At 44.3% G+C, this 102909-nt stretch overlaps 1 protein-coding gene across 2 annotated transcripts; it reads right to left on the reverse strand.

Annotated features, from left to right (window-relative positions):
* Positions 1–2519: 2519 nt before the first annotated feature.
* Positions 2520–85930, reverse strand: SEC24D (SEC24 homolog D, COPII coat complex component). 2 transcript variants are annotated; one of them, XM_053252950.1, is made up of 23 exons: positions 85660–85930; positions 76026–76204; positions 74640–74766; positions 66553–66683; positions 65549–65821; positions 62267–62388; positions 59193–59304; positions 58026–58153; positions 41130–41268; positions 35087–35202; positions 32430–32554; positions 29014–29205; positions 27007–27100; positions 20940–21056; positions 17019–17189; positions 15813–15909; positions 14698–14843; positions 9590–9728; positions 8409–8527; positions 5383–5562; positions 4046–4237; positions 3184–3273; positions 2520–2979 (listed from the first exon to the last, which is right to left on the reverse strand). In XM_053252950.1, exons 2-23 carry the CDS (start codon positions 76171–76173, stop codon positions 2839–2841), a joined length of 3099 nt encoding a protein of 1032 aa, XP_053108925.1. In that variant the 5' UTR covers positions 76174–76204; positions 85660–85930; the 3' UTR covers positions 2520–2838. The 2 variants fall into 2 exon arrangements, with proteins under 2 accessions (XP_053108925.1, XP_053108926.1); XM_053252951.1 differs by having other exon boundaries at positions 85635–85746.
* Positions 85931–102909: the final 16979 nt, after the last annotated feature.

The following is a 102909-nucleotide window of genomic DNA, read 5'->3' on the forward strand; positions in this document are numbered from 1 at the left end:
ATGGCATTTTTCGTGTTTTGGTCTTGAAGTTTAAGTTTCCAGTCAGTCAGTGAGGCCAAAGCAGCTTTATATGAGTCCAACATATATAATGTTGAACTTCTATAACATACTAGCTTAACCTGCGAACAGCATCTGCGTGCTAGTACTTGATTGCTCCCCTCACCTCCCCCCCACAGTCCCCTCGCCTCAGAGTTCTCTCCACCCTCACCTGAGCTGTGCTCACCTTCCTCCTCCTCCATCATCCCACTGCTTCCATCCCCATTACCTCTCTTGGCCATGGCTGCAGCGTTGCCAGCGCCAATTGGCCAAGCTGCAGCCCCCTAAACTGAGAGACCTTCCCATCCTCACCCAAGCCCTGCTCCTGCTCCTCCTCGCAGGAGTAGCAGCAGCAGTTGACAGGGCCTTTTGTCATTGCCGCCGCCATGGTTTCTCGTTCCCCTCAGGACACTGACAGGCTTGGGCCTGTCCCTTGCCTGCCTGCCTCCACCAATGGCCTCTGTAGCTCCAAGCAGTAGCAACAGTTGACTGGGCCCTTCCTTGCTGCCGCCATGGCCGCTCGTTCCCCTGAGGCCTCTGACAGAACCAGACCCATCCCTTGCCCTTCCTTCTTTCTCCCCCTCCCTTCTTCTTCTCTCTCCTCCACTTGCTCTTCCTCTCTGTTTTTCTTCTCCTCCATTCTCTCTTCCCCCCGCTTCCTGAGTTAACAGATCTTGTTTCCTCATCTAATTCACACAGTGGCAGCCTCCTTCTCCTGAAGGGGCTCTTTCCTCCCTCACAACCCCTCTCTTTGCAGACCCCTGTCCACTATCTCTCTCTCTCTCTCTCTCTCTCTCTCTCTCTCTCTCTCTCTCTCTCTCACACACACACACACACACACACACACACACACACACACACACACACACACTCTCTCTCTCCTCCACTCGCTCTTCCTCTCTGTTTTTCTTCTCCTCCATTCTCTCTTTCCCCCCCATTCCTGAGTTAACAGATCTTGTTTCCTCATCTAATTCACACAGTGGCAGCCTCCTTCTCCTGAAGGGGCTCTTTCCTCCCTCACAACCCCTCTCTTCGCAGACCACTATCCTACACACACGCACACACACCCCTCACATTCCAACTGACTGTAACCACCGCAGACTCCTCTCCCCTATCTGCATATGGAATTCTCACTGCCCAGTCACCATGATGCTCTTGTTCTGTTACCTTCAATTGGTAGAGCAATGTGTGGGCTGGGTTTGCCACACACCATTTACCACAAACCACCTAAGCCCCATATATCTATAATCTATATCTATATATATTACATACACACACACACACACCACAGAGCATCTGTGCCCCTAGTTCTCCATCTCTCCCCTCCCCGCCCTGATCTGGCTCCCTGCCCATCTTCATTTTGGCTCCATCTCTTGAGCCAGTTCGCTCTCCCCCCACATCCCTTCAGACTTGGTTTTGCCACCCGCGCTGCCGCCTGCTCGGCAGTCCTCACGAGGAGGTTGGTGGTTGGAGCCAAGGTGTGCTCTCCCGCCGGCTCACAGTGGCGCTGCCTCCTCCTCCTCGACCTCCCTCCCTCCTTGGCAGGCTGCCTTGGAGAGAGGCTCCCCCTGCTCTGTTCTGCCCTCCCAGGAAATCTTGCAAAATTTGCCACATACTACAGGATTTGCTACATATGTCCTAAGGCTCTTATTTTAAATATAAAGAAGATAGATAAGTTCAACATATTATAGATGTTGCCATTAGAGGAGGAGTTCCCAGCCTTGGGTGCCCAGCTATTGTTGCCATGCAACTCCCATCATCCCCAGCTACAATGACCTTTGGCCACTGTCCAACTACCTGGGGACCCAACGCTGGGGAAACAGAAGGTGGCAAATAGACGTAACCATTGCTATACTAGCCAGGGCTAGTCCAAGCTCTTGTTGGCATCTGTAGTATATACGAGTGGACCACACCATTTGGTTGTGCCAGCTATGTCCTGAATACACTTCCTCCTGTGTGGAGATCAACCAGTCTTTACCATTTTGATACAGATGATTTCCAGTACTGCCAATAGGCCTCAGACATGTGCAGGGTTAAGATTACTGCTTAGAAAAGCAGATAACACAATTTCAAGGAAAGCCTTAAGTGAGCAAGAGTGCTAATTTTCATACCAATACTAAGGGCCCATTGTATGAAACACAAACACAGTTACAAAGAGTATGTTCTTTCAAGACATCAAAATATACTGGCTGATATTCAGAGTAAGGAAGTTTGCCCTTCCCTTCCCCAGGAAGCCCTCTGTGCCACCCAAAAATATGTCCTTGAGGGTTGCACAGCTCTTGGGGATGTATTTTTGGGTGGCACTGGAAAAGGGGAGGGCATGAAAAATGGCTTTTTCCCTGCTGCACGAGTGCAGGCAGTTGGGAAGTTTGGTTAGGCTGATCTCTCACTGTACCTGTGCTTCCTCGCTCCAAAAGTCAGCCACTGTAACAAGAACAAAATGATCTGTTTATTTGAATAATAAATACAATAGGTAACGGAACTTAATAATGCTTTGTAATTTATTAAGGACTTTGTGAAATGAAAACGACATGCTTTAAGCTTTGACAGATTGTGAATCTTGCCATAAGAAATTTGCTTCCTTTTAAAGAACAGTAAAGGCTCTCCCATAGGAGTTATACCTGAGCGCAAACTTGCCTATTCTACATAAATGTAGGTGGGCTACAACATTATGAAAAAGAGCACTAGTGTATGAAATTAGAAACTGTACAAAAAGCACCTTCTGGTGGTGGCATCTGGGATTGGTCACTTAAGAATAGTCCCCCTTGAGAAATGTAAAGAGAATTAATATTCAAGCATCAATTAGTTGAGCAGTTGACAGATCTCTTTATGAACACAACACAGGAAATCCACATAAGAAGCTCCTCCGTAAATACTCTTGTCTTCAATCAGGAATTGCCTGAAAACCATCTCTGGCTGCTCTCTTTGCTTCACAATCAGGATCTGGAAAGAAAAATTGTGATTGAGGTGTCAAAATAGCTTCTGATAATGGCATCTGGAGTTGGATACATTTTCCAACAAACTTCATGGACAGAAGGAGAGGCTTGAAAGAAATTCAGTTTGCTATTAAAGTGGCATCCCTGTGTCAAAGGTGCACAATGGAGTATTTTACAATTGTAAGATTTCTGTGCACATTTAAGCTTTTACCTTCATGGAAAAAGGTGTTTTGCTCTTGAGATGATCAATCATGGACCTCAGTTTTGTGGAGTAGGGGTTCTCCAGTTCAGGAAGGAGTGTCTGCATAATAAAAGAATGAATATGAAATACACCCATATGCGTACAAGTCATGCAAGTGAATTCTCAAATGACTGTATATGAGAATGCTTGACTAACAAGCAGAAGGTTGCCAGTTCAAATCCCCGCTGCTACTATATCGGGCAGCAGTGATACAGGAAGATGCTGAACGGCATCATCTCATACTGCATGGGACGAGGCAATGGTAAACCCCTCCTGTATTCTACCAAAGAAAACCACAGGGCTCTGTGGGCGCTAGGAGTTGAAATTGACTTAATGGCACACTTTACTTCTGCTTTGGAAAAACTGGTACGTGCTTGTGTTTGGGATCACGGCAGCTGCTATTCTTTCAAATTCAGTTGGAATTGGTCAAATCCTGGAAAATCGCCTGCCACTTTGATTTCCCCTTTCTCCTTAACATGTAAATAAGTCCGTCTTAGCATACAAGCACATTTCCTCGCTGCGCCACTTAAGGTGAGCTATCCCCAGCTAGATTGGGGAGTGGGGAGTGGTCTGCAGATGTGTCCTTCAAGAGATAACTTTTCCTGCAAACCCAGCCAATCCTTTCCCCTCACAATCCCTACCCTCTCCCTGTTTGTGAGCCCAGAGTGTCTGCAAACTCAGCCCTCACTTTACTAAGATGGGGGGAGTTAAACTTGATTGTCACCTGTTTAAGCCAGGTGACTTTTAAAAATCATTGGCAACTTGGAGATGAAATGTCAGGGCATGCGCTCAACCCCCTTCTCCCAAAACATCACACCCACCATGTACTTACAGCATCGGTGCTGACATGAGCAAAGGAGGGCACATTAAATATCCCCTGGATCAGCTCTGGTGGAGCACTGACTCCCAGCCACAAGAACATGTGTAGTCCGTTGGCCAGTAAGAATATCCCTCCTTCAGAAAGACGTTCTTCTGAGCAGCGAACAGCGGCAGGGAATGCATCACTATTTACATCCATAGAGTGCTGTGTGGATGAAGGAGAAGCTGTTCAGTCAATCCCACTTTTCTTTATTGTACATACATCGCCAGTAAATACTGTGATTCAATGAGCAAAATGGCAAAACAAAGTAGACTGCACAAATTGGCCTACTATGGTCTTAGGAACAGAAGCAGCTGCCTTATGCCAAGTCAGACCATTACTCCATCTAGCTCAATATTGCCAACAGTAAGTAGTAGCTATGGGCAGTAGCTCTTCAAGTTTGTAGGCAGGCAGTTGTCCCCAGCCATACCTAGAGATGCCAGCAATTGAACCTTCTGCATGCAAAGCAGATGCATCTGGTTTATTTTGCAAACCATCTCCTAAATATTTATATATTATTATAATCTGTTACATGAGTCTCCCACCTAGCCTTCCATGCAAGGAACTGATCTGGCTCATGCCGTCAGCCTCAAATACTCCCAGATCATTCACTGAAGCCTCCTAAATAATTTTTAGTCATGAAAATCCACTTTGTGCCCCCCACCCACAAGTGGATGAAGTTGCTAACTGGGCAAAGAAGCACCTTTTTAACATGGTGATTCTCTTTATTTAGCAGGGGGAGAGTAACTGGCCCTATCCACCCCCAGCACAGGACCTCCAGGGACTGTTGCCCTTTGGGGACATGGAGCCATTTTATTTATTTATTTATTTGTGTGTGTGTTTGTTTGTTTGTTTGTAAACTGCTTTAGAAACTTTTGTTGAAAAGCAGTGTATAAATATTTGTTGTTGTTGTTCTGGACTTTACCAATTGTTTGTACTAATCTTCCAGTCCTATGAACAAATGCACCGGGAAACGTGAGCTTAGTATGGAGTGTAATAGAAGTGTCTGCAGCATATCACAATGCTGCAAGCATACAAGTGGTTCTGTAAACACCTATGCTGAGGACTGACTCAGGTTGTCACTGTGCTACAAAGCTGGATCACTTGACACTACCGCACTCAACAAGATTATTGACCGGTACAGAAACTGACAGGCAGGTAGTGTGGTGGGCACACAAGTGGGCATTCCAGAGGCAGGGTTCCCAAGAATGTAAAACCATTGCCTTGTGGATGAGCCTGTAACTTAAATTTAGCCCCACAGATCTAATGCCCCATTGCCAGATCCTAAAACGACACAATGCACTACTTACAACAGGTAGAAGTTGTGGGTAGAATAGAAGCTGGGTGCCAGCAACATCCATCGACATAACCAGCTGCCTGTGAAAAGTTCTCTCGTCTGTTGAAACCTCTGGCTTGCCCACCAGCACACAACTTTTCAAAAGACAGTTCATGTAGACTGGGAGTACCTTCATTGCATCAGGAAGGATAAGCTGAAACACAAAGAGCCATGTATAACCAGAGCATCCCATCATTCAAGTCAAAGTTCTCACAAGTAACGTTTGCTCTACTTGGTTAAAACATTGTTTTCTTCAGTCTTATTGGCTTCTCTAGCACATGAATTATGTGTTTAGTATAAAGCCTATTTGTGCTTAAAATAGTTCTATAATGCAAGTTCTATAAAACTTTTAAAGTTTAAGTTCTATAAAGTTCTTATTTGGACACCATGCACATTCAATTTCTCCTCTGCATTTTAGCATGCATCACAACATTCATGCATGATTCAAACCACGCAGGAGAGAAGAAATGTGATTTTTTTAGTGCCATATGAACATGTTCATGCAATGGAAGAGGCTATGCTAGACAGCAAACCCCTGAAAGTGATGCATATCCAAGATGTAGTCGTCCTTTATTGCCCTAAAATGAGGAGGAGGATGAAGTACTGTCATAAGTACTGCTTATGACAGGCATTCTCAGGCTTGGGTCCCCAGATATTGTTGGACTTCAATTCCCATAATTCCCAGGCAAAATGGCCAAAGGGGATTATGGGAATTGAAGTTCAGTAACATCTGGGGACCCAAGTTTGAAACCCTGGCTTATGAAAAGAAGAGCTTGAAAAACTGAGGGGGTGGGGGGACAGGTCACTTGTAACCAATTTTAGCTTGAGCAACACGTTCTCTACTTTTTAATAGCAGTGACTGATTCCCTTTGCAGAGGAACGTCAAGAGACCAACGGGGACAGCTGGGCAACCAGAAAGGAAGCCCTGATGGTGTTGCCTGATAGGGCAGCTGTGGAGCCACTTAAAACACCACCAGGGTCAGGACAACTGTAGAGTGCTATTTCAGTTGTTTCCAATGCTGTGCTGTAGGGATGTGCACAAATCCATTTTTAAATTTGATTTGTGACCACACATTTTGCTCTGTAACTCCACTTCTACAAGGGCTAGAGCTTAGCTTTTTTTAAAAAAGAAAGAAAGCTGGGAATCTGGTGAAATTTATAAGAGGAATCAGAATCTGAATCTTGAATAAATTCAAATCGAATCTGGTATGATTCGATTTGTACCTGAATTTAGCCAATGGACCACAGGGGCGATTTGTTCCATCTCCAAATCGTCCAAATCAGCTAGATACGGGCACAAATTGATTTGTACCCGAATCGATGCACACATCCCTACTGTGCTGCCCGGACACTGTTTTAAGTTGTTTTTCCGCTGCCATGTCACATGACATGGTTGGGCCTGCCCTTCACGTTGTGCAGCAACCCCAGCAGGTCCCTAACACTGACGTTCTGCTGTGTGGAATCTAAACTAGTGTCTCCCTCCTCCCACCAAACAATAATGTATTATTGCAGAAAAATAACAGTTCTCCCTGAAAAGTTACAAGCACTACCCCCAAAATGTTTGATTTTTAAGGTGCATTTCATTAGCCTCATTCCAAATGAAGTAAGCAATTTGCTTGAGTTGTCTACAATGGCCACATTTCAGGGCTGATTTTGTGCAACATGAATGCAGTTAAGTATGTGTAAAGAAAATGATTAAGCAAATAGGTGGTCCATGATGCTTGTGTAACAAAACCCAAAGCAAGCTGCATCATAAACACACCATTTCCCTGCATATATTGTGACTACAGAAAGCACACATATCAAAATGTGTCTAGACCAACCTGGGGCTGACGTTGGTCATAAAAAGGGCTTTTAATTGATGGAAATATCTTGGGCTGACAAAGTCTCCCTAAATGATAGAATTTATCTTGCCAAGGTTTAGTAAGGGTGCCTCCATGCCAAACTCTTGGCTGGTATCATTTACTTTCCTTGGTTTGAAAGTCATGATCTAACCAGTGAAGAATGCCCAGTTTTCCTCCTATCGATTAATTAGGCACTGAGCAAAGTGGTACTTTTATATTCCTGTTCATGTTGCACTTAACTTGCAGTCCCACAAAAGTAATTGCTGGGTGAGGGTTGTGCCCTTTAAAACTCCTCTTTTCTATTTTACTTTATTTCTTTGTAAGATCAGTATAAAAGAGCAAATATAAAAAACACAAAACAACAATGCAGTAAGCATTTGATGGAAGCACAGTGGGATTCCTTTAAACAATAGAGGACTAGGGGTAACAAACAAGAGTGTGTAAGGCTATAGCTACGCTGGGAAAACTAGCTGCAGCCGTTGTTTCTGTTGAATATAACTTCATATTGTCCCTCTCTGTGTATTTCCTTCAGTGCCGACACAACATTATATTTGTATAGTTGTCTCAGACTTTATGGCAAACTAACTGCCTTGCAGCCCAGCCTTCTAGTCTGGATAGCAGAGAGATCTCTCATCGCACTTGTCTTGCCAGAGGAGAACGCCATGGGAGGATAATTGTCCAGATCCTGTTCTATTGCTGAAAAGTAGCATGAGGGGGCCGTGGAGAGGCAGCAAGGACTGCTGCTTTAGTAGGCTCTCGCCTCCCCTCCCCTTCTTGCACCGATCTTTTGAACAGCAAAGAAAAGTTAGGCAGAATATCTACCACAGGGTCGGTTACTTTCTGTTCTTCTTCCTGTTCTTGTTCTATCCCTTTAGGCCAGTGTCAAAATTTGCACTGGCATGGGATTGGGGAGCGATAGAGATAAGATATATGATGGATTTAACCATTTAGACTCCAGAGGGGAAGCCCACTAGATGGCAATAGGAGAAAAATAATCAGAATCGCCTCTTAAATTATGGGGGGAGCATATTTCCCTAATAGATACCGTTTTCTCTCTCCCTCCCTGAATGGTGAAACCCCAGGATTTCAGAGCTAGAACACTACCACTAAAATTGTACAAAACCCAAGCATTTGCAGCTGATAAAAAATAAAATACCTGGCTCACGGCAGATGGGCTGGCACAGTTCTTTCTGTAACATGCCAACATGCGAGCAGTTTGATTGACCAAGATCTCACGGACAGTCTTCAAGGGTTGGCTGAGAATGGCTTTATAAGCTACAATGATATGAATGTGAAAAGACACTTAAGATGTTTCTCTCTTTCCCACATTGTCTTTCTTCAGAAGGCTCAGAGGGAAAAAACCTATTTCCACATCATTTTATTTACCAAGTTAAGTAGACTTCAGTTATTAAATCAACATGAATTTCATTTGATAAACTTCTAATAAATACACTTTAGAAATTTTTGGCTGCAGATTCAGTATATTGCACCCACTTAGAAACAGTTATAAGCTCTTGGTTTAAAATATGAGTTATGTGAAAAGAAAAAACCATGCTCAGACTTTATTTCTACAGTGGTTCCAGCATACACATCTGTTTCCAGTTCCACTCTTATTGTCTTCACAATGACCCTGTGACATTATTTGTGGATATTCCCATTATGTACAAACCTGAAAGTGGCCCAAATCCTAACGAACAAAGTGATGGCATTCTGTGAGATACACTGGTTCTGCAGGTGAGTTCCTGACTAATGCAGCATTGGTGCTTGCAGGAGCTAATTTTGATGACTTTCCCCTCCCCTGGAATCCCTCCATGTCACCCAAAAATCTATCTCTGAGGGCTATGCAACCCTCAGGCACATACCTACAGGTGATTAAGAGGGCTTCTAGGGGAAGGAATAGGGCTGTAGCTCAGTGGTAGAGCATCTGCTTTACAGGCAGAAGGCCCCAGGTTCAATCCCAGTGTCAAACCTCAACCCCCGCCTCCAATGTGAATGCCAGTGTTGTATTAAATAAGCCCATATAAAGCAGTGTTGCATTTCACAGAGTACTGCACTGGCACTTTGTGAAGATGTCAGCCAGTGAGACTTTAAAATTGTGACTTGCCCCAGAACCTGGCATATAACCATCAGAAGATGTAGAGGGAGAATAACAGAGGAGTTACAGTCCCCACCCATCCTTTTAGGTCAACTTTATCTATGCCAAGAGCTTCTTCCATGTCATTCCCATCTTTAATGGGAAGTGGCAAAATCACCCCCATCTTAAATAGTTTGCATTACAGGAGAAATGAGGCTCCACAACAAGCGTCTCCAACCAAGAGTCACACCTCGCAAGCTTACCTGATTTAGCAAAGAAGTTTATAAGTGCATCAGTCTCGCAGCTCTTGTAAACATCCGCTAACTGGGAGCTACAGTTTAGGCCAATATTATGTACCCGCAGCCGTCTTTGACCACTTATGGTCGTGTAAAGGAGTGCACACTGTAATGACAAAGCCCCAAAGAGGATTTGGACAGAAACCTAGATTTGTAACATCTTTAACTTTGTGCCTGTTCTCACCATTTTTAACTTGTTAAAAATCAAAGTTCAAGTTACTTTTGTACTGTCATAAGATTTATAATGCAATAGAGATGGTAGATTATAAGAAAATGCAGAAGGACTTCCCCCTATATTGGGAAGGTTCACGGGGACATAAGAACAGCCCTGCTGGATCAGGCCCAAGGCCCATTCTAGTCCAGCATCCTGTTTCACACAGTGGCCCACCAGATGCCGCTAGAAGCCTACAGGCAGGAGTTGAGGGCATGCCCTCTCTCCTGCTGTTACTCCCCTGCAACTGGTACTCAGAGGCATCCTGCCTTTAAGGCTACTAGCCTGCCGACTAGTAGCCATGAAGTTATCCAAACCCCTCTTAAAGCCATCCAGGTTGTTGGATGTCACCATATCTTGTGGCAGAGAATTCCACAAGTGGATTATGCATTGTGTGAAAAAGTACTTCCGTTCGTTCGTCTTAGATTTCCCAGCAATCAATTTCATGAGATGACCCCTGATTCTATTGTTATGTGAGAGGGAGAAGACTTTCTCTCTATCCACTTTCTCCACTCCGTGCATGATTTTATAGACCTCTATCATGTCTCCTCGCAATCATCTTTTTTCTAAACTAAATAGCCCCAGGTGTTGTAGCCTTGCCTCATACGAAAGGTGCTCTAGGCCCCTGATCATCGTGGTTGCCTTCTTCTGCACGTTTTCCAGTTCTACAATGTCCTTTTTTAGATGTGGTGTCCAGAATTGTATGCAGTACTCCAGTGTGGCTGCACCATAGTTTTGTATAAGGGCATTATGATATTAGCAGTTTTATTTTCAATCCCCTTTCTAACATGGAAGCATGATCCCTAGCATGGAATTGGCCTTTTTCACAGCTGCCGCACATTGACAATTCAGAACATTTGACCCAATATATGACTACCTTAAACCAGGGGTTCTCAGACTTGGGTACCCAGATGCTGATGGACTACAACTCCTATCATCCACAGGGCTATTGTGGCTGGGAACAACAAGAGTTGTAGTCAAATATCTGGAAACCCAGGTTTGAGAACTCCTGTTTTAAATCAAGTCAGACTGGTATATACAGGTGGTCCTCGTTATTTGCGATGGCTCTGTTCCCGCCAATTTCCACGAACAACAAAACCATGAATAACGAAACCTTAATGCTATTAGGATTATGGGGTTAGGTTTCTTGAGCTTAAAAAAATGCTTTAAAAAGCAGGGAGGGCAGCAGAAATAAGGGCAGAAAAGCACAGTACCTTCTTCTCCAGGTCTGCAGGTCTCCTGGAAAGCCCCTGCAAATCCTCTTATTTGCCTCTAAATACCTAGATCCCTCTAAACACCTGTTGCAGGGGAGTACTAATCTACTAGTACTAATAGTACTAGGGCTGCTAGTCTGAGAGCTATAGGTCACCTCCAGCCTCAAAGGCAAGATGCTTCTAAATACCAGTTGCAAGGCAGTAACAGCAGGAGAGAGGGCATGCCCTCAGCTCTTGCCTGTGGACTTCCCAAAGACATCTGGTGGACCACTGCATGAAAAAGGATGCTGGACTAGATAGGTCTTGTGCCTTATCCAGCAGGGCTGTTCTTATTTTTTTGTTTTAAATCTTTTTAAAAACAAAAAAGAGCCACAAAATGGGTCTGTGCTTCAAAATTGCAGCCGGAAATGCTATCGGAAGTCATTTCCAGCTGCTCAGGATAGGCGAAAATTGCCTAGATTTCATGCCATGGATAAAGAAACTGCGTCTCCAAGACCCTTCCGCGGATACATGAAACTGTGGTCCACGAAACCACGGACAACAAGGGTCTCCTGTAATCTATATAGCCCAGTACTAACAAACTCTGAGCAACCAAGACTGCTCCAAGGTCCTAGCACAGATCTTTCTCAGGAATACTATTAGACAGGCCAGAGATCTTAAACATGCAAAGCACATGCACTACCACTTAACCATAGACCTATTCTATGACTGGTCATGTCATAGAATACGCATTTGTTTTCTCCTCCACAGCAGTCTCTCTCAAACTTTATAGAGTCACATCACCCCTTTTAAAAGCTTACTAGGTCTTCCAACCATTCACCTCAACTTAGAAATCTCATATCCAGTTCTGATCCTTCCCCCACTCACCCCAGTTGTTTCTTCCATAGCCGCCTAGCGCCTACATCCCCTGCGACACTTCAACCTCCTCCTGAGCCATTTCCCCCCTTGACACTCAACCCATATACCATGCCATCTCCATGTGCCACATCCTCTCCACCTTGAAGGAACTGGGCTCACAAACGTCAGGAAGAAAAGATCCTAGCTGTAACTGCTTGGGTGACATGAACAATGGTAAATAACTCCACCAGCTGGTATTGTAGACCCCTTGCTAACTGAGCAAAGAAGCACCTTTTAAAGTGGCAATTATCTTGCATTTATAGCAGAGGGAGAGCAACTGTCCTTATCCGACCCCTGAAAAGCATCCCTCCAATGTCTGTTGCTGGTGTCTACCTTATGTTTCTTTTTAGATTGTGAGCACTTTGGGGACAGGGGACCATCATTTGTTATTTATTTTTCTATGTAAACTGCTTTGAGAACCTTTGTTCTAAAAAACAAAGTGGTTTCTGAAAACTGGTATATATGTATTTGTAGTAGTAGTAGCAGCAGCAACAGGAGTTCCAGTTTGAGAAATACAACCTTATAATACTGACCCAGGTATTCTTGGAATCACAGGAAAAATACACCACTCTCCCCTCTGTGTGTTTTTGCTATACCAGAGTTGGGGGCTGGGGGGTGTATTTTCCTACAGATTGACTTCATGCTTGCCAAGTCTAGTTATGTTTTATTGAACTGCATTTAATCCAAGCATTTGTAGATGACTCATGCACTATTTCAAGGTGGATGACTAAGTGCACTAAAAAGGAAAGGTTTAGATCATTTTGGACCTTGGCTTATAACCTGCACCCAAAAAAGAAAAGAAAAAGCCCCCCCCCAAACAAACAAAAAGGAAGTGGTTTGTGAGAAAACAGCAAGTCTTCACCTCATGGGAAAGTTCATGGGATCTTTGCATTTTAAAGGAGAGAAAGATCCAAAACTTAACAGAAAAAATAATCCAATTTCCAATCCTCTCCAAGAAGATTTTGTAATAGTAAACATTCTGAGGCTTTGCTGCAATGCATTTATATCCAATTTTGCTCAAATGAGGGTCCACAAGTCCCCTTGCCATTCTACCCTCCCCTGCTGCTATGAAGGCATATTGAGGAATGTGAGATGATTGTGTGCCTCCCTTCCTGCATTTGCTTAGTATGGGCAGATTTCTTCCGACTGCTTCCTCTTAAATGAGCCCCAATTTTAATGGTCCTTTCCTAAATGAAAAGGAAGCAGTTCCACCTGAAGCAGGCGCTGTGAGAAAACCTTGCTCTTTGAGAAATGGGGACCTCAACCTGGGTGGGAGCTCCCACCAGAAGGAATAGAGTTGCATAGCCTTATCTCTGAGTTTGTGAAAGAAGAGAAACTACTCCTGGATACTTTCTGTCACAGGAGGAGGAGGATAGTGCTGACATGAGGAGAGTGGGTTGTTGGATCATTTGCCACCAATATTAGCCCTACCCAGACATTGTGTTGTACCTGTGTACATGTTTTTGTGTGAATGACTGTACCTGCATTCAGTTTAGAAGTGAACCTCAGTACAAGTCCCTCAAATGCATGGTACAGATAGCAGGGGTGCTGCCGTACCTGTGTTCAACATAATATGTAACTAACGGTGTCTGTGTACAAGTCTGTACCTGTGTACACTATACATAGACTGTATGAGTGTTGAAGATAATGTGTGAATAGCGCTAATATTAAAACTGCCCCTATCCACGCCCAGCACAGAACTTCCAGTGACTGTTGCTGGTGTCTATCTTATGTTTCTTTTTAGAATGTGAGCCCTTTGGGGACAGGAATCCATCTTATTTATTTATTTCTCTATGTAAACCGCCCTGAGCCATTTTTGGAAGGGCAGTATAGAAAGCAAATCATCATCATCATCTATTAGGCATCCATGGCACTCACAAAATGACATTTTATATAACCACTAGCCAACCCGCACAGAGCATCTGTGCAGTCTTTGGGGCTGGCTGTTCCCCCCTCCCTCCTGCCCCACTCTCCCTCCCTTCTGCCCCACGCTCTTTTGCCCTCCCCCTCCCCCACGCTCTCTTGCCCTCCCCTCCTCCCCCTGCATTTTATTTTACTTTACCAGGCGGCGGGCAGCCAAAAAGGGCCCCGCCGCCGTTCCTCCTCCCAGGCAGCGAACAGGGAAGTTCAGCCGCCCGGTTCCCTCCCACCTCAGCCTCCCATGGCTGTCTGAGAGCCACATCCGTGGCTGGGCCCACCACCACCTTGTCTCCGCGGCCAGGCCTGCTGCCGCACCAATTGCTGCCTCCGCGGCCTGCTGCTCCGCAGCCCACTTGCCAGAAAGGTGGCCGGCCCCCTCCCCCACCTTCTGTCCCCGTCTCCAGGCAGGCGCGGGCTCAGGTTGCTGGGCCAAGTGCTGCGGCCACCGGCCGGGCTTGCCACCTTGCCTTCCCTCCGTGGCTGGGCCTCGCCGCCACCCGTCCAATTCTCCTGGGTGTTCCAGCCAATCAGGCGCATCGCCACCCAGCCAATCAGCTGGGCCGCTGGGACTTACATTCCATGGCACACCCAGGAGAAATATATATAGAGATAGCAAAAGCCATGGGAGCTGGGGGAAAGATCACATTTTCCCATTTACAAATATATTGCTGTCCAAGTACGGGAGGAATGCAATATCTCTGGAACATAAGAGGTATCTTGAGGAAAGATGTCCAGATGCAGCACCACAAAACAGCTACACATTAATTGCACTATAATCTGATCATCTGGAGAAAGACCTCGAAGGGGCACTGCTTGGCTCTATAGCTGGTTACCTGGATTAAAGCTCCACTGTCTTCATTCAGCTTGTCGTCATGCTTGAACTCCACTGTCACTGCTTTGTCGCAATCCACTCCTGCCATTTCGACATCAGTGGTGTTGTTCATGTAAATGGCTCCCAAGAAGTCTGTGGCCCTAAAGCCTAGAGAAGTAGATTACAAAATAACTGATCAATTCATACACCAGTTTAACATCAACTAATCCTGTACAATTGTAGCCTGACAGAGGTGATATTCCTCTCATTTCTAGAACTGCTTTTTCCAGCTGCTTGCTTTCACTTTCCTCACAAAACTAGGAAGCTGACTGCAGCTAGTTCTTTCTGTGTCAGGGAGCCTTTACTTCCTGAGCCCTTCCCTCATGCCACAAACAGTGCACCTTGCTGATCTGTGACCATGATAAGACCATTTGTTCATTCACTCAATATACACTACACAGCCCATATAGAAGCACATTCATAAGAGATAATAATGTGAAACTGACAAAGATAGTGGGACAATATTTCCACCTCAGCACATAATGTGTGAATTTGCCTTCAGAAAGAAACTCTCGCTTGGGATGCCCAGAATGAATGAGGGCAATCATAACTTCTTTCCAGATGATTCACTATTACTACATTTGGAAACTTGTCAAGCTATGAATTTATCCTGAAGTATGGGATTTAAAGACCACAGTATTCTGGAACATCAGAGATTTCTCAGGTTTAAAAACATGAATGCCATTTGGAAAGTATGCATGGCTTGTCATGTTTTACGCAGCCCTATTTCTCTGGCTTTGATGGATTCCTGGTGCCTTAGACTATTCCTAGAGGGTGATTCTCTTTTATTTAGCAGGGGGAGAGCAACTGGCCCTATCCAGCCCTAGCACAGCATCCCCCCAGTGAGTGCTGCTGGTGTCTATCTTATGATGTTGTTGTTTTTTTAGATTGTGAACCCTTTGGGGAGAGGGAGCTTGCTCATTAATTCATTCATGTAAACCACTTTGGGAACTTTGGCTGAAAAGTGGTATATACATATTTTTCATATTCATCATGCATATTCCAAGCATGGGGTATTTTGACTATGAACTACATTGTGAGGATTTATGTGCCAGAAATCTAAAATAAAATCATTACCTGTGCTCGTGCGAACTCTCATGATAGCATCAAATCCCACCTTTTTTTCTATATCTTTCCTGAGATCATTTAGAAATTGGTGACTGTCAGAATGTACCTAAAACATACACATGATAAGGTAAGAGCCTGCCACTAGATGGCAGCAATACAACAGAAATCACCCTCAGAACATAAGAAATGAATGCAAGCTTTTCAGCAAATCAGCTGCAGTTAACCCCCTTCTTTTAAGGAAGACTAACAACCCTTAGTAGGGTTCTTGTATTCAGAAGTGTATATGCAGGGGACATTTCTTTTAAAGGTATTTCAACCAATTTGTTAAAATTTTCCAATGAGTTACAGGGTTAGTAACAGTAACCACAACCTGCCCCCTTTCTCCAGAGTGGTACAGAGAAGGACATTTAACAAGCAGACATTTCATTCATCAAAGAATAACTGGTACAAACATCTACATTTAAACCAGCGGCCAAAAGTTATGCTAAACTTCATGCCTCTCTAAGCCAAGAAACAAATGCTTTGCCCAATATCCCACTGAAGATTCATGGTCACCACTAGCTCTGGTCGACAGACACAAGAGGAAAGTGAGAGTAAACAGGATGACGACAACTTGAAATGACCAAGGTTTAAAATCACCAGAGTTATTGCCCCTGGCACTGACAAGCAGAGAAGGGCATTGCCCACATAGCTTCCCAGGGAAGAAAATCCAACTATAGCTCTAAGTCCATCAAGAGACAATCTGGCAGCTTTCAGGCCTCCTTTAGCATCTATGGGGAAAGCTGGTTTGCACTTTGGAAGAACAACTTGCACTGACAACTGACAACTTTTCTAAGAAAGCTAACATTCTGCCTACATTTGCAACTTGTGCCCCTACATTTCAAGCTATGCCATTGTAAACAACATGACTTATTGTGTTCCAATGACTTACTGTGTTCCAATTGACTGACTGACTGACTAACTAGCTGATATGGATGAGGCGTCTCACCAGAAAGCTTCAGGAGTTTATGTGAGAATTTGCTTCAATAGAAAGATCATCCCGCTAAATGCTTAGCTTATGTTTGTACTCTTCTCTGTACTGGTCCCTTTTTAGCTTATTAGAGGGCACACAGTATGCGTCTCCCCAGTTCCATTTTTATGCGGCACGGGAGGCATGTTGCATGTGTCAAATTCCTAGCATTTAAGAGAAAAGAAAGACAGCTTCTCGACAGTTACCTGGAAATTATTGTATTTGTACAGAGTTCCTCCAGTGTGCATTGTAATAAGGCCCATGGAGGCTACATCAACATACTGGTTTGGGAAGAGGAACAGATCCACACAGCAGCCATTAGCAACACAGTCTCTGGCCAGCGTCTCATAAATATTTGTCTGGGGCTGAAACAGCATCTGGAGAGTTTAAAAGCAAGCATTCTGAGTAAGACACCAACACAACTGTTCAAGAGAATAACTTGATACAATGCAAGTTGCATTATCAAGGGGGGCGGGATGACAAATGCAATGAAAACAATGGTTGAAAGGGATGAACCATGAAAAACACAAGAGCTGACATCCTGCTGAAATTTATTAGTCCTAGTAACTCCTGAATAGTTCTGTTGAGTAACTTAGTCTGGATATCAGCCAATGGTCATGGGCATTCAAGAATGCTGAACAGATTATTTTGTGGAGCAGATCAGAAACTCAGACTAACTAAATATGTGCTTTCCACACAAAGTGGATAAGGAAAACTAATGACACCAAGCGAGTTCATGTGCATACATGCCTGATACTTGACTGTAGCATCAAGCAATTACTTGCATATCTCCATTGGTCATCACAGATTAACCACCACTAACAGACTGTCTATTTCACTCAACTGAAAAATAATGGCTTTGATCCAAAGATCCTCTTGTGTGAGCACAACTCACACAACTTGAACTTGAGCATACCGTATATACTCGAGTATAAGCTGAATTTTTCAGCACCCAAAATGTGCTGAAAAAATCAGCCTCGGCTTATACTCTAGTCATCTATCTGCCCGTGCTAAAATGTCCCCCTGTAATAAAGTACATACTGGTCACAATATAGCCCACTGATGTCTCAGTTAATGTAATTTTATTGGCATTTATTTTGATTATCGAAACTCACCAGTAGCTGCTGCATTTCCCACCCTAGGCTTATACTCGAGTCAATCAGTTTTTTGGTTTCTTAGGTAAAATTAGGTACCTCAGCTTATATTCGGATCGACTTCTACTCGAGTATATACGGTAAGTCAAAAGGGGGCTGTTGCTGATTCCTTCCCCTCCACTAGAAGCCACTCCTGAGGGTCACAAGGCTCTCCAGATCAGCATATGACCTCCATCCTCTCCCCTATACTTCTCACAGGGAGATATTTTAAGTTAAGCCAATAATTTTTCATTAAGACAGTTCACATGTTTAGTTTAGATGAGTTATCCAAAACGTTCAAGTGTGAGCCTTTCCTAAGAGCAGTCACTGAAAGCATATTAAGAGGTAACTTAGAATGCAAGATGATGCAGATTCCTAGTACCTTTCCTCACATTCTTGACCGGGCTTAGGCAGTCCTGAAACTGGTTGGCTAGACCAATTTAAGACTGTTCAAATGTTGCACTAGAAGTTGTTTATACAGTTTTCTACACAACTTTGACCCTCCTGCAGATGCTGGACTACAACTCACATCATCTTTGACAACTGGCCACTGTGGCTGGGGATGATGGAGTTGTAGTCCAAGAACAGCTGGGAGGGCAAAGTTGTACAGCCCTTCTCTAGAGCAGATAGAAAGAAAAGGTACTTCAAAGAAGCATCAGCTGCTGCTGGACTTTTATACTACAGTCACTCATTGGCCGCATTTGTATGTAACAGGAAACCGGAGTTAAAGTGGGCAGAAATGGCCAAACATGCACATCCAAATGCGCGCAACTCTGGTCCTGTTTCAAAATCGACCTGAAGCTGTGCTAGGCAAACTCCAATCTGAACCCTCGGCTTGTAGTGAGTTCCACTGCTCATACCTGAGGTTTGAATGTGTGTGTTACAAGCGAATGCAGAACAGGAGGCTTCACTGTATTCACTGTAACTGGAGTTGAAGGAGGAAGTTCCTCCCTCTCTCTGGCTGTGATTGGCTGTCCTTCAGGCAAGGAGGAAGCCCACACAGCCAGTTTCCCCTCCTCTCTGCAGTCTCGCTGACTGCAGGCTCCCTGCTCTGTTTTGCCTGAATGCAGACAGGTGGGGGTAGAGAGCGGAACTGCAGATCCATTGGACCCATGGTCCCGCGGTACGTGTGAATATGGCCTTATTGTGCTGTCTACACCAAGGATTCTCAACGTTGAGTCCCCAGATGTTATTGGATTTCAACTCCTATAATCCACAGCCCTACTGGCCTTTGGTTGGGGATTATGGCAGTTGAAGTCCAACAACATCTGGGGACCCAACGCTGAGAATCCCTAGTCTACACAGATACTGTTTTTATGACCTGCAGTCACCACAGTGATTGGCATAGGTATCAGGCCTAACAGTGGGGAAAAAATCTGACTGCACCTCTGGGGAGGAGAGCTGGTCTTGTGGTAGCAAACATGACTTGTCCCCTTAGCTAAGCAGGGTCTGCCCTGGTTGCATTTGAATGGGAGACTAGAAGTGTGTGCACTGCAAGATATTCCCCTCAGGAGATGGAGCCGCTCTGGGAAGAACAGAAGGTTCCAAGTTCCCTCCCTGGCTTCTCCAAATAGGGCTGAGAGAGATTCCTGCCTGCAACCTTGGAGAAGCTGCTGCCAGTCTGTGAAGACAATACTGAGCTAGATAGACCAATGGTCTCACTCACTATATGGCAGCTTTCTATGTTCCTATGTACTCTGTTATTCAGGTAAGTTAAACACAATGTGTAGTGCATGTCTGTACATGCGCCCAGAGGCGTATCTAGGGAAAATAGCGCTTAGGGCAAGCACTGAAATTGTGCCCCCTGTCCAAACATCTGACACCCATCTTTCAGATAACTTTACCATAATATCAGCTGAAAAATACAAGTCAAGCTCGTTAATATTTTAATATTTCAAAAACTATTTAGCAGTGGACGTAGCCAGACCAAAAAATGCTGGAAAACTACAAATTTCAGTGTGCTAGGGCTCATGAAATACCCAAAGGAGGTGTACTTGGAAAACTAAACAGAAATGCCTGTCTAATTCTCTACTATGCATTGTAGCATCACTATTACATAAGTTTTAAAAATCAATGGAGAATTTGACTTTTCCCAGATACTCTGAAAATAATTAAAGGATATATAGAGTAAACTGTGTCACTGCTTGGAATCTATTCTAGTATTTCATAAAGACAGTTAAAATGAGAGAAAGAGAGCAAGAAACTCCCAGTGAGCCTTAATACTAAAGATTTCACACTGATTCAAAGACAAATTCACCATTAATAGCCATATAATTAAGACATCACATTTAACTCACTTATCACAAGAAGCAAAGTAAGAGCAAATGAATACAATCCTAGCTCATAAGCTTCAGCTCATTATTCACAAGCCCTGATTCTCTGTACATAGTGCCAATCTTAACATCTGTGCAGTGACATATTATATTACATTTTTTAAAACTGTAGCCCCTTAGGCGGCTTCCTAAAGGTTGGGGGGGGGGGTCTGTAAAAGTTCCCCCTCCCCCTGCTGGCCTCTAGGGCCTCGCAGGGACCATTTGAGCATGTGCAGTGGCCATTTTTAATTTTTTTATTTAAAAATGGCCGCTGAAAACAAAATGGCCACTGTGCATGCTCAAATGGCCTCTGTGATGCATGGCATGGCCTAGGGCTTCAAAGAGGCCATTTGAGCATGCGTATTGGCCATTTTGTTTTTGACGGCCATTTTTTAAAAAATTAATTTTAAGAAATGGCACCCCCCTTCAAGTGGCACCCGGGGCACATGCCCTGCCTGCCCCACCCTAGATATGCCCCTGCATGCGCCTCTGTAAAGCATTCTTATGCTAAAAGACAAAAAACAAACCAAAAAACACAGCACCCAAAGAAAATATTCATTTTTGGAAGAAAATGGGATTAACAACCACTGACATTTGTATTGGGCTGCACTTGGAGGAAATTTAGCACAGAAAATAAGTTCTTCTTCATGTTACAGTTGTAAAGCAAAAAAAGGGGGGGTACCTTCTCCTTCTCTGTATTGACCAATTTTCTATCATCCCTGCTCTTTAGCTTCCCTGGTGCTTCTGCAGTCGGCAATGAAGAATGAAAGATAAACAACTTCCCAGCACATTCTGCTGCCTGATACAAAGACACAAAATATTACCTTTACTGTTGCATTTATAAACACTTGATCCAAATTTTCATGCATTTTCAGTTGAGTCTCAAATGCCAGTGTAAACGTTCACTGACACTTTATAAACTAAACTAAATAGCCTATTTGTTTAGAGCCTGAACGTTTTGTGGCTCCCAAAGAAAATAAATGGGAAGCTGAGAACTTCATATCCATAAATAACTTAATCCAACATGGAAATGCCTGAATCATGGCTATTGCTACAAACAAAACTCTTCCATATATCAAGGGTACCAAGATTTGTTTGAAGAAACTTGTCCCTTACAGCTGTGAATAATTAACAACAATATTCTGGCTGTTATTAATTGGCATGAAGGGGATTAAAAACCACCACAGCACATTAAAATAAATGTCCACAATGTTTAATTCATTTAGATTTCAAGTAGAACCTTCTCTAGAATATGTGATAACTGGACTTCTCCTTAGGGATCATGCTTTTGGTCCATTATAGGTGTATCAGGGGCAGGAGAAAGGAAGCCACATGTGTATACCAGTTTCCTACCATCTATGAGAATCACATTTGGTTTGTAACTCTACAAGCAAAAGTGCAATACAACACCCCTGCCTGCATGAAGACCACAACCAATGTGTTGATAATGCAATTAAGTAAAGGATATGAGTGAACACATGGCACTGTGATAACTTCAGTAGTCGATGGTGGATTCGATTTCTGTATGTTCAGTTGTCGACATAGTGACTTTACTATGGCACAAGTCAGGGATGTTCCAAGACATTTTGATGCCTGTGGCAGTAGATGAAATGACACCCCTGTCGATGAACAGTATGCCCCAGCAGGGCAAGGAAAGGCAGTGGTAGAGGATAGCAGGGTGGTACCCATGGTGGCAGGGGTCTAGCATCTGCTGTCCCCCGTGGGCCCCCCCACCGCTTGCACCTGAGGTGACTGCCTCACCCTGCCTCAGGGAAAGGCTGTCCCTGGCACAAATGGAGCTATTACAACATTCTCCTGCTTTCTAGGCCAATAGTTTCAGGAAGCATGCATTGTTTTCTTTGTTTCTTCATCTGCCCTCTAAAACAACATTTCCTAGCTATTTTGGCTCTGCAGATAGACTTTGTGGTCTGTGCAGTCGGTTTGTGTAATCACAAGTGACAGAAGTCAGGGCAATACCAGTGCAGAGGTGGACATGCAATTGTGAAATGCTTTTGTACTGAGCAAGTGATCTGTTGGTGAATCAGCTTCACAGGACACAGAAAATGGCAACATTCCCGACAGTTAATAATCTAGAGCTTTGTGGATAACTCAAGGATAAAAGCAAATACCAAGCAGTTTATGTTCTAGAGAACCGATACCAGTAAAGGCCCAACTTGATGCAGTAACAAAACTGCAAATGTTTTACTGCCCCTGTTTCCACTTTTAATGCCCCATATAAATATCCCGCCTTGGGATTGTTTTTAATGGAAGATGGTATGTAAATTTAACAATAAATAAATAAATAAATTTAACAATAAATAAAAACATAGAAACGGAAAAAGTTTCCCCAACTTCTACTTTGCTTCAGGCTTTTTCCTGGAAAAATCAGAAGGACGATAAATAGCCATTGATCCATCACTGACATCAGATTTTACTATATTATCTGATTTTACCCATCACAAAACAGCTGCTTAGGGGCAATCTGAAGCTTAATTTTCTGAACAGGAAAATATCTGTTGGCTAATGCCAAGACTACTGCTGTGCTGATGCTATGCAGGAGAGGCGATTTTCACCAATCTCCCCTTCACTGTGCCATCTGAAAATGTGTCACTGAGGATTGCACAGCCTTCAGGGACATATTTTAGGGAGGCATAGTGGGCTTCAGTGGAAAGGAGAGTCTGGAGAAAATCACCCCTTCCTCAAAGCACCAGCAAAGTATTATTCTGGATGTTAGTTGCTATCTTTTCCTCTTGGCAGTTGCCATGCAACCTGATGAAGAGTTCTGGAGAACTCAAAAGCTACCTGCTCACAACTCTGGGTCATTTTGTGTCATTGTCACAGGTGACAATAAAGGTATTACCATAATGTGGCTTTCGGTGAAGTCTTTGCTGGCAAAATATATAGATTGATAACGGCATTAAATTCCCGTTTGATGCAAAAATTTGCAGAGTACACTTGAAAATCTACACTTCAGAAAGGGAACCTTTAACTTTAAAAGCAGGTATATTTTAGGACTTTTGCACTGGTATTACCGTTAAGCTTCTGCTGCTATAAATCTACTAAGTCTTTAAAATTACTACAAGGCTACGTTTGCTGTAATAGAGTAATGTGGTTAGCTCTCCGACATTAGTTTCAATGCTTTTATTGTACTGCTCTACAGTTACACACAAGCTGGACTATTCTTATTAAATTTATTTCTGTAACACAAAGCATTCTTCTCAAAGCACTATATCTCTAGCATGAAGCATGGAAAAGGAGACATTAGTGGAAACGGGACCACTACCTGTCAAAGAAGCAGAACGATATGCTAGTGCAGAAACAACAGTTGTAATTTACAACTGTAATTCATAATTTACAGTTGTAGTTTAGTTTGAGTAAAATGGATGCCCAATGGCACCTCAGGATCTAGCATCCTAAAATCTGTTAAAGCATTAACATATGGCTCCCACTTTAGATGGAGGGTTCCAGTTGTTTGCTGAATTTGTCAGTAGAGGCCTCCACAAGGCTTAGTACATGTATGTGCAAGCTTTAAGTTGTCATTTCTCTAAATTTCCCCAAAACCAAAATGTCGTAAAACAGCACCAATTTCTACCTGAACATCAATTTCCTCTTTTTAGGAAGATTGTGACATACAGAAAGACTGAGATCATTGATCTATGAAGCATAACATGCATTACTGTATTTGCTCACAGTTGGCATTGCAGGGAAAAGAAACAAAGGAAAATAAATGCAGAGACGAGAAGTCTGTTTCACCACTGAGATCACTTTCATGGTAAATATACACAAAAAAATTCCAGATGGACCCAGACTGGTCCCTTTGAAGTTGCAATGTATTCATTTTATGGGTTTGGGTTTTAATTTTCTTGCGTGTGTGCTTCTAGTACATTTGTTTATTTCTTTCACTCGGGACAGATGCCATTTGGCATTTATCTAAATTTATATAAATACATTTTCCTTAAAATGAAATATGCTTACGCTTTCTTTCCCTATCCCCTGCCCCAAAACTTACTATATTTAATACAATGGACAAATCATAAACTGTAATTTTTCCTAATTATAAATAACAAAATCATCATTATTACCTGACACTGCAATTAGATTACAGCTTTAAAAACCTCAACAAATAATGCCTCACTTATTTTTTGAATATCTGTGTTAAGACAAGTAAATTAACACACTTATACCCGGGGCTGTTTTTAGGCACTTGGTGCAGACATATTCTGCACCAAGAAAAGCTAAACAGAAAAAGCTAAAAAGCCACCCAGAGACATAAGTTTGGGCAGGGTATAAATTTAACAAACAAACAAACACACACCAACACAAATTATGTCGACTGAAGAAATTTACATATAACTGTCCTGTAACAAAACTTCAGAATTGCTGGAAATTGTCAAATGTTAGAAGACTAGCCCTATGCAAGTCCTTGATACCATGGGATTAATGATAACACTTCTGGACTGCTGTAATTCCAGAACACTATTTCAGCAATTTAATTATATAATATACAAGAGGAAAACAAGCCTACACTGGGCTCTAGGAGTTTGCACGAATCAAATTATGAGATTTGATCAGAGGTTGAATCGAATCACAGAACCTTCAAATTGATTCATTGAGAACAGCTGGCTTGGCCAGCTGTCCAGATGAATCACCTGAATCGATTAGGGTGATTTGAGCGCCATTTTGAGGTCAATTTTGCTGGAAAAGTAGGCCTCAAAATGGCAATTCCCCCCAAGGAGAGCTGGTCTACCAACTGGGGTCAGCAGGTGGACCAGTTCTCTGAAGTAGGCAGATGTATTAAGTCCAGAGAGGAGGGCTGCTGAACCCAATTGGTAGACCATCTATTGCTGGGAAAACGGGAGTACTGGTCTACTGATTGGGACTGGTGGGTAGACCAGCCCTCCACTCCAGACTTAGCATGTCTGCCCACCTCAGAGGACTGGTCTACCTGGGTCTACCTCAGAGGCTAACAGATGCACTAAGTCTGTAGCGGATGGCTGGTCTACCCACCAATCCCAAATCAGTAGATCAGCTCTCCACGAAAAAAACACAACATTTTGTGGCCCATTTCCCCAACAAAACCGGTCTCAAAATGGCGTTCGAATCGATTTGGGACAAATCAGGGATGATTTGCATCTACCCTGAAGAGGGCCCTCTATTTTGAGGGCACTTCAATTAGAGGTCAAATCTGCGAATTGCCCCGATTCGGCCCGAACTGAACACCCCTATTAGTCTCCTTCCCCACTCCCCGGAGCTGTTGGGAGACTGGTACTAGTGATGCAGTCCCAGGATTTCTCTATATAGTATGTGCAGAGGCATCTCCAAACTCTTGGGGATGCATGCTGGGTGTATCCAGATCTTTAGCAGAGTGATGCTTTATCAGCGGACACGCTTGCAAATAGGAGAGCTGCACTTGCACAAGGTTCCTTGCGCTAGTGGAAGGTGTTCCACTCATGAGCACTGATGTGCTAAAGGTCTGGATGCCACCCAACATACATGGTGGGTTTTAAATTCTGTTGTAAAAATCCCAACTTATGGATTCAGGAAACTCAAATTCTGTAATCATAAAGAAGCTTGGAAAATACGCATGTATTTTAGTGCCACAATTTTTCTTCTAAAAGGTTTTTTGGTGGGTTCTTTGTAGAATTGTGTGTTCGGCTTTTAATAAGAAAAGATGAGGCCTAGGATCTAGAGGCATGCCTAAGGAATCTGGTGGGGCCCGTGGGATTTTTTTAACGTTATTGGATGACATCCTGGCTAATGAACTGCTTGTGTAATGAGCAAAGCTGCACTAAAATTTGGGGTTTTGCAGAATTGCACTGGAGTGCTTTTGCACAGAAGTTCCCATTAAAACAAGTGAGACATGCAACAGGTTGTACAACTGTTGTGTGAGCACAAGCATGCTTGCAGCAGTGCAACCCTAGTCTGGAACAAAAGCTCCAGACTCAGCCCAAGCAACTAGTGCAACAGCTTTGCACTAGTACAAAGTCCTTCTGTAAGCATGTTGTTAATAATGGCTGCCATCTGGACTATTGTTTTCTTTGCATGATCACATCACCAACTGCTACTGAAATTTTCCCACAGTTTCAAAAGCAGTTTGAAACTCTTGTGCTCTAGGTCATATTGTAGAACTTGAACAAAAGAGGAATTTTAGGGAAATGTACATGTTTGACCACTGCACAATGTGCATATGGATTAAAAAGCTGAGACTGGTAGCTACAACCAACATACAGGCAAATAAATGGACAATATGACCAAACATACAGGACATTTTTCTCCTGCTGCACCTGTGCAGGGAAAACAGTGACCGACATACTGTGACCAGGATGTTGTGCACACAGTGGAGTGTAACATTTGCACAAAACTGCACACAGAGTTGCTAAACTGGATTTCACGAGCAAATTATAATATATAATTGAAATAATGATATGTGCATAAAATCCAATTTAGCAGTTATGTGTGGCCTCGGCGTCACACAACTATGCACAATTTTGCATTTGCACAACAGCACTCTTGTGCAACTGTGCAAATGTTAAGTTCCATCACAAGCATAACACTATGCAGTCTGTCAGCCAGTATATCTGAAGTATCAGTGATGTCATTAAATTAAAGTGCAAGAGACAACGAGTGGGTTTTTCTGGTGCATCCTCTTGTGACCTGTGGGAAAGGTTAGCCTTCATCATGCAGAAATTGCATAGTTTATAAAATCTGTCCTAATAAAGTCTTTGTTTATTAGAGAGGAACATTCTAACCTTTAGCGCTTCCATGCCAGCCTGGATAACAGGAGCAAAGACAGTCTCACTCTCATTAGTGTCTGCAAACATCTCTGGAATCTGATCCAGCAAGCTATGGAAGAGAGGAAAAGATCAGCATTGCGACAGGCTGAAAAAGACAAGATAATCCTTTTGGGGGGAAATGCATATAAAAAACACCAAGGTCTCTTGCTGAAAGTTTTTGTTTTTTTAAACATCCCAAAATAAGTGGAGCAGAATTCTAGCTTAGCAGCTTTATAAGGCTGCTTTGAGTTCTCCATTTTGTGGGACAAAGTTTTCCCCCAATTTGATGATGAAACATTATATCCATACCCAAACATGTATGCTGAAACAAATGCCTTTTAAGCAGAGCCGAACACCCAAACTGGTTTTTGAAGATTCCAAATAAATAAATAGATAGATAAACAGATGAATGTTAAGATTGCTGGTGATTTGCCAGGTGCACCCCTTAACAGTGACACACATGAAGCGCTAGCTGAGGGTAGAAGCAGATTCTTTTAGCCATGGCATCCCATCATGCAGTCCTACAACAATCTTTTCTCTTTCCAGAAAAGGAATGGGAATATGTACTGCTCTGCAAGCTATCACCATCAGAGGAATATCGACCAGCACTCTTCATTTTATAACTGTTTGCTTCAGTGATGCGACATAATAACCCACAGTGTCTCACACCTGGGCATTGCATGAGGAGCGTTAATTAAATAGAAACACTCTGAAGAGCAAAGTCTCCATGGTACTGGAGGACAGTAATTGTTCACTGCATTTCTAACATGTCACACAGGGGTGTAGCAAGGTTGGAGTGGGACCAGAGACAAGACTTTTAAAATGCACACCCCTCCCCCCATCACTGAAGCTCAGCTCATGAAGTAAAGAAATCTTAAATGAGGCTGAACAGTGGTAACAAAAAGCATAGTAAAATTTGTGTGTGTGTGTGTGCCACAATAGAACATCAACCTAACTTATTTTTTTAAAGGTTTTGCAAATTGTGGACGATGCAAGTCATTTAATGGTACTAGAGAAAGATATGCTGTTCTGGTAGCTCCAGGTCTTAACACCCACATCTATTTCGGAGGATGAAGGAAGCCCGGGCAGGCGCGCAGTTGGGGGAGTCAGTCATGTGACTTGCCTTTGGGCCCCCCCCAAGGCAGTGGGCCCCCAGACAACTGTCTCCCCTTGCCCTATTATAGTTATGTCCCTGATGTCACATGCTCTCATACAAACAAATTCAGTAATTCAGTCACATTACTGCATTGTCTGACCCTGAATAACCACTTTTCGTCTCATCTATAGTATTTCAACTTTCATTATTTCAACTATCAAAGACATTGCTAAACTGGTTTTTATGCACATATCATTATAACTGGCCTAAACAGGACCAAAAGGAATTTGTAGGTAATTTAATTATACATCAAATGACAGAAGAAAAATACCTCCAAGGGATGGAGCAGAGGACACCTCCTCCTCTTTCCTGTTGAGCATCTGCCTGTCTGCCACCTAATCCAGTATGGGTGAAATGCATATGCAAACGTTTGTGCACATCTCCTGTTGAACTAGTAACCGCATGGGCCAAAGGGTGGCATCTGTATGGCCCTTAGTGCTGGATTGCTACTGCTGGCACTCAACACTATATACAGGGGTTTCCATGGCTGAATCAGGAATCACGTGCACAAACCCAATCAGTACTCTCTCAGCTCTATTATAGTACTGATCATCGATAAAGATACTGAATGCCACCTTCTCCTGCTGCAAATGTCTGATCAGTGTTAAACTATCTGATTAGTAGGTAGGCCTGAGTATATCAGTATATACTGCAACCAAATTTTCCATGCATTTCTCTCTACATCAAGTGCATTGTCTTTCAATATAAAGGAATATTGAATGGATAGGAAATGAGTAAGCACAGGTTAACGAAATAGTTCATGACTTTTACAAAGGAACACCAATATATTCCTACAAATATTAAAAAGATACAAATTATGTAATTACTTATTTATAACAGATCGAGACTCTTGAAAGTTGACAAAGAAGCCATCAAGTAAAGGGACAAAGACTTCACCGACATCAGTGACTACCATCATCTGAGGTTGTGCAAGGTTGCTCTTTACATTGAAGAAGTGGAGGACTTTGTTGTAGGTGACAAATGCAACTCGAATAGCTGAAGTCTTCTCTTGGTCCTCCCTTGAAGATAAATTATTTTAGAAAATGTAGTTATAGGCAACTTCTGGATTATTACCTTGCACAGAAGAAAATATTTCATGTATTATCTTATTCTGACTGGCTACACTCAAAGACACAATGGAACATCTAGATTTTAGCCTCAGCACAGTAGATATAAAGATTCATCTGGACAGACATAGATTCATAGCTTGAGAGTTGAGGATTTATGCTGGTCCATTTTTGACCAGATTAAAACCTTCTACAGAGAACTGAGCACAGTTGCAATTAGTTTCTCCAGTTTCCAATAGAAGTCAGCTGTGCAGAATGCTTATTGGCTGACAATCATGCCCCACCCCTTGCTCAGAGCAGTATTTCAAGTTTTTAAAAAATGGACTGGCTTTTTAAACACAAAACACTGTGGAACACAGTGTCAAACAACATTTAACAGATTGAAAGTGCCTGATTTGATTTTTTTTTTTTTTAAAGCTTGCCTGAGGACTGAAGAGATGGTTGAAGAGGGAAGAGTTTAGTTAGGTATGTGTGTCAAAGGAGCAAGGGTGGGAAGAAGCAGAGAGGGAAACCCCCCACAAAAACAAACATCTCCTGAACCCTGGCCCCACAACAACTCCTCTAGGTAGGTGTGTCTATACATTTCCTATCTGAGGAAAAACAAATATTGTCCATGATTGACACATACATTTAAAGTAAATGCATAAGTCTGTGCTATGACACTGCTAGTGGTTTTCATTTTCACTTTGCTTTTCGTCACAGCAGAAGGCTCTCTTACTCTCTCCTTTACAGATCTGGGTCAACAATTGTCTTTTCCAAAAGAAGGAAACTGTCACCTAATGCTTTTAACAAGTTTAACATCTTACTACAGCAACATGCAGTATTTGGTCAGAGCACAATTTTGCCCTTGAGCAGACATCTTCTATACAGAGATACATCAACACCAACTGATTAACCATGACCCCACATTTTACACATTTTTGAGGAGACACCTGTCTTGCTTTCAGGATAAAGCTATCCCTTCACAGAAAGCGAGACACAATAAGTGTTCCTTGTAATGTGCAAATACAGCAGAAAGGGCCATAGAAATAACTAGGCAGCTTGGCAAAATTAGGAACACAAGAAGCTGCCTTATCCCATGTCCCATGTCAGACCATTGGTCAGCCTAGCTCAGTATTGTCTTCACAGACTGGCAACAGCTCCAAGGCTGCAGGTGAGTGTCTTTCCCAGCTCTACCTGGAGAGCCAGGGATTGAACCTGAGACCTTCTGCATGCAAAACAGATAATCTGAAGTCAAATCAAATCAATAAATAATCTACTACTGACCTACAGCCCCTCATCATTTAAACCAATACTTTATGAAATACCCACATGAAACAATAATGTGGTATTTGTATAAAATGGGCTCCCAACCTGTGGTACTCCACCTTTTGCTGAACTACAACTCCCATCATCCCCCACTACAAAAATTGTAGCTGGAGATGATAGGAGCTGTAGTTCAGCAGCATCTGGAGTATCACAAGTTGGGAACCCCTGGTATAAAATAAAGTATGATTTATAAACATGTCTAGTAACTTTAGTGATTCATGGAAAGCAAGGCAACGCCAAATAAAGAAGAGGTAGACTAGTAACTTGAGAAAGACTTTGTTATGTGACTATTTGGTGGCAAATCCTCACAAATTTTGCATTTGGAGTGCTACTCATTCCACTGTGGCTATGCAACTTTCCAGGGTTTCTTAACCTTGGGCCCCCAGATGTTGTTGGACTACAACTCCCAGAATCCCCAGCCACAAAGGCCATGTCTGGGGATTCTGGGAGTTGTAGTCCAACATCATCTAGGGGCCCACAGTTAAGAAATCCTGCAACTTTCTGAACAAGATCCTTGTTCAAATAAATGAAGGTCATACAGGAGCAGGGCTTGGTCAGTTGTGCCCACTTAGTGGGCATTTGGGAGAAACTGATGACAAAATGCATGCCGGTTTGAATAAATATAGAAGCAAGCAACATAGTTTTTGCTTTGATAACTAAGCAATAAAACAAAACTGCACCATAAACAAGCTCTTGACAAATTTCCCAACTTTGGTTGCCTGCAAAACTATGGGGGGGGGGGAAGAGAAGAACTATGTCAAAAAATGAACAGCCTAAAAATAAACCACCCAGGGAGATTCATTCTTCCTCTTGAGGAGGAGAGCTGGTCTTGTGGTAGTAGGCATGAACTGACCCCTTTGAAAAGCAGGGCTCACCCTGGTTTGCATTTGGATGGGTGGCTACATGTGAGCACTCTCTGCTGGTAGAGCACCTACTTTGCAGGCAGAAGGTCCCAAGTTAACTCCCTGGCATCTCTGTTTAGGACTGGGAGAGACTCCTGCCTGAAACCTTGGAAAACTACTTTCAGTCAGTGTAAACCAAGCCTGCTCAACTTAGGCCCCTCAGCTATTTTTGAACTACAACTCCCAAAATCCCCAGCCACAGTGGCCAATAGCCAGGGATTATGGGAATTGTAGGCCAACATCTGCAGGAGGGACGAAGTTGAGCAGCCCTGGTGTAAACAATACTGAGCTATATAGATCAATGGTGTGACTCAGTGTAAGGCAGCTTCCTATGTTCTTATTTAAAACTTGCATATATTCATTTTTTCTTATCTCTCTAACTGGCAATTCTCATGTCAATCGAGAGTGCTAAAATGTCATTTATCATTTATGAAAGCACAGTTGGATTATAGAAGAACTAGCCAACCCCGCACAGAGCATCTGTGCGCTCTTCGGGGCTGAGAGTTACCTCTCCTCCCCAGTGCTGCCTCCGCGGATGGGCCCGCTGCCACTGCCTGCCTCTGCAGCCGAGCCCGCCGCTGCCACTTGCCTCTGCGGCTGGCCCGCCAGCGGGCCGAGTGCCGCCTCCGCAGCCGGGCCCGCTGCCGCTTTCCTCCACAGCTGGGCCCGCCTGCCGCTTGCCTCTCCGGCCATGCCCACCACCGCCTCTGGTCTCCTGGGTGTGCTGGCGCCCAGCCAATCAGTTGGGCCGCCGGGACGCACATTTGAAGGCACACCCAGGAGAAATATAAATATAGATTACTGAATCAATACTAAAATGGAATAAAGTGATATCTAGAATAGGTGGGGTCTTAAAGCCAACTCTAAAAGATAGGAAGTCTAAGGTATTTTACTTGTCAGTTACTACTCCGCCGTTACCAAACAACTGAGCATATTAGTTTACAGAAAGCTGCTTGTTCGCTTTACCTTGGAAGTCTATCCAATACAGTCTTCAGTTCCTCACAGATGAGTTTAACAAGGCCACTCTTGATGTTATTATATGACACGTCAATCATGAAGATATAGGCTGGTGGCTGTGGAGGCTTGTTGTTCTATGTTTTAAAAAAAGAAGAGCAGAATAAGAGGAAGAAAAGTGCCCAACCAACCAACACTTAATCCAACCAGAGATTTCCACAGAACATCCTAATCACTGTTAGAAATATATGATTATAGTAATTATAGTCCATTTGCAAGGGTAAGTCACTGCTAGGATAATTGTCTTATACTGACATAACTAACTTCAGTAAAACTGCTAGTGCTGGGAAAGTATTTTCTCTCATGCAACACTACCAAGGTGCTCTAATACTTTTTCACACTCACAGAACCTCTCCCCCTCTTTTTTTCTTATCTTCCATGCATGTGTTCATTTTGCATACAAATGTTTCTTTTATCCAATTCAAAGAGAATCAAGAACATTATATACCATCAGTTGTCTGTGGCAATTAAAGACAATTCAGCTATTTGCAACATTAACGAATGAACAGTGACCTTCATCTGAATAGAAAGGTTGGCTTCTATGACAAATGTTGTATATGTAACGAATGTCATCTCTGCATGCTGTTTCTTGCTATGTGAAAAACATGATATAGTGCAATAAATAGCTCCGTTAAGCAACTATATATGTACTATCTACTTGCACTGCAAAATTTGAATCACATGCACTTTGACACCTCCACTATTTCCGCTCAATTCTCAGCTGTGTTTGGAGGATGAATTACAGTAGAGACTTAAGGTAACAATAAGTAAACCATATAAGTGCTCAAGAGACAGACAAAAATGTTTCTCAAAGCTCTTCTGAAGAAAGGACTAGTGCCAAGGTAATTTATGAGGAGGCAATTGAGAAACTGGATATCCACTGCAATCACTGGCGAGGTCACCTTTACTCCAGCATCATAAAGATGATAAACAACATCACTCTTCCCACCCCAACCGCAGCACGGGATGTTCCTTGAATTCAACTCTACACTCTCCCATGATACCTCACCAATCAAACAATCAGCCCAAGTTTAAGCATGTGTTCAGTGTTCTACGAAGGCCACTTCCTGCTCTGCGATTAAGTTGCTCATCTAAACATTCATGTGTTCATGGTGGATATGCAATGGAAGCAAATTTCAGATTTCACTTAACACGGAGCTGCAGCTACAAGGTGATAATGAGTATGGGTTTTGAGTGAGCAGACCTTAAGCCTCAAATGTACAACAATGACCATTATTCTGCTTTCACTCATATCCATGTGGCTCCAAAGCCGTACCACTCAATAAAATAAATGAGCTATGGAAATTTAAGTGGAGATCTGAGCTTTAAAAATCTGATCCAATTCAGTGTTTGCAGCAGGCCTGCAACCATTTTCATACTTTATGTAAATTCTACAGCAGTTTATTAAAAGACTCTGGCTAACATCCTGGCACATTTATTGTAAAAGCAAAATGCCTTGTGTTTGCTAAATCCATTCCAAAGAAGCATCACACTGCTCAGCAGCTGTTATTTGTTAACATTTCCCTAGCTGTGCATCCTCATTGCTATTCAATAAGGATGAAGGAAAGTTGTGGTTTTCCTTAAAAGTGGTGGGGGAAAAATACATCATTGTAGTTTTATTGTATTGAATATACTCTCCCTAAAAGCATGACCGTACTGTAACAGTGAAATACCTTAGCTGTCAACAGTAAAAGGGGCATGGACAGCCAGTTCCTTATCCAGTGAAAACTAAAATATGTTATAAAATGGAAAATCATTTAATCTCATACACCCTGATCCTGAGGTCTATGCAAGTTCAAATGTTCAGAAGTCTTGAAACATGCAGGATTCCCCTATCACTTCAATGGAGGAACTCAATCTGTAATTCCAAAAGGAAAGAGAATAGGGAGAAGTTCCACTATTGAAATGAATGGAGAACCTCTGTGGGCAAAGAAGCACTGACTGACAGCTTAACAAAGCACTTGCACAATGAGCAACAGTGCACTAGTACACTGGGATTGCCTAGTTGCACTAAAAAACCCCAGGGATTTGCACAATTGCACAAGAGTCCCATTTTAACAAATGAGATGAAACACTCATTATGCAAGCACAAGCATGCTTGTGGTAGCGCAGGACTAGTCTGGAACAAAAGCTCCAGACTTAACATAAGTAGTGCAACTGCTTCACATTAGTGTTGCATTCTCTCTCAAGTGCTTCGTTAGTCAGGATGTCGACTACAGAGCATGCATGTGTCAGCGCTTTCACACCTGTAATTAATTCCTAGACTGGGACAATGGACTTCATTGCAATCCAGAGGAAAATGAGTACATGTATGTCCTATTCAAATCAGTGGGATTTATCAGCATTTACTTTTCTGTGGATTGCACACTATGCCTTGGGTAAATAACTTAAATACTTCAGCTTAACATGGTGCAGTTTGTACTTGAAGCTGCTGTGCTAAACACACTTCCCAGTTCAACTTCACTGAACACTTAACTCCCCAATAAACATTCTTCCCCCACCCTTGGGAATCACACAAATCCTTTCCCACTGTGTTTTACAAATATAAAAGGGTTCTCCTTGATTTTGTGCTCACATTACAAACTGTTTTCCAGGCTGAACAGACTTACCCTGCAGTAATCTAAAGTAGCCACATATTCATATGATCCTAGAGATAACTCTGGCCTTTCGTAGTGGTCTGTTCTTCTGCCAGTGTGGTCCAGATGTTGAAAGTAGAACGGAGGGACTAAAGAAGCAAAAACAGGAAAGCCAATTTTCCCCCTTTGTTAAAACACAGATGAACAAATAGATGAACATCAATGCATTCATGCTGTAAGGCTTCGAGTGTGCTAATATCTAGTTAGTTCCACAGATTTTATAGAAGTACATTACTTGAGGATTTTTTTTTAGTAAACAAGAAATTAATAAAGTTGCACAACCCACCATGCCACTCAGTCTTTTTGTATGTTTAAGTGCAAGAATGACATTCCTGGCTCTTAACACCAAATTTTGTCTGAGATTCCCTTAAATATTGTGAGGTGGGGGGGGATGAAACTTCACCTGCAAAACTTCACCTCCATGCCAGGTTTGCAGAACCCTTGGCATGCATTTCTATGCTCTTGCAGGTTGCCCCACCTATGTTTTTAGGGTTTTTCTACAGGATAGTATTTGCAGGGCACCATGTGTTTCCCACCTGCAGCACCCATTGCATTTGCAAAACTGGCTGACACCCAGACGAACAAAGCAAACGTTCTGCCAGAGCGCACACTGGTGTAACAAGCTGCACAACTTGTGGCATGGCCCATGTCTTGTGGGAAACGTTTGTTCAAGAATGCAATTCCAAAAATCCCCATGACTTTACACAGCTAGCACAACGTGTTTGTTGCGCAAGCACTTTGTTAAGTCTTGATGTCGGCCTCTCACTTTCCCCCTTTGGGTTAAGAGGAGGTATCTGTCAGATTAGACGACCAGAGCCTTTGCAACTGCAGTGCAACTGAGAATGCATGAGTGTCACTACCAGAAGTTTGCTGGAGGCAGAGTTCGGGATATTGTATAGGACCAAAAACACCAAATACAACCCATGGCTCCTCCTCCCTGCTTGGCCACATACTTGCTCAAAATACATCATGCCATTTTGCAGTTGTTATTTTTTCAGAATAAGTGTGCACTCTGGTACATACATGTTTCCTTACATGATGTCATTTTTAAAATACAAGCTAAAGTATGACTATTGGATTCAGGAGAACTTCATTATTTGTGGGGGTTCTGTTCCTCACCTGCTGCCACGAGTAATGGAACCACGAGTAATGAGTCATTATTGCTATAGGGAAAGGTGGGTTCGGTTCCGAAATGGAGGGAAAATGGGGGGAAACTCCCCAAAGACGACAAAATAACAAGAGGGGGAAAAACTTATTGTGGATTGCTCCATGGAGTCTGAATGTGGTCAGGATTTTCATTTTTACATTTATATTACACTCTTCCTCAAAGGAGCCCAGAGCAATGTACATAGTTAAGTTTCTCCTCATAAAAACCTTGTGAGATAGGTTAGGCTGAGAGAGAAGTGATTGACCCAGAGTCTCGCAGAAAGTATCAAGGCTAAATGGGGATTTCGAATGTGGGTCTTCCCGGTCCTAGTCCAACACTCTAACCACTGAACCATGTCCTCCCCATGTGCCCAGGAATGACCCCAAATCCTCACCCCCCAAAACCAGCAAAAAACCCCACTGGTAATTGTCCACAACAGCCACTTTTGGAAAGAAAGGAGCCACAAAATGGCTCCCTGGAGCAAAATGGCAAGTGGAAGTGCCCTCCATGGTCACTTCTGGCCCTCTAAGAACTGCAGACATGTGAGTTTTAACCCCTTTGTATCTGCGGATACTGAAAATGGATGTCAATGAGACACCCCGCTGATTTGTGAACAGCAGGTGACACTCTTAGCATATGGGCAAGATGCTGAAGGAGCAGGCATTTCTTCAGGTTTGTGTTACCACAATACTATATTACAGAATCACACAATTGGCAGGCTGGTGAAATGAAGTTGGGGGGAATTTTAGGGGTCAGTGAAAATGAACCTTTGCAGCTATGTGTGTGTTGCTGTCGGAAGCTAGCTACGTAACATCTCTTATTCTGTACATGTTTCCTAAACCCCACGGGACCCATTTTCCCCATCTCCATAGGAAATATTATTTGCTTGAATTTGTATTGTGATGTTCTCTAGGAGAGAACATCAGAGAGAGACTAGCTTTTGGCCAGGTTTTGGTCTTCCCAGCTCACTGCCGTCTCATTGTTGCCAGTCACCTATTCAGCAAGACTGGGCAATTTCCTCTTAATCCCGCCGTTTATGATGGGTTCCTGAAGCTTTAATTACAGAGTATTTTAAAAAACCCAGATGAAAGAGCTCTGCAGAAGTGCAAATTATTATTATTTAAAACTGATATTGCAATTTAAATAGAATAGTTTGGCAGTCTATTGCTATGCAAACAGAAGGCATTTGTGAGAACTTAATGTTGAATAATAGCCACAGCAGCAAACTGTCCTCTACTTTTCGTTCCACAGATTAAGCTTTGAGGCAGACAAGAGTTGGCATGAGCCTTTCGAGGTTCATGTTTCAGAGTTGAAAAGATTACTGTATTAGGGAAAGCTCTGTGCCACTTTGATCCAGCTGAGGAAATCTAACTTGATACAAACGTCTCGAAAGACTCATTCTGGCAAAGTCTTGGGATCCAGCCAAAAGCGCAGGAACTCATACTTATGAGTCACATGTAATAGCACTTGGACAAATATGGCATGGCATCTCCTGTTCAAAGCAACTCTTGTCACTGGAAAACTAATGGATGAGTTAACCATTAATATTCTATGTCATAGAGGGAGGCAATGACCTAAATACTTGCCTTTTTCTGGGTAGTTAAAAATGCATTTCCCCCCCTTGAAATGCATTTCCAACCTACTCAGAAAATAATCTCTTATAATGGCATCATCTCCTTCGCATGCCGCTTCAGTCTAATGAAATCACAGGTGAGAGATAAACCATTATTAGAGCTGTGTTCCATTACAGAACTGTTCTAACCAAAGGATTCATTCCAATAAATGTATTTTTAGAACAATTCGATCATCCTTGCCAAGCACATTGTATGCATTTCTTAGGAGTAACCTTCTAACGTCTCATCAAAAATGCTTTCCATACTTTGTTTATTCTGCACACTGAAATAGTGGTGCATGGCCTGCGTTGATTGTATTAAGCAGGAGCATTTTTTTTTACCTACACAAGGATGAATTAATCCTATGCAGTTTTAAGCCTCCCAAATAGCCATGCCGTTTGTGCTCTGTCAATTCAGACATACTTCCTTGGGGCTCCTAGATCCAACTATTGAGAACATTTCCCACATCCATTACTCTGAGGATGACATAAGGAAGGTTTATAGCTGACACTGAAATTAGATGACTCCATTAAAAGAGCATCAAGATCACATGGAAACATTCTAATGTACATATCATGCAGTGCATGACTGAGACACTAGTTCATGTGAAGTTCAAGATTAAGCAGGGAAATCCATTCATGCAGCCCTGACAAGAGGCAGTACTTAATTAGATGTATATATGTACTGTATATGTGAAAGGAAGAACACTACAGGGAACAACACACATCAGGACGAATAAAGAATTCACTAAGAATAAAGTGGGTCAGTGAGTGGAGGCATAGAAAAAGAAACTTTTGTCTAAAATTTATGTGGCCATAATTATGGGGAATAGCTTGACTGTTGCACTTCTTCAGTTCTCAGTCCTGGGTATTCATTTGAACAATCACAAATGGAAATAGAAGCAAGCTGGCAAAACAGTTCTTCGGCTGGACATCTCCTTTAAAGTTGCCAAATGCTCTACATTTTCAAGGAGGGTCATATAACTGATAAGCCACATCCCAGCCATGTTTGCAAATTGTAAGCAATGGTTTCAATCCCCTAGGACAGGGATTCCCAGACTTTGGTACTCCAGCTGTTGCTGAACTACAACTCCCATCATCCCCAGGCAACAATAAATTACTTGTAGAGATTATAAATGCATCTCTGAGGGAAGGCAGAATGCCTCCTTGTCTAAAGGAGGCAATTATTAGACCAATTCTGAAGAAGCCTACCTTGGATCCCTCAGAGTTGAGCAATTACAGACTTGTTTCCAACCTTCCGTGGCTGGGCAAGGTAATTGAGAGGGTGGTAGCCTCCCAGCTCCAAACATACTTGGAGACCCATTTCTAGACCCATTTCAAACTGGCTTTTGAGTGGGCTATGGGGTGGAGACTGTCTTGGTCGGCTTGATGGATGATCTCCAATTGGGAATTGACAGAGGAAGTGTGACTCTGTTGGTCCTTTTGGACCTCTCGGCAGCTTTCAATACTATCAACCATATGATCCTTCTGGAGCATCTGAGGGAGTTGGGAGTGGAAGGCACAGCTTTGCAGTGGTTCTGCTCCTACCTCTTGGGCAGGTTCCAGATGGTGTCCCTTGGAGACTGCTGTTTTTCAAAATCTGAACTTTTGTATGGTTTCCCTCAGGGCTCTGTATTGTCTCCGATGTTGTTTAACATCTACATGAAACCGTTGGGAGAGATCATCAGGAGATTTGGTGCAGGGTGCTATCAGTATGCTGATGACACCCAAATCTACTTCTCCATGTCAACATCATTAGGAGGGGGCATAAGCTCCCTAAATGCCTGTCTGGATGAGGTAATGGGCTGGATGAAGGATAACAAACTGAGACCGAATCCAGTTAAGACAGAGGTACTCATTATGCAGGGTCGAAACTTTGGAGATGAGTTTGATCTGCCTGTTCTGGGTGGGGTCACACTTCCCCGGAAGGAACATGTATGCAGTCAGGGGGGTGCTTCTGTTTCTGAGCCTCTCCCAGGTTGAGGCAGTGGCCAGTAGCGCCTTCTATCAGTTTCAGCTGATACTCCAGCTGCATCCATTTCTTGAGATAAATAACCTCAGAACAGTGGTACATATGCTGATAACCTCATGACTGGATTACTGCAACGTGCTCTATGTGGGGCTGCCCTTGTGTATAGTCCGGAAACTACAGCTGGTTCAGAATGCGGCAGCCAGGGTCATCTCGGAGAGATCATATTACTCCTGTATTGAAAGATCTACACTGGCTGCCGATAAGTTTCCTAGCAAAATACAAGGCCTATAAAACCTATAAAGCCCTAAATGGCTTGGGCCCTGGGTATTTAAGAGAACGTCTTCTTCATTATGAAGAACCGTCCCACTGTCCATTGAGATAATCAATGAATTGAGATCCATTGAGTTGCCACCGGCTCGTTTGGTGGCTACGCGGGGACGGGCCTTCTCTGCTGCTGCCCCAGAGCTTTGGAACGCACTCCTTGCTGAGATAAGAGCCTCCCCATCTCTGACAACTTTTCAAAAGTCTTATTCATTCTATTCACCCAGGCTTTTAATTAAATATTGTTTTAAGAGTTATAGCATAGTTTTAAAATGTTGTTTTAAAAATTTACATTGTTGTACTGTTTTAACTTTTACTATGTCATTGATTTTGTTTTTAACTACTGTTTTAAGGGGGGGGGGGGTTGTCATTTATTTTAACTAATATTTTAACTTTTTGTTTGCTTGTTGTAAACTGCCCAGAGATGTGAGTTTTGGGCAATATAGAAGTGTGTTAAACAAACAAACAAACAGCTGGAGTATTACAGGTTTGCAACCCCTGCCCCCAAACCCCCTGATTTCTGTTATGGTGGCTTTTTATAAAGAACTATTTATTCCAAATTGGACTCGTAGTCTGCCACTATGCCCTATGAGAGTGGAATGAAGACTATTAATCGATTTCTACATAAAGGTGCTGCTAGGTTTAATCTTTGATTGGCAGGAACTATTAATAAAAAGGGCTGTGTCTAAAATATCTTTGCATGGTAACCTGCAGTTTCCTTGTCCAGAGAGCTGCATTTGCTCAGGAACAAAAATAGCTTTTTGTTGCAGTTTTGCGGCAGAAAAGAAGGGTGCAGTTCCAAGTCACATTGTTAAAATTAATGTGGCCTGCTATCAAGTAAATGCATTTAGGACTGGGGTGAAAGTGAAACATGCTGAAAGTCTTCAAAGCCACACATGTAAAAACCAGAATAGCTTTGCTATTTGTTCCAAAAGCAATGTCTCTTTCTATGAGAGCTACTTACCATCGTTCACACAGCTGCAAAATCCACACTGGTATCTTCTTCCCCCATCAATAAACTGCATGAAAGGGCACATATAAGCTTTGCACCGATTGCATCGTATGGGCCCAGTTTCACCATGGTTTACCACATAAAGGGGTGTCTGCAGAGAATAAAAACATAGGGAAAAATACAGTCATGTTGTCAACCAACCCATCAGTCCTAAAGTGTTGCTTTAATAATTCAGGTCAAGAACAATTCTAACTGGACTGGCCTTCATCAAGATCACACACTTTATGAATTCCCTCGCTGCCAGTTTTGTCTTCGTTGGGGCTGGTTCAGGAAATAATCTGAACTGGCCTTGTAAACATGCAAGAAGAAACCACAAACAAACAGACAAACAAACAAACAATCCCCAATGGCTTCTAGGAAGCAACTGCTTACTTGCCAAAAATTTAACAGTTAAAACATATAGAAACCAGATTAAAACAAACATAAAAACACCAACCAACTGAAAAGCTTGAGAGATATGTCTTCAGCTGTTTCCTAAAAGCCAACAAGGATGAAGCAGCTCTAATCTCAGCAGGAAGTGCATTCCACACTCCTGGGGCAACTACAGAGAAGGCATGCCTTTGAGTTGCCACAGAGGAGCTGGCAGCACCCTCAGATGAACCTCCCCTGAAGATCTTAATAGGCGGTGGAAGAAGGTGTTCTCTTAAATACTGAGGGCCTAAGCCGTTAAGGGCCTTATAGGCAATAACCAGCACTTTGTATTTTGCACGGAAACCTATTGGTAGCCAGTGTAGATCTTTTAGAATCAGAGTAATATGGTCTCTATGGGACATCCCGGAGACCAATCTGACAGCAGCATTCTGTACCAACTGCAGCTTCCGGACTATGTGCAAAGGCAGCCCCACATAGAGTGCATTGCAGTAGTCAAGCCTGGATGTTACTAGCATGTGCACCATTGTCTTAAGGTCCCTCACTTCCAGGAAAGGGCACAGTTGGTGAACCACTCAAAGCTAAAGACGCACCAGTTCAGCAAGGCTTTTAGTTTAATGTTTACCGTTGTTTTTTTTTAAAGTTAAATTAATTCTGTATATGCTTTGATATTGGTTTTAAATTTCTGGCTGTTTTTATTTGTTTGTTAATTGCCTTGAGACTTTTGTAGTAGGTGGTTTCCAAATGAATTAAATAAATAAATAAAATGGGCACACACGTTCCCTCCCCCCCCCCACTCAGTGCGCCATTGTCTACTTGGGCAATAATTCATCCAAATGAATGTGCCGTTTAAAATACTACTTTATAAAGTAGCATTTTACACCTCCTTGCTGCTTTCTGAGAGCAACCCTGCTACCACCTACAGAGTGGCCAGATTCTGTGCAACAGCGATTAAAATCCGGCGGACTATGACCTCACCTTTGGGCCTAGTGCCCAGCTTTATTAACTAGAGCACAGTCTCACATAGTGCCTCAGAGCTCTGTTGCCAGATTTGGCTTTTTTAAAGCCAAATTTTGGGTTATGGCCCATTTGACTCACGAGTATACCCCTGAGGTTCTGGCCACCCTGCCTCCGAGCTCTTCAGGACAGCCCTACAACCATTAGCTCCGTAACTCTTGGGCCTTTGCTTTGATGACTTATAGTTCCTCTGGGCACTTTCCAGATCAGCTGCTCAACTGCAGCAAAATGCTTCTGTTCAGGCAAATCACATTTGAAATGTAAACAGCAGGGGGAGAAGTCTCGAGGGAACTAATACCTGAAAAAACCAGCAACCTTTTTACGCTGGATACACAATGTCATAGTACTATATCGCACTGATTAAATTCAAAATAAGGCATCAGATATGTGAACGGTACCCTGCTGTCAGCGTAGGGGTTGTGATGTCACTAACAGGAAGAGTGGAAGCACACTTCAGAGATCCGCCATGACCCTGTTGCAGGGTGTAATCTGGAAAGCACCCTGGATGATTAAATATGGTGCATCTGGATTTCAAATCTAACCCCATGCACTCTATGTCTTCCTGTGATATGACCATTATCTGGTTTTAATATGTTTCCATATCCTTTTATGTCTTTATTTTATACTTATCATTTTTATGTATCATTTTGTAACTCATACGTATCATTTGGTAACTTTCATTTTATAATGCCTTTTAATGATGCCTTTTATAATTTTCTTTAGGAAATTTTCAAATACATTATGTTACTAGCAAATAGTAGTAATTGTATAGTAATCATTATATATCCTGGCTCTTAAAATGTGACAAGACAGGTTTTAATAGCAACTGCCACTTTGGTTTTAGATATTGTATCATCCTGGATACTTTTAGCTACTCTTTCTTTTATGATCTTTTAGAAAATTTTCAAATACATTATGTTACTAGCAAATAATAGTAATTGTATAGTAATCATTATACATCCTGGCAAGTGGGCACAATCCAGTCCACTAGGAAAATCGCTTTAAGTCCCATTGCCATGTATCTTTTATTTCCTTTTTTGTCTAAACTTTGGAAATGGCTTTTAATTCCTTGCTAATTGATGTGGTTTACAAGTTCCTGATTTATTTTTGTTTTACAGAAAAGATAAATTTCCAATATTTATTTTGAACAAAATAAATAGCTAATATTTATACCAACCATAGATAATAGTGCACAATAGCACAATTTTGCAAATCTCTATTTTTTTAGTGCAGCCTTCTTCACTAGAGCAACTTGTTCATTCCACAAGCCCTTCAGTAGTCAGGATGTTGGCCAATATTTTTAGAACTATTAATAATTAGTCAACACCATCAGTTTACTTGGCACCTCAAAGTTACACAGGCAACTCAGTGAGGCCTTAACAGCTTAATCTAGACCAAACAGTGGGGGGGAACAGGGTGTAGGTATAATCGCACAAGGAAGGACAAGTGTCTCTGGGCCCCTGAGGGAGAGGAGGCCCATGATTTGAGAGACAGTTTGCTTTTCACTCTCCCCCCTCCCCCTAAAAAAGAAGACAGGTTGGTGGCAAGGGGCCTGTTTTCACTTTTGTCCCAAGGCCCATTCCAACCTTAGGAACATATATAGGAACCTAGGATGCTGCCTTTTACTGAGTCAGACCATTGGTCCATCTAGCTCAGTATTGTCTACACAGACTGGAAGCGGCTTCTCCAAGGTTACAGGCAGGAGTCTCCCTCAGCCCTATCTGGAGATGGCAGGGAGGGAACGTGGAGCCTTCTGCATGCAAGCATGCAGGTGATCTTCCCAGAGTTGCCCCATCCCCTGAGGTGAATATCTTACAATATTCACACATATAGTCTCCCATTCAAATGCAAACCAGGATGGACCCTGCTTAGCAAAGGGGACCATTCATGCTTGCTACCAGAAGACAAGCTCTCCTCCCAGAGGCACCTTGCTGTGGCTCTGCAGCAAACATAGAGGGAGGGAAGAATGAGAACGATGGTGCCACACATACTTTAGGCTTTAGTACTATTGGGAATGAGGATGAACAAAATGTCCTCAGAAAAAGTGGGTTTTGAAGAGGGATTTGAAGGATGGAAGAGAAGTGACACTACATTCATGTTCAGAGGGAGACCCTTGCTGACCCCTATGCATGGGACAATGGGTGCAGTCACTTTTGGTTAGAGATTATTGAAGTAGCATTGGAGGACAGCTTACTCTAGCCTTCACCTGGTCTCTTGCAATCCACACTCCTCAAACACCCAGAGTAGCTAAGGACACCTCTTTCAGCAAGATTTCAGGAGTCCACTTGTATAAAATATTATCTAGTGATACAGTCTGCGGCAATTATTTTCCTTTTGATGACCAAATAATAAGAGATTTTAAATGCATTTGAAGTGTATTATGGTCTATGACCAGCACAACAAGGGGGGGGGGAATACAATTAAAATATAAATAATTTAAAAAAAAAACAAGTCAACAGTCTAACCCATCAACAATGTTATAACTGAAAGGTTATAGAGCAGCACTAGGACTGTTAATTAAAAACTGGCGCACTCTTCGAGCTGCTGCACAAAAGCCCGCCACTTTCCGAGTAATGGCAGGTATGCTGTCCTCAAGCAGGAAAGCCACTTGTTGGCTAGGCGAATTTCCTGGGAAACGAGCCAACTGTGGAGATATTAGTTCTAAACGTAAGTCCCTATAAAAGGAGCAATAAAGCAAAACATGTTCGATTGTTTCAACTTCCCCATCACCACAGGGGCATAGACGCTCTGCATAAGGAGTCCCACTGTAGCGACCTTCAAGGACAGCAGAGGGAAGGCATCTACATCTGCCCTGTGTAAAAGCCAACCTATATCTGGGGATGTCTAATTGTTGCAGATAATAAGATAAAGGAGCAACAAGGTACCTTGTGGTATTGTTACAGTAGAAACCCGGAGACTTAGATAAATCTTTTCAGTGAACTGTAAACCCACAGCAACACAGTCACGAGTTTATATGCTTGATCTGGCATTTTAAATTACACACACACACTTGATTAATTTGATCAAAATTAAATGAGTATAATGTATTTATACCATAGAAAATAGTACATTCATTCTCCTGTCACTCTAACAGTAGCTCCTAACAACTGGAAAAGTGATGTGCAAGGTTTGGAAAATATACTGTTTATGCCACATATTCTCTGTAGGTGTCACTGTGCACAAAGAGATAAATAAAACAGAGGACTTGTAAGCCCAGCAGTAAAATTCATATTGCCCTCAGGAAAGTAAGATAAGTTACATGTATCTAATCAGAACAAGAAATGTCAGATACAGGTCATTCATTTACCTTATATTCATACTACATACCATTGTTCCCTCTAACAGGGATACCCAGATATTGTTCATTACAACACCCAGCATCCCCACCTGCAGTGGCCTTTAGCTGAGGATTCTGGAAGTTGTAGTCAACAACATCTGGGAATCCCTGTTAGAGGGAACACTGCTACATACTAATGTAATTACTAATACCATAGGACAGTGAAGGTGCCTTCACAATACACAGTACTTCACATTGATACTAAGAACACAAAGATGGGTGAGCTGGAGTGCTTGGTTGCTAACGCAGAAATAGATATAGTGGGCATAACGGAAACATGGTGGAACAGGGAGAACCATGAGACACTGTTATCTCTCAATATAAACTCTATAGAAAGGACAGGGAGGGATGTCTTGGAGGTGGAGTAGCACTGTATGTTAAAGAAGGGATAGAATCTAACAAGCTAGAAAACCTAGGTGGACTGGAGTCCTCCATAGAAATCCTGTAGGTGACAATACAAGGCCTGAAAGGAAGCGTGCTACTGGGGACGTGCTATTGCCCTCTGGATCAAAACGCTGACAGTGACTGGAAGCTGCTGGAGAAAATCAGGGAGGCATCAAGGAGAGGGAGGGCAGTAATAATGGGTGACTTCAATTACCCACACATAGACTGGGCAAATTCACAGTCAGGTCATGACAAACAGGTCAGATTTCTAGATACACTAAATAACTGTGCCCTAGAACAGGTGGTCTTGGAACCAACCAGAGAAAAGGAGACCTTGGACTTAATCCTGAGTGGCACCCAGGACCTGGGGCGTGATGTCAGTGTCATTGACCGTTTAGGTAAACAGTGACCATAGTGTGATCAAATTCAGCATACATGTGGGGAGGGAATCACCAAGGAAGTCTAACACAGACGCTTTGAATTTCAGAAGAGGAAACTTCTCCAAAATGAGGAGTATGGTGAAAAGAAAGCTGAGGGGAAAAATCAGGAGAGTCACTTCGCTCTAGAATGCACACAGTTTACTCAAAACCACAATACTAGAAGCCCAGTTAGATTGTATACCCAAAAGGAGGAAAGGCACCACTAAGTTCAGGAGGATGCCAGCATGGCTAACAGGTAATATCAAGGAAGTCATAAAAGGAAAAAAGACTTCCTTCTGAAATTGGAAGGCCTGTCCAAATGAAGAGAACAGAAAGGAACACAAACTCTGGAAAAGGAAATGCAAAGTGATAAAAAGGGAGGCAAAAAGTCAGTTTGAGGGACATTTGGCTAAAAGCATCAAGGGGAATAACAAAAAATTCTTTAAATACATCAGATGCAGGAAACCTGCCAGGGAGGTGGTTCGACCATTAGACAATGAGGGAGTGAAAGGGATTATTGAAGATATGGAGGTTGCAGAGAAGCTAAATGAGTTCTTTGCGTCCATCTTCATGGCAGAGGATACTGAGCATATACCTGTTCCCGAAACAGGCTTTTCAGGGATGGAGGCTAAAGAACTGAGTCAGATAGAAGTGACAAGAGATGATGTTCTAAACTATCTAGAAAAACTGAAAACTAGCAAATTGCCAGGGCTGGATGGCATCCATCCAAGAGTCCTCAAAGAACTCAAATGTGAAATTGCCGACTTGCATGTGAAAATATATAACTTATCCTTGCAATCAGGCTCTATACCGGAGGACTGGAAAGTAGCAAATGTAACACCGATTTTTCAAAAAGGGATCCAGGGATGATCCGGTAACCTTCAGGCCAGTTAGTTTAATGTCTGTTTCAGGCAAGTTTATGGAAAGCATCCTCAAGGATAAAATTGTAAATCACATAGAACAACAGGCCCTGCTGGGAGAGAACCAGCATGGCTTCTGCAAAGGTAAATCTTGCCTCACCAACCTTTTGGAGTTCTTTGAGAGTGTCAACAAGTGTGTGGATTAAGGTGATCCAGTTGACATAGTATACCTGGACTTCCAAAAAGCTTTCGACAAAGTTCCTCATCAAAGACTCCTAAGAAAACTTAGCAGTCATGGGATAAGGAGACAAGTACATGTGTGGATAGCTAACTGGTTGAAAGATAGGAAACAGAGGGTAGGAATCAGTGAACAGTTTTCACAAGGGAGCAAAGTAAGAAGCGGGGTCCCCCATGGATCTGTACTGGGACTGGTGTTTTTAATTTATTCATAAACGATCTAGAAGTAAGGGTAACCAGAGAGGTAGGGAGTGGGCGACAAAATGACAAATGCAGTTTAATGCTGGCAAGTGTAAAGTGATGCACATTGGGACGAAAACCCACAACTTCAAGTATATGCTGATGGGATCTGAGTTGTCGGTGACTGACCAGGAGAGGGATCTTGGGGTCATGGTGGCCAGCTCGTTGAAAGTGTTGACCCAATGTGCAGCAGCTGTGAAGAGGGCCAATTCCATGCTAAGGATCATTAGGAAGGGGATTGAAAATAAAATGGCTAATATTATAATGCCCTTATTGAAAACTATTAGGGATGTACATGAATCATTTTTTTTATTTGATTTGTGCCCAAAACAAATCACCCCTGATTTGTTTTGTATCCAAAGCTACCCCTTCCAAATCACCCCAAATTCGATTTGTATTTGCTGTGGTTTGGTTTGGATTCAGACCAAGTTGGACCACTTAACTTTGGTCCTTGGGGCACAAAATTTGAGTGTTGGATAGGTCCCCATGGGTGCCACCTACCACCCAGATTTCAAGGCAGTGGGACACCTGTTTGATTTTTAATGATTTTTTTTTAAGTTTTTACTGATTTTGAACATTTCCACAACAGGAAACAATGGGGATTCAAAGCTGCCATATCCCAACCCTAAAACAGACTCCCAGCTTTCATTATTTTTTTTTAAAAAAGCTGAGCTCTAGCCCTTGTAGAAGTGGCATTATGGAGCTAAATGTGCAATCATTTTTCAAGTGTTTGAATTCTTTGGTGTATAATAACATTTCTTCATAATGAATCCCTATGAGGATTCATTGCACACCTTCATTTCTTCTGTTCATTTTGACTGTCACTGGACAGTGCCAACTGTCAACTGCCATGTGCCAATTACAACCCCCCCCCACCTGCAAGGCAGTGGGGTACTCATTTTAATTTTTAGGACTATTGAAATGTTTAGATTCTTTGGTGTCTAATAACTTTTCCTCATAATTAATCTCTATGAGGATTCATTATGCGCCTACATTTCCTCTGTTCATTTTGACTATCATTGGACAGTGCCAACTGTCAACTGCTATGTGTCAAGTACACACACACCCCAAACACACACTGGGGTACTCCGTTTATTTTTTAGATATTTTTGAAGTGTTTAGATTCTTTGGTGTCTTCATTAAACACCTTCATTTCTTCTGTTCATTTTGACCCCGCTGCTTTGCAGGTGGGGGTGGGGAATTAGTGGCATCCCATGTTCCAACTACTCCACAACCCACAAGCAACTGGGTACTCAGTTTATATTTAAGGAATTTTTGATGTGTTTAGACTCTTTGGTGCATAATGAATCCTCATAGGGATTCATTATGAGGAAAGGTTATTAGACACCAAAGAGCCTAAACAGCAGAATCTGCTAGATTTGGGTACAAATCGGTGTGTACCCGAATCCATTTGCACATCCCTAAAAACTATAGTGTGGTCACACCTGGAGTACTGCATACAATTTTGGTCACCACATCTAAAAAAAAGACATTGTAGAACTGGAAAAGGTGCAGAAGAAGGCAACCAAGATGATCAGGGGCCTAGAACACCTTTCTTATGAGGCAAGGCTACAACACGTGGGGCTATTTAGTTTGGGGGGGAAATGACTGCAGGGAGACATGATAGTCTATAAAATCATGCATGGTGTGGAGAAAGTAGATAGAGAGAAAGTCTTCTCCCTCTCACATAACACTTGAACCAAGGGTCATCCCATGGAATTGATTGCCAGGAAATTTAGGACCCAAAACTGAAGTACTTTTTCACACAATGCATAATCAACTTGCGGAATTCTCTGCCATGAGATGTGATGACAGCCAACAACCTGGATGGCTTTAAGAGGGGTTTGAATAACTTCATACAGGAGAGGTCTATCATCGGCTACTAGTCGGCTATAGGTCACCTCTAGCCTCAAAGGCAGGATGCTTCTCAGTACCAGTTGCAGGGGAGTAACAGCAAGAGGGAGGGCATGCCCTCAACTCCTGCCTGTAGGCTTCCAGTGGCATCTTTTGCCCAGCTTCATCTGATTAGCCAATTATGCCCTTACCTTGATCGGCAGGCATTAATGACAGTGACCCATGCCCTTGTTATCTCCCATTTAGATTATTTTAACGCTCTCTATCTAGTGTTACCTTTGAGAATGATCGGGAAGCTACAATGGGTCCAGAACGCAGCGGCTCACCTACTCATGAGTGCCAGAAAATATGACAGGGTAAAACCTCTCCTGCAGTTATTGCACTGGTTGCCTATTCGCTTCCGAGTTCAATTTAAGGTCCTGGTTTTGACCTTCAAAGCCTTGCGGGGTTTGGCACCTGTCTACCTTCAGACCCACCTCTCCCATCCAGTTACACCCCGGCCAGTTAGATCATTTCAGATGGCCCTTTTGTCGGCCCCTGATTTCCGAGAGGTTCGGGGCACTAGGACCCGTGAAAAGGCCTTTTCGGTTGCTGCCCCACTTTGGAACTCTCTTCCCCTTCAGATTCATTTAGCCCCTTCCTTACTGATTTTTAAATCTCTATTGAAGACTTCTTTTTTGCCAGGCTTTTGCCCTGTATTTGACCTAAATGTTTTTTCTTTTTTGTTAGTTACGTTAGTTTTTAATTTAGAATGTAATTTTTAATGTTGTCTTGTTTTGCATGTTTTTGTGAACCTCCTGGAGTCTTCGGCGTGGGCGGTATATTAAATGTCTCTAATAAATAAATTAAATAAATAAATCTGGTGGGCCACAAGCAGGATGCTGGACTAGATGGGCCTTGGGCCTGATCCAGCAGGGTTGTTCTTATGTAAACCTTGTGACTGTGACTCATGCATGGTGCTCCCCACATATAAGTTTGGAACCTCTCATTTCTTTATTTAAAAGGATAATCCCTAGATATATGGCTATTTAAATTATAATAACCGATGGGCATACAAGCAGTGCTGGCGTGTTCACAGGACAAATCCCCATTCAGCCATAAAACTCACTGGGTGACTCTGGGCCAGTCAAGTATATCTCAGCCCAACCTACCTCACAATGTTTTTGTGAGGATAAATATAACCATGTAAATAAATATAACCATATAACCATCTGGGCTCCTTGGAGAAAGAGCAGGATATAAATGTAAAATAAATAAATAAATCAGAGTTAGTATTAGAAATGTGCATTAATTTCCACCAGTCATGACTTGTATATGCTACCAACACTCATGCCTGGGTGGTCAACACATTCACAGATATCAAGAGGTACAATACTCATGAAATCAGAACAGCAAATAAAACCATTTTATAGTAAAGCCAAGGAAACCAAGGCAACATTGGCTAGTGCATCAAGCTAAAGGTTTATGACCACATTCCATTGTCAGTGACACCATTTTTATTGCAACTGTGCCATCTATAAATTGATACTAGAGTAACAAAAGCAAAGCAAAGCAAATCAATCTTTACTACGGTCTTTGACCAGCATAAAGGCTACATGAACAAAATCAAGAATCTGAATCACAGTTTTTAGGTGCAAGTGGGTGATCAATACTTTTCAAAGGTTACTCAGTGACTTCATTCAACACAAATAGTTCTCAATCTGAAAAAATGTACAACTAAAAACTTCAGAAGCATCTGAAGCTGGCAGATCTTGGAGACAGGAGGATGGGCTAAACTGACTATTAGCTGTATTATCTTATTATACATCAAGGGATACATCCTATAATCCAATCACTGGTGTTACAAGACTCATTTTAACTGGATCTTGCAGATGCATAGTATTATTGTGCAACTAACCACAAAACTCAAGCAGAATTTTCTGTTCTCTACAATACCTTGTTTGTCCATTATCTTCAAAGGCATTTTATTATTTCTGCAATTCTGTTGTTCTGTGTGGTTCAAGGATTTTGTCCCTGCCCTTCGTACTCAAGTAGGATGTGCTTGATATTGACAAGCAGAGCAGAATACCTCAAATACTAGTGATACTAGCCCAAGCCGAGAGTGCATGAATTAATAGGACAAAACGCATGCAGCTACTTCTCAGCTTTGAAGTGCTGATTGTTATTTGGACGTTGGGCTGTGCTGGGCTGTTTATCAACAGAAGGTCAACAGTCAGGATTAACCAGCGATAGAAGCAGGAACATGAAATTGGAATGCAAGATGATAATCAAGGAACTGTACTAGACAACAGATCTCCGAAATGTCAGTGAGCAGAAGCAATCAGAACCTAAGAACTAGCAGGGGAGAGATTTAACAACAACCTTTTCTTGGGCAGTGGCTGTAAGAAAAGTGCTACAGTTTTAACTCTTTTACCAGGAGGTCATGAGACTAATGGATGGCAACGCTTGTACTCATTTCATACCTGCCTTCTGCCTTTCATGGCTTTCATTCAGAGCTGAACTGACATTTGGATCAGTGATATTTACAGCAATAAATATAGTGCCAACACCTAATGTATCTGGGATTCTGTACAAACTGCACAGGGCCCTGTGAGCAAAAAGGCTTTACTATTCCAGCTGCAAGTCTGCTGGCTCTGAATGAAGGAACATATTTTACTTAAATATCTACCCTTAATTTGATGCATCAATTAAAGTATGCAAGCCACACAACAACAACAACCCGACCCCCCCCCCACTAAGATCAACTTGGAATTCTTGATCATTTGAACCCGCTTTGGAAACAATCCTCATATCTGCCTCCCCGCTAACCCCCAGTTAATATCTTCAGGCTGAAGGTGGGATTCACAGAATCAAAACTCTTCTGAACCACTTAAGTCACTGGTTGGGGATGGGCAAATGATTTTCTTTCCCTGTTAGTAAAATGGGGCTAGTGACTGGATTTACAGAAGATTAGATAAGGATCATGTGTGAACACTCTGCAAAGTTCGAAGATTCAACTGTTAAAGGGTTTGATCAAAATGTTGCCTACAAATGTCTTAAAAGTGTGTATGTGTTTTGTTTTTACGAAAATACAACCTATGTTAAGCAATGGAAAATTATGGATTGTGCCACATATTAACTAGTGTGGGAGTAAGATCATAATTTGAATTTTCACCTCCAGTAGGTAGCATTTGTGTTACTCTAAAGAATAAAAATCCCCCGATCAACTAGCTAACAGTCATCGGCTTCCAAAAAACTACCTCTATGGAAATAAATCAACCATTTCATCCCAAATACAAAGGGATAACGATCATGAAGCTGTAAACAAAAATTTGAATATGTAAAATGCGTCAAGCATAGCTTTACTTTGTGAGGACAAACTCCATAACAATTTTCTGTCATGACTCCTTTAAAAGCAGAGTACAGAATTAAGCCTTGCTCAGGTTGTATAAAGTTACTTTGGAAACTTCATAATGTCCCTTAGGGCTTAAGATCAGGGTTTGCACACCGTTATGTTGTTTAAATTTACTACTGTTACTATGATCAAATTTGATGACTAAAGAGGGGGAGCATTTCAGAATGGTAACATGTGCAGACTGTAAAGTGAAACTTGAAAAACAAAGGTCATTATGATATAATGTACAGATCAAAAACCAAATTAAAGGGCAGCCAGGAAGATAAGGCATAGGGACTTATTGTTACTGAGAAGTTGCCAAGATCCTTTGCATGTTGAAAAATAAGTTATATTGATTCTGTAGGAAACACATTCTGCTCACAATTCAGAATACTCAAGCTGTCATGAAACAGAATCATAAAAGCTGAATTGTCATATGAACAACTGAACCGTAATATGAACAAATGGTGTTAACAAAGCATGTCCTGTATGTTGTATCTTTTTTTGAAATCCAGCAATGCAACAAGATTACTGGTTACGATAATCTTATTAAAATAGCTGTACTTTTTTTGTGGGGGGAGTGGTGAACATTGTGTGTGCCCACATATTGGGAAGAAGCATCCCCGCTGTGGAGAACTTTTGGAACTCCTCAGCACTTGTTATGCAAGAGGGGGAGATTTTTTGCCTCTCTCTCCTTCCCCCAGAAGGAGACCGGGGAGGGGTAGATTTTTGCTTATTCCTAGTGTTCAGGGCACAGGAGCTGCCTGGCCCAAAAAATATATCCCTGACAGTTGCACAACCCTCAGGGACATTTTCACAGTACAGGGCATTTCCAGGGTGAAGGAGAGATTGAAGGAAACCTCACTTTATGTGATAAGTGCTGCGGAGCTCTGGAAGCTCTCCACAGCAGGGATGCTTCTTTCCAGAGCAGACACATAGTTAAGTATAAAATAATGTCTTGACTTTTAACTAACCAAGATCTCTGTAAATAAAATCATAGTACATTTTAGCAACTGTAATAAGAGGCATACTGATTTGATAGAGAATACTTCTAAATATAACCTAAATTCTCTAAGGATTGCAAACATACAAATATTATCTGGAATGGTAGTAAGCTTTTTAAATTCTAAAACGTTATTGCTAGACAAGATACGATTAGTAGAAAGCAGCATCAAATATTAAACAAAGATCGTCTGGTTTATTCAAGCTCGGCAAATATTCATATATCTCCAAAACAAACTTGCCGAGTGCCTGGCTTAGCATGATAGCTGTTGGCTTTTATTTTTACAGCTCGTTGCTAAAGCAGTGGTATTCTAAAAATACGTTCTGTCAAACAATGATATCGTATTCTTAAAAAACTAAAAATACTCCCCATAGATCATCCCTATTGTGGTAAGGGGGAAAGGGAAAGAAATTGTGTTGTTAGGAACAACAAACAAGGAATTACTACAAGCAAGCTATTGAAATAGGAAAGTGCAGACAGTGACTTTTCCATAAAGGTCTAAGCAAAAATTATTCTGACTTAATTCAAAACATTCTTCAAACCCTACCTGTTTAAAGATCTACAAGAAGTTTGCCTTGATTCAGCAAGTTTTGTTTCTTTTTTGTAGGAGTGTTGCACATACAGTGCTTCCCCAAACATTTCAGCAGAGACCTCAGTTATGCTTTTACTGTACACTCAGATCTGCTCAATCCATTAGAATGACTGGAACAGTCTATGCCCATAAGAACACTGTATACGCATCTAATCAGGCAGCAGATTTTTTTTAAAAAAGGCATTTTAATACAAGTACTTACAAAAACTGCAGATAGCAAGCACAACTGTAAAATAGGTATTCTTCCTTTTCTCACACATGGGGGCGGGGGGGATAATGCTTCTAGGGCGACAACTGCTGTGATAGCTGCATCCAATTGTTTTCCAATGATGCATGCATCCAGTGGTGTAAGATGTCTGGCGACGTCCCTGGGACAGGATGGGAAGGTGGGGGGCACCATACACCCATGTTCCCCACTGCCAGGCATGCTACTCGTGAACACACACTCCCCACCACCTGATCTGTGCCCCTCCCACTCCCCACTGCCACTGCCTCCTCCACCACCAGGCACACTACTTCAAGCTGGCCATGCCCATCCCACCTGTGTCAGAATGCTGATGCAGGGGATGTTGCCATGGCCAGGCAGGACACATGGCCTGTCCGGCTGGTGGGTGCCTTCTGTGCTGGCCCAGCTGGATACTTCTTTCCTCTCCCTTGCAAGCTGGGCTAGCACAGAAATCACTTGGCAGCTGGACAGGCTGTGTGAACAACAACAGAAGGCGGCAGGTACAGTGCCCAGCAGCAGTGAGGAATGGAGACAGGAGCAGCATCCATTGGCACCAGTGCCTGCTATACCTGCAGCAGCATTGGAGTGGGACAAAAGGGTGTCCAGTGGGGGCACAGACCACGTTGCCCAGGGATATTTGTCCCTCAGTCTCAGCTCCATTATTTCTAGTCATCTGCATGTATCATAGGAAAACAAGGAGAGCCTACTACTTGCTCCAAAATGATTGCTTTTACCCATATGCAGTTTTCATCATCACATCAATCAACCACTTTGTTAAAAAATAACTATTCCAGAATTTGCACTTGCCGCACTTGCGCAAGGATGTTGCACTTGCAGAAGGCTGTTGTGTTAGCTAATTGCGCCATGGCTGGAGCTTGTGTTCCAGACTAGTATTCCACTAGCACAATGACGTATATTCTGGCATGCAACATATGTTTTGCAAGGGGACTTTTGCAACAGCAGAAGAGTGTAGTTTGAACAGTCACAAGATGTTCAAGGAGTGGTGCAACTTTGTTCATTGTGCAAGCACAGCATTAGGGTGTTGGCCACCATTTTAAAGAAATGTATGCAATGAGAGGACTGGCATTATAAAGGTGCCAGTTTTTAAAGGTGTGCATACTTAGGTCATAGCTTATAACAAGATCAACAATGGACTGGAAAGAAAATGGCTGTCAAATGAGAATTCTTCATGTTTTATGCCTTGATGTATTTTCTAAAATGGTTGACACAAAACCTCAAGCAGCGAGGCTTATGGCCAGGATCTCAAGAGGCTTATGGCCAGGATCTCATCTTGAAAAATTTCCCCTGCTCAGACACAACGATGCTCAAACACTTGCGCAAGTAATTTAGCATATGAGATGCACTATAACAAATAGCTGCCATTGTTGTTCAGGAAGAAGAGCTTGTATAGGTGTAATAAAAGAAAAGGCTTTATCTTTCCACCAAGATTCTGCCAGAAGCCGCTTGTGCCAGGGAAAAAAAAGCTCCCCTTCTCGTGCTAGATGGCCACCACGAGCACAAAGAGAGCGTTGAGTTTCAGTTGCAAAGATGTATAGGCACATCACACCAAAGGTTTTGTGCTCCTGTTGCTACTAAAGATTCGGTTAGCATCAACAGTGCTAGATACCATGCACAACACCAGCAAATGCTATGCAGAAAAGTTAACAATTGCTGCTAGGTAACAGACACACTCTCAAGCTATTGTAAGATTTTCGGGATGTTGCCAAATTTCTTTTAGAAACCCACCTCACAAACCATATGCCAAAGTGAGTAAGTAGTTGTATCAGAGTTCAATAAGGCAACTGCTGCAACTTATTGGACAGAGAGGTCTGTCTCTCGGTTCCACTCATTCATCTGGTGACAACCTGGGATCGGGCTCTCTCTCAGTTATTGTTCCATATGAGTAACTTGCCGCACGAGTAAAAGCGGCTTACCATCTTGAGAGCCTTGAAGGCCCATCTTTTCAGCCTGGATTTAAATAATGTTTAATTGTTTTTAATGGTTTTAAAAATACTTTAATGTTAATTTTAACTGGTTTTTATTTTGTTTTATGTTAAAGAATTTAAATTCTATGTTATTTTCAATTCTTTGTGTGTTAACCACCCTGAGCCGTTCTGGGATGGGCAATAAGTAAATAAAATAAAATATTTGCAGAAAAGCCCCACAGAATTCGACTCCAAGCACACCCTTATGTGTCTCTTTTACAGAAAAAGGAAAAGGATGCTCCTTCCAGTAGTAAATTCCAGGTAGTATACAAGGAGTGAGAAGGGTAATAGAAAGAGATGAAAATAGATACAAATGGATACCCAAGCTGTTTAACTGTACTGTGGTTTCAAATTGTTTTAAGTGGTTTTCATTTTAATCTGTCTTATGTTGGTGTCAACCGCCCAGAGACGGAAGTTTAGGGCGGTCTAAAAATCTGAAAAATAAATAAGTAAGTAATTCTCTTGGGCTTTGGGAAGGGAGAAACAACAATGTCCATTTACATTACACAAGCACACACTTAGACACACTCAGTATACAATATAATTTGCTACATGACTTGTGGCCTTGAAAACAAAAACCCCAAATAGTGAATGTCACCATGTTAAGATCTAATGATGCATTTTTTAAACCTCTATAACAAGATAGTTCTCATGATAACTGGCAGAAGCTTTAAAATGTTAAGATCTAATGATGCATTTTTGAAACCTCCATAACAAGATAGTTCTCATGATAACTGGCAGAAGTTTTACCGTTCCACAGCCCTTCTTCATTGTGAATGAACTTTCTGCTTGTGGCCAAGAGTCCAATTTATTTTGCTTTGCTATCAAGGGACAAGTATTCACCCAATGAGAATATCAGACAATGTTAGACCAGCTGACATCCAGTCACTAAAAGCTTTGTAAACTAGCAAACAAAAAGATAGCCTCTCGGAGCTTCAGCTTATTCTCTCACCTCGTTTGGTAGGACTTTGGCAAAGGGTTTGATGACAGCCGCGAGTGGAATCTGAGCCTGTTTGGCCATGTCTGAAGATGAAGGAAAGCAAGAGGCAGTACATCGAATGTAACGAGGACTGGCGTTACCTGTAAAAACAAGGAAAACGAAAACCTTGTGATTAAAAGCAATTGCTCAGAACTTCTGCTTCTTCCACCTTAATTATGTCTTATAAAAGGAACTCATTTAAGCTTTCATTACACTTTTATGTCAAAAGCTCAGGATTGGTTAAAACAATTTAACAATCAAAAGTATTGTGAATTCAAACATACAAAATACAAATCTCATCAAATCCCAACAGTATTTTAATCTAGTCACTAAAGACCAACCCCAAACAGAAAAGGCTTATTGCCAGAAGATGCTCAGTTTCAGCTTTTGCAAAGTCTTCACAAAGACTGAATTCCGTAATTGTTTGCAGTTAAACAAGAACACATATCTACATATAGCCCTAACATAGAGTTAAACAAGAACACATATCTACATATAGTTATATATATATATATATATATATATATATATATATAACTCACACACTATGTTCAGCATTCATTCAATCATTAAACTATATTTAAACATATAACTATATAGTTTAACTATATGTTAAACTATATTTAACATATAGTTAAACAAGAACACATATCTACATATAGTTTTTTATTTTTATATATATATATATATATATATATATATATATATATATATATATATATATAACTCACACACTATGTTCAGCATTCATTCAATCAGCGTACAGTGTGCACAGGGATAGATTTGTACACAGGTATAGAATTTTTCACGTTATGTTGAATACAGATACAGCAATATACTTCCTATCTATACCATACATTCGAGTGACCTATATCCATGTCCACTTTTTAAACGAACACATGTACAGTCATTCACACAAAAACTCATATGAGTTTACAGACATCTGTACACTTGTACAACATAATGATGGAATAGGCTAGTGCTGTTTGGAAAACGTAGCAGGCAGACAAGTTAACCAAAGGATGCTCATTGCTAATTTTAAAATGCATCTTAGAAATTAAATATGAACATTCCAGACAGAAGAGACACTTGAAATTCAGTTCCACACAAAAAAAAGGCCCAGGGTAGTTACATATTTACCTTGGTCTTGGATCACACAGTCAGTAGTAACCAAAGGAGGAACTTGACCTCTGATGTTTGTAGCATAGACTTGGCCACCCCTGGAAACTTTGTCATTTTCAATTACTTGAATCTTATGAATAAAAAAAAAAGTAAGGGGTAGAGACTGATTTTCTCAGTTTCATTTAAAAATATCCTTTGTGTATTAGAAAGCTTTATAATTCCCGCATATGAGAGATAGAAGTTGTAGGACACTGTTCCTCCTCTACTGAAATTGTAGGGTAGGGATGTGCAAACAGGTTCGACCATTTGGGGTCAAACTGAACCATCCTGTTTGGTCAGACCCTGGACCAAACACCCACCAACTGTTTGGGGGGTTCATGGACATTTTTTTAAAAAATTAACTTACCCCCTCCAAGGGAATTGTTGGAAGTGGTGGTAGGGGTGTCTGTGGAGCTTCCCCCTCCCCCCGCCGGCCTCCCTTGATGTCCATACCAGCCAGCCTTCCCCTTCCAGTATGGGGGCCATTTTGGAGGGAGGCCGCTGCACCTGCACAATTGGCCTCCAAAATGGCTGACGTGCCGGAGGCGGAAGGCCCAAATGGGCCGAAGAGCTGGCTGGCCAGTATGGACATCAAGGGAGGCCGGCAGGGGGAGGGAGAGCTCCGCGGACCTCCCCACCCACCGCTGCCTCCAACAACTCCCCCAGAGGGGGTAAGTTTAAATATATACATATATATATATATATATATATACATATATATATATATATATATATATATATATATATATAAATTTTTTAAAACAAATGTTTGCGACCCACCCCCACCCCCCGACTGAACTGGCCTGGTCTCAAACCGAACCAGATGGTTCAGTGCACACCCCTACTATAGGGAAGGGCTGCTCAGAGGCCTTACATTTCATAGATAAGATCTATAGGAAGAAGGAGCAACTTGCTCATAGTAAGACCCAAAACCATGGAAAAAGAGAAACCTGTTTTTACAGCACTGGGCAAAGACATCACAAACAACACCCATTTTGTGAACATTTCTGTGGCTTAAGGAATTCCTCTAGAATAACAGAGAAAGAAGAAACATCAGTCACTTGCTCTGTATCTTTTTTCTGCTGCACTGTAACCTATGAATCTTCGTAACCTAACAGACTCCCCTATCCCCCTCTATGTGCATTCAGCGGCTCAGCATGCTCCGAGCTGAGCTCTGACCACAGCCTCTTCTGAGAACATAGCTCCTGTTCTGCCCTATTAATTCTGTGGAACATGTCAGTTATTGAATTCAACAGGATTAATTCCCTCACAAGTGTGCTTAGGACTGCAACCTAAGAGTAACCAACTCTTATTAGGGATGTGCCCGAACCGGTTCGGCGGTCTGGCGTTCAAGCTGGTTCAGTGGCAGAGTGTGTGTGTGCATGCATGTCGGGCACTTCCAGTTGGACGCAGACTAGGGGTACGCTGCCACCCCATGTCAGTGATTTCGGCGAGAGCGCTGGCAGGGGAAATGTGGTGGTGGTGGGTAAGAGCACCCTCCCGGTCCCTTAAAGGTAAACCCCGCCACTGCCAAACCATCAGTTGGATGGTTCATGCACATCCCTAGCTCTTATATCAGCCTTTGACTCAGGGGGTGAGCACAGCCATTAAATATCTCTCAGCTTTAATGGCCCATCTGTAGCTTGGAAATCACAATCAGCTACTTCACAGGGCTGTTGAGAGAGCATTTTGAAGAATAATCATGCTCTGTAAATGATAATCAAGAATTCTGCAGCTTTGGTGATAACAAACAGAGGCTCTTCAGACACAATGCCAAACTGTGGATTGGTGTCACAAGAACAAGCAGGCATGTATCTTGGGCTCACATACTCCCTCTTCAACTCACTTGCCAAGATCAGAAACTTCCAATATCAGTGTGCAACAAACTATAATTCTATTTATTTATTTATTAAATTTGTACACCGCCCCAAACTTTCATCTCTGAGCGAGAGACGATTTGCCATTTCATCCAAACTTGGCAAACTATGGTTTGTGTATACTGTGGCTCTCCAGCTGTTGTTGAACGACAACTCCCATTAGCCCCAATCACAATGGCCAGTAGCTAGGGAAGATGAGAGTTGTAGGCCAACATATGCAGAAGGGACATCGTTTGAGACCCTGCGTTAGACTGCCCATATGCAGCATCTTACCATGATGATTAGGACATTTTCTTCACATGTATTACAAACATCTCAGACTACTACAAATGCCTCAGACATTGTGTAGAACAACATTCCCTAGTTCACAAGCTGTTGCTTTCAAAAATTTGCCATTTGCAAAGTTACAACAAGGAGGAATTGAAAGCAGCCTCTACATAGTAGCTCTTTTGTGTACATCAGTTCTTGAACTACAAACTGTTTGGGTTATGAATAGAAGTATAGATCCCTTGTTCCTAGTGACTGCTGACTCCCCACTAGCAAACAGCAACAGCTTTAATTATAATGTATATGAGATTATATGCCTGAGATAAGAAATAAACAGCTATCTTCTTTGAAACAGCAAATTTGGCTGCTTCTTTAAGAACTGTCATTCATGGTGTGTAGCTGGAAAGACAGATTCTGGTTTGTCTAACCAGAAAGTACACAACTTAAATTCAGGTTATTGATCAGCAGAATATCTACAGATGAGATTAGTATGAATGAGATCTCTGTACACTTCAAGCTTCTGACAGTAGGCTCTAGCCTACACATTTGTTAATTCTCAAGGCAAGAGAGGACTCTTCATCATGTTCTGGAAAACAAACAAACATGGCAACTCTTTTGGAAGATTCTACTGGCCCATTTCAGTCACTGAAATAATATATGTAGATTATTTAAATCTGACAACTTTATTCTGCTGCAATTGCTTCTTTATTGCAGTATAAAACAATCAAAATATACAGTGTTAAGTTTTGAGGAACTGAATACACATCTTCTAAACCCTGTGAAGCCCACTCTAAGTACCAAGTTAATCATGATATTCCATTATGTCTCTGCAAGAGAAGTTATTTCAAGCTTCCCACTGTCCCCCTCTTGCCAGGCCTTATCTGCACCTTTAAAAAAATGTTTACTCACTGGGCTTGGAATGGAATCAGGATCAAGTTTCTTCTGCTGCGGTCCAGTTAACTGTGCAGGACCAGAGGGGAGGCCACTTGGATAAGACAGCTGTGCCCCTGCCATTGGAGGACCATAGTTTCCTGCAATAAAACAACATTAAACATCCTTCCTTTTCCCCCAGAAAATTCAAAATCTCCCAAATAAAGCTTAGGTTTTGTTGGTTTTTAAAAAATATAATTGTCCTATTAGATTTCTAGAGATTTATTTCTTGCAGTTGTTTCCTATGAGCAATGAGAGATTTCTTGTCCAGTACCACACTGTGCAAATTTTAAATTTGCACTCTGGTCAGACCAGGGCATACCTATGTAGAAAGAGAGCACATAAGACATGAGGGCTTATATGGACTTTCAAACCTAAGGCTCCAAACATCTGTCTATTAGATAAGTAGTCTCATTTAAGTTCACATATGATGGTTGATGTGACAAAATTATACTTACATCAGACCACAGTTGGTTTCTCAAAAATCTAGAGCAAACTCCAACCTCTAAATGCTTCTCTATTCTTATGTTGCTATGTGTTTAGTATAATATGCAGAGAATACTCTCAGCATAAAAGTGATCTTGGTCACCCTAATGGTCCAAACTAAGACGGAGGGTTTTTTTTTTTTTTTGCTGAAGTGCATACCCCATAGCCCTTTTCATGCATCACGTTCAACACTTGTACAGTCTTTGTACAGTGTACATAGGTATAGATCTGTAAGCAGATTCAGTTATCTATCTGTTATGTGGAACTCAGGCACAGCAGTACATGTCTTGTTTAAAAAGAACACAGGGATAGTCATTCACACAAAAACATGTATGTGTGTACAGAGCACAATTACAAATATAGTCCTATTCAGATAGTATGTGGAATGCTCATGTGACTGTACAGTATACACAGCTACAAATCAGTACACACAGCTGTATACTTCATATCTGGGTCCTGCATTTGAGGAGCCTGTACCCACTTTTAAAATGGATGCAGGTACATTCACATAAAAACATGTATGAGTGAACAGACGTACACTCATACAACATAATGTCTGAACAGGGCTATAATGTCTGAATGTCTAAATAGGGCTAATATTTTTATATTGTTTCTTGTTTTCCCAGGATATTCTATCTAAGAGGTGAAGACATTCCAATTTATATTAGCAATGAATTCACTGGATGTTTCTACCCTAAAAATATTTATGCCCCACTATCAGCTTTTGGCATCTCCAAGCTAGCTGTGGCACCTTTTAACGTGGTGATTCTCTTTATTTAGCAGGGGGAGAGTAACTGGCCCTATTCACCCCCAGCACAGTACCTCCAGTGACTGTCGCTGGTGTCAGTCATGTTTCTTTTAGATTGCGAGCCCTTTGGGACAGGGATCCATCGTATCGTCTTATTTATTTATTATTTCTCTGTGTAAACTGCCCTGAGCCATTTTTGGAAGGGTGGTATAGAAAACAAACAAACAAACAGCAGGAGACCTACTGCAAGGATGAACTAGCATTCTTTCTGCCTAAGGAAGAAATTAACTTATACTGTACACGGATTTGATATTTCCTGCCCTGCTATAGCATAAGGACTACAAAATGGTACTAGCAAGAAGCAGAATGCTTTGGAAATCTTGGCAAGGGATTTCTGATTTAGCTTTCTTGTAGGATTCCAAAGCAGTTTTGGGATTTGGGGCTTCTGAGTTTTTTTTTTTAAAAAAGACAACTAAGGGAAGTCATGATAGAGGTCTATGAAATTATGCTTGATGTGGAGAAGTGGATAGAGAGAAATATTTTCCCCTATCTCACAACACTAGAACCAGGGCTCATCCCATGAAACTGACTGCCAAGAAATTCAGGACAAGAAGCACTTTTTCACACAGTACATAATTAATTATGGAATTCAGTGCCATGGGATGTGGTGATGGTCCCCAGCTTGGATGGATTTAGAAGGGCCACAAATTCGTAGAGGACAGGTCTATCAATAGTCTTGATAGCTATAGACCTCCAGCCTCAGAGGCAGTATGCCTCCAAATACCAGTTGCAGGGGAGCAACAGCAGAAGACAGAGCATGCTGGATTTCCCAATTTATTTATTTATTTATTATTTATTCATTCAGAACATTTTTATACTGCCCTAACCCAAGGTCTCAGGGTGGTTCACGACAAACAAATACTAAAAACAATTTAAAACAAATAATAAACAATCAAAAGTTTAAAAAGGCTAAAAAGGCTAAAAAGGCTAAAAAGGCTAAAAAGCTTGGGTAAAAAGATAAGTCTTTAGACCCTTTTTAAAAGCCACTAGAGATGGGGAGACTCTTATTCCCATGGGAAGTGCGTTCCAAAGTCTCAGGGTAACAACAGAGAAGGCCCGTCCCTGGGTGGCCACCAAACGACATGAAGGTAGCCACAGACAAGCCGCCCCTGATGAACATAGTGGACGATGGGGATCATGCAGAAGAAGATGCTCTCTTAAGTACCGTGGGCCTAAGCTGTTTAGGGCTTTATAGGTTATAACCAGCACTTTGTATTTTGCCAGGAAACTTATCAGCAGCCAGTGCAACTCCTGCAATATAAGAGTAATATGGTCTCTTCGAGATGATCCAGAGACCAACCTGGCTGCCGCATTTTGTACTAATTGTAGTTTCCGGATTACGTACAAAGGCAGCCCCACATAGAGCACATTGCAGTAATCAAGTCTGGAGGTTACCAGCAAGTGTACTACTGTTTTGAGATAATGAACCATTCCAGAAGGATACTATGGTTGATAGCATCGAAAGCATAGTATCCATAGTATCCAGAGGCAACTGGTGGGCTACTGTGAGAAACAGGATGCTGGACATGATAGGCCTTTGGGCTGATCCAGCACGGCTGTCCTTATGTTCTAGTTGACAGGTCACTGTGACCAGGAATCACAGTGCCCTCACAGGTTTTGGGGCCAAGTTACACATTACAAAGAGTCCCAATGATTTTCTCCTAAACTTCTCCCTTCCTCCATGAAAAAGACACCGAAGGCTGTAATCAGGAGTAAGGAAGAGTGGGCGAAGAGGGGGTGTTTAATTCACAGATGTGTGTATCACAGCACTGCTTTTTATTTTTTTAAAGGAGCTTTGGGAAGGGCATTTGGAGTAGAGAAGCTGTAGATGGGGAAGAGATGCTCAATTCTTTCTTTACCCATTTCATTCTGCACTCCAGATCCCACTACCAGCTGCTTCTCCCACCCTGGTTCCAAACGGGTGTTGCCACCTGGCAATTGTATGTATACTAGAAAGCGTCACTCACCATACTGAGGAGGAAAACCAGGGCCTGAGGCTTGGCCTGAGAGTTGCTGTGGCAAGTTGGCATGTAGTGGACTAGAGCCTGGTATCCCTTCCTGCCTGGCCATTGGAGGGAGTGAAGGTGGAGAGCTGTGACTGTTCACATTGCTTGCTGGTGGTGGAGGAATCTGAGCACCGGGAGAGAAGGCCATTTGCTGTGGTCGAGGTGGTGGACCTTGCAAAGATGGAGGGGGTCCAGAAGGCATACAAGGAGGTGAGTTTGGTGCATTACTGGGACCTGTACAAAGGCAACAATATTATGCTATATAAGAATAAACTGAAAGCCATACAGTTTTTAATTAGACATCTGCTGTTACAGAGAAAGATTACCTATGTTAATATAAACCTAACTTCAAGATAATGTTCAAAAATCTTTACTCAACATTACAAAATAATCCTATATGACCTCAAATGACTAGAAAGGCTCTTCCTTGCCCTGGTGTGTCTTCCTGTCACACTACAGTAAGGTGCTCTGGATGTCAGCCACTGTGTTCTAGTTCAACCTACTTCTCTGAAGAGTAGAACAGACTCTAACAACAGGCTCAATTTGATCTATCCATGTAAAAGTGGTTTTGTAGACTGACCTTTTTATGTTAAGTTTTGATAAAAGCAAAAAAGGGACCAATAGCAAAATATTCAGTTTTTAATGTCCTGGATTCAAAGATGCTCTTGCATGAGCAGAAGTAACTTCTGCTTGCTCAAGCTAGGGTCCCCAATTTTTATCCATCCCCACTTCGTGCTGTGGCCCCACCAAACCATGCCAAAGGACCCTCAATCCTCAGGAGTCACTTTTGGGAACGAAAGGGTGCAGGAGTTGGTGAGAGAAGTGGGAAGAGAGAAAGTCCTGTTCCATGAACGGAAGTCTGTTTGCAGTAGTTTAGACCCAATCCAATAGCCTTTAAAAATAAAAACAAACAAAATTTCATGTGATCGCTCAACAGCTCTTAGAGAGAACAATGCAATCCTTACCATAACTATTTATTTGCATGCTGCTGAGCTGATTAGCCAGTTGTGCTGTAGACGAAGAGGGTGGGCAATTTGGATAAGAGGATTGGGATGGATGACTGTATGGGGGATAAGAAGGTGGAGGAGCTGTAAACCTAAGGAGACAAAGCAGAATTACAGAATCCAATTAAATGACAATCTATTAAACACTTCACATGCAACACTTAAGAAAAGCCTACACATATCAAGTCTTCAGGCTCTATGTACAGAACACTGCATACGTATGTAAAAGCAGACAGGAAGCTTATTAGGTTATGCATGCATGTGTAGGTAGCAAGCTTACAACACATTGCCTCCAGGAAGAACAAAAAGAACTTGTGTACATGCATTTTACAAACAGCAAGTCCTCTCTTCTGAAATGAGGGTCCTGTTAAGAAGCTGGCCTGTTTTATCACTTTCTTGAACACTAACAAGATCAACAGTAGAATACCACCTTTATTAGGACCAACTGAAATGTCACAAAGCAGCAGGCAAACTTTAGAGTTCAGCAGAACTCTTCTTCAGACTGGATGTTAAAGGGGGATGGGGCGAGAGGGTGTTGTTGGGCATGATGGAAATGCCTCCATCTGCAGATTGTAACAGATTTAAGATGAAACCAACAAGGGCTTTGCAGACTTAATTGGGTGTGCCTAGTGCAAAGAGATCTCAAGGTAAGCTGGTATGAAGGATCTTTCTGAATAATGAGCATGGAGTTGTATGTCCCTTTCCACTTCCATAGAAGCCTTTCTGTATCAGTGCAACCACCTTCCCAGATGACAGCATTTTTTTAAAAAACAGACTGGTGGTTTTAATTAGCAGTTCCAACAGTGTAGAGCGAGGTGGCATAAGGGTCAACAGTTGGCAGTAGCTACCAGTATTGAATCTCTGATGACGTAGTCTTATGCATGTTTGCTCAGAAGAAGCTGAGTTCACTGGGACTTCTCAGGTAAGTATGCACAGGATAGCAGCCCCAAGTCCACTTCAAGACAGTCTTGAACTGTTGAGTTATAACCCAATTCCCATCTTGGAGACAGTCTTTTATGCAGCATTAGTGAGCATTTTCAATTATTTTCAAGAAAAGGTTAGAAACTTGGGAATGCATTGCAGGACACCTGGATATTTATTAACCACAACCATACATATACAAATTACATTACTGAACAACTCTGTGATTAACTTCCTTTTACTTTTCTGCATGATCGCGGGTCTTCCCTTGTTATTCCTCTAACTAGTTAGCTGTCTTCTGCTAACTGAACAAAGAGGCACCTTTTAAAAAGTGGTGATTATTTTTATTGAGCAGGGGGAGAGCAACAGGCCTGATTCACCTCCAGCACACTGTCCCTCCAGTGGCTGTTGCTGGTGTCTATCTGTTTTTTAGACTGTGAGCCCTTTGGGGACAGGGAGCCATTTAATTATTTATATTTTTGTAACCACTTTGGGGACTTTTGTTGAAAAGCAGTCTATAAATAATCATATTTGTATTACCATATATATAGCCTTTCCCCCTATCTGTTTTGGAAAATGTGTTCTACCAAAGCTCACCTCATACTAAGCTAGATAAACCACAAGACAACACCAGCAAAGGAGAATCAGTCAAAATACTACAGTATGACACATTCTGTTAAGCTGTTTTTTTTTAAAGTTAAATCTGGCATATAGCAGCATCCTATGTACTCAGAAACAAATTCCATTTTGTTCCTCTTTGAACTTTTAAAAATTTTGTTCAGTGGGGCATATGCATGCACATGCAAAGGATAGCAAATGTAAAGACAGAAAAAGTTGACTGAATATTGATGAACTTGTTTACAAAAAGCATTTGGTCTCAGTTTATGGTCTTTACTCAACAAGCTTCTCTCAAAATCAAAATTAAGATATACACTAGGACATGTATTTATCAACTGTAATTTCTATAAAATATAGCACTAATAACTCTTGTGTGGCATCTTCTGGTGATGGCATAAAGGAAACAAAGGGAACACTCATAGGACTAAACTGCGTATTACGGCTTATACACCTTCTGCTTTGATCTTTTAAATCAGGCATGGAAGTCAAAGGTTATTCTCTACCCAGGGAATACACTCCACATTATAACTGCACAAAACATATGGCTCAAATTAGGCCTTGAACTCTAATCTAAATAATTGCTTGATCCAGGAATAAAAGAATCAGAGGCTTTTCCTTGATTAATCTGATTTATACAGACATTTTAATAGGTATTCCAGAGCACAAAACTGAAAGAACTACAAGAACTATTTGAAGTAGAACTATAAGAAGTGTTTTCTTCCTATAAAAGGAAGTGCTAACTTTTATAAATAGAATATTTATACAAGTTAGCACTTCCTTTAAGAGGAAGAATAAATAGAACATACACCTTGTGGAAATGTTTAAGGAGATTCACAGGAGTCACAAGTGGAGCTAGGTTGGGGGGGGGGAAGGGGCTACGGCAAAATGGTGCTCCAGGCCACACTACTCCAAGAGCACCACAGGCTGCTTCTGGGACTTGCTCAAGTGATGACTCAGTAGTTAATAAGCATGGAATGATCACCCAACCAGTGCTACACTGCATTTACACTGCTACACTGCAGGTCCCAGGTTCACTCCTTGGCATCTCTCATCCCATTTACACCCATATTATGGATCATATTACACCGATTTAAAAATAATTACACTGGCTGCCAATATGTTTCTGGGAGAAATACAAAGTGCTGGTCATTACCTATAAAGCCCTAAATGGCTTGGGTCCGAGGTATTTAAGAGGATGCCTTTTTCTTCATCAACCCCACCACCGGTTATCATCTGGGGAGGTCCAGTTGCCATTGCCACAAGCTTGACTGGTGGCGGCTCGAAACTGGACCTTTTCTAGAGTTGCCCCAGGACTCGGGAACAGGCTTCCTAATGAAACCAGAGTTTCCCCTTCTCTGAATGTTTTAAAGAAGGAACTGAAGACATACCTGTTTAGTCAGCTTTTCGTTTATAGTTTTAAAGCTTCGGTTTTTAGAGTTTTATTGTATTTTAAATTGTTTTAATTATGTTAATGTTTTTTTATATTGTGAACTGCCCAGGAACTTTTGTATGGGGTGGTATTCAAAAATAAATAAATAAATAAATGAATGAATGAATGAATGAATGAATGAATGAATGAATGAATGTGTGAACACATGCACATATATTTGGATTATGGCTAAATCTTTTCTGCTGGGGAAAGGGGCATTTAAGCTTTTCCTCTTGCACCATTTTCCTGATCTAGATCATCCCTAAAATCCTGCTGGGGTGGGGGGATACAGGTAACTGCATGTGGACATTTTCCGCCTGTCTGCCCCTGCTCCCCAGCATGGAAAATAGCAGCTTTGGAGTAGGGGGCAAGATTTAGTTGGTAAAACAGTGCAGCAGAAATCACACCTCAGCAGAAATCACACCTCTCCCAGCACTTGTGCTCCAATAATCTGAGCCCCCTGCCTCCCCAGCTGCTTCAAAATTATAAAAAGGCTGGGGGCATGGAGAGAAGAGATCCTCAGTTGTGAATATGAATATGACAAATATTTATATACCACTTTTCAACAGTAGTCCCCAAAGTGGCTTACATAGATATAAATAAACAAACAAAATGGTTCCCTATCGCCAAAGGGCTCACAATCTTCAAAACAAACATAAGTTTTGTATGAGCTGGTGGGGGTGGTCTCAAAGGTGGCTTTGGGTTTTCCAAAGCTTATTGTCTTGGGGGATTTCAATGTCCATGCTGAGGCCCACCTAGTAGGAGCAACTCAGGATTTCATGGCCTTCATGGCAACCATAGGCCTATCACGTTTGGTATCTGGCCCTACCCACATGGCAGGACATACTCATGATCTGGTTTTTGTCGACTGGGGAATAAATGATCTGGAGGGGGAGTAATTTGAGAAAACTCCCTTGTCATGGACAGACCACCATCTAGTGGGGTTTAGTTTGACTGCTCTGTCTGGCCTCTGCAGGGGTGGTGGACCGATTAGAATGGTCCGCCCCCAAAGGCTTATGGATCTGCTTGGTTTCCAGACAGCCCGCGGGGAATTTCCAGTGTCCAGAGTTGGTGACTCTGTAGAGGCCCTGATGAATCTCTGGAATAGGGAGACAGCCCGGGCTGTTGACGTGTTTACTCTTAAATGCCCTCTCAGGCTTGGTGGAGCCTGTTCTGCTCCTTGGTTTTTCTCGGAGCTAAGGATGATAACACAACTCTGGCGATGGCTGGAACGACACTGGAGGAAGAGTTGTGACTATTCCAATCAAACACAGGCTAGAGCCCATTTTAGGGACTATTCTGTGGCAGCAGCGGCAAAATGCTTTTTCTACGCTTCCATTTTATCTTCTCAGTGCAGACCAGCGGAGCTGTTTCATGTAGCAAAGACATTGCCTGATACATCCCCCCAGGTAATGGGGGAGGAATCATCTACAGCCCATTGTGATCAGTTTGCATGTCACTTTGCAGATAAAGTTGCTCGCATCCGTGCTGATTTGGACTCCAGACTTTTAGTAGCTCCAGCAGACGTGCCTCAGGTACCATCTGGTCCTATTGTGTTGGATTCTTTTCAGTTAATACAGCCTGAAGATATGGACAAGATCCTCAGCAAAGTGTGGGTGACATCATGCATTCTTGACCCTTGCCCTTCATGGCTAATAAAAGCTGCCAGGGAGGGTACAGGCAGATGGTTGGAGGTGATCATTAATGCTTCATTAAGGGAGGGCAGGATGCCATTATGGCAATGGCAAGACCATTATTTTAAAAATCCCTCCCTTAACCCCTCCAACCTGGATAACTGCTCTCTCTAACCTTCCCTTTTGGGACAAGGTGATAGAGCGTGTGGTGGCATCCCAGCTGCAGAGGGTCTTGCATGATGCAGATTATCTAGACCCGTTTCAGTCCAGCTTATGGGACTGAAACTGCCTTGGTTGCTAAAGCAGACAACCTAGGCTGGGAGCTAGACAGCGGGAATGCGTCCCTGTTGGTTCTGCTGGACTTCTCAGCAGCATTCAATACCATCAACCATGGTATCCTTCTGGACCACCTCTCGAGTATAGGAATTGGAGGTGCTGCTTTAGAGTGGCTTCGGTCCTTTCTTGAGGGGAGGGTCCAGAAGGTGGTGCCAGGGGACTACAGCTTGACCAGGGGTGGAGGGAGACCTGGCTACATTGCAAAAGTGGCACTGGTTCCGCTTGCAAACAGGGCCTCGCAGCCCCATTTGTGAGCAGAATTTGGCAAGTGCTGCATTCATAGCATGGCCAGGAACTGAGCCACTATGAATGCACTGTGAACATGGCGCTGGTCGGATATTGCTCATAAATGGTGTCGCATGGCCCCGTTCGCAAGCGAAATAACACCCTTGTGTCTGACGTCAGATGCAGGGGTGTAGCTGGGGTACAGCCCAAGGTGCAGTGGCCCGGGTTCTTTGAACTTGTCTGCATAATGGTAGCTCCACCCCTGTGCTTGGCTCCATGGCCATTGGTCTGTGGGGTCCCGCAGGGTTCAGTTTTGTCCCCCATGCTGTTTAACATCTACATGAAAAAGCTGGGACAGGTTGTCTGGGGACTTGGACTGAGGTGTCAGCAATATGCACTCAGCTCTATCTCTCCTTGTCACCTGCACCTAGGGAGGCAGTGGGTACCCTGAATTGGGGGCTGGAGGCTGTGATGGGTTGGATGTGGGCTAATTAACTGAGACAAGACGGAGGTAATGTTGTTTAGGAAGAAGTGTTGGTTTTGCTTCTGAATTTTATTTTTGGGGGTTGGTTGCTTGACACGTATTGTGCTGGTTTCCATTTCTGATCTCATTTAAACAATGGGGGGGTGGCCGCAACGGTCTTGCCCGGATCCTGGAACCCAGTGGTATTTCCCAGTGGTATTTCCCGCACCCTGTCAGATCGTACCATTTCGGCTTGCGGGGGGATTTAGTCAAGTCCTTGCTCTTCCCACAAAAGCATTGGCCTGTCGAAAGCTGGCGATGCTGGTAGCTCTTAATACTTTATTTGTGTGTTTATTTTATGGTCCTGCCTCCCCCCCCCCCCATCTGGTTTGCTATGAACTCTTAAAGTTCACTTCTGACTCGCTTTTTTTTTTTTTTAAATTAAGCCGAAGTTAAAAGGAGAGCCCTTTTAGCCTAGCCTTCTGTGTTGCAGGCTGTTCTGTTGGGCGTGGCAGGCACCCCAAGATGCAACCACCCCCTCTGCAGCCTGAAACTGGTACGGTCCGGGGAGTGCTGAACCACTCTGTTCTGCAGCAAGCCAATAGCGCCCAGGTGGCCACCGCCCGATCCGGCTGGAATGCGCCATTCCGTGTGCAAGTGTCTGTCTTTTCTATGCCAGGGGGGCATTTCGGCTAAAGGATGCAGCCCCCACCCCTTTTCTCCTCTCCCCCGCCCCCACCTCGTGCACACACACATACACATACACTCTCTCTCTCTCTCTCTCTCTCTGTTATTTCCAGGCAACCCTGGCACAGATTTGTGTAAAAAAAAATTGTTGACTTCTTAATTATGAGCCCCTGGTGGCGCAGTGGTAAAACTGCCGCCCTGTAACCAGAAGGTTACAAGTTCAATCCTGACCAGGGGCTCAAGGTTGACTCAGCCTTCCATCCTTCTGAGGTCGGTAAAATGAGTACCCAGAATGTTGGGGGCAATATGCTAAATCATTGTAAACCGCTTAGAGAGCTCTGGCTATAGAGCGGTATATAAATGTAAGTGCTATTGCTAAGTGCTATTGCTATTTAGTAGGAGAGCCAATCGGGTTGAGGAGATTCTACCAGTTCTGGATGGGATTGCACTCCCTTGAAGGAGCAAGTTTGCAGCTTGGGGGTATTGCTGGACCCAGCTCTGCTTTTGGAAGCTCAGGGGAAGGCGGTGGCCAGGGGTGCCTTTGCACAGCTTCAGCTAGTGCGCCAGCTGCATCCCTTTCCGTTTGGAAGCAGGTGGTCCCTTAGGGATTCAGGGCCCAAACTATTAAGGGCTTTAAATGTCAAAACCAGCACCTTGATTTGGACCAAAAACAAATTGGCAGCCAGTGCAGCTCTTTCAAAATGGGTATGATGTGATCCCAGTGGGCAGCTCCAAATAAAATCCTAGCAGCTGCATTTTACACAACAGCCAAGCCTCCCTCATTGTCGGTACCCGGAGCAGAGCTCCACCAGATGACCTTGGCAAGCTCCTCAGTCTCCATCACAGTTGTTAGAAAGCACGTGAAATCTTGGCTTTTTCACCCAGTCTTTTATATGATTGTTCCTATTGCTGCTGCTTTGTATCCTGTATGGCTATATCACAATTTTAATTTTTAAATCAGATCTGTATTTTCATATTTCAGCTGATATTTTAATTGTATAATTTTTGTAGTCTTGTTTTAACCTTTGTGTGAACTGCAATGAGATTGTTTTAATGAAAGGCGGTATAGAAATTTAACAAAAATAAATCAATCAAAATAAATCAAAATAAATCAAAAGTTAGACATAAGCAACAGACACTGGGGGGATGCTGTGCTGGGGATGGATAGGGCCAGTTGCTCTCCCCCTGCTCAATAAAGAGAATTGCCACCTTTAAAAAGCTGCAGCAAGGGACTGCTAACTGACAAAACTCCTGTGTCACATTTGTTTGATAGTGGTTTGTTTTAAGAAACTAGAATTAAACAACATGAAAAAATGTTTTTCACTCTTCTCTACTCACACGTGAGAGGGGAGCGGCAGTGTGAGAGTCTGTGGCTCTTCGAGGCCTGTACTAGTGCCACTACACCACACTATCTGGCTTTCAATTGTCAGGTAAACTTTGATAAACATTAGTTTTTGCCAAAGAAGAATAAGAAGGTACAGAATGTACATCATAGCCTATATATTTAATGGAAAAAAGATAATGGAGATCAAGGAATATCCCATTATTCCTTGGCCAAAGACCGTACTTTATTGATTCGTCATACTGGTGACTCTAAAATCCAAATGTTATTATGGAAAAGTACAAAAAGACTAAAAGATCTGAAATAACCAGTAGGCTTGCAGCACTCAAATAAGCAAAAGAAAAGAAAAATTTAAACATAAATAATATATTTATAATATTTAAAAATCAACACCTGTGCGACTGTTGTGCTGTAGTGCTGGGCCCATTCTGGACATTGGACTGGTTAAACTGGCGCGCATTAGGAGGTGGAGATCCAACAGGAGCAGCAGACCCAAAAGGCACACTTGTTTTCAACATACCTAAACAAGTAAAACATAGTCAAGAACATGGCGGATAATAATGGAGAATAATTATGTGGAAGAATGACACATTAGCAACAGCTAAAATAAACAAACTCAGATTTTGCCACAAGCGCTCTTCGCTGATCAATAACATAGGAACAATATAACCTAATCGTCTGCAAACATTGTCTAGTCTTTTGTAGCACAGTCGTCTAACAGTTGTCTGTTAGAAGAAAAAAGGTTAATTCTAAGTTACCTAGTGGTCTTTACATGGGAGCTATAACATTTGAATCAGTGCTTAATGAACAAGGAAGAAAGAAAGTATTGGCATTCAAAAACAACCATTTACCAACTTTCCTTTATAAACATGAAGGGCGAAAAGCGTTTTAAAAAGAAAGAAAGAAAGAAAGAAAGAAAGAAAGAAAGAAAGAAAGAAAGAAAGAAAGACGGAGGAAATTCTCAGGAAACCATTTTTCTTTGCAAATGCTAGTATACAATACATTGTTTATATTACTGTTTTGTTTGTTTTAAATCTTACACACACACACACACACACACACACACACACACTAGGGATGTGCACAAACCTGTTTAGGCCCTTTTACGGGCCTCTGAACAGGTTCAAAAACAGGGTCAGTTCAAAGTTCGACGGCGGGGGGGATAGCTTTAAGGGCAGGGGTGGGTGCACTCCCCCCCTCGCCATGTGCAGCCGCCATCGCTACTTCTGGTGGCATCCGGTAAAGGGCGGCACTGGGCGGCAGGGAGGTATACTGCCGCCCCGATGGGCTCTTACATACTTGCACACTGGCAGGGGAAACGCAGTTGTGGGGGGGATAAGTGCACCCCCCCTTAAAGCCATCCTACCCCCAGGCAAACCGGCCCTTGACGGTTCTGTGCACATCCCTAACACACACAATTACACTTTTACTCTAAAATCCAAATGCTAACACAAACTATGCACACTTCTTATAATATTGAGATCTAGCATTATAGGTTCTGAAAAAGCTATTTTCATCTAATTGGAATGCCTGGTTGTTCAGCCAGGAGCTTGATCTAGGATACTAGTGCAAAATAAATAATATCAGAACAGCAACATTTTGCACTGATAGGGTAACATCTCTTTTTTAGATTGTGAGCCTAGTTATTAATATCTATGTAAACCGCTTTGGGAACTTTTGTTGAAAAGCAGTATATAAATATTCATTGTATTCATATTACATGCAGTAACGTAATGGAGAATCAAGCTTTATGTAGCCTCCGCCAATATCTTACTTTACCTGATTGAGCTGCAGATGATGGGTTAGCATCTCCATAGTGTCCATACAGAGATGAAGAAGCAGGTTGTCCATAGCCTGGAGAAAAGTGCCCCATTCCTGGCTGTGACTGCGAATAGGGAGGTGCTGCAACATATCCTTGCTGATTCATTTCAGCAATGTTGTCTTTCTGATGGAAAGCCCTACATAAAAATTTGAATAAGAAGGTAATTAATAAAATCAACATGATTCTATTGATGCATAAGGATGACGGCACAGGGGGTATAAGAAACAGAATAAATTTATTGACACAAAAGCAGCATTAGAAGTCATTTGGCTGATCAGTTAGTCGGCATAATGATCAACAAGTTATTTATTTGGTCTGAACGAAGTATATATTATATCATCATCATCTTCTATATATTTCATTCTCTAAGGCATACCCGTGGCTAATCCCATGTGTGGCAGCTCTCACAAGAGTTTGTGAGCAAAAGTAACAGATTGGGCAGTGGGGATTCCATATGCAGATAGGGGGGAAGAGCCTGTGAGAGCAGAAGCACCATGGTGATTGGGCAGTGGGGATTCCACATGCAGATAGTGAGGAGGAGCCTGTAATGGTTAAGGTCAGTTTGAATGCAACTGTTACTGGTCAGAAGATGTTCTTGACTGCAGAGGAGAGGAATATATATATATATATATATATATATATATATATATATATATATATATATAGTGGACAGGGGTCTGGGTCTGCAGACCCCTGCAGAGGGGTCGTAAGGGAGGAAAGAGCCCCTTCAGGAGAAGGAGGCTGCCATTGTGTGAATTAGATGAGGAAACAAGATGAACAAAAACAAGATGAACAAGCTCTATTAACTCAGGAAAGGGCAGAGAGAGCGAGAGGAAGGGAGGGAGGGAGGGAGGGAAGACAGACTGAGGGGGAAAGCGAGTGGAGGAGAGAGAGAGAAAGGGGAGAGGAAAAGAAGCAAGGGCGAAGGATGGGCTCGAGTCTGTCAGCGGCCTGAGGGGAACAAGCAGCCATGGCTGCATCAGCAAGGAAGGGCCCAGTCAACCACTGCTGCTGTTTGAGGCTATTGAGTCAACCACTGCTGTTGTTTGGACCATTGGCGGAGGGAGGGAGGAAGGCAGGCAAGGGATGGGCCTGGGCCTGGGCCTGTCAGCGGCCTGAGGGGAACAAGTGGCCATGGTGGTAGTGGCAGTGAAGAAGGGCCTGGTCAACTGCTGCTGCTGCTGTTCCTGTGGGGAGGAGCAGGAGCGAGGCTCGGGCTTGGGTGGGGAGGTCTCTGGGGATAGGAGGCTGCAGCTTGACCAATAGGTGCCAGCAATGCGGCAGCGACCAAGAGGGGTGAGGGGGATGGAAGCAACCGGATGGAGGAGGAGCAGCAGCTCAGGTGAGGGTGGAGAGATCTCTGAGGTGAGGGGGGCTGTGGCAGGGGCTGAGGGGAGCAATCAAGTACTAGTGCACAGATGCTCTGCCTGGGTTAAGCTAGTTGTTGTTGTTGTTATTAATTCGATTTCTATAGCAGCCTTCCAAAAAATGGCTCAGGGCGGTTTACACAGAGAAATAATAAATAAATAAGATGGACCCCTGTCCCCAAAGGGCTCTTAATCTAAAAGAAGCACAAGATAGACACCAGCAACAGTCACTGAAGGTACTGTGCTGGGAGTGGATAGGGCCAGTTACTCTCCCCCTGCTAAATAAAGAGAATCACCACATTAAAAGGTGCCTCTTTGCCAAGTTAGCAGGGGTTTAGAAATAGAAATTCTCATACACCTAATGCAGGGTCTCTCTTTTTTCCTGATAGGAAAGATGGATAATATTATCTGCAGGTATAGTACTGTTACCTTATAACCAGTCTTTGTCCTCATTAGTTTTCTATCAGGATTGCCTACTGTAGGGGTGGCCAGACTTAGGGCTTCGGGGAGCTACCTTTTTGCAAGGCGGGCCCCCTACATTTTCTTATTCTTCCAAGAGTGACCGGCACAAAATAGCAGTGTGGGGAGTGGAAAAATTCACAGAATGGCAGCTTGTACATACATTTACGTTGACAGAACATGGGTGGATTTTTTGGGGTTATTTAACATCAATCCCTCTGAATTCCTGGATAATTTTATGGCAGGACAGAAGGGGAACAAGAGAGGATGCTTTGAGGGAGAAGAAACTGGAGAGGAATTGAAGAAAAAGTACAAGTAACTCAGAAGAGAGCACTCAAAGAGACAGAAATATTTAAAATAGCATGACCGTGGCCTCACTGACCCAGCCAGAAGGAAGAGAGTAGCGAGTCCAACTGTCCAGAGAGCTACTTCAGATAAGTCTGGCAATTCCCATCAGCTTCCCAGCTACCTAATGCCTGCTCCAGGCCTATTGTTCCAGTGTTGGACATAATACAGGAAGAATCCAGCACACCTACAGGTAATGATGCAAAACCATTCCAACATACAAATTTTCCTTTTCCCTTGGAAGGATGTTACAGATGACTTCTCAAACCCTATTCAGGTATTATGTTATTTATTTATTTAATACATTTATATACCGCCCCAAACCAAAGTCTTCGGGCGGTTCACAACTATAAAACAATACAAATAAATAAAACATTAAAATCAATTAAAAATCCAAAAAACTGCTTAAAACAAAATTTATTTACAATATTTAAAATTACAAAAGTTAAAAGGCCTGGTTAAAAAGATGAGTCTTCAAAGATAATTTAAAAATCTCTAGAGATGGGGAGAGTCTTATGTCAACAGCAAGCGCATTCCAAAGTCTCAGAGCGACAGCTGAGAAGGCCCACCCCTGAGTGGCCACCAAACTACTTGAAGGTAGCCACAGACGGGCCTCCCCTGTTGAATGCAGTGGACAATGGGGATCGTGCAGAAGAAGACACTCTCTTAAATACTGTGGGCCTAAGGTATTTATGACTGTCGCATGAAGGGGTCGACCAAAAACACACAAGCCAGCATGCCCACACATGCTGACATGCTTGCTGGCCATGCTCCTGGGCCTCTGCATGTTTGATACTTGTCTGCAGAGGCAGCACTGACTGCAGGGAAGGTTTCTCCATGTGATGTGGCCTCTCCAACCCTCTCTTTACACAAAAGGTGACCGCAGGATTGTCCAGGACTGAGGCTAAGAGGTGTGTTGGTATGGGGGCATGGTGGTTGGGCAGCATGCTCCTGTTTCTTTCTTCCCACATTCAATGAACGTGGAAGATTAATGCATGAAGTGGGCTCCAGTTAAACAGTGACTGGGAAGGAAGGGCCTAACAAGAGAGAAATGAATTAATTGACATGGATTAATTTTTGCAAACACTGAGTATTATTATAAGGAAGGCAATCTTGGTTTCATTTTCAATACCAATACTGTGTAGGATTCATTTTAATGTATTTCCTTTATGGTTTTGTAAACTACTTTCAACATTGAGGAAAGTGGTGTTAAAACACTTAACTAAATTAGTGCCCAAAGGAGCATATAGGTAAGTATGATGAGGCATGATAGAAAGACGCTACTGAAGTTGCAATGGTCACTTTCATTCCCTGTAACAACAGTCTTGATTTACTTCCCCAGTATTTTGTACAGTTTATTTAGTGAGTCAAACTACATGTTGCATTAATAGCACTCTTAGCCCCGACATATGTAGTTCTTCTGTACTAAACAACAGAATAATAGAACAGAATGAGGTCATTCACACCATCAAAAACTGTTCTACCGTGGTTTGGGAGCTGTGTGTGCTCCCAGTTTTCAGCTGTGTGGAAGCAAGGTAGGAGGAAAACCTGGGTAGAAGTGATTGTGCGCAAGCAGGGTAGGAGGAAAAGCTACCCAGGTTTTCCTCCTACCTTGCATCCACACAACCAAAAATTGGGAGCACACACAGCTCCCAAACCATGGTAGAACACAGTTTTTGATTGATTGAATGACCTCAATAAATAGCAGAGAACAGAACAACAGAATAAATAGCAGGATGATCCATAGTGATATTGTGATGGGGAGGGGGCTTTACTTCCACTGTGGTTCCTAGCCTGATCAGTCCCCTGCATTACAGCTACTATTGACCTCAGACAAGTGTTTCTATTAGCAGCAATGGGAGCTTTCCTCCCAGGTCAAATAGCAGCCACAGGGAAGTGGACTGATACAATGGATCAAAAGGTTGAAGCCCTCACCCCCCACTGCAGTCCCAGTCTGGATGCCTCCTCAGTGTGCTGCAATATAGCACAGAAAAACTAAGCACAGCAGGGGCAAGTACATAACACATAGTTTGACCCCAAGAAAAAGTCACTGCAACAAGGCTCACCCTGATCTTGCTGTCACTCCTGACTGCCATGTAGGATCCACATGAGTCAATTAAGGGTAAATGCAGCTTGCAGGGATTGGAGGTTCTGAAAGAATACATCCCATTTCTAAAACACACACACACACACACACACACACATACCATGCATGAAGAAATATCCCAACTACCAAATGCTGCAGCAGGACTGTACAAGAAGCAGCAGTGAACGAAATCCATAATGTTTTGTTCTCTGCCCTACTTTGAAAAATGGAATGGCATTATATATGCTTATGCTGACACACACAGTGTCAGATTTAGGAAAGGAAACGTATCAGTCAGCCTTTTCCAGATTAATTGAAAACTCTTTGTTTAATATTAGAATTTGAGATACAGTGAGAATGGTATAATAAAAGGTCACTAGGGATTGAGAATGTCAATATACAAAGTTTGAGCTTCACTGTCAATTCCTTATACTTCCAGTGGGAATATTTGCTTTCATTCTTCCTTTAAAATAATAATTGAATGTTCTTGTAAGTTAAACAAAATAGAACATTCCTTCAAAAGAGGGTGGCTAGGGTCTCTCAAGTGTCATCAGCTAAAATGAAAAGCTCTTTGGGGTTTTCTGTTCAACAAGATCATGCTAGTCAATGAAATAGGAAATATGACATGCAAGCATCAGGTTGCTCCCAGAAAGAAGCTGAGTTTCTTCCCCCTTCCATGCAGAATGAAACGTGGCAGTATGAGCTTTGGTCGCTTCAGTAAACAGCACCTACACTGCAGGTTTTCCTGTCATTATAAAGAATGATGTTTGAGGCAGTTGCAGGAGTTGGCAACGTTCTTAGCTGTGACAGTATCCAAGGGAAACAACTTCCTCACTGCTCAGTGGGAGGGAAAAAGAAAGTGTGCCACGTCAGACTTCCCAGACAAACCAAGAAGACTGTATGACCAAGGAACTCTCAAAAATGCAAACAAAACAATGCAGGCTGGATCTACTTCCAATTACATCATAAATGCCACTGGTAATCTGATAAACCTATGGCATTTATAATGTAATTTGAAGTAGATCCTCCCTATTCTCCCTCTCCATAAATACATATGCAGTACAAGTTAAATCTTATTTGACAAAGCATGTCAGACACCAGAACAGTTACGGCATTACCTGTATTCAAACAAGGCACATAAAGCAGCACTAAAATAATATTTTAGGCTGACAAGTTAAGCTAGGGATGTCCTATTCCCAGGAGTGTTCATAATTCAGATTTCACATGTCGTGCAAAACTTTGATTGAATGCTTTTTCTTCATCAATTCTTCCTCAGTCCAAATAACAAAATCACACACCATTTCAATACATTCAGGCCACTGCTAACATCAAGTAGTCCTGCCAGCATGCACATATGACTTGACCCAACCAGAAATCCAGAATGGACTGCAGTCCATTCTATTCATACCAAGATCTATTCTCTAAGGCCAGGTTCAGATGTTAAGTCCAAACCACAGTTTGTGTTGATTTACAGCCGCATGCACACTTAATGTGGAACTGCAGGCCCATTGGACCTCCACCCCCGCCCCCCATCCCCGCTCCCCCGCCCCCGCTTACCTGTCCGTCTTCAGATGTAACAGGCAGGATCTGAACAGCAAACTGTGAGACTGCAAAGAGGAGGGGGAATTGGATGCGCAGGCTTCCATTTGGCATGAAGGACAGCCCCGGCAGCCAGTCACAGCCAGAGAGAGGGAGGATCTTCCTCCCTCAACCCCGGTTACAGTGACCACAGCCTGCAACTCAGAATTCAGACATACTGCAGCCACCTGCAAATTTCAGGTAGGAGCAGCAAAACTCACTACAGATTGAGGGTTCAAACTGGAGTTTGGACAAGGAAACCTTGGGTCACTTTTTCAATGGAGCCGATATTGCATGCATTTGTATGTACAGGAAATGCAACCTCTGCCCGGTTTAACTCCGATTTCCCATTACGTGTGAATGCAGTGTTACAGTTGTATCACACTCCCTTCAAAGAGCAGCGTACATGGTTATGTTTATCCTCACAACAACCCTGTGAGGAAGATTAGGATGAGAGAGATGTGACTGGCCCAGAGTCACCCAATGAGTTTCATGGCTGAATGAGGATTTGAACTTGGACCTCCCCAGTCCTAGTCCAACACTCTAACCACTACACTACACTGGCTCTCACTGAGGCCCTGCTTCAGGCTTGCACACTCCCTCCTTCCCTAAAGGTAAAGTGTGCTGTCAAGTCAATTTCAACTCCTGGCGCCCACAGAGCCCTGTGGTTTTCTTTGGTAGAATACAGGAGGGGTTTACCATTGCCTCCTCCGGCGCAGTATGAGATAATGCCTTTCAGCATCTTCCTATATCGCTGCTGCCCAATATAGGTGTTTGTCATAGTCTGGGAAACATACCAGTGGGGATTCGAACTGCCAACCTTCTGCTTGTTAGTCAAGAATTTCCCCACTGCACCACTTAATACACTCCAATTTCCTTCTTCATTTCCAGGAAGATTTCCAAATGGCAATTTACTCCTGCTTTGTTACCCCTAGGGTAAGAGGGAGGTCATACATGGGAGGGATTTACAGTGACTTCAGTACAGTAGCAGCGAAGTGTCATTTATACAGCCTTATACAGCCTTATTCAGCTTTTTTCTTGACGATTTGCGCTTAATGTGCAGTATGTGCACCCTTAAAAACTTGCACTTTGGGAGAGTGTTAGAAATGGTTGTGTGCGATACTCCAGCATTTTGGAGAGACCCCACCCCTCTGTGCTGCCCCCTGCCTTGTCACCTCCTCACTGCCTTTGCCTTCCTCGCCTCCTCCTGCTCTGTTGCCAGCTCCTGCTAGCAAGTAGGCAGATCAGTTCCCGTCCACCCTCTTGCAGGCAAGAGCTCAGTGGGAATGGTGAGGGCCGCACATGCATCTGTCACCATTCCCAGACAGATCACCTGTCACCCCCATTCTCAGTTGGCTCTTGCTGGCAAGAGGGTGGACAGGTCGCTTTCTCAAGAGAAAGCAACCAATCTGCCTGCTTGCTGGCAGGAGCCGGTGCGAGGCAGGCAGCGGAGGCAGGAGGAGGAGGTGGTGATGGTGCGGAAGGCAAAGACAGCAATGTAAACAGCCCCGATTTACTGTGATTTATGCTTATTTACATTTATACGTGCTTATAGGCATTTTATATATTCGTCCTAATTTACACAACTTCTTCTCCCAGGAAAGTCCCTTTTCTGAAAAACCTCCAAGTTTGCTGTGAAGTCCAAATCAGATAAACTATGATTACTGCAAACCATGGTTTGCTATTAGATAGATTCCACAGTAACACGTAATGGGAAACCAGAGTTCAACAGGGCAGAGGTTGGATTCCTTGTACATATGAATGCATGGAATCTCTGTCCTGTTCAGAAAGTGACCTATTTTGCTGTTCCTACCTAAGGTTTGAGTTTGGGTTTGTTACATCCAAACATTGAACTGGGGGCAGCTGGAGTTGAGGAAAGGAAACTCCTCCCTCTCTCCATTCCGATTGGCTGTTGTGGCTGTCCTTCATGTGAAGTAGGAAGCCTGGCAGCTAGTTCCCACTTCACTCTGCAGTCTCCCTGACTGCAGTTCAGGTCCTGGTAGTTATGTCCAAATGTGGACAGGTTAGCAGAAGTGGGGGAGCAGAACTGCAGCTCCATTGGACCCTTGGTTCTGCATTACATGCAAATGTGGCCAGTGTCTGAAACCTCAATCAACCTCATTCTAGTTCGGTAGCAAGCTTGTGGTAACCACCATTTGCCCAATTTGGACATCACAGCGAGCAAACTATGGTTAATGTTTGGGAGAGTGGCGCAGTGGTAAAACTGCTGCCCTGTAACCAGAAGGTTACAAGTACGATCCTGACCAAGGGCTCAAGGTTGACTCAGCCTTCCATCCTTCCGAGGTCGGTAAAATGAGTACCCAGAATGTTGGGGGGCAATATGCTAAAATCATTGAAAACCGCTTAGAGAGCTTCCAGCTATAGAGCAGTATATAAATGTAAGTGCTATTGCTAATGTGAACCAGGAATGGAGTCACAGCACACAAGCTCAAGTCATAGTCTCAACAGCTGTGACAAGGTTGTAATTTTGACATTCCCACATAACGCTAGAGAGAGCTTTGGTTACTGGTCAAATCACACACAGATTCAGAGGTGCTCTTTCCTCTGGACTTTGGGGCCAAAGACCAGGGCCTCCACACCCCCTGGGGCCCCCAAATCATGTTTAATCTGTCCTAGGTGGTGTGGTTTGTGCCCTCAAGAACCTAAGTGTTAAAAAAAATGATGCTTAACTTGCAGAGGGGGCGGGATACCTCCAAAGGCCTTTAGGTTTAGAGTCCAAGATTACCTAGGTGCACCTCTGCATAGATTTATGCTGTATGGGCCAGAATGCTGAACAGCAATGTGGCTAGTTAAAGTAACAAGAAAAGAAATGTAAATCCTACAGCTGATGCCATAGCTATGAACAAGGAAGGACCAAATAGAATGGGTGGCCACTACTGAAAAGGATAGCACTTTCCTATAATCCAACAGGTGAGATATTACATAGATGTGTTGACACCCACCATCACAAGTATTAGCCTTAATAACAGTACAACCCTCTTTAAGGGTACTTGCACCAGCACAGTTAAGTGTGAGTTATGCTTATGACATAGTGCTTCAAGGACCACTTTGCCTACATCAAATTTCAGCCCGGGGGTGGGGGTGGGGGGCATTCCACATGCACTTAAAATGGCATATGAATGGCTCATATTAATTCTACCTATAATCTATAGAGATCTATAATCTCAGTACAATCAACTCTCATGATATGTAAAGTTTCATCAAGCTTCCCAGTACATGCAGGAGATTGATGTCGATTGGCTCTGTAGCAATGGATAACACACACTTTCTAGAGGAGGAGAAACACTCTTAAAAGGACTCCTGATTTTCATGTTAAAAGTCAGTATCGCAATGTTCTGGATGGCCAAGAACACCTGAATGCTCTTGAAATGAAAACAAGTTTCACCAGACCCCAGCAAGATTCGGCAGAATGCTCCGAGTTGATGAGATATTGCATATGGAGCACACCCCTTGCTGGACTCAACTTGTAGTGTGTGGGGGGGGGGGGGGCGGTTGACACGAACTCTCTGCAGCAGTGCCTTCTCCTTCTCACGCGGTGATACATTTCCTCCTCTTCCCCCACCCATTCAGTACACCCCAATATGTTGCTGACGCGATGCTTCCAGCTGTGCTCCCCTTCCTGAAGTTCCTGCCGAGAGGATGCAGGCGCCTAATCCCAAGGAGGTCCAAGATGCACACATCCCCCCCCCACACACACACACTATGCTCACCTCGCTTCCTTCCACCCCCTATTACCTGGCCAGTCTCTTCCCAGCGGCCCCGTTTGTCCCCTCGTCCTGCCTGGCTCGCGCCGTGCCAAGCCGGTCTCGCCGCAGCAGCAACACCGAGCGCTTGTCGGAGAGGCGCGAGACAGCCGGCTCCTCTCTCCGCCCAGGACAGCTCGACGAACTGCCACGTCTAACACTGCTCCCGGGAGCGCGCGCCGAGGCCAAGGATCCCCAGAACGCGCGCGCGTTGCCAAAAAAACAAAAAACAAAACCCCGGGCAGATCGTTTTTCCAGCCAAGTGCTACGGAGCATGCTCGTGAGGAACCGAGCATGCCCACTCGCAGCAACTGAAGCCGTGCCCGGTTTTACTTCTACAGTGAGTATAGATAGAATAGAGAATAGAGAAGAAGGAGAGTGTCTGTAGACACACACATTCAGCTGGGACGTGTGTGGAGAGAATGTATAATGTTATTCATTTGGGGGGGAAATCTAAAGATGGGAAAGAACTTGACTTGAGAACATGTTCAAACTTTCTAATGTAGTCACTGCCCTTACTCTGCCCATGCTATCAGAAATTGCTATAATCTCTCAAATTTGAACAAGATATGGTCGCGTTTCGTTCATTTTATCTGTAGATACTTTAAAAGCCGGGGTTTTCAAACTTGGGTCCCCAGATGTTGGAGTACAACTCGCATCACCCCCAGCCACAATGGCTGATGGGAGTTGTAGTCCAACAACATCTGGGAACCCAAGTTTGAGAAGTCCTGTTTTAAAACGATTCCAAGACCTGATTGGATGACACTCACTTTTTATCCTGTCCTCCAGGGTTCTGTTGGGAGGCAAATTGCCTTAGGCAAGCAATTTGCCTCTAAACATTTCACTTTCAAATTGCCTCTAAACATTTCACTTCTAGGCATTCCCTAAGTTACAGACATCTGACTTACAAACAGCCACCCATGCAAAGGTCCAGAACGTATTACATTAAGGAAGTCCCCAGCTTACAAGTGCCAACTTGCACATACAAACGAGTCATAGCTCCTGGGAACAGCTGACTTACAAATACACTTTTGGAACACAACCCACTTGTAAGTTGGGGACTTGCGTTTCCTCTAAAAGCCCTCTGTTCAGGGTTGCCACCTGCCCAGGACTGGTCTGGAGAGTCTAGGAATTAAATGTCCTGTCCAGGATATGGGGAAAGTGTCATCCTGAACAGAAAATGTCCAGGAATTTGAGCAAGAAGATTGCTTTAACGAATGGTACCCATTTTTCTGGTTCTTCTCTCCAGGCATTGAAGCAACGTGTTGTCAGTGTTTAAAAGCCCCATAGTCTTACCCTATGTCTGGCACCAGTGCTGCGGACTAACTAGGCTGGCTTTCTGTATATTGTTGAGTAAATCCCTTCCTCTAATTTTGGGACAATCTCTAGAGTTAGCAGCAATGGCAGGGCTTTTGGGTTTAGTTGTGAAGTATATGGACAGAAAGCAGGGGTGTAGGGAGCTTAACTTCAGCCAGAGGACAAAATCAATCGTCTTCCCTTCCCCAATCAGCATTTCATGGAATCACAAAAACCTCAGCCTTTCCTGGAGCTCTCAGTCAGTGATTCCACACTGGGAAGTGTGGCTTCCCAGATGACTAGGAAGGGAAACTCTACCAGGCCCCAACTTCAGTATTGGGCCTGCCTCCTTGTGGCTGACATCAGACTCTGGAGGCTGGGCCAATGCCCAAGAAAGCATCCATTTGGACCCCCCTTCCCCTCCCTAGTCAGTGGGGCTATTCTTACGATCACAAAAATCAGGCTAGGAAAATCCTAGCCCGATTTTTGTGATCATAAGAACCACCGGGCTCATAGCTGAGCCCGGTGGTTCTGGAGCGGCTAACCCGCTCCTGTAGCCTGCCCCTTAGCCCGGGTTTGCGGAGCGAGTGCTCTGCAAACCCAGGCTATCTGCTCGTGAGTAGCAGCGGCACGCCTCCACGCCACGCCACAGCTACTCATGAGTAGACCCTTGGCCAGGAGGCTTAAAAGCAGCCTCCCGGCTTGGGGGTCTCCCCAGTATGCCCTGTGTGCTCGCGCAGGGCATACTGGGGCTTCCGGGGGCTGTGTAGCCCCCACTCCCCCCACCCCCTGCCGGCTCCGTCTCAGAGCCAGCCATCATGTGGGCGGCCGATTGGCCGCACAGGGCTCCCTCCCCGCTCATGAGCGGGGAGAGCCAGCTTAGCCCGCTCTTCCCACTCACTTCCCAAAACTGGGTCTCACGGATCGTGAGACCCGGTCCAGTGTTTCATTGAAACACTGTCTGGGAAGAAGAGGGTCTCCCAGCTGAAGAGCGCTGTGTTCACTGGCTGGGGCACCCTGGCTGAGGGTGAGGGGGTGCCTTGGGACCCCCCCAGATCCTGGCAGCCAGGTGATGATTGTCCCCCATTGCTCCATAGTACCTACGCCCCTGACAGAGAGGAACCTCTTTTCTCTAGTGGCACTGGGGTCTCCTTTCTCTCTAGAACAAGTCTTTGATTTATAACAGTTTATAAATGGTCACTAAATGAAATAATCATTTTATACAGGTTTCTTTCATTTCTCACCTTTATTTATTTATTTACATTTTATATCCCGCTCTTCTTCCAAGGAGCCCAGAGCGGTGTACTACATACTTAAGTTTCTCCTCACAACAACCCTGTGAAGTAGGTTAGGCTGAGAGAAAAGTAACTGGCCCAGAGTCAACTAGCTAGTATCAGGGCTGAATGGGGATTTGAACTTGGTTCACACCAGTCCTAGTCCAGCACTCTAACCACTACACCACACTGGATCTAATGAGAGTGTCACTGTCATATTTGTTTCATATATTTGAATTGATCAAAATTTCCCACCACCACTGAGCTAGCAGTGGAGCTGGGTTAGTTGAAGCTTCATTAGTTAGCTTCATTAGTCAGGATGTCAGTCAGTGTTTTAGGATTTTAGCCTTTGGGCAACTTGAACCTGATGGTTTTTTAAAATGACATCTTCTAGGTTTTTTTGTAAAAAAACAACAACATAGTGGCCATGAGTAGAGGAATGGGGATACAAACTGGATCAGGGGAAGGAGCAGATTAACTCCACCATGCCATTCTCCCAATTAAACTTAGCTGCTATGTTGCCCTATGGAGAAAAACGTACAAGTTGTGCCCAGTTCTGTCTAGTTTATGCACTTAGTCACCACCAACATTAACTACTGTAGGCCTCTATTTGTAGTTAGGATTGCTATCTTCTTCTTTTGTTTGCTGGCGCTTCTCTTGCAACAGCAGCCTAATATATAGAGATTTGGGCATGGGAATTTAACCTGACATGTTAGCTGTGGAAATGACTTTCGCCAACTTCACTTATTTTTATGAATTGGGATGCTTATAAAGACAAAGGTACAGGGCTAGTAAAATAAAAATAAAAAAATAGCAGGCCTTTAAGTAACCATATATATGTGATGTGTTACTGCTGCTAAGTGGGCAAAGAGCCACCTGCCTTTAGCAGGGGAAGAGCAACTGTACCTATCCAACTCAGCACAGCATCTCTCAGGAGTCTCCCTTGAGTTTCTTTTTAGATTGTGAGCCTTTTGGGGAGAATGAACCATCTTCTGTTTGTTTGTTTTTTTGCTATGTGGACTGCTTTGAGAACTTTAGTTGAATTATTATTATTTTTATTTCTTGTTTACACAGTCAGACAGGTGTTATTGACTGGTATGTTTTATCCAGATATCGAGTCCTTCCCAAGGACCTGGGATGGCTGAATTTTATCATCAGTGCTGTTGCTGTTATTGTTATAGATATCGTCGCAGAATATAGGCTGTTCCCAGTAAAGTTGCTTTTTGTAACTGGCTGATGGTGATTTCTGTGGCCATTATGGTGTTGAGGTGCTCTTCAAGGTCTTTTGGAACTGCACGCAGGGCGCCAATTACCACTGGGATTATTTTGGTCTTTTTCTGCCACAGCCTTTCAATTTCAATTTGTAGATCTTTGTATTTGGTGATTTTTTCTATTTCTTTTTCTTCTGTTCTGCTATCTCCGATATTGCTATGTCGATTATTTTAACTTGTTTTTCTTTCTTCTCAACTACAGTGATATCTGGTGTATTGTGTGGCAGATGTTTGTCTGTTTGTAGTCGGAAGTCCCATAATATTTTTGCATCTTCATTTTCAACAACTTTTTCAATTTTATGGTCCCACCAATGTTTGGCTAAAGGTAGCTTGTATTTTTTGCAGATGTTCCAGTGTATCATCCCTGCTACCTTGTCATGCCTTTGTTTGTAGTAAGTCTGTGTGATCTTTTTACAACAGCTGATTAGGTGGTCCACTGTTTAATCTGCTTCTTTACAAAGGTGGCACTTGATGTTTGTTGTTGACTTTTCTACTTTTGCTCTTATTGCATTTGTTCTCAGTGTCAGGGTCTGGCCAACTGCCAGGGAAGATCACGGGACAAAACGGAGCTGCTGCAACTGGATACAGCTCAGAAAGTTCATCTTGACCAGACTTGGCTGCACGCTGTCGACACAGAGGTTGACAAATGTTGCTTTTCAGCAGTGAGTAGAAAGCTGGTGACGTAATTTATAGTGCAAGCCGAGAGCTCCCAGCTGGCAGGAATTCAAGGCTTATCCGCCCTCTGCAAGAGGCATTTGCTCTTCCTAATAGTCTCTAATTGAGTCCTGCATCTCGTGACACACCGCTGTTGTGGAGTCAGTGGAGGTTGATTGCATAGCTCTTCTTCGGATTGGTCCTTCACTATTTCTGCTGTCTCAGGTTGTTGTGCCAGCTCTAAATCATTAGCTGGATCTACCACAGCCATTTCATGGACGCTGACAGCTGGGCTCTGCCCCTCAGACACTCCTGCATCAGCTGGAAGGTTGACAGCTTCCCTTTCCTCCTCACTGTCTGAGATCGAGGGCGTGACACTTAGTGCTTGTTCTTGTGCAGCCAGTATTAGACCCTCTGTTTCTTTCTTCAAGTTGCCATTCTTAAGCCATTGCCAGGTCTGATTTTTCACTTATATTGTGCAAATATCGACCATGCAGTGGCTTATTTTTCCATTTTTCTGCTCGGTTCTTGACTTGTTCTTTCTTGTAGGCCTGCTTTGTTTCATTGGTGTTGAATAGTTTCGCATTATTGACCATTTGAAGTGCATCTTCTTCACTGTCCTTGAGATATTCTTAAAGCCCTCTTTTCTCCTCCTCTACTGTTTGATGGACTTGCAGCATTCCTCTTCCACCTGAGCTGCGAGGGAGGTATAGCCTATCGACATCACTGCGGGGGTGCAGAGCATGATTGATGGTCATGATTTTCCTGGTCTTACGATCTAGCGTCTCTAGCTCTGCCTGGCTCCAATCTATTATTCCTGCAGTGTATCTGATAACAGGTATATAGCCCAGGTGTTTATGGCTTGTATGGTGTTCCCACCATTGAGTTTGGATTTTAGGATTTTTCTAACTCTTTTGATGTATTCACTTCCAATTTTTCTTTTAACTTCAGTGTGTGCAATGTTATAGGGATGTGCATAAAACCGGTTCTCCCGGTTCGGTTCGGGTCCGAACCGGGTCCGGACCGGACCGGGGTGGTTCGGTTTTGGTTTTGCCAGACCACCCCCCCGGTCCGGTTCGGTTTCGAACCGGTTCGGATCTGAACCGAACCGGTTCGGATCACAAAAAGTGGCTGGTTTTGAAGGGGACATTGTGTTCTACCTGCCACCCAAATTTCAAGTCGATTGGACCTTCCTCTGATTTTTTACAAATTTTTTTCAAAAAATAAATTTTTGCCCATAACTCACAATGTGGAGCCCTTAGGGGCAAAAAAGCTGGGGTGGGTGGTAGCCACCCATGGGTGTCCTCCACCCCAAAAATCCCAAGGCAATTGGTGGCTCCTAGTATTATTGGTGAATTTCTGAAGAAAATTTTTTTTCCCATTGGCTAGAATGGGGGTTCGGGGCTGCCCCAGACCCACCTCTGTGGGGTGGCAGCACCCCCAAAGTGGGTCCGGGGCCATGGCAAAAATGCCCTCAGTCCCTCCCAGCAATCCCCGTAGAGATAGGAGTGATGGTTCTGTTGTTTTTCTGAGGTATTCTGAGTGTAGATTCTATGATAGCTTATGAGATTTCCAATGAGACACCATGAATCCACTCTCATTTGCTATCACAGAATCCACACTCACTCAGAACACCTCAGAAAAACAACAGAACCATCACTCCTATCTCTACGGGGATTGCTGGGAGGGACTGAGGGCATTTTTGCCATGGCCCCGGACCCACTTTGGCGGTGCTGCCACCCCACAGAGGCGGGTCTGGGGCAGCCCCGAACCCCCATTCTAGCCAATGGGAAAAAAAAATTTCTTCAGAAATTCACCAATAATACTAGGAGCAACCCAACAATTGCCACCCCATCTTTTTGGCCCCTCTCTCTGGGCGCCCTAACACGTAACACCTAGTCAGTCCATCTTAATGCCTACCTACTACCACCACTCCTATCCAAGCAAGTAAGAGGAGGACACTCAGAGAGACAACACCCACTCTCTGATCTAACAAAAAGGCCACTGCTGTGCTGCCTGCCAGCACAGCAGCAGCAGCGGAGCAGCACACTAAGCACAAGAGCAGCACACACAGAGAAGAAGCAGGAGGCGGAGCAGCAGAGCAGCAGACCTGCCGCTCTGCATGATGGGTGACGTGATGCCCAAAGGAACCACCGCCTCACTCAGTGCCTGCCACTGACTAGGCCCGACAGACAGAAGCCAGCCAACCTGCTCTGCTCTGCTCTGATGCTCCCCATGGATGATGCACACACACCCTACATCTGCATCCCAATGACCAGACCAGACCAGACCAAGTGCGCAGAGTCAGCACAGGCCAGCAGCCACCAGCCCAGCAACAACAACAGCTACTACTGCTACCACCACAACCAGTGTTGCCGCTACAATAACATTCCCAGTCCAGTCACGCGCGCCACAGCCTGAGCCTAGCACACAGCCAACAGCTGCTGCCAGCCAGTGCCTGGCAAGCCCAGCCAACATGAGGAGGAGAGAGCTAACAAGTAGACGGCGCACGCACATCACCAACCCATCACGACGGCGCAACTGCAAGGGGAGAGGGCACAATTACAGGCAGGAGGAGGAGGAGGAGGAGGAGGAGGAGGCGGGCGAGGCAATCCTAGCACAGATTTGAAAGTTTAAAATCCACCAGGACATCTTCTAGAATCTAGACTTCTGTTTTTTCTACCACCAGCTGTAGTGTCTAGTTAGTCAGTGTGCTGTGCAGCTGAGCTGAGCTGAGCTGAGCTGCATGTGAGGAAGGGTGATTGTAGCTAGTTCTTTAGTTTCAGCAGACTGAGCATTGAGCATGGGCAGTGGCCTTGGGAAGCAACACAATTACACGACACTCACCTGCTGCTGCTGGTTCTAGAAGTTGCCTCTTCTCGTCTTCACCTCTTCGTGTGTGTGTGTGTGTGTGTGCAGTGAGTGCATGCCTTTTGCCTTGCTGGAAAGAAATGCTTCTCTGGTCCACCACCACATATCTGCTCAAGGACACAGAGGCCCAAGGCAGAGGTGGTGGCACCAGTGTGAGTGCATGTGTGCTGGTGGTGTTTGCCACCACAGGTGTTTTGTGTGTGTATGTGTGCGCTGCTAGCTAGGAGGGGGGAGGGAGGCAGGGAGGGAGGCTGGGAGGCAGGGGGGAGGAAAGGGGAGGGGGAGAGGGATGTAGAGGGGATTGAAGGGGGGAGGGTCCGGCTCAGAGTTGGTCAGCCACATATTTGTGCACACACGTGCTCACGTGTGTGCTTCGGTGGGAGAGACCAGACTCTCATCATCTGCCAGACCGGGGTTGGGGGCAGGTGAGGCGGTGGTGGGCTGGAAGGGAGGGAGGATGGAAGGTGGTGAAGAGGAAGGGGAGAGGATGAGAGGGGAAGGATGGAGGGAGGCATGGGGGGGAGGAAAAAAAACATGTAGACAGACACACACCACACTACACACAGAAAGCATCCACACACAGAGACAGTGCTAGGCATCCATTCACACAGACAGACAGACAGACAGACAGACACACAACAGGAAGAGACAGACTGAGCCTGCACCACACACACACACACAGACCCAATTCCCCCCCTGCACAGTTATCAATCAATATGTTGTGTTGGCAGCCAGTTCATTGCTATTCTGATGGTTTTGGGTTTTTTGCCATCAGCCAACATCAACAGTGACCACAATCAAGATGAACATAAGATGATAATAATTCATTCGTTTCATTTCAAAAAATCACCCAATCATCTTCTCCATGTAAACCAAGCCCCCCACACATGATTTCTGGTGACATTTTCAATAAAATCAATTCATTTGGCATTCATCATTTTGTTCTCCCTTTGTCACCTTTTTTTCTTTCTTTTGCATAATTTTGAGGCTTGATTTTGACATGGGGTTTTTAAAGAAAAAATTATTTACATGTTTATTTACATACAGTATTTACATATCTACACTGCATTTTTGAACGTATACCCGCCGCTGCCGCTAAGTCTAGTACTCCGTGGGCTGTGCTACTTTGGGGGGGTGTGCCGTGCCCACGCCAGGTCCCCAAATGCTGACAGGTGGATAGATAAAGGGCCTGTGCTGGTCAGCATTGGGTTTCTTTTTAGGTGGGCGTGGGCATTGTAAACATCTGGCCAGTCGCAGCACTACAACTACTACTACAACTGCATCTCTGTGTGGGCACACTACACGCTGCGACTGGCTGGCACGGCTCAGCATCTGTCACGTCAGCTCAGCTAGAGGTGGAAGGGGGGAGGGTAGGGATAAGCACAGAGTTCGAGCCAGGCAGGTGACCAACCATGGGGCAACCCACGGTAATCACTCGCCCGTCTCAAACTGCAGCTTGGGGTAGCCCAACAGGGGGAGGTTCACCTTAAGGAAGACCAGCTGCTCCACCAGACCAGGGTCCAAGCGGGAGCGAGAGGGTGTCACCACGTCCCCGGCACGTGAAAACACCCGCTCGCTCTGGACACTGGTTGGGGGGCAGGAGAGGAGGCGCACAGCCACCACCGCCAGGTCCGGCCAGACTTGGCGGCGGCTCGCCCAGAACTGTGCGCAGTCCACGCCGTCTCCCTCCACAGGCTCCTCCAAGTACTGCGCAACGCATTGCTCAGCACTGGAGGGGGGCCTGGCAGGTCGAGCCTCCCGCATACCAGGCATGGCGCCATAGCAGAACCGCTGAAACCACTGGGCGGATCTCGAGTCGGTAGCAAATGGCTGCTGCGATGGCGCCGCCTGGGATGCCGCGCTGCTGGACTGGGAAGAGGGAGGGGAAGGGGAAGCTGACGCCGGCTGGCCGCCCATGCTGCTGCTGGGTGCGGGTTGGGCCGCGAGGGCTGCCCCCGCACCACTACCAACACCCTGGTCTCTGCGGGCCCTAGCGGCCTCCTCCTCCCTAACCTTCTCGACCAGGATGCCCTTCCACCTGGGCAAGTCGTCGGCACTCACGGCATTGCCCTTGAGGGCTGGGTGACAGAGACAAGCGAGGACATACTCCTCCCTGTCTCCCAGCACATCAACGAGCCGCTTGTCAACCCCAGACCTCAGCCTCCCAGCCAGAGCACGACCCTCTGGCGTGGTCAGAGAGATATGGAGTCCACCCATCAGCTTCTCGAGACCAACAGCTGTGGGCAGCGCCTGGCTCAAGGGAGTGGTGTCGCCACACAAGCCCTTCGTGGCAAGCTGGAAGGGCTCGAGTGCCGACACCGCCTCGGACATCTGCTTCCACTCTGCGTTCGAGAAGTCGCAGACATCCAAGGACTCGTCCCTCGCCAGGGCGACAAGGGCTCTCTCCTGCTCCAACAGGCGCTGGAACAGGAGGAAGGTGGAGTTCCACCGCGTCTCCACATCCGTAGGGATGAGATGGCGAGGAAGGCCAAGGTCATCCTGCTTCTGGCGAAGCAGTCTCCTGGACTTCTCGCTGCGGTGGAAGTGGGCGGCCAGCTTGCGGGACTTATCCACAAGCGTGGCCGTGGCAGCAACAGCACCTGCGATGGGGCGGGCCCCCTTCTCCTGGGACGCCCTCAGCTCCTTAAGGCCAAGGGCGTCCCTGACGGTCAGATGGAGCGTGTGTGCCATACACCGTATGTTCACACAGTCCATGACTGTCTCGACAGCGGCGGTAACGTTGGCTCCATTGTCGGTGACAATGAAGCCGCGGGAGAGGTGTGGACACCCGCCAATCCACTCCTCTATCTGGCGGTCGAGTACGGCCGCCACCTCCTCCGCGGTGTGCCTCGTGTCCATCGTCTCCACGTGCAGGACGGCCCACCTGTGCCGTAGTGCATCGGGAGCCGCGCCGGACCCGGAAGCATCGCCCGCGGAGGTCCCCTCACTCTCCGGTCCCCACCAGTGGGCAGTGAGGGCCAGGAAAGAAGCGTGCATCCCACTGACACTGGTCCAGAGGTCAGTCGTGAAATGCACGCTTGTCCCGGCCGGAGCTGCACGCAGCTCGGCCGACACGAGCTCCCTGCACCGGCGGTACAGGGAGGGGACCACGTTCCAGCTGAACGTCGTCCTTGAGGGGATGACGTATTCGGGAGCCAGGTATTGGAGAATACGGCGGAAGCCGTTGTTCTCGACCACCTGAAACGGCTGGTCATCGGTGGAAATCATCTCCCCTATGAGGCGGGTGAGGTGATGATGGTCCACGCGAACAATACGCTGGCTGCCCGAGGACTGCGTCCACCGCTGGACGGGCAGTGTAGCCTGCCTGCTGGCTGGCACACTGCCGCTGCCCGCCCTAGTGGCAGATGCACAAGGCGCACTAGCGCTGCCAGCCTGTCCCCTGAGACCTGGGTGGTGACGCTCTAGGTGTCTCCACATAGGCGTCGTACCCAGGTGCGCAGGGTCCCTTCCACGGCTGACAAGCATCCTGCAGTGGACACAGCGGGCGTGGAATGGGGCATCTTGAGGGACCTCAAAATGCACCCATGCACCACTGCCCTTGGCCTCCTGCGCCCTGGGCGCCGTCCTAGGCCGTTTCTCGCAGGGTGGCTGCAGTCCTAGGGGGGGGGCGGCCGCCGCTGCCTGCCCACTGCTGCCACCCAACCCGCCCCTTCCGCCCTCCACAGCGGAGGAAGGGCCCGGCTCAACTGGCATCGGAGAGGCAGGCCTCTCCTCCACCACCTCGCCAGACCGCTCCCCACCAGAGTGTCGGGCTTCACGAGGGGGGGCCCCACTGAGCGGCGAAAGGATAGGGGGAAGGGGCCCCAGAGGGAGGGAGAACCTGGCTGCATCGCTGCCAGCCGCACGGTCCTCACCGCCCTCTACCTGCTCTTCCAACTCCACAGTCTCCTCCACCTCAACAACTGGCGGTAGCTCAGCAGCACCTGGTGCCGCCGGCGAGGAGGGACCCGCCACAGCCCTAACGGTGCCTCTGCCTCTGCCGCGATTGGCGGCAGCAGGCGTGGGGAACTGAATCCTGCGCACCAAAGATGGGGCCGGAGCAAAGAATTCTCCAATGGGGAGAACTGGGGTGTCCTCAGGCTCCCCGCGTCCTCTCCCTCCCCGTGCCGCAGGCGCACCCCGCACCTGGCCTCTCCCACCTCTGCCTGCCAGCCTTGAGCGAGCCCTGCCCGCCACACGGCGCTCAGACATGCTGCTAGGTCAGAAGGAGGGAGACTTTAGGAGGAAGGCCAGACAGGGTCAAAAAAATAATTTGGAGGGGCTTAGGGGCCAAAAAAAAAAGGCAGCTGATTTGGAGGCGGCGGGGGGGAAGTTTGTTTTCAAAAAAGGAAGCCAATTGGGGGGAAAGGAAGACTTTTTGATATGGGGGGGGAAGCCAATCGAAGTGAGGGGGAGGGTGTCCTTTTTGAATTTGGGAGTCAACCACCAAGCCAATTGGGGAGATGGGTCTGGGAGGGGTTTTTTTTAGAAAAATAGGGGGTTAAAGGGTGGAACCCCGGTGTGGGAGGGTGGCACGGGCAGTTGGGTGGAGTAGTTGTGGTGTGGGTGGCAAGTTTTTAGCTTTTTTTGGGGGGGAGAGTGGATGGGGGGAGGGCACAGCACCTACCGGGGGTGGGGGAGGGATGCAGTCAACGCTTGGGAACCTGCAGATCAAAGGAGGAAACCCTTATTTAGTGAACTGGAACACAAAGTGTGGGTTCTGGGGGGTGGTTCTCAAGTAATGCTCCTGTGGGGGGAGCATCAAACTCAATGCAGCCTATTTAGTGACTCTAAATTGCACACAACCAAAACCAGAACCCAGTCACACCAACACAGAGGTTGAACCCACCCACTCTGTGACTCTGCCTGCCCAATGCCATGGCAAGCAAGCAGCAGCAAACACTTGATGGCAGCCTCATGGATTGAACATCATGATCATCATCATACGTGTGTATTGGCCCAGCATGTAGTGGCAGCATCAGAGCCCAGCCAGGACCCCACTCAGACTGCCCCAGAGGCAAGGAAGCACTCTGGCATGGCATGGGCCCAGCATGTAGTGGCAGCATCGCATCAGAACCCTGGACCCCACTCAGACTGCCCCAGAGGCAAGGAAGCACTCTGGAAGGCACCTGTTCAAAAACCACCTGCAAGACGCATGCAATGCAACGCAACACACAGCAGCAATTTCTTTACTGGGCATGGGCATGAAGACACAAGTTTTACAACAGTACATCTCCTCTCCAAGGTTCCCTCCCTCCTCCCCACACCCAAATGCATTTCAGAATAGGGGTGTCCCTATTTAAAACCGCCAGCTAGGGAGAGAAAGGGGCAACAAAAGGTGCACAATCGCACACGCACTAACCCCTCTTCTTCCGGTCCTTCTCCTGCCACTCACTGCTGGTCACGGATTCGCCGCCGCCAGCCAGCCACCCTGGGCTGAGACACAGCAGGGCGGCCGCACGAGGCACACAGGCAACCGGGGTAGTTCAACAACGATGGAGGGGCAGAAGTGAGGAGACAACACTATTTGTGTCGCTCAACTCACCCCCAAGCAGAGACAAAATCAACCAAAAACTATAAAAAGAAAAAAAAAACCGATGGCAGCCGCCAGGTGGGTAGGCTACTGTGTGCGGCTGCAGCTGTGGGAGAGGAGGTGGAAAGTGAAGGGGAGCAGAGAGAGAAAAGACTAAGAGAGAGAGAAAAGAGAGGGGGGGCAGGGACAAAGAGAAAGAGAGGAGAGAGAGAGAAAAGAAAGAGAGAGAGAGGAGAAAGAGAGATGATAGAGAGAAAGAGGAGAGAGGAGAAGCGCAGCGCAGCAGGGAGGGGGGATTCAGGTGTGGGGGGAGGACACAGCAGTAGCAGCGGTCCAAAGAGGTGGGGGGAGCAGAGAGGGTGTGTGTGGTTGGGGGCTAGTGTGTGGCAGGGGGCCTGGGGTAAGTGGAGAGAGTCGGGGGCAAGGAGGAAAAGAGGTGGGGTGGGGGGAGCAGAGAGGGTGTGTGTGGTTGGGGGCTAGTGTGTGGCAGGGGGCCTGGGGTAAGTGGAGAGAGTCGGGGGCAAGGAGGAAAAGAGGTGGGGTGGGGGGAGCAGAGAGGGTGTGTGTGGTTGGGGCTAGTGTGTGGCAGGGGGCCTGGGGTAAGTGGAGAGAGTCGGGGGCAAGGAGAAAAAGAGGTGGGGTGGGGGGAGCAGAGAGGCTGTGTGTGGTTGGGGGCTAGTGTGTGGCAGGGGGCCTGGGGTAAGTGGAGAGAGTCGGGGGCAAGGAGGAAAAGAGGTGGGGTGGGGGGAGCAGAGAGGCTGTGTGTGGTTGGGGGCTAGTGTGTGGCAGGGGGCCTGGGGTAAGTGGAGAGAGTCGGGGGCAAGGAGGAAAAGAGGTGGGGTGGGGGGAGCAGAGAGGCTGTGTGTGGTTGGGGGCTAGTGTGTGGCAGGGGGCCTGGGGTAAGTGGAGAGAGTCGGGGGCAAGGAGAAAAAGAGGTGGGGTGGGGGGAGCAGAGAGGGTGTGTGTGGTTGGTGCTAGTGTGTGGCAGGGGGCCTGGGGTAAGTGGAGAGAGTCGGGGGCAAGGAGGAAAAGAGGTGGGGTGGGGGGAGCAGAGAGGCTGTGTGTGGTTGGGGGCTAGTGTGTGGCAGGGGGCCTGGGGTAAGTGGAGAGAGTCGGGGGCAAGGAGAAAAAGAGGTGGGGTGGGGGGAGCAGAGAGGCTGTGTGTGGTTGGGGGCTAGTGTGTGGCAGGGGGCCTGGGGTAAGTGGAGAGAGTCGGGGGCAAGGAGAAAAAGAGGTGGGGTGGGGGGAGCAGAGAGGGTGTGTGTGGTTGGGGCTAGTGTGTGGCAGGGGGCCTGGGGTAAGTGGAGAGAGTCGGGGGCAAGGAGGAAAAGAGGTGGGGTGGGGGGAGCAGAGAGGCTGTGTGTGGTTGGGGGCTAGTGTGTGGCAGGGGGCCTGGGGTAAGTGGAGAGAGTCGGGGGCAAGGAGAAAAAGAGGTGGGGTGGGGGGAGCAGAGAGGGTGTGTGTGGTTGGGGCTAGTGTGTGGCAGGGGGCCTGGGGAAGTGGAGAGAGTCAGGGGCAAGGAGGAAAAGAGGTGGGGTGGGGGGAGCAGAGAGGGTGTGTGTGGTTGGGGGCTAGTGTGTGGCAGGGGGCCTGGGGTGAGTGGAGAGAGTCAGGGGCAAGGAGAAAAAGAGGTGGGGTGGGGGGAGCAGAGAGGGTGTGTGTGGTTGGGGGCTAGTGTGTGGCAGAGGGGTGTTGGGGGGAAGGGGAGGGGGCAACAACAAACAGCAAAGGAGAAACTGGAACAACTCGGGCAGCAGCAGCGATTAGGCTGGATGGGGTGGTTGGGGGAGGAGCTGGGCCTGGGCTAGGGTAGGGTCTGGGAGGAGGGAGGGTGGGGGGGCAGGCAGGGGGGGAGGAGGAGGAGGAGGGTAGCAAAATATATAAAGCAATATATATCAAGAGAACACAAGCCAGAAGTTTAAAAAAAAAATTAAAAGAAAGACTATAACCAGCAGAAAAAACTTGGGGGTGGGGGTGTGGGGAGGGGGAACCAAACACAGACTCTGAGGGGGGCCACTAAGTGAACAGAGACAATGAAACCACAATTGCTGCAAATTAATAATAGCAAATGAATAAGTGGAACCAAGCAAAGAAAACTGGACTCGGTTTGGCAGCAGCAAACTTGGGAGAAGGCTGGATGGGGTGGGGTTGGGGTGGGGTGTGGTTGGACTTGGAGGGGCAAGTTTGGAGCAGGGAACCAAAACTGATTATATGGGACAACAAGAAACAACAACAGAATCCTCTGGGGGTGGGGGGGAGGGATTCAGGGAACCAACTCGCAGGGCAGCAGCAGTCAGCAGAAACAAACAAAATGGTACAATTTAAGCAAAACCAGCAAGCAATATATAACTGAAACCAATGGAATGCAATGTGAAAATCAAAAAGTTGGACAACAACAAGGCAGGACAAAGAGCAATAATTAATGGAAGAAGATTTAAAGCAATGAGGATGCAGTGGGTGGGAGTGGGGGAGGGGGAGGGTAGGCCCAAAGGATGAGAAGGGAAAGGGGGGGGAGGGGGGAGAAAAGCAGACAGACAAGGAACAGGGAAAATTGGGGGAAATTAAGAAGAAAGTAAAGTGAAGTAACACACAGTATACAGGCAAGAGAAGAGACAGACAGAGAGAGGAGACACACAGAGAGTCACAAAGGGCTGGTGGACAAAGGATTAGACAGAGCACACACAGAGAGACACAGGACACAGTCAGGACTCACAGAGACACCAGAGCAGCCAGCAAAGGGCAAGCAGGTCTCAGAGATGATCCCACAACTGCAGCCAAGAGAAGTTTCCAGAGAAGAGGCTTGGGTTTATATAGGTTTGAAATTCCCTCCTTTGGGAGCCCCCACCTTTGCACTCCCCCCACGGCCAACAGGGTGCCAGCTCTCAACAGTGCAACAGCCAAGCAGCCTACCAGACCAAAGGACTCATTCTGGCCAATCAAGGATCAATAGCGCAGCCAATACAATGCCTGGAAATAGCATCACAAAATGGATGCAAGGAGGAGCAAAAGTTTCGGGAAGGAGACACAAAATGGAGGACACACTTGGAACTTTAAAGAGACACTCCAGAGACTCAATTTCGTTCCCGAACCGGTTCGGGAAACCCGAGCCGGTTCGGTACCGAACCGGCTCGAATTCGGTCCGGCTCGGTCCCCGGGAGGGCCCGATTCGGTCCGGGATCGAGCCGCCGGATCCGGACCGGTTCGGACGAACCGGTCCGGATCCGAACCGAACCGCACATCCCTACAATGTTATCAGCCTGGAGAATGCTCAAGTATTTGTAATGTTCTTTCTCTTCCAGGTTCTTGATGTTGCTTCCATTGGGCAGTTCTGTTCCTTCTGTTTTTCTTATTTTTCCTCTGTTCATTATCAATGCAGCACAGTTGTCTAGTCCAAACTCCATTGCTATATCGCTACTGAATATACGGACAGTGTTTAGTAGTGATTCGATTTCTGACTGGGACTTTCCATACAACTTCAGATCATCCATGTACAGCAGATGGTTGATTTTACTTGATGTTTTAGATGTTTTGTTTAGTATGTGTGAAAGTGGAGTCATGGCGATTACATTTCCTGGCTGTCCCCTAATAATTGTACTCTGGGTGTCTCACAAAGTAAAACAATAATGAAAAGCAGTATCTAAATATCTTTAACAATAATAACAATAATTGTGCAATTTGTAATCATACTAACCAAGTAGTCAACACAACAAAAAGATAACAAGATCCTTGAAGATTAAGCTAATGATTTGCTTTGTAAAGCCACCAATTGTACAATAGCTTTCTCTTTATATAGAAGGAATTCTTACTCTCTCTGTATATTCCACCTTACATATTTTGCTCTTCTTCTTCTAATCCAAGCACAACTGCCAAGCCCATATATTAGTTTGCTGGAGATAACAAGAAATGAAAATGACATAGGCTTGCAAGCATGATAGTGTCACATCTGTTAAGATTTTATCCCATAGTTATTTCCCAATGGCGACATTGAATAGGAATGCAAACTATTTAAGTAATTGATCCAAGGATTAAAGGTGTGTGCCACAGGTGTTCAGCATGTGAAGTTAAATTAGGAGGAACCATGTCATGTTTCTTTGGCGGGTGTCAAAGAGATGTGGAGGGAGGGAAGGCAATCTATGTGCCAAGGTTCAAAGCCCTGATCTTGGATACATTCAAAATTCAATTGCCAGAAAGCAGTTTATTTTAGAAGTCTTTGCTGTGATTACTTTTTATACTTCATAATAACCATAGGTTTAAGTGTGGAGGAACAATTGCTTATGATCTGAAATGCAAGTGTGTGCATGGGAAAGCGATAGGGTGAGAGAATGCACCTGATAATCGTATGT

This window comes from Hemicordylus capensis, chromosome 5 (genome assembly GCF_027244095.1).
Source record: "Hemicordylus capensis ecotype Gifberg chromosome 5, rHemCap1.1.pri, whole genome shotgun sequence".
NCBI lineage: Eukaryota > Metazoa > Chordata > Lepidosauria > Squamata > Cordylidae > Hemicordylus > Hemicordylus capensis.

Bases quoted from the DNA above. Each gene is read 5' to 3' on its own strand.
- SEC24D (XM_053252950.1), bottom strand. From the start codon at position 76,173: ATGAATCAGCAAGGATATGTTGCAGCACCTCCCTATTCGCAGTCACAG. The intron at 66,684-74,639 runs GTGTTGATTTTT...TTGTCTCCTTAG, and splicing joins ACAGCACAACAGTCGCACAG to GTTTACAGCTCCTCCACCTT. The intron at 62,389-65,548 runs GTGAGTGACGCT...GTTTTATTGCAG, and splicing joins TGGTTTTCCTCCTCAGTATG to GAAACTATGGTCCTCCAATG.